This window comes from Diuraphis noxia, unplaced genomic scaffold (genome assembly GCF_037042655.1).
Source record: "Diuraphis noxia isolate RWA-SAM2 unplaced genomic scaffold, SU_Dnox_SAM2 contig0001, whole genome shotgun sequence".
Classification (NCBI taxonomy): Eukaryota; Metazoa; Arthropoda; class Insecta; order Hemiptera; family Aphididae; genus Diuraphis; species Diuraphis noxia.
Window position 1 is genome coordinate 13922042 of NW_028301711.1, and position 144179 is coordinate 14066220.

The 144179-nt window shown below is 27.8% G+C and overlaps 4 protein-coding genes and 6 pseudogenes across 5 annotated transcripts; 5 read left to right on the top strand and 5 right to left on the bottom strand.

The window, feature by feature from the left end:
* Positions 1–25512: 25512 nt before the first annotated feature.
* On the bottom strand, positions 25513–45842 carry LOC149059821 (E3 ubiquitin-protein ligase PHF7-like). Its single transcript, XM_089217832.1, has 10 exons — positions 45365–45842; positions 34903–35078; positions 34735–34836; positions 33913–34037; positions 33567–33845; positions 32873–32992; positions 30087–30202; positions 29025–29236; positions 26527–26707; positions 25513–25917 (listed from the first exon to the last, which is right to left on the bottom strand). The coding sequence occupies exons 1-10, from the start codon at positions 45384–45386 to the stop codon at positions 25880–25882; spliced, it is 1371 nt and encodes a 456-aa protein (XP_089073958.1). The 5' UTR covers positions 45387–45842; the 3' UTR covers positions 25513–25879.
* Positions 45843–54789: 8947 nt separating this feature from the next.
* On the top strand, positions 54790–58503 carry LOC149059822 (uncharacterized; annotated as a pseudogene).
* A 292-nt stretch (positions 58504–58795) lies between these two features.
* Positions 58796–63260, top strand: LOC149059823 (uncharacterized; annotated as a pseudogene).
* A 3062-nt stretch (positions 63261–66322) lies between these two features.
* On the bottom strand, positions 66323–67742 carry LOC149059824 (uncharacterized; annotated as a pseudogene).
* A 179-nt stretch (positions 67743–67921) lies between these two features.
* On the bottom strand, positions 67922–69958 carry LOC149059825 (uncharacterized; annotated as a pseudogene).
* Positions 69959–77818: 7860 nt separating this feature from the next.
* Positions 77819–80993, bottom strand: LOC149059826 (uncharacterized). The gene is made up of 6 exons (XM_089226319.1): positions 80864–80993; positions 80372–80452; positions 79843–80285; positions 79168–79431; positions 78286–79093; positions 77819–77967 (listed from the first exon to the last, which is right to left on the bottom strand). Exons 1-6 carry the CDS (start codon positions 80991–80993, stop codon positions 77819–77821), a joined length of 1875 nt encoding a protein of 624 aa, XP_089082445.1.
* An 11852-nt stretch (positions 80994–92845) lies between these two features.
* On the top strand, positions 92846–94178 carry LOC107162700 (zinc finger MYM-type protein 1-like). The gene is made up of 4 exons (XM_089226325.1): positions 92846–92916; positions 93010–93087; positions 93375–94112; positions 94163–94178. The coding sequence occupies exons 1-4, from the start codon at positions 92846–92848 to the stop codon at positions 94176–94178; spliced, it is 903 nt and encodes a 300-aa protein (XP_089082451.1).
* Positions 94179–111802: 17624 nt separating this feature from the next.
* On the top strand, positions 111803–112305 carry LOC149059827 (uncharacterized; annotated as a pseudogene).
* An 8903-nt stretch (positions 112306–121208) lies between these two features.
* On the bottom strand, positions 121209–121937 carry LOC149059828 (uncharacterized; the record flags this gene model as incomplete). Its single annotated transcript, XM_089226344.1, has 1 exon — positions 121209–121937. A coding segment is annotated over one exon (729 nt), but the record flags the coding sequence as incomplete, so codon positions are not given.
* Positions 121938–142363: 20426 nt separating this feature from the next.
* On the top strand, positions 142364–143516 carry LOC107171069 (uncharacterized; annotated as a pseudogene). Its single transcript, XR_016189930.1, has 3 exons — positions 142364–142530; positions 142618–142933; positions 143006–143516. The product of XR_016189930.1 is annotated as an uncharacterized LOC107171069 (transcript).
* Positions 143517–144179: the final 663 nt, after the last annotated feature.

The window sequence follows — 144179 nt, forward strand, 5'->3', positions numbered from 1 at the left end:
CTCTGCTCGGCTACTTCTGACGGTGTAATAAAATATTACCGGATGTGTACCGCCGTACCGGAGAAGAGAATTATAGTCGACAGAGACGACTTCGAAAGTTACAACGGCAACTGCAGTCAAAATGACAAATAGGTATGCACACATGTGATGACTGATGAGAATCGCGAAAAAAATCAGACTAAATAAATAACGTATGACGTATGCGACTCTAACTATGGAATAAGAAAAAATCGGAACACGCGACGACAACCACGAACGGCACAAACCTAGCGCCGGGCTTCCGTGTGTCGTGTGACCGTCGAGTGTCGACCGTGTCACAAATGAGAATGACAATAATTGACAATCGGCTTCGGCGATCGGGTAATATTAGGTACGTCGAAGCACGTCTGACCAACAAACGAAACGACAACGTCCGACGAGTGACGACAATGCCACTAATGTCAGTATGCCACTTGCCACTCTATAATAATTAATAAGTATTAAGTAAAATAATAAGTCCAAAGACGGCCCGATGCCCCGATATCACTTCTAATGATAGAGGGAGAACATCAGCACACGTACAACGCGCAATTTGGAGAGTCGATGTGTTTGCGCACTGCGCAGTGCGAGCAAAAACGACACGGGTAGGGTATGAAACTATGAACGCTATGAACGACGGGTTGCCTGGTATTGTAATTATTGTTACCACTATTAAAATGGAAGCAATTATAAACGATGCGATTGTTTTTTGAGCTCACTATGCACTATATAATTCTGTCTTGCGTTTCGTGACGATTTGAAAATTTTTAAAATGTCGAAATTCTAACTTCCAACGCTCATGCGTAATATTATTGTGGATTTACGCTCAGTTTTCGATAATTACAATTCCATTAGCAAAAGACATAAAGTTTTTTGACTGAATGAAAAAATGTGTAGTTTCTTTTGCCTATAAATAACTTTTAAAAAAAATTGGATGGTGTGTCAGAAAAATATGCCAGTGAACCTTCCATGTGATGTCTACGATTTTTTTTAGAGTTAAGCTTAAAACCAAAATTTATTTTGTCACAAACTGATTTGCGTAAATTTTTCGTTTTTTAAAACTACTACCCAACGCTCTTGAAAACTACTAGGCATTTTCAATTTTGATCTTTACTATAATGCACCAACTAGATTATTTTTCCTACAAAATAATATAACTGAAGTTGAACATCGAAATATTATTTCTACTATACTTATAATTGTGGTCATCATCATCAAAAAAAAAAAAACACACATATATTATTATTAATTTTAAAATTAATAAATTTACGCATTTACCGCTCATGAGCAGAATCTAATACTGTTCGGTATCAGAACCGTACCGATCCATACCGATCCTGAGGCAGTACTCTACCAATGCGTCCTTTTGGACGCACAGCGTTTAATATTCTTTAACATTATTCGGAAAAATCTGAAAATTTGTAATTTAGCTTTCGAGCAAAACAAGACATACAATTTTTAGCTACAAGCTTATAATTCTTAAATTCTTATACATTATATTAAAATAAACTAATCAATTTGAAATTAAAAAATTAAAAATTACTAGGTATCTATAAATAATAGTTAAAAATTAACGGTTTATCTATTGATGATTATACGTACATTAACTGATTTACTGATTACTGATATTATGTAGATATCGCAAGTTCGTCAGTTAAACGAAAAATAGTCATAAAGATAACATAAATTCTATTTACTTATAACAATTCAATAATTTTAAAGCGTTAAACGATGATAATCGATACAGAAATAAATTTTATATTGGAAATATAATGTTACGTTTAGAGATCGGTGCGTAATGTTTAGTTAGAACATTTTAATATTATATTGTCAATAATACAATATTATACAATATACAATAATTAATACTTTATCTTAAGACTTAAGAGGACGCTACACTCGCGAGTGTTGTCTCCGTCTTACAAGTGTGCAACATAACAAATTTACGTTCAACAGTTCACGTTTTGGGTCGCTGTAAATTGCGGCCCATTTTTAATTTTTTATGTAAATTGCGGCGCGAGCATATTTTGCACATACGTAAATTGCGGCCTGCTATTGCGGCGTATATTGGTTTCGCTGTTTTTAATTAAAAAATATATTATTAGCAATTAGTAATAATGTGTCAGTAAAAATGTGTTATTAAATAAGGTCTTCGATCAAATGCACACTGACTGCTAGTAATATATTACATTAGTGAACATATTATTATTTATTTATTTATTTATTTATATAAAAATCAACGGGCCAAAGCCCTTTAACAAAGAAAGAAAAACAATAAAATATAAGAATTGACACAATATGAAAACTGATAGACATGTGATAATACAATAAAATACAATTTTACAATACGATAAGAAATACAAAGATAACATTAAGTATATAAAGCAAAACAAAGAAATAATAATTAGGCACTATGTTTTAAAAATAACAAAGTTTTAGATTTAAATACTTGACGAGACAATAAAAAAAAATCCAAGACTGTGGAGATTCTATTGGCATTAAAAATAGCTCTTGAGAAAAAAGAATTTTTCCCACTATTTGTTTTAAAATTAGGTATATGGAACAAATCAGAATTTCGCGTATATCTATTAGGTATTCTAAGGGTCGGGCCAAACATAGCGGTCGAGCCGCAGCGGTTCAACCGCTCAACAAATTTAAATTGTTTTATTTTAAATGCAACCGCCCGATACGCGTTCACTGCACATAGTCGCGGTTCATTTTTTCAGAGATCATTTGCATTAAAAAAAAGAATTCCAATAGTGGGGCCTGAGGTTTCTAGTAACTCTCATAACCTAAAATTACACTGTTTTTTTATTTGTAAAAAAAACTGATGTTTTAAAATATAATTTTAATTTTTCTTATCAAATCTATTATAAAATACATGAAAATCTGGTGTATTTTCTTTTGGAACAGCGTGCATGTCAACAGTAGTATTACGAGCATGTCAACTGTAGTATATGGTACTATTAATTACTAAGTTTTAAAATATAATAATTTTTCAATCACTCAATACTTTGATATAACCGCGGTTGAACCGCTGCGGCTCGACCGCTATGTGTGGCCCGACCCTAAATCCAATTAAACTTAAAATAGCTGGGCAGTTTACATTATTATTTAAAATATCATAAACAAACATTATATCTATGAGATCACGTCTAATGTTGAGAGGATCAATACCTATATTATTATCTAAATCGATCATTCAAAGATTAATACTTATCTTTAAATTGTACAACCGACCGAAAATCGGAATATCCCAGGCTGAAATTTACGTACATTTCAAATATACCCGGGACGCAATTTACGTATATTTTAAAAGTACATGGGCCGCAATTTACGTAGTATATAACTATTACCTTTTTGGGGGGACGCAATTTACGTTTTATTCCGTTACCTTAAAAATTATAAATTGTTTGTATACCTTAAGATACTCATAACTCACTTTAAAATATAATAAAATAAACCCATGTGTTGCCGTAGGCCCGTAGATAATAATGTTACCTTTTATATTTTTAGAAGAGGTAAATTCACTCTAAATTTTTAATTAATGGAGCTAAACGTGAACTGCTGATCGTAAAAATTGACATGTTACGCACTTGTAACACGGAGACAACATATTTGCGGCCTTGCGGGTGTATCGTCCTCTTAAAATTAAGACATTTAACAACCCTTCAGGAAAGCGAATCGCACAAATGCACAGTACTAATAATATGATAGTAGGCAGTAGGTCAGTGGTTCTCAACCGGTGTGAATGTGTGCTGCAAGAAATGTTAGATTTGTAATTATTCCGGTAAAAATATTGTAAAAATATTTCATTACATTTGTGTTAAGTGTGCCGCGAAAACTTGTGATGTATGTGTCATGAACCAAAAAAGCTTTAAGGCATTCACAACCCAAGAAAAGTAAAAAAAATTTTAGATTCTGAGCGGAGCGATGAATGTATTGATTTTACCATGATGTGTGTGTTTTTTTTTTTTTTTTCAAGTTGTGTGTGCGCGTCGTTCTGCGGCAGGATGTCTTGACGGTAAGCCCTCATAAATTGTAGTAATTGCTATTTTTAAAATGTTGCCGCGGCGGCAAGAACTGCATAGATATCACATAATATTCTTACAGCTTCCAACAAATTGCTTTGGCAGTTTGACTAGTAACTATAGTGTCCCTTAATATATGATTTAATTAACTTATAATTCTAATGCAATTTATCAAAATATATGGTTGTAATTTAAACTAGGTACATACTTATGATTTATGAATCAATTTAATTGACAATTGTGTATTTGATTCGTAAAATTATGTACCTTATTAGTAATTCAAGTATTTCTAGTTTACACACGTAAACGGCGGTTTACGACGGCAAATTTGACTTCACTTATAGTGTCAGAAGTGTGCTGTTGAGCCTTTTCAGGGCCGGACTAACGTATAGGCTAATAAGCGAAAGGATATTATAGGCAATTGCCTCAAGCGTTGAATTAAATTTAAATTTTAAATTTTAAAAAGCGTCAAAAATAATATGATAAGATCCACTGCTGTCCAAATAAAAATATAACAACACAAAAAACTCTCATACCCGTCCTTATCATTAATAAGTTTCATAATAGGCCGATTCACTCTAATAAATAACTAACTGAAGTTTGTATCTAAAGGTTTAGCATTATGATGATGATCAAAATTAAAAAATAAACTTTTACAAACTTGGGTTTAAATGGCATTTTTAACTTTACTTTTTTTTTTTTAAATATATATTAACTGGTTTATTTTGTAGTATTAATTTGGAATAATAATAAAAATAAAAATATTTTTTTAAATTTTTAAATGATATTAATATTGTATAATAATTGATGACACATTGATTCGTTATTTTTTCATGATTTCTAACAACTATAATTGATTCTCATTAATAATTATTAATTACTTATTTTTGAATAAATAAGTACTTACGTTATTCAGTTATCAACTCTGGTACGTACAGCACGACAGTTGTCGAAAAAATTAATGACAAATTGACACTTAATCAAATTGACACTTAATAATATTGTATTATCAAAATGTATAATTCTCTAAACTAATAAACTGTAAAATAGATTTAAAATTAAATTATACGATCATAGTGATCAGAAGTTCTAGATTCACAGATTTAGACATATTTTTTTATTTTGTAGAAAAAATTTTAATAAAAAATATGTAACTTATGACGACGACGACGATGAACAGAAATCGACTACTAATTACTACAAATAGAGTCAAATACTACCAAAAAATCTAAATAAAGGGTAGGTACCAGATAAAAGTAATCGGATACGAAATCGGAAAACGTGAAAGATTATATCTATTAATATAGTCTCGATAAACGGTATGGAAAAAATATTGTTTCTGTATTTAGAAATATAAACATTCAACTACGACGGAACGGTGACGAAACGGGCTAACGGGCTAACGGGCTAACGGGCGCTAAAAATATTCTTCGCGACTATTCTTTCACGGGTATCCGTCCGGGTTTACTTTGAATCGTTGTAGTGGGAATGAGTTACCGGTCGGATACGGATGGAAACACATTTTGCAATTTTCTAAATTATTAATTATTAATATTATCAGTATACCATGTATACATAGTACAATGAACTCTATGAATTCATTTCAACAATTGTAACAAAGAATAGAATATATCATAACAGGCTTAACTTCACACACTTATAAATTGTAATTACATATATATTTGTATAAAGTGGCTTGTATACAAAGAACTGTTGACCCGGTCACGAATAAGTTTAATAAAACAATTAGATATTAGTATTCTTAAGGAAATCCGCAGCATACGCAACCCGTCCAAATCAAAGAAATCGACATGAATTATAAGGAAGCTCAGAGGACGACCGATGAGTGTACCATAGTTATTAACACCATCCCGTCACTCATATCAAGTATATATGAATTATAGAGGCGTGATATTTAAAATCACACTAAAAAATATAAACAGTTGAACATCTGCAAGGGGATATACAACTACTTACTTAATTAAAATTAACCCAAATTAAATGTGTCAATATCTCAATTTTATTCACCTGGCAGATCATAACTATACTACTTATGCAGTGCCGTAATTAGGCATTGGCAAGGTGGGCGGTGGCCAAGGGCGCAGTTTAAAATAATCGCGCTATAGGGGCGCAATTTTTATTTCATATAAATACTAAAAATTCATTATTAATTTATAACATTGGTTGCCAAGGGCGCACATAAAGCTAGTTACGGGGTTACGGCACTGTACTTATGTTAGCATTAAATCCAGTACCAACAAGCATAGGCGTGCGCACAGGGGCAGCAAGGTGTGCTCTTGCTGCCCCTGGTCCCAGGACGGTTTGAATATATTTGTATGGGCCGAACTATATCAGTGGCCAGGCGTGGACCCAGAAAAATTTAACAGGAGGTGCTCAACAAAAAAAAAAAAATTGTTACACGACCTTACTATTTATTTAAATATTACCATTTACTATTTGATTTATTAGTGCTAACTTTTTTTCCATAATAATTGTTATCGGTGCTTTCCGCCGTCGACGCGAGTCGTTACATACGAGTATACTTCGAAAACAATTAACAATAATAGTTATTATTGTCGTATGTGACGGTGATAACGAAAAGCACCGATATTATTATTATTATTATTTTTAATTTAAAAAATAACAAATAATTTAATTTATAACATAAATTTATTTTATTGGTGGCTATAGATGACAAGGGGTGCCCGCGCACCCATAGCCCCCCCTGAAACCGCGCCTGTCAGTGGCGGATAGGCCCACCGGGAATTCGGGATTTTCCCGGTAGGCCTTATCCTGTGTTGATAAATGGGGCCCTAGGACTATTTATCAAGTACTGAACCTTGTGTGATGAAAATTGAAAATAATTTTAATAAAGATGCAAATTGAGTAATTTAATATTTTTAACCACTCTACCAAAAAAAATCAAAAATACCATAATCATTTAGCTATAGACAATATTTATTTTTGTTCCCCGTATCGGCCGTATCATTGGAAATATTGAGATTTATTTTTAGATCAGAGTTATTGAAAACCGTATTTAATATCGATAGATTAGGTATAGGTCATAGGTGTACTATAATATAATGTATACCAATGCTAGCTGTGGTTATACACTTATACGCTCGTATACTAATTTATAATTTTATTTTTATGTCCTATTGGCTGTTGTCAGTTGTGTCAGTTTTCACCTTATTATTAAGAGTTCGTAACAGTGGTATTTATGTTGTCTCCGTCTTACCAGTGCGTAATATAGCAAATTTACGCTCAGTAGAACACTTGTGGCTCCTTTAGTTTAAAAATTACAGTGAATCGACTTACTATGAAACTTGATGGTAAGAACATTATCTGTGTTTGTACGTTGGTTTTTTACGATAATTCAATTTTGAAGTGAGTTATGAGCATGTTGCATGTAATATACAGTATATTAAAAATGATCATAACTCACTTAAAAATTGAATTATCGTAAAAAACCAACGTACAAACACAGATAATGTTCTTACCATCAAGTTTCATAATAAGTCGATTCACTGTAATTTTTAAACTAAAGGAGCCACAAGTGTTCTACTGAGCGTAAATTTGCTATATTACGCACTGGTAAGACGGAGACAACAAATACCACTGTTACGTACTCTTAAATTGTTTAATTGTCTAATGTATATTCAAATTTTTCATGAAGTGTTTAATGTACAGTTTATACATATATTAATTTAGATACGTTATAAAATATAAATATAAATTTTAATTTTGCTTTTGAATTACTTAATAAATTATAATATATTACTATATACATTATTTATTATTTAATTATAAACAAACTATGAATACCGATGGCAAAAACTGAATAATCGAATATGAGTCGGAGCTTTGAAATGGGGTAAAAAAAAAAAAAAGTAGAGAGGCATTACTATAATGTGCAAATGACAAAAATAAATTATTTTTTTTTCAGATAGTAAATACAATTACTTTTATCATTTTCAGTCACACAAGTGGGTTGATAACGGAGTTTTTCCAAATTAAAATGTATTAAAAATTACTTGTGAAACTCAATTACTCAAGACCATTTAGAAAGTTTTATACTCATGAGTGTAGAAAAAGATATTTAACTTCTATTAGTACAGATAGCATAATTGATAATGTTTCATTAAATAGTGAATTCTTTGAAAAAATTAAGATTATATTAACTTTAAAAAATGTAGATATAAAATATATTATAATATTATCTCATACCTGATTTAAAACAATAAAAATTAAACAAATTTGTACTAAGAGTACCTATATTACTTATTATATAGTTTATTATTGTATCGTTATATAAAAATATAATGTCGCTCGTGTCTTATTTTTTGGGGCCCTTATTCAAATTATTTCCCCGTAAAAAAATATAAGCCTATCCGCCACTGAACTATATAATAATAACATAACATAATAATACTTATATAACCGTATTATAATAATAAAGATGAATTTAGATGTATTTTTAATTTTAATATGGTATACCGGCGGTGAGCAAAAACAATCTATGATTAACCAATGATTATCGTTTAAAATATTTTTATTTAAAGGTCAAAGGTTAAATTTTGATTTTGAGCTTAAAAATGTTAACTTAATACCCATGTATGGGCCGGTAAAAATATTCGCTGCCCCTGACTTGAAACTGCGCACGCTACTTTAAAGAGCTACTTTAAACTTCATATCGCATCAATCTTCAAAAAACTATTGTCTATTATAATAGTATACATTGTACCTATATAATTTATACATTGTAATGATATACACATTATATATTATATCATCATATTTTATTAGATTATGTTTAAACTATATTTTAGACTTTATATAATAAATTTAAAAATATATTATAGCACACTAACAATCAGTTTTATTCATAAAAATGATCAACGTGTTAATAATATGTGATTCTTTAACTAGTTATTTTTATCATATCATAATAATAATTTCCCACACACATGATGAAAGAGTAATGCCACCATCTATGGTTCAATTGGATCAAAGACGGTATCTCTTACCAGTTACCATAGTATATATAAGTCCACTCGGCACCCAGTCGCTCACTCAATTTTATCTGCTATAGTTGTACATTTCTTTCATATTTAATTTATGTAATTTTAATATTAAAATAAATCAGTTGCAATATATTTCTCTGAACGTTAAACATTTATTTCAATATATTTTTCCTGGTCAATATCCGATAAATATAAGGAAGGTAACTCTGATTCACAATTTCTACAAAAGGCAGTCCCTAAAATATCAAAATTTTCGTATTACACACGTAGTCCCAAATCAGTCAAATCTAAATTATACATAGTACCTATCAATTAATGATAATATGTATTTACAATAAATAATTTTATTTAAATAAAGTAGTACCTCAAATAAACAAATTTAAAGGTTCTTTAAAAAAATGTGTGAAATAGAATAAAATTTTTGTTGAAAAAAAAAATTTTTTTTGTATATAAACCATTTTAAGTGTACAAAATGCATGAAAATAATAATACATAATATCAGTAAATAAATAAAAATAATTTTAAATTACCTTCATTAAGTATGTAAATTATAGTTTTATTTTTTATTTTTTGTGGTCGAAGAAATTTCTGATATCCTGAATTAATATTGTTGTATTAAAATTTTATAGAATATTATTATAAAGGTTATTATAACACAATTTAAAATTTTGTACTTCACACTGAATTTTTCGTACTACACAAAGACACAAAGTGTGTCATACTACACACAATTTTAGGGACTGACAAAAGGTAACTGACAAATTTATTCGACACTTCTTATGCATTTCCTTTTCATTTAAATTTAAACTAAAGGAAAACTTTCCTACTCACCCCTTATTAGATAATATTAAAATAATGAGTTAAAGATAAGTCATAATATAAAAAGAAAACAACATTTTAACTGTTCTCTCATAACTCATAAGGGCACATTAATATTTGAAATATAATTGCATCACCACACATTGTTTAATTAAATTTATCATTTATCTCAGATCCATGTTGAACCTTATATTTTTAACTCATTACAACATTAAATCATGTAATTTGTTTGCATGTATTATATTTCTGTACTAAAATTAATTAAAATTAATAATAAAATATATATATATATATATTATACTATACACCAACTGTTTTATTTCTTATGGCATTTTAACCTTTTTCACAAGTTTAATGGTGTTATCGGTAAACAACTTATTATACAACATATTTTATCAAACAAATAAATAGTTTTTGGCAACATTTATCCTATTAAACAAACCACAATATACTACAGAATAGATATTTCATTATGTGGTAGGTAATGGACAGGGATGTGAATACAATGCATTTGCATGTTTTTTTTTGCTACACTTTATAAAAAAATGGATTCTGCCAAAATTTGTTTTGACTTATTTGTAATTCAAATACTAAATTTTATTTTGCATATTTTTGCATATTTCATGGGTTAGAGCATATAAAAGCATGTTTTAATAATTTTTTTTTTAAATGCTTTTTTTTCGTAATATTTACATTTTATCGGTCAATCTTATAGTATAAACTATAACCTTTATAGTTTTATAGTTTTATCAAATTATTCTATTTTTACTCGGGTATTTAACGTGTAATATTATTGACTATTGTACTATTGAAGTCGAGATTAAATTAATTTACTGATATCAACTCGACGAAGACCAAGCCTAGTTAAGATCAATAACTCATATACTCATACCAAGAAGTAAAAATACTAATATTTAAACTAAAATTAATAAAAAAAAACCGGTCAAGTGCGAGTTGGACTCGCGCACCGAGGGTTCTGTACAAACCTGTAGGTATAGGTATACCTAAGTAAAAGTTCACCCATCACGACAATCGAGTCATAGTTATGGTATTTTTATTGCAAAATGAAATTTATAACATCAAAATATGGAAAGCTGGAGTTTTGTATCTTTATCGTTCCAGTAATCCTTCATTTTATATTAACATCTATCGTTTATTTTATAATATAACAAGGGCAAGCTTGTTTATCAAAGCTATTTATTTACAGTTTTTTAGTCACTATTTAGAAATCTGGTACAAAAATGTTAATTAAGAATTAAATTTTAACCAGATTTGTAGTTAGACTTAAGTATTTAATATAAGTTTCAACTTGATATGTCTACGCGTTCATGAGGAAAAGGATTAGAAGTTTAAAATTGTTTGAAAAAAAAAAAATGTGATCTAACTAAAAATTTAAGGTTTTCGGAATTTTTCTGTTATATGTGCGATAAAACATTGCTTCATGCCGAATTTCGAGATTCTAAATCGACTTGAAGTACCCAATAGGTTTTGATTCCCTCGCAAGTAGTCGCGAGTTTGAAAATATGCGGCTTAAATTGTTATTATTTCTTTCGATTGCGTTGACATAAAAGTTTGATTTTGTTACAGTTTAAAGGTATTATAGACTTAAGTATTTAATATGAATTTTAATTTAATACCTCGACGCGTTCATGAGATAAGGAGTAGTAACTTTGAAATTTTCAAAATTGTCAAAAATATTTTTTTTTTTATATATTATGATGAAACTAAAAATTTACGGTTTTCGTAATTTTTCCTATATCTGTACTATAAGACGTGACTTCGTACTAAATATCAAGATTCTAAGTTCACGGGAAGTACCCTGTAGGTTTTGATTCCCGTGCGAGTTTCGAAAATTTGCGGCCTAAATGGCTGTATCTTTTGATTGCGTTGGCTTAGAAGGTTGATTTTTCTACAGCTTCCAGGGACAGTAGACCTGAGTATCATATAGAAATTTCAGTTTGATACCTACCTCCACGCGTTCCTGAGAAAAACGGTCTTGACAGACGGACGGACGGACAGACGGACAACAAAGTGATCCTATAAGGGTTCCGTTTTTTTCTTTTGAGGTACGGAACCCTAATTATACTAATGAAAATAATATTTAATTATAAGTACACAGAAAAATATATTTATTTATAATTAAAAAAGTTTTAGTTTAAAAAAGTTAAAAGTTATTTGTTTTATTTAATGTGAAATTTGAGATTGCTTTTTTTGTGAAAGTAATGAATCAATATTTGGATCGATTGAAATTGTGGCAATCCTTAAACAACTTTCAAGGTGCTTGTCTGATATAATGGACCGATTCTTACTCTTTGTGTTTTTCATTCTTGAAAACAATTGTTCGCAAATGTAGGTACTACCGAAAAGCGAGAACATGAATCAGGCATAGTCACGGAGGACTGGGATATGTTTCTTTAGGTAGATATAATTTATAAAAATCTAATAAAGATGACTGATTACATTTTTCTCAGAGTTGAATATCTGATTGCAACTCAATGCATTCCATTATTTCCATTTGAAATTTTGTTTCCACAGAAGTAATATCAACCGAAAATGGTGTTGCAAAAATAGCAAAGAGTTGTGCTAAGTGATAATTTTATATAGGTGTTTTATTTTTATTTGTTGACAAATGACACAGGATATTGGTATCGGAGGCAATAAAGATAAAACACTAATAAAGTTTATCTTTAGGCCCGATGCACACACGTCCGTATGTAATATAAGATAAGATGCCGCAACGGTAAAAACTAAAAACACGGACGCGTGTGCATCGGCCTTTACAGTTTATTTGATGTTTTATAATCTTATATTCTTAAAATAAATTTGTTCTCGTAATATTAATATATTATATACAATTAATTCATGGTTTATAAATGCTATAAATGTTAATAAAATATTATTCGTTGTGTAAAAAAATGTGTAAATTTAATACAAAGTTCATATTAATATTAATATATAAATTATATTATAGTAGTTGAAAAATATTTAAAATCCATAGGTAAGCAAGTTTTTTTTAACCATTTAATGTTCAAATTTTGACGACATTTATTTTATTGAAAATGTGTAAATTATTTAGTTATTAAAAATTTATAAAATGATTGAAAATTTTTACAAAGGTTTTATGTAAGTACCAAGTTAATTTTACAACAACAAAAAAACAAAAAATCTAAAAACTACAAAGTTTTTTTTACAGTTATTTTAAGTTCAAATTTGGATGAAAATTGAAAATACATATTAAATAACCAAGAATAACAATTTTAGTAATATTTTTGTATTTTAAAAATATTATTTGTGGGTAGGTACTTGAAATATCTTCTAAGATAAGACTATATGGTATATACCTAGGCACTTAATATTCTAATTAATTACTGGGGCCCGGAACTTGATGATTTAAAAATACATTTAAAAAAAAATGAATAAAATGACGTAAAAATGTTAAAAAATGTAGATTTTACTGTAAAAATTGATAAATATTGTTTTGATACCTACAAATTTTTTTAAAATTATTATGTTATCATGTATTATTTATTGTTAAAATTATTTTTATTTAACTAAATAAAACTATATATTAAAAAATACTTAAGTACTGATGATGGTCATTTCAAAGACTGAAATATTGTGATTTTGTTTATTTTATAATATTGTGATAAGGTGCAATTCAAAGACTGAATATTATTTATTTATTTTTATATAATAATAAGTACCTAAATATTCAAAAACATTGAAAGTGAATATGTTAAATTTGTTGTTATTTAATAAAACAGTTATTTAATTAACATAATCTATATTTGTTACTGTATTCTTATAATACCTAAAAAAAATATCTCAAATTATCATTCATTGGATATATGTATAAGTACATAACTTAGGTTAACTTAAACAAATAACTAATGGATATTGAAATTTCATATCCAAAAATGCCAAAAAAACGGACATTTGGATATCTGATAAATATCCATACGAAAGTCATAAATATTTAATGGATATTATGGATATCTGAAAAGTACATCCACTGTATAACCACTGGATATATTTGTGCTGTGTGGGTTATTTTAGTAAAATTTATTTTTTGTGGAATATCTTGTTTTTGTATAACAAAAAAAAAAAATTTCGAATATATATGAAAAAAGTAGGTACAAATATGATTAAAATTCACTAAAATACTAAAATAAATATTTTTGATGGATATTAAAACTTAAAAAAGATAATAATTCTAATATTGTTATAAGATGAATGATTAATTCATATTTTTATAGTACAAGATTATGACATTCAACAAAGTATTCATTAAAAATTACATCACTAATAACTTAACTTTGGCTAAAATGCAAATACATATCATGTATATTATTATTTATAATAGGTACCTACCTATATAATAATATAAATGTTTTTAATTTACTTAAAATTTATGTTTGGAAGAACATTTTAAATAATTGTGATTTAAATTGTATTAGAAAAATACAGTAGGTCAGTAGGTACCTACCTACTTACAAATAATTGTTATTTTCTTTGATTATGATTTGTATATCTATTGTAATAGAAAACGAATAGTATTGCTGAAGCACCTCAGAGGAGACTCCAAGCGCAGCTGAGCATGACAAACCCAATAGGTAATTTGAAAGTTTATTATAGGTAGTTCAGAAAAGTACAAGCAGAGAGAGAGACATCTATTATGAATTCCTTGTTGCGGGTAATCAAGCACCTGCTTCAGAAAGAAAATTTGTTGATGCTGGAAACAGTATTCTGCACACTTGGTACAAAATTATAGAAACCGTCAAGCCATTGAATACCTAAGAGAAGTCCTCTTAGCACATAATTTTGTAATGGATCAATAAATAAATGAAAATATAATAATAAAATACCTATTAACAGTTTTCCTTGTATATTGATTATCAATAGTTAGGTGGGTACTTAAGCAAATGCACTCCTAGCAGTGGCTGCTATACTGGACGGCCGGGAAATTTCCCGGTGGGCCGCTGCTGGTATAAAATATATATTTATTAATATTATAATGGTGAAATAATAAATTAAAATATTATCTAATAACTAATAAGTACCTAAGTAATATAAAATATTATTAAACATAAAAACATAGCTTTCTGATTAGGTATTTTAAAATGCGGGACTGGCTTGTGTTCGGCCAGACCAGGCTTACAGTAGGTTACAATAATAGTAGGTCACTATAATGAATGGTATTAAATTTGAATTCAATGATATAATATTATTGTGTACGAAAAACGAGATTTTGAGACGATGTCTATAATATTACTATAGGTAGGCGCAATAGGCATATTTTATAATATAATTGTGATTAAAGTAATTAATTTTAGTATTAGGCATAAGTATCTTCTACAGTAGGTTAAATTCATTTTTCCCCAAAAAAATACATTTGAAAATGTCATTGTGTGTATAAAATACAATAATATGTCAATATATTATTAAAAGTTTCTTATATCCACGAATAATATTTATTTTTAAATTACAACAAAATAACCAAAATCGATATTTGTGGATTTAATATATAATTTCGTCCAAATTTTTGTGTAATAATAATAAATTTATATTTTATTTATTGCTAGTAGTTGATAAATGTGAACAAAGTGTATGGTTAACATATGAATTTGCTAGATTTGCTCTATATACTGAGGTAATACCTCTTATGGTAGTGCAAGAATACTAATCTAGATGTAGGTAATTAAAAAATTTTATTTTATTTAAAATAAAGAAATAAAAATTCACAATTTGAATTTAAAATGTCTATAAGAAATAACTGTGTTTATATATTTTTTAGATTTGTTGGCCATAATAAGAACAATTTATGAGAATCTATGTTTTAAATTTTTAATCCTTAGTTATAAAAACTGAACATTTCATAATTTTTGAATTACAATAATGATTGATAATTTTCAAGATTTTGATACATTTTGTCAAAGTTCAAACTTTAAATGATTATAAAAAAATTTGTGCCTATGCATTTTTAATATTTTTCAACCGCTATAGTAACAATATATGAGGAGTCTTTCATTACCTTTTCACGCACTTTGGGACAACAAATACAATTTTATTGATATTTATAGAAAAAAAATTAAAAAACATGAAATTTTAAATTGCCGTAAACAGTTCAAAACAAGTCAAAATATTTTGAAAATGTTATGGTGTATAAAAAATGCTAATATAAACATTCAGTCAAAATTGCATTTATCTATGGTCATTTGTTTTAGAGTTACATCAAAAAATAAAAATAAATTTTCTTTTGTTTTTCACGGCACTTTGAAAACTACTGGGAAAACTACCAACTAAATTCACTACTTTCCTATTAGAAAAGATAATGTTGAAAAAAATCTAAGCATTTTTACTGTCCTAAAAGGTGATGATAGACACAAAAAAAAAATTAAAAACATACGTACATCATTGTAAAAACAATACGAGTACATTCATCGCTCCGCTCAGAATCTAAAATAGTTATTAGGTATTGTATAGACCGTTATACCATCCACATGACGTATAAAAAATATATTTTATATTCAAAAGGCCGTTAGTATATTGAGGGCCTCTACAATTATGATTTTCCCGGGCTGTGTTTTTCTCCCAGTCCGCCACTGACTCCTAGTATCTTCTTCAAACAAATAGTTAGCTTTAATAATTAATTGCAATAAATATTAGTTTAAAATTTATTTAAAAAGATTAACATTAGAAATAATTCTTATAAAATTAATTAATTAACCTCGACAGAATTAAAGTTACATGAATTTTGGTCCAAGTTAGTACCTATTATTGAGTATTGACTAATATATGATAATATATATAAATAACAATTATACATTTATAGGTACAAATCTCATATTAAGTTATTATTCGAACAATTTTCAGTATTCACAAATCACATAGCTATACAACCACAGAATAATAGTTTTCATCTATTCTATGCTACAACAGTGGACAATCTATAAAGTTAAAGGTAACGCAATTATGTTATTCGTATCACAGTAAAGTTGTAGAATTACCTTCATCGATAAAATTGTTCCAATGGATCAAGCTTGATTTTTTTTTATAAGTATTTTAAGCTAAAACTTTAACAAAATTAATCAAAACATAGATAATGTCTAAATTAATTAAAGTTAAAAATTAATAAAAATGAACGGCGGCAAAACAATCGCGGCGAATCGCGAATAGTTCGGCGGCGAAAGGACCGAGTCCGTCATTGACGGAGTGTATGATAGGTACGCGCCTATGTGAAATGGGCCTTAACTGGCCTTAAGTATTTAGTTCATATAAATTAATACCAATAGTATACTTAAATAACGTATGATACAAAATTACATTTTAAAAATGTAAATCAAATTATTAAATTAATTTCCTTATTTTATTATTATTTATAACTTAGCATACCTAACTTTAAATGATCATAACTCATAAGTCATAACCAATTAATCATAAATAACATTCAAACAGTTTATAAAAATTGTAATTATATTTAAACAACACAAAAATTAATTAGTTACTTACAATCATCTAAACATATGCTTATAATATGCTAAATAAACTTGTCGCTCTGCTGTACAGTAGATACAAGTGGGTTACTGTGATGGGTGGAGTGGAATTAAATTTAAAACCAATGATATTATTTCATTGTATACGAAAAACGATTCTGAACGGAGATGATTTGTCAGTCTAGGATATATTATATTTAAATATTGTCATATATTCTATTTTGAAACAAATATTTTATTTTTCAATTAAGACGCATTTTGCATAAGACATGGTTAATCAATTAATGTAGTTATCATAATTCATAATACCTTATATATACGAATACCTGGTTTGAAGATAAATCGTTATCATTACGCGATTTCATAAAAATTTAAAACTTGAACGCTAAAACATTTTTCCTATAATGACGCTTCAAATTTTCTCTATAGCTATTTGAAGCAAAACTTGTGGAAAACTTGGTGTTAAATTTTATAACCTTAGATATAAATACAAATAATATTATATGAATTTTGAACTACAAAATAATTTGCAAATATTCATGGTTTTGACGAATTTTTGTCAATATTTGAAATTCAAATGCTAATAAAAATTTAATTTGAAATTCCGGTGGACAATTTTTTTTGTGATTAAGATTGAAAAATTTGTAAGGAATCTTTCATTAAATTTTCAAATCTTACATTTAAAAAGAAAATTTTTTTATGGATTTCTAGCTTATAATAATTTGCGAATTTACGTGATTTTTACGTATATGTTGTCAAAATTAAAATTTAAATGCTTGTAAAAAAAATGTGACTATACATTTCTTGTATTTTTCAACTGCTATTGTAAAAATATTTTAGGAGCCTTGTATTAAATTTTCAAATCTTAGGGTATAAAAGGAAAATTTTTTATGAATTTCGATCTAAGATGATTTGAACATTGCCGTAATTTTTATGTATTTAGTCAAAATTTGAACTATAAATGCTTATAAAAAAAATGTGTGACTATATATTTCTTTTATTTTTCAAATGCTATTGTAAAACTATTTTAGGAGCCTTGTATTAAATTTTCAAATCTTAGGTATAAAAGGAAAATTTTTTATGAATTTCTAGGATAAAATAATTTACGAATTTTTGTGATTTTTACGTATGTTGTCAAAATTAAAATTTGAATACATGTAAAAAAAAAATTGTGGCTATACATTTATTTTATTTTTCAACTGCTATTGTAAAAATATATTATGAGCCTTGTATTAAATTCTCAAATCTTAGATTTAAAAAGAAAAACTTTTATGAATTTCTATCTAAGATAATTTGAACATTGCCGTAATTTTTATGTATTTAGTCAAAATTTGAACTGTAAAATCTTATAAAAAAAATGTGTGACAATATATTTATTTTATTTTTCAACTGCTATTGTAAAAATATGATAGGAGCCTTGTATTAAATTCAAAAATCTTAGATTTAAAAAGAAAAACTTTTATGAATTTCTATCTAAGATAATTTGAACATTGCCGTAATTTTTATGTATTTAGTCAAAATTTGAATTTTAAATGCTTATAAAAAAAATTGTGCCTATGTATTTTTATAATTTTTTGATTACTTTAAGAATAACTTATGAGGAACTTTGTATTCAATTTTCAAGTATTTTGATAGGGCCAAAAAAATTTTATCGACCCTTCCAAAAAAATTTTCAGAAATATTGAAAATTTCAGTTGTCTATAAGTATCTCAAAAAAAGTCAAAATATTTTGAAAATTAAATCATGTAAAGAAAATGCCAATCTTAATAACTGGTAAAATTTTCAAGTATCTAGGACTCATACTTTTTGAATAATAACAAATATTTAAAATCGTTTCAGGATAAATCGTTATCGTTACGCTATTTCGTAAAAATTTAAAATTCAAACGCAATTAAAATTTTTCCTATAATGACGCTTCGAGTTTTCTCTATAGCTACTTGAAGTAAAACTTATGGAAAACTTAGTGATGTATTCTTAATCTTTAGTTATAAACACAAAAAATTTTATGATTTTTCAGCTTCAAAATTACTTGCAAATTTTCACATTTTCGACAGATTTCGTAAAAATTTGAACTATAAGCGCTTATAAAAAAAAATTGTGCGTATGTATTCTTATAATTTTTTAATCACTTTAAGAATAACTTATGAGGAACTTTGTATTAAATTTTCAAGTATTTTGATAGGGCCAAAAAAATTTTATCGACACTTCAAAAAAAAATTTTCAGACAAATTGAAAATTTCAGTCGTCTATAAATATCTCAAAAAAAGTCAAAATATTTTGAAAATTTTATCATGTAAAGAAAATACCAATCCTAATAACTGGTAAAATTTTCAAGTATCTAGGACTTATACTTTTTGAATAATAACAAATATTTAAAATCGTTTCAGGATAAATCGTTATCGTTACGCTATTTCGTAAAAATTTAAAATTCAAACGCACTTAAAATTTTTTCTATAATGATACTTCAAGTTTTCTCTATAGCTACTTGAAGGAAAACTTATGGAGAACTTAGTGTTGTATTTTTAATATGTTAGAAGCTTTGTATTAAAATTTCAAGCTTTTCTACTCAATAAAAACTAATAATTATCGAAAATTGCATACCTATGACTATACCTAAATAGTTAAACTTAAGTCGAAATTTGTTGAAAATTGCATGGTGAATAGAATATACTTATACATATAAACATTCGGTGAAGGATTGCATGTATCTATCAGTGGCGGCTCGTGGGTTTTTAATAAAGTAGTGCACATCAAAAAAAATATAACCAATATAATATAAATATATATTTTAAATTGTATGAAATAATTGTTTTCAAATATTCAAAGTAGATACAAATTATTATATTTCAGAATATAATAAATGAATGAGAGTAAAAATAAACTATAATAACATATAATAATGCTGATGCCGACGCGGCGACGTTGAAAATAATTCGCTGATAACAATTTAATTGGTTATGTGTACACCAATTCCATTACAACGCGGGCTGCGTGTATCGACTTGCTTTAATTTTTACACTGTACAAATGTGCACAACGATTGTGTACAACTGCACTACTATAATAATACATGCCGATACCGTTCCGTCGCGGACGGTCGTTTAGAAGTCGAATTAACCCAATCCAAATATTAAATATAATATTATAATATTATTCTGAATTTATATTTTTATATTTTTAAAATTATCCTTATTTACAGTACAGGTACTTATAAAGTTTTGTTATTATGATGTATTTTTCAATTTTTCTTGAGTTTGAGTAGGTATATAAGTAGTGACGTGCACTTGTGGCACTTGTGCACATACACACGAGCCGCCACTGGTATCTATGGTCATTTGATTAAGTTACATCAAAAACCAAAATAGATTTTATCCAAAACTGATAGTGCGTAAAAATTCCCGTTTTTCCTTAATTATTAGTTAGTTTATCTCGATTATTAAAAAAATTATTGGGAATTTTTTACTTTTGACCTCCCCGAAGTACCAACTAAATTTACTTTCTGATCGAACGAGGTACTGAAGTCGAACATCGAAGCATTTTTATTGCTCCAAACGTGATGACAGACGTCAGACACAAAAAAAAAAAAACATCATGGTAAAATCAATAGGTATATTCTTTGCTCCGCTCAGAATCTAAAATTTCAAATGTCCGGTCTTTTAGACAGTGATGCGACAAGGATGTGACTAACGGGGGATAATAATTAATAAATTATTTGGTGAACCCGTAAGGGTTAGGAACATAGGTTAAGAAACACTGTACTAATGTGTATAATCATAATATTATTATTAATATGGTATTATATTTTAAATAACAATTAAAATATTTGACTTATCCACTATGCATAAAAAAAATATTCTAATTAATAATTACTTCTCCATGATTTTGTAATGTAAGAATCTTGTGATTTGTGAACAATCGTCAATCAATGATAAAAATAAGAATTTATATTTTATACTAAAGAAATAATATGAAAATATTAAAGTACATAGAATCAACAATAGTTGTCTACGGGTAACAAACATTATTGATTGGCGATTTATTACGTAAAATTAACTATTATTTGATATTATATAAACAATTTAATAAACATCAAATGTCTAAACTAAACCATAATTGTTTTAATCGATTATTCGAATACATAGAAATATAGAAAAGACTATACGTCTCCATATTTCCATAATCAATGTTAAAAATAAATTCTATTATTATATGTTCATTATGTAGTATGTACAATTTAATTTAAGAAATCATATCAAGACATCAAGTCCACATATTCGTACACTTATAATAATAGGTACGAGTGGTATAAATGGTATAATAATCGTGCAGTAGGTACGTATCATTTAAAACGGAAAATTTCATAAATTTTAGATGCCAAAAATAAAGTTATTAGTTTTAAATAAATATATTATAAAAAAATTTTAGTTTATTGAAAAATAACTTTTTTATGTTATACTTTAATCCTCATTTGTATCAATTTTACCTATATACGAATATGACGAATACGATATTATATTCAGGCTCGGCTCAAGTGCTTAAACTCACCTAGGCAAACTTGAGTTTTGCCGCCCCTTACATGTAAAAACTACATCAAAATTTTTTTTTACATTAACAATACTGAAAAAGTCTTATTTTTGAGTTCATTTTATTTATTTACATAAAATTAACAATTAATTAGATTAATAAGTACTGAAGTCGAAAATCGTAGCATTTTTAATGCCCCCAAAACGTGATGAGAAACAAAAAAATAAAAACACACATCATTAGAACTTGACTACAAAAATGTTAAATGCCGCTGTAGGCGTGGGCCTATGCCGCCACCCCTTGAGCCGGGCCTGATTATATTATAGTATTAAATAAAACATATTATACTATAATGTATATGTTAACATGTATAAATATATTATTTATAATATCTAAATAATTATTAAAAATATTATACAAATTTTTAGTCAGTACTCAGTATTAGGTCAGGCCACGGCCTGAACCGTAGTTTCGCCTATGCGGCGCGCGGGTTGGACTTATAATTTCTGTTAAACCATGAGAAAATATGACAACTAAATAAGGAAAAAAGATTTTGAAGAGGAACTCAAAATTAAATATAATAAATATAGAAATCTATTGAGTATAATAATAAAAAAATAAAAAAATTGCATTATTATATCAAGGTAACTAAAGCAGGTCAATATACAAATGTGGCATGGAGCATAATTAATGAGATGTGATAGGTTATTAATTGTAAATTGTTAATATGGGTAGAATACGATTGCGCGCATTACTATTGCGCGCGTACCCTTTTGGTTTACGATTGCGCGTGTTAAATACGATTACACGATCGCGCAATATTCCAAATTTAATAACACGATGATACAAATTCTAAGATAATTATTGTCGTATTTATCTGATTATCTCATCTTTTATCGTAATTTTGAATTCCCACCATATACTCATATGTATGTATATAGTTGAGTTACCTACTAATATCTGCTGTAATAATATCATTAATCATCATGGAACCAGTAAACGAAGTAATCCGTGTGATTTTGTCCGAAAGAAAAAAAACGTTACTCGTGGTAAAATAATTTAAATATCGTTCAATTAATAAACGAAAAGATAATTTGATGAAATGGAGATACACCAGAAAAATGTGTTCAGCTACTATACTAACAAAATCGAATTACACATTTATATGCATTTTATGATTTGTTCGTCTATTCTATTCTTAATTTCATTGAATCTGTATGAATTTTGGCTAAATTATTATTAAAAACTCTTAGATCAAGCAAAATTAAATTACCTTAAATTTTTTTTTTATACTACCACTAAATTTAATTATGCCTAGTTTAGCAACATCGCATCAAGTTTTACGAGCAATCGTAATATATCTTACCCAAAAAAATGTATGGTCCTATTGTCCCATTAAAACGTGCGCAATCGTATTTTACCGGATTGAGAACGGTCCTTATCGGCTGTACCTTTTTTAATAACACAATTGAGAACGTTTTTACCTGATAACTTTTATGCAACATTGCCATATTAATAAAAAATATAAAATATACAATATTATATATAATAGGTTTAAATTACTATATTTCTTTGAGTTTTTGGTTACAGAATAAACTTACGTGGAATTAAATTTTATAAATAAAAATAAACACACACATTATTGTAAAATCAATACATTTATCATTTATTTGTCAGCTCAAGGCATTTTTTTAAGATAAAAATTTTAAAAAGGCGGATAAGTCGTGGATGTCGCTCTGCTGTACAGTAGGTTACAAGTGGATTACTGTAATGGATGGAATTAAATTTGAATCCAATGATATTATATAATTATATACGATAAACGATTCTGAGCGAAGACGATTTATCTGTCTAGGATATTATATTATAGATTATTAAAAATTTTCAAATCTTAGATTTAAAAAGAAGATTTTTATGAATTTCTAGTTTTTCTAGTTTGAAATAATTTGTGAATTTTCGTGATTTTGACATATGTTGTCAAAATTCAAACTTTGAATGCTTGTAAAAAAAAATTGTGACTATGAATTTATTTTATTTTTCAACTTCTATAGTTAAAATGTGTTAGAAGCCTTGTAATACATTTTCAAGCTTTTGTACCGAACAAATAAATTTTTATCGATATTTATAGAAAAAAAAAAACTAAAAAAGTTGAAAAATTAAAATGTCAGTAAACAGCTCAAAATAAATCTAAATATTTTGAAAATTTTATCAAATATAGAAAATGCCTATATAAACATTCAGTAAAAATGTCAAGTATTTGCGGTCATTTGTTTTAGACTTTTAGAGTTACACCAAAATAAGAAAATCGCTAAATGTGAAATCCAGTGAAAATCCAATGTTGTAAAAATTAAAATTTCAAATCCTCATAAAAATTTAAATTGAATTTCCAGTGGACTTTTTATTTGTGATAAAGATTGACAAACTTGTAAGGAATCTTTTATTAAATTTTCGAATCTTAGATTTAAAAAGAAAACTTTTTTATGAATTTCTAGCTTAAAATAATTTGTGAATTTTCGTGATTTTTACATAATATGTTGTCAACACTTAAACTTTGAATGCTTAAAAAAAAATTCTGACTATCTAATTCTTTTATTTTGCAACTGCTATTGTAAAAATATGTTAGGAGCCTTTTATTAAATTTTCAAGCATTTCTACCGAACAAATAAATTTTTATCGATATTTATAGAAAAAAAACTAAAAAAGTTGAAAAATTAAAATGTCGGTAAACAACTCAAAACAAATCTAAATATTTTGAAAATTTTATCAAATATATAAAAGGCCTATATAAACATTCAGTGAAAATTTCAAGTATCTGCGGTCATTTGTTTTAGAGTTACACCAAAATAAGGAAATCTTTAAAAGTGAAAATCCAATGTTGTAAAAATTTAAATTTCAAATGCTCATAAAAATTTAATTTGAATTTCCGGTGGAATTTTTATTTGTGATAAAGATTGAAAAACTTGTAAGGAAACTTTTATTAAATTTTGAAATCTTAGATTTAAAAAGAAATTTTTTTATGAATTTCTAGCTTAAAATAATTTGTGAATTTTCGTTATTTTTAGGTATTTTGTTAAAATTCAAACTTTGAATGTTTATAAAAAAAAATCGTGATTATAAATTTCTTTTATTTTTCAACTGCTATTGTAACAATATGTTAAGAGCCTTGTATTAATTTTTCAAGCTTTTCTGCCTAACAAATAATTTTTTATCGATATTAATTTAAAAAAACTAATAATGATCGAAAATTTCGTTAAGTTAAGTTAGGCAACATCCGTTTGCTAACCTCCATTTAGTCAATTACCTGTATAACTGTTGTGTAATTTTCAACACCCTCAATTATGTTTCTTAACTTAAAAATATTTTAGAACATTAAACCTTAAACAATAAGTTTGAAGTCCCAAAGAGTAGTATTGAGCAAACAGATCCTCCTCTGCTGTCGGTTCTAACCAGGAAAAAAAAAGTTTGAAGTCCCAATACATTAGTTAATGATTGTACAATATAATTACACAAATAAAAGTATATTTTAAATATTTTTCATCATCAGAAATATATTAGTATAATTACAAACTTCATTTTATTTTGTATTACATAACCTTGAATACATATGATAAATTAACATTATTAATTTATAATGTAGTAATTTGAACAAAACCTTGGTCACAAAACATTTTTTAAAAAAAGAAAAAAAGATAACATTAAAAAATGAGGCAAATAACATATTACTTTAGTTACACTTGATGGATTAGAGAGTTGATTTATGGTTTTTATTTTACTCAATATGTAATTACCAACAATGTTTAAAATTGGGTAGACATAATATTTAATTTCAGGTAGAATATGTTATAGATAATAATTAATAGTATAATGATATAGTATAATATAAATGACAGAAAATGAAATAATTGTAAAACAAATATATCTTGTTTTAAATTGTATAACTGGCAACATAGTAGCATAAAATAATAGAATATTTAATCATCATCATCATCATCCAAGGTTAAATCAATACCTAAAAAAAAACAACAAAATAAATATAAATTTTCAATCTTATCAATACTAATTAAAGTCATATTTTATAAATATTTTTTTAATTTAAACATAATATGTAATATCAGTAGGTATTATAGATTTAATATGTTTTGGAAAATATGCTTTTATATTCTAGTATTTATTCACATAAAACAAAATTTATATTCTCAATGTATTTTCTATAATATAAGAGAAACCTCAAGTGGCAGGATTTTGCTTGCAAAAATTTGGCAGGCTAAGATACAATGAACTTAATTTTATTATACCACTCACTTAGATGAAATTTTACTTATAATACTAAACAATATTTTATTCAATTATAGTTTAATCCTCACTAACACACCTAGTTGTGACATAATATTAAAACTGTAAAATTGTTTTTTTATAAATTTATTTTTATAATTAATTGTCCAATAATATTGCTATCTGATGACTATAGAAAATGAGTGTTTGAAATTTATAGCCTGATCAATCAAAACAAAAATCGATTGTCATTTTATATGAAACGGAGTATTATAGTAACGTAAAATTTTAATGATAATGAAAATAAGTATTTAGAGCATAAGTATATTATCATTTAATTACTTACACATTGACTGATTTGTAGGAAGAGGGAAGCTTCTGTTTAAGCAATTTCTAAAATAACCTGCATTAATTGATCCGTAACTTATTATTCTTGGCAACCGCATTTCAGGCATTTGCTCAACTTGTAAATGTTCAGTTGGTGCGTCAACGTCATGTGTATTTGATGATTCAACATTAGACAAACTCTAAAAACAATTGAAAAATTATCATGAAAATATTTTATTTATTTAGTGATTGACACAGACTAGTAGATAATTTAAGCAATGAATAATACTGAAATTCAGTTATGTTAGCGTAAAGGCTAAAGTTACTTTTTTTTTTCCATTCAAAAAACCAGGAACGGGTGGGCAATGTTTAGTACAATACTACCACCCGGTCCCGGAGGCTAAAGTAACCTACTAAAAAGTTAAGAACCTGATGTAATTTGTTGTGGTGGCTATTGGTATACAGACCACACTTTTAACAATCATTATTTTACCTGTAAAGCAGTGGTCAGCAACCTTTTTTGACACCCGTATTCACTTCATATTCACAAATTAAAGAGTTTGCAGGCCAGATAAAAATAAAAATGTTATATTCCATATCATTTGTCATGAAAACAATAAATTTTCAAGACTTTAAAATAATAAAATGTAAAAATTACAGGTTTCTAATAAAATTATAATATAAAAAAAAGGTGTAAAAATTACAACTGTTTGGTAAAATGTATAATGTTATTTTTATTGTTGGTTATTGTTTATTATTTTTTAAATGTCCACATTAAAATTAATTGTACCTGCTCTAAGCATATGGTGGAGATGATCATCAATTCATCACCATCTAACTATCGCGGTCGGTTGCTGACCACTGCAGTAAAGGTTACTTTATACATTTATTAAAAAAAAATTTGTGTATGTTGCTTGGAATAATTTTTAAATGCCATTTAGTACCAATGAGAATGAACAGCAATTTATATTGTATTTCTTTGAGAATTATGTTTACGATAAAATTAAAGTGGTATTGGAATAATATATTATTTCACTTATTTTCAAAAACATAAACCTATTTTCTATTCTGAAATGTGTTTGTTTCATTAAGGACATTAACTGAAACTCCAAACTTTGCAGAGGGATGGCAGAATCAGATTTCTGATATATTAACCTTGTAACTTTCATCATTCACTATTTTTTAAAACAGCAAAATAAAACAGAAGTTGATGTTGAACGCCTAATGACAAACAATTTCTAAAAAAAATAAAGGGTCATAAAATCTGATTAAAGAATATAAGTAAAAATTATAACAGTAGAATTCTGGATATGATATTAAGGAACTTCTCAAGGCTATGATTTTAAATTTACAATTTTAAATATAAATTATAAACAATAATAAATAACAGTTTTCCGGTGCCTTAACATAAATATTTTAATTCATATATACTATTGACATGATACGCAGTGGCAACCAGTACAAAGTACAGCAACCTATCCACTACCACGGTGATAACAATGCGACACCATTGACACTCCTCCCATGCCAAATAGGCTAGGCGAGATGGAAAGGCATACCGGGTACCAGCGATCTGGAATCTTTTGCACGACCTTGACCATGACAACTTTGTCTGTAATACCAACTGATATAATATGTAAAGTTTTATCCGTCAAACTCATCATAGTCGATTTGTGTTAACACTATATTGTGCAGTCATCTATATCACCTAGCTAGCATTAAATATAATTTAACAAGATTGATATGCAAATGCATGAACTTATAAGCTCTGCTGGTTAATAACAAATTTTTGAAAAAAAAGTTCTATATATTTTAAATTATTTATTATGAGTGGTAGACTATGGTGCCCTTTGAAAATGCTCGAAGACCTCCTAGTGTGAAGCTTGGGAATCACTGCTATAGGGTTCCACATCATTTTGTCCGGTAAATAATTACATCCAGCAACAATTGTTCCGGTTCAAAAAGAACCTGTACCTAAAATATCGGACTATAAAAACATACAATTAAAAAATAAAATAACAATGTATAGAAAACATTATTATTATTTTATTTTCATAAATTTAAAAAACGCTAGGTAAAATAAATAATTATCAGTTAATTATAAATTATTGTTTAAGGCATAATAATATAAAATAATATGCTGGAATTATAAAATTAATATAGTTATTTATGTACTATAACATTCTACAATATTATAGAATATTTTTCTAAAATTCTAATTCTAATTTATATATATATATATTTTTTTTTTACCAAATGTTTTAAAGCTGGATATGTTTTGCACAGGTTCTTTTTGAACCAGATCAAATGACAGTTCACATTGCTATAGCATATTTGCCCCGTGAAGTAGTTGATGTACACAGAAGTTGTTGATTTAAAATGTATATTATACATTGTAACACTATTGTATATTATATACATGATACATTTTATTATACCCCATGAACTATATATATATCTATGTACTTCAATAATAAGCTATACCAGAAATCGACTGAAATATTTTATGTTTATTACCTGGATACTGCTATGACCATTGACATTTGAATCTATTATTGGATCATCTAATGATTGTGGTCGATCCATACTATGCATTTCACTATTTAGTCTTTCAGATACATATCTATTGCAAGATGGAAGCTTCTCTTCAAACATAGTAGAACTACTACTACTATTCCCATTATCAAGTAATTCGAATTGTATTTTATACTTTCTTATTGCATTCTTATCTGAAATTCAATATTCAACGCTTTATCAATATTATTTAAGCAAGATTTAAATTAATTTATGTTTCTATATTAAATATACATTTTGTTTTGAGTTATTTGTCATTTTTTAAGAGTATTTTTAGTTAATTTTTAACTATCTACCATGATATGATATAATGTAATCGCTTAACTTAATATTAGCAGATAATATATTTTGGAAAGAACAATATAGTGTAACTTCAGATATTTAATTTATAATGTCGAAAAATATAAGTTATGAATTTGTATGAAATATTAAAAAAAAAAAAAATTTTAATCATGTCATTACATAAATTTTTTTATTGTGATAAAATGTGATATATTTATGTACTTGTAATGGAGTAGCAGAAAGGGGTGGGTATTGATGTTGTTGAGTGGTTAAGTTGAGCACAATGGTATTTGCCAGGCCATTCTTAAAATAGTTTGTCGCCACAGTACACTTTTATGACTACTTCAAACTTGTGTTTCATAAAAATAAATCAAAATGATTGCATTTAATATCGAGCAAATTAATTTGATTAAGTAGAATTTAAGGCAGTAATTTGGGGTATTTATTTTTAATTCTATTCAATAATTAATACTTAGCATTTCATAAATGCAATAATGAAATAAAAATTGATAAAAATAACATGTGACATTCTGTTACATTCTACAGTGGGTAGGCTGGATAATTTAAAGGCCTTTTTGGTCGGTCAGTAATCACCCTTAGCACCGTGATTGTTGGTAAGCTTTATTTCGAAGATTCATTATACACATGAATTTGGTTGGTTATTGGTTTTTTCAGGGAGCTTTAAATGCATAAATAAATTAATGCTATGATAACAAATCATACCGTCAACTACTTTGCAAACTGTACAACACCAATCTTGCCCACATTCAATGGAACTGCATAACCTATGAGTTCCATTTGATCCACAGAACTTGCATAGAAGAATTTCCCATGATCCGCTGTTTGGAAAATTAAAAATATATTTACGTCACTTGAATAATTTTTTTTTAATGTTTATATGAATTTCCTTAATTCTCTATTTTAAAATGTTATTCATCGATATTGTAATAAAAATGTCTACCAAGTCAAAGTAACTGAAATTATCTAATTAAAATAATTTATACTTATCAGTTATTTTAGAAAATAATCAAAATACTGTCAATGTTAAGTACAGAATTTCTGTTTTTATTTCAATCAACTCTATATGATAACTGAAATGCTCAACAGCTAAGGCTTATAGATAATACAGGTTACATTATTAAGAAATTTTGAAAAAGTAGGAAGGGGGAATTTGTCTTACATACTTACGGTACAATTGTATGAAGACCCGCAAACTAGTCATATCCATCTTGTATATGTTTATTATTTCCCTATACATTACTTGTTATGGTTTATTGTATCGACTATATTTATTTGACACTATTTACCTAATGGTTTACAACGACACTAAAAGGTGGTCGGTATATGCTATTACTACTTGTACAAACTATATAGGAAAAATAAAAATTAGGAAAATGATATTTTGTTCAACAGTAAGTACATAAAAAATAATATACTGATTTTAATAATTTTTGTTACCTATAAATTGAAACCTACTTATTCATCAGTCAAAGTTTATACTGTATGTGATATTTGGTATAAATGTTTGTTTTATAGTGTGCACAAAACTTCAACGTGATTTTAAACTAATTAAATTTATTTGTTAATAAATACTTATTATTTATTTAAAGGTTTCTGAAAGATCCTATTGTAAAAAAAGAATGGTTTAGAAAATTAAAAAGGGCTGATTCTTGGAAATCCCAGTACAGCATTTATTTTTAGTTCTAAGGAATTTTTTCGTATCTTGAAAGACGAACTTCTGGGTGGTAAACATAAGAAAAGACTTCTACCAGGAGTTGTTCATACTTTAAATTTGCTTTATGATAGTGGACCATTAATGTCTGCTATTCATCGAAAGAATAAGATGGATAATGATTTATATTAAGAATAAAGCAAATAATGTCCAAATTCAATTGTTTTCAAATTCTAATTTAATGTGTAAACATTTTGAAAAAATATTATTATTATTATTATTATTATTTTGTTAAATTAGTAATTTAAATTTTTATTTCCATTTATATAGTTTGTATGACATTTTATGCCATACTAATATACATATTAATCATAAATATTTTTACAGCCATAATCAAATAATTGCACAGTCAATTGAAGTATATTCATAAGAATTTTTACGGATTATGCAGATCATATTACAGAAACTACTAATGTGGTACTCAATAATGAGAAGTTATATAAAAAATTGATTAATGAAAATGACATTTTAAGAAAATAAGGAAATATGTAAAAAATAACTTGAAGAATCATTGAGGCAATCTAATACTGATTATAAAACAATTAACAAATCGCTTCATTTAAATATGAAATTCTTACAAAATAGTTTGAATAAAAATAATTTGTTGTTAAAACAAACAAAAATTAAGATATTTAAAGAACTTAAAATGATTTCTCAAACTAAAAAATGACTGTTAAACAATAAACAGTACCTGTCTTCAATTTTTTCATCTAAACAAGTGTACATAATAATGATAAAACATGATTATGTATGTCCTTCAACATAATTTTTTATGACAATTAAATGAAATTATGTATTTCATTTTTTTCTTTCTGGAAACACTTTCAAATAAAAATACTAGTACAAGAGTTTTGACCAATACCTTTTTTATTTTATATTTTTCACTAATGTATTTTATTGGTAGCAATTTCTTTTCTATTACACGCATTATCAAATATCAGTTGACGAGAAAAAAAAATGATTTAAAATCATGATGATGATTAAGAGATGATTTGATCTGGTTTAAAACAAAATATGTAATTTATTATGTACAATTATAGTGTAAATACACTGAACTGATGAAAAACAAAATATAAATTAATTTGAAATTTATTTCTGAATTATTATAAATTCTATAAATTTATTTATTAACCATAAGATATGAGAAAAAAATTAATGAATATGAGTGCTCAAAATTATATTTTTCTGTTAGAACAGTTAATTTGTTGTTATGTTGTTTAAATCATTTGTTTAAAGCTCGGTGAATTATACACAATTTAAATATTAAATACTTTTATATTTCCAATTAAAGTATAATAGAGTATATTTTCATTAACATTCTTGGGTAACAATGCTTGGTTAGCATTCCAGTTATCATATATAGTTAAATTTTCAAGTTATAGTTGAGTATTACAGTGGTTTTAATAATTTGCCTACATTAAATACATGCTTTTCATTAACACTGTAGACATATGTATAAGGGACGATAGAATAGAACAAGACGTGATATTAAAAATGAAATAATGATTATTGATAGATATATAATTAATTAATCAAAATATATGGGTAATATGATAAAATAAAACATCAAATATATAATGAAATTATTTAGATTATGAACTTACATTGATTATGTCGATTTCACAAATATTTTATAAATTTCAGATACATAAGAACTATTTAATTCCTATTTACAACTGTCCCAAATTAGCATAAGTTCTGATATTAATTTTCTACAATATTTGACTTTGGGACATCAAACAAATTTATTATTGTTATTGAAAAACAAATCACTTACAATTGGAGGTGAAATTTTCGTTTTTGTTCATGAGGACATAGACAAGTTTCAATACTGCAAATAATTGGCTTTTCTGAGAGCTCTGCAAAAGCGTTGGGTACAGTTTCCCAAGAGGCATCCCTGTGATTAAACATTTTTATTACATTTTTAAACTAATATTGATTATAAATAAAATAAGTAGATAATAATAATTGCATTGACATAGCCTATATAAATTAATATTATATTGTAGTATTATTTAATCAACGGTATTAGTGTATGCATATTAATTTTGTACAGAACTTCTCAAAAGTTATAAGACCGTTAATTTACGATAAAAATAGAGGAGGATCATCTTTTAAAGTTAATCAACAGATGATTTTACTGAATTGTAAACTTCAAATAGTTATTAAAGTTTTATTACTTTGAAATTTTAACTTATTTGATAAAAATTAAATTATTTTTTCTTGTTTTATATACATATATTGAGTATTATGAGTATTGAAAAACAAAATTTTTACTTTATTATTCTGAAGATAAATATTTTTTGTACTACTCAGAGATCCATGAAAATAAAATTTTATTTTAACTAGAGAACTAAAATAAAAATTATATTCTACTTAAATGAAAATGAAATAGTTTATTTTTTATAATTGAATACTTGACAAAGGGACTATTAAATTTTTTAAATAGTTTGAATAAATATTCAATTTACCGAGATGGTATATATATTCCAAGAGTGAGCATTCTGGACTTGAAGTTTTCAACATCATTGCATAAAGGGCATCTAAAAAAGTAACCTGCATTTAATGCCAGATCTTGAATACATTCACGATGAAACCAAGTATTGCGTTTGCAGCATGGAGCCCAAATATAATTGGGTGATAGAGATGGTGTAATAGTATCCTTACAAATGACACACTGAGTAGGAGCAGAATTTTGTAACTCAGATGAATCTACAATTTGCGGGATACGATGTTTTTGGCAAAATGATCTAAAAATAATTGTTTCAATGATAATAACATAGAAATAGGTTTAAAAATATAAAATTAACAACATACTTAAATGAAAGAAAGTATTGATGCATGGAACCATTCTTCAATCCACAAGGAAGATGAAATACTTTTTGACATTTTACTCCACAACATGATATAGTTGCACCCTTTTTATGGCAGTAAACGCAAGTCTAAAACCACAATTATGATGAAATTATAACCAAAGGAGCAAATAGGATAGGGCTAGGGAGGACTTTCTCTTCCTGGTTTTTCTAACCTAACAAATCTTTCTAAAGTTATATACCAAGGTTATAAATGTACCAATAAATTTGCAATCAACTTTGCTACTCCTGTTTGAAAAGCCATTTTGCACCATGCAAAAATAGAAAACAAGGCTGAGATTATAGCCCAAATATACTAAATTATTGAAATAGTATCTACACTACATTATTTTAAAACTTTAAGGAATTAAAAAAGCAGAGTAGGGGACTACCTACACTTTGCCATGGACTGTGCCATTTTGTTTTGTTTGTTAATAATATAGGCTTATGTGCAATAACCTTGTTAATTTGAGCAATGGATGAAATTAATAATTCTACAAAAATGATTTAGTGGTTCTATTTCTGATTTAAGGTTCATAAATATTGATACGTTTTCAGCATTAAATGATTTTGAGAATTCCAACAGAAAAATCAATTAATTATTGTGGTCACACATTTATTGATAAATAATAAATACAAATATATTATGTTGAGTAAAATTTTTATTTGATGGCGAAGAAGTAAAAGAAATTTTTTGTTCAAATATCAAAGGGCTTAAGCACCCATCAATTCCATATTTGCGCCTTTGATTATAATACTACAAACTACGTAATATTGATAAACATACAATTTTAGACCCTCGTGTCAATTCAGCTTTAATATCTTTTAATAAAAATCCCAATATTCCCTCATTGTCTGCACCATTTTGAACGGCCTTTGATGATAAAAGCTGAAAACAAGTATATATATTTATATTCTACTAATAACATATTAATATTTGAGGAAAACCATTTACAATGCAATATGAATGAACAATGACATCATTCAATTGGTACAACAGGCCATATAACTTCTCACTAATGTCTTTCTTTCCACACAACATACATGCTTTATTATGTTTAATGCTCAACTCGGTCATCACATTTTTAGGTATGAGTTGGCAAGCGGCTGGCTTAGCTTCCACTCTATTATCTGAAAAAAATGCACATTTCATTAAAATTTTGTTTTGAAAATGAATAATAGATGTTATATTTTAGATAAGTAATTCAATATCTAAAAACATTTAACCTTGTGACTGTTGCACATTATAAATTTAGAATAATAATTTATTTTTACATAAATAAAAAATTCTATTACCTATAGGCTATAAGTATAATTTATTGTACCAAGTTGCAATATTTAAAGTTACTACAGGTATTGTTTAAGTAAGGAGTAATAACTTAAGAGATTTGTTTAGTTATAACTGGAAACTATAGTAAAAATAAATTTTGATCTTTAAAACGGTTTATAAAATGTAAACCGTTTTATAGACATCAAACGTTAATTGAATAAAATACATAGATATAATATGTGAATTAATTTTAAGGACAAAATCTTATTTTCAAGACAAACTTAAATTCAAATTATTTATACAATCAATGCCCATACCGGTCAAATATTGCATACATTTTGAATGGGGTTTGAATTCCAAAATCCTTCCCTATATACGCCAGTGAGTGTGGCAATGTCATTCTCTTAGAAATGTTGAGTTGGTAAGATAATCTGTGCTTTATTAAGTAACAATAATATAAACTGAATGGTTACTGTAAAAAGGAACATTAAAGGGAAATAGCTTAGAATAAAAAGAGAACTTACAAGCATGACGCTAATTTATTTATAAAACAAACAATTGTAACAATAGCAGTTGAAAAATATTAAAAATACATAGGGACAATTTTTTTATAAGCATTTAAAGTTCAAATGTTGACTAAATACGTAAAAATTACGGCATGTTCAAATTAACTTAGATAGAAATTCATAAAAGTTTTTCTTTTTAGATCTAAGATTTGAAAATTAAATACAAGGCTCCTAACATATTTTTACAATAGCAGTTGAAAAATAAAATAAATTTATATTCAAATTTTTTTATAAGCATTCAAAGTTTGAATTTAAACAACATACGTAAAAATTATGAAAATTCGTAAATTATTTTATGCTAGAAATTCATAAAAAATTTTCTTTTGATATCTAAGATTTGAAAATTTAATACAAGGCTCATAATATAGTTTTGCAATAGCAGTTGAAAAATAAAAGAAATATATAATCACAATTTTTTTTACAAGCATTCAAATTTTAATTTTGACAACATACGTAAAAATCACAAAAATTCACAAATTATTTTAAGCTAGAAATTTATAAAAATTTTTCTTTTAAAATTTAAGATTTGAAATTTTTTAATAATCTATAATATATCCTAGACAGATAAACTGTCTCCACTCAGAATCGTTTTTCGTATGCAATGATATAATATCATTGGATACAAATTTAATTTCATTCATTACAGTAACCCACTTGTAACCTACTGTACAGCAGAGCGACATCCACGACTTACCCGTTTTTTTTTTTATAATGAAATATTATTTAAATTTTATCTTTTTTTTTTTTAGTTTTCTTGTTTTAATCTTGTAAGATAGGTACTTTATTTTATATTATTTTATGAATTCACAACTCATCTCATTCAAGCAGCTAATACTTATAGGATGAGTTAGTATACAACTTTTATATGTACTCAATACTAATAATACGTTTATAAAATTAGTAGGTAGTTGCAATAAGTATAATTTTTATTATTGCTTGTTGATAATTTGTGATATTTTATAAATTTATACCTATAGTCTGTGACATGAAAAGTGTAACTGAGTAACTTAACCCCTACTGCTTACCCCCATCCAATAGTCATGGGTTCTCAACATATACCATATATTATCTTATACAACATGACTGTTGCAGTGATGTATGTATTGAGGACCACTTAGGTTAAACAACCATAAAGTTCTTGACACAGTCAACGCCCACTTTTGGCCACTTTTCATGTTAAGAACTTTAATATACCACTTAGCTATGTACCTCAAAAACAATATACGTTTCATGATAATTGAAATTAATTACCAAAAATACAGATAACAAATAACAATATTTTTTTCAAAATGGTTAATTACGGGTTAATTATTTAATTTAATTAAAAACAAAAAGACACATATAATATTGCATGAATAATTAAACTAAGATTTTTTTTAGAATTGAAAATTAAATAAATTTACTTTACTTAAACTTATATGGTTCTATGTTTTATTATGAAAGATAAAACAGAAAATAATAACATTGACTCAAACAAAACAGAAGATTCTGATCACCATGTTTGTTTTGAAGAAGCTAAACAATATTCTTACATAAAGTTAACTGAATGACTAAAAAAATTTAATAAAAATTTAACAATAAATATATACTTAATGAAACTTTCTGTTTGAAAAACTGACATATAAGATACTGTAAGATACCAAAAAATTTGCAAAAGAATTACTTAAAGATCTTATGGAAAAAATTGAATAAATATTTCACATTGGGATATTTAAAAATAATATTGATAAATTTAAAATCTTGAAAACTTGTTTTGTGTATCTATATATAGTTTTGATAGTGATGAGTTGAACCAAAATAGACTAAAAACACTTAGATCAAATAAAGAAAAGAAATCAAAATATTACAAAAAATTGGGTCTGAAGATAGAAGAATTTAAAATTAGATAATTTTATTAATCATATAATTGTAACTACCTATCTATAATCAAATCAAATGAAAAAAAGAATACAAGTATTGAGTCTAATTCATCAAAACATTATCTAGAATAAAATCAATTAGAAGACAATGATCAGGATTTTAATAATTGCATAATTATTATTGAAGCAAATAACACGTGCTTAATAAGTGACTGCTTTCAACTTCACCTTAATCACTTAAATCATTTATTTAAATTATTGTGACATGGAATTTTAGTAGAGTACTTTGCTGAAACGTACCGATAGATCAAATGATGTAAAAGAAACGTAAAGAATTCTATAGACGGATTTGAATTTGTCGTCAAGACAAATTACCACTAGACAATGACTTCCTTACATTTTTGTTATTATCTCCAAAATTCCTAAGAACATCATATTGAATAATAGTTCATTTTTGGAGTTAAAATCAAAAAATCAAATATGTTTTAAGAATTCTTATCACTTCATTAGAACTTAGAACAATTGGTATGTTTGACAAGGAACACATCTAAAATCCTATGTTGCGAATGATGGAGTTCAGAAATTACTTTATGAAAATGGAATTAAGTGAACATTATTGCTAAAAAAAATAACACTAGTCTTCTTTAAAACTTATTAGCAAATCAAAATGTACCCAATATTTTTTGATGCAAATGGATAGCTAAAATGTCTCTATGCTTTTGAAAATTAGTAAGTATTTCTTATAAAAATCTTAATACCACAATAGGTTCGACGACAAATTTAAAAAGTTTCCAATTTTCTTATTTATCATTGGTAGGACATTAGTATGTAACATGGGTTAAAGTATGAAGAATGTAATATTTAGGTACCTTCTATAACTAATGTTTAGATACACAAATTAAAACCAAAGGCAAAATTGTAGAAGAGATGTATGGTTTAGAAATGAGATTATTTTTAATCCAAAGAAATTTACCATTCAAAGTTTGAATAACTGAAGATGGTAAGCAGTTCACAGAAAAAATTGAATATGAAGAATATACCAACAAGTAAAGTGAATATCTTCAAACAAATACATTTACTGCCTCTTTAGTTAAAACAATGATAATTCAGGAATCCTCGGAAATCATGTGTATCATATTGTAATGACTCAATTTGCTGATGATTCTGCTTTAACATTTAGTTTATCAATTTATGAAACACATTTATTTAGTTTTAAAAATGTCATGCAATTATGAAATCTTTGACAATCCGAGAAAAAATTTATATTCTAAGATTTTCTTCAGATGCAGATCTTCTGCTATCAAAAGAAAAGCATATATCTGGCTTTAGAAACATATTTACAACAGATCAACAGAGCATAGTAATAATATAAAGACATATTAAGCAAATAATATAAGTATCAATCCGAGTACTAATAATGATAGATTAGAATTAGAATGATCTTTGATTGTAATTAGTAAAATTCCATATTGACATGGTTTAAATTGGAACAAAATGGTCTACGACATTTCTGAAATAATCTTTCATTGTACCTATGGGGAATCATTTTGCATTATTTTTATACCTGATTTCATCGCAAATTTCATTAACCTAACAACATTCTTAATTCAAGCATTTTTTTTTTTTTTTAGCATAACTAACTTTAATCCAAAAGATAAAATTAACTTTAGATCAGCAAAAAATATTATGATTAAACCAAAGTATTGGAATTGCTACCGAATATTCCTGACACACCTGCTACAATAATATTTCTAATGATTTTTAACTGTATCGAAACTGTATAAAACTGTATAACTGGATAAAATTAAAAAATTGAATAAAGAATTTTTTTAATGTTAGTGCATTTTTTAAGAAATTGGAAATTTTGAATAAATAATTTCACAATCTTTATTCTTAAGTTCAGCCCTTTAAGATGATAAGGATTTGAAAGCAGAATTATTTACAATATGGAATTTTTGAGGATATTTAAGTAGCCAAACATAGGAAAAATTCTTCAAAGCTACAAATAACATGTTAGCCATTTGCTTGTTGAATATAATCGATTACATAACTAATTTTACTAATAATAAATACATATTATTATGTGTGAATTTTTTTGGAATATATAAAATAACAGTCTTAATCTTTTATTTTGAAAAAACACACAAAAGTGTCTAATATCAATCAACAATGAACATATGTGTTCATTATGGGCACTTAATTACTTTCAGTTCCTACGCATATTGTGTATGCTGTGAACTTAAACATGAAACGCAAATATTTATGATAATTTGTAGTTATAACCAGGGGTTCATTCATTAGCATATTTTTTTTGTAACACAGGAAAACATGTCAACTGAAATATAAATCCATTTTATAACAATATTAAAAATAATCTGAAAAATAATATGAAGTTTAATAGTGCATGTTTTCGCATATTTTAGGCATTAAAGGATATTAGGCATACAGTTGATTTTTATTTTTCATTTTTCCTTTACTTTCCAATTTTTAAAATTATAGTATATGTTATAATTTATTTTTATTCTTGTATGACTATAGCTTTTATGCATTTACACAGTACCACGGAAACAATGTTATTGTTACCACTATCTACTTTACCATTCTCCACCACACAACGCGCATATAAATATGCGTTGTATTTGTAAAAATCAAACATTAATCAAAATTGGTAAAGATAACATAATTTTGAATTCTACAGCGTATATGAATTAAATGCATTGAGTGTTAAATAATGTATAAAATTCAATTAATAACTAGGTGTATTTTATTATATTTTGATATTTGTTTATGATTTTTTTTTTGCATTATACATATTTTAAGTGCATAATTTAAAAGTAATAGTGCATATAAATGCATATTTCTGATTTTTTTAGCACACAAATTTACGAGCCTTGCTTATAGTATAACACAGCTATAATAATGTGGTAGGTATTTGGAAAAATAAGCCTTGTAAAAAGTCTCGGCATCAAAATATTTTATAATTTTAAAATTTTTTTAAATATATCTGTCTACCTATATTTCAATATAATAAGAAATTATGTAACACTTTTCTTGACATTTTTGTTTAATGTCATACCCAGTGATGTAAATTGTATAGTATTGTATTATACAAGTGTATTATACGTTGTGTATTAAAAAATAAAATACAAATGGTATAAAAAAAAAAAGAGTGATAAATGGTAAGCCGATTCGCCGTTTATGCGTGCAATGCATTTTGTTTCAACTGATAACAGTGATATAACGACAGTTACGTGTCGCGACAGTTGGTCCCCGCCATGGCGGTTATACGGCATATCAGTCATCACGTTTTGCATAAATGTATTTATTTATAAGTTATTAGTGTAATGGTGGTATTAATTATTCTTATACTATATTATAACTTTTATTTATTGTTATCAGTTTGTATTATGTGTTATAAGTTATAACGTCTTACATTTAATAATTTTTAACTAAAATTTACAATTATTTTTAACTTCTGAATAATTAAAAAGTTAGGTACCGTTTGTTTTTACAATGGGTCGACCTTCGAAACAAAAAGCTTTTGTTGATAAATATTTTATTAAGTATTATATTGGAAAGACGGAAAAGCGAAAATGCATATTTTGTAAGGAGTCTTACGCCTATAATGCATTTCGTTTAGCTAAGCATTTATTAATATGCCGAAAAACGGATTTCAAATTTCAAAATGATAAAGTAAAAATTGCATCTTTGTATAAACTAAACAACTGTGAACCGGTTAGTTTCAGTTTAAATAGTAGCAGTAGTAGCACCGAAACAACATCATCAAATAATTTGGGTGAAATTATACCAGCCTTTTTAAGAAATGATCAAACTTATGAGGATACTGAACTTATGGTTGAAAATCAAGATTTAGTACAAAATTCAAACACAATTGATTCCTATGAAATTATTCATCAAGATATTCCTGCTAGTTCTATTACTACATCTTCATCAAACACAAATATTTTTAAGAATGATTCAAATGCAACTAACAACTTTTTCAAGTAAGATTTCAAGAGAATCAAATACTAGAACTTTGGATGGATATGTCGATCGCCTCATTAATATACAAGAACAGGTAATAACTAATATTGTTTACTTTAATTGAATAAATTCTAGATAACTGAATACTAATAAAGATAATTATGATGAAAAGGCAGTTATTAATTTGTTGAATTTTAATATTTTTTAACTACCTAATGATTAGGTATAAAATGTAAATATATAATTTATTTGATAAATATATTTATGTATTTATTTATTTATCAAATAAATTAATGTATAATATAGATTAGGTCCTATTCTATATTATACATTCACTAATCAATTGTTTTTTTTTATTTAACTAAACTAGTGCTATTATAATTTATATAGGAAGAAATATGGGAAATTCTTGCTAGAGCTTGCTATGCATCTGGGACAGCATTAAGTTTTACCGAAAATGTTTACTGGCAAAAAGCATTTAAAAAAATCCGCCCATGTTTAAAACTACCTACGGGGTATCATTTATCGAACAAACTTTTAGATGCAGAATATAAGAAAATTGAAAATAAAGTGACAGCAAAAATAGACAGTGCTCGTTTTTTATCTCTTCAGTTGGATGGATGGAGTAATATTAGGTAGGTAATTAGTATTTTTTGTCAATTCCTTTAGTAAAAAACATATTTTTCTAATTATAGGCAAGAACCTATCATAAATGTTATATTGACTACTCCAGAACCTGTAATTTTTAAAATTATTGACACTGGAAGCAACTCACATACTGGAGAATACATGGCTAGTATAATAGAAGATGTATTTGGCGCTGTAAACATTAAGAAAATTATATCTGTTGTCACAGATAATGCTAAAAATATGACTTGTTCTTGGAAAATTCTTAAGGAAAATTTTAAAGATGAAAACATTTCATATTATGGCTGTGCTGCTCATGTCCTAAACTTACTTAACAAAGATCTAATGCAGTTAAATACTTTTTCATTACTGGGGGATTCAGCTAAAAAAATTTGTGTTGAATTCAAACAGTCCCACATATTAAATTCACTTTTAAAAGAATTTCAAAATGCTGATTCTGATAAAATTAAAAAAAAAATAACACTCAAGTTACCTATTGTGACCCGTTGGGGCTCAAATGTGCAATGTTTAAAAAGCCTTATTTTTAATAAACAATATTTGCAACAAATAGCTATTTCTCCAAAAGCTATTAAGTATTTGAGTAAAAATTCTTCAGCTAAAATATTAGATGATATATTTTGGCCAAAAGTTGAAAAACTTATTAGCATACTTGAACCTATTTCGATTTGGATTAAAATTTTAGAGTCTGAGGCTAGTAATTTATCAGATGTTGTCTGTGTGTTTCATCAAATTGACAACAAAATAAAAAATTTAGTTTCAGTATCAAAAGAACAACAAGGTATTTTATCATGCATAGAAAAAAGAAGAAAAATGGCAATTGAAAAAATTCATTTAGCTGCTCATTTATTAGATCCTAGACACAAGGGCAAATATTTGACTAAAGAAGAAAGTGTAGAAGCTTCACAATTCATTTATTATTTTGCAATCTATATTAATTTACCACAAGCTGATGTATTATGTGATTTGGCAAACTATAGAACAAATAGTGGTTTATGGGCAAGAGACTTTGTGTGGAATTGTCTAAATACTAAAACCGATGGTAATCAAATGAACATAATAACATGGTGGAATGGAATTTGTTCGTCTTCGAATTTAGCGACAGTTGCATCAGCCATTTTACAATGTCCATCTACCTCAGCTTCTACAGAGAGATCTTTTTCTACTTATGGACTAGTGCATGCAGCAAAAAGAAATAGATTAACTACGGATAGAGCTTCTAAATTAGTATATGTTAAGCACAATCTAAAGCTACAAAATAGTAACGATGCTGAAGATTTAGAATGTTTTGAAGATAATAGTCTAGAGATCAATAATTTAGATGAAGAAGACGAAGAAGATGTGTTAGAAGAAGATATACAAATTGATCCTGATGAGACAGAATCAATTTTCCAGGCTGTGATTAACAAAAATAAAGAGTATTAAAAATAAATATTGGTAATTTTTAATTTTATCTTTATACAATGTATTATAACTTTTAAAGAAAAGAAGAACAAGTTATTATTTTATTTTGTTTGTTATTAAATTTTTGTTATTACCTATATATTATTAATGGTTAATTTTTTATAGGTAATTTAAAATAAAGTTATTAATTTATGTTCTGTTTTTATAATAATAAATTATAATAAAGTTTGTTTCTTTTTTTGTTAAAAGTTCTTATTTATTAACACTATAGTGTTGGCCGTGTTGGGGGTCTAAATAGTTGTGCAATTACTGTAAATACTCACAAATTAATTAATTAAATACTAATTCTAATTACTAAAAATATTAAAATCTAATATTCTAAACTTAGAAACAATATATTTTTATTTATTTATAATTACCTAACTCATAACTGCCATTATTTAATTTAATATTTAAAATGGATCATTATTCATCAATAAACTTCAATAGTTTTGATTTTACTATACTTAAATAACTATATTTAACAATAATGTAAACACCAAACAATTTTTTTTTAAATACTGTATAATACACGTATTATACAAATGAAAAATATTATACGGTATTTTTACATCACTGGTGGTCATACCTATACAAAATGTAATTTTTTTAGTTATTAGTTATCTCTATTAAATGAAATAAATGTATTATCACCTAGTATAATTCAGAAAGTATATATGTTGGTGTGTGCTTAATTTCAAAATTTTGATACTTTACCTATTACTTTTAAATTTTGCAGAAACGTTTTATTTTCAATCTCATATGATTGAATCTATTTTAATTTTTTGTAGAAAATGTTATTTTGATTGTATCAAAGAATTAGTAAAAAATTGATTCAATGTATTACAATTACTGAGCCACAGCAACGCGTGGCTGGGTCAGCTAGTAATATAATAAAATAGCTTAATAATTAATGAAAAACAATTTTCAACATACCTAATTGTTTTAAGTTTTAATATTTGATGATTAATGTTAGGTGTATTAGTTTATTATATATGTATGATGATTATATATATATAGTTAGTTATGGATATATTAAAAAAGTGTTACATACACAAATGCAATGATTATATTTATTTATGTAAATCATAATAAAAAGAATATTGTATTTAATTGGTATGAGACTTTTTTTCTGGAATCAATAATGTAACTACCTATAACAGATTTTTAAAACTGTTTTGGGTAATCATAACTATATAAATTATACACTATATTTATATGATGGCGCTAAAATGGTTTGAAATTAAATCGTTTATGAATTCTTAAACTAAATAGTACGACCGTCTTAACTTTTAAAACGGTTTACATTTTTTAAACCATTTTTAAAAAGCGTTAAAAAGCTCAAACATTGTAGTTTAGGAATATAAAACCGATTTCATTTCAAACCGTTTTAACGACATCATACAAACGTAGTAATATTTAATTGAAATTATTATAATAATAATTGTACCTAATAGTAACAACAGCTAAATATTCTTTTCAGTGGCAAGTGAATAATTTTAAACTCATTATCTTTACTTTCTTAGTGGCTAGCAACTATTTATATCAGAAAATATAGAATGTACCTAGTTCAATACTCTAACGTTCGAAATCCGCAATTAAGAGCCGAAATAAAAACCCGAGCAAACGAGAAGTTGGTTAGGTACTCACTTCTCCTAGTAATCGGCGCCATAGATGTAATGAATATTTTTACAGTCCTCCTATTGATCCACGTTCGTCACCACTTCCACCGACCTTGTTGCTCCGATGACTACGACGAACTACGATGATGTGTTCTTGCAACTACTTGCTACGACAACACGGCGGTAGGTTGTTGGACGGAACGTGTTCACCGCCTTTTAAAAATTGCGCCTCGCGCTCGGCACTGACCCACGAGACGCGTGTTGAAACAGTATAAACGATGCGGTTATTGGGCCTCGGCGCAACGTAGTGTAATCGAAAAACGAGAAACGAAGTGGCAGGAACAGCGCGGAGCACAGTGCACGACCCCAAAACCGAAAACAATGTAACAAATAAACACGAACAAAGTGCCGGAGATGAGGGGATCGGTTATTCGATCGTGACACTTGCTGCGGCGAACCATAAAATACCACGTTCGTGCAATATTGATGTAATGGCGGCGACGAGGAGTGCAGGTCAGAGCGCGGAGTGCTGGAGGGGGTATGTCAGACGCCGGTGTACTGTGTTAAACCTTTGTTTTTTGAGCGGGAATTCGACGGGGGCCGGCTGCTAGGGCTTCACAATGTTGCCAAGTGTAAGGAACCGCTCCCAGCTGATACAGTGTGTACCTCGCGCTTGATGCGACAAAAAACACCTTGCGATTTTTTTATCGGTGTTTTGTTTTTTCTTAATTATGATTATCATGACGTTTTTTGACACACTCCACGTGGCGAAAATATGGACAAATATAGAATAATAATTAAAGGGTCGACGAGAATAATATTATAACAATTATGTTTTCGTTATCACGTGTCCGTGAGGAGTGGAGAGGGTGCCTCGTAAATTATAGCGTCAGCCCTGCCTCACCCAACGGCGTTACCGATTATGAAGTTTCGACGGGTTCGTATGTCGGTAACACACGTGGCACCTCCTATTATACTCCCATAGCGATACATCATAAATGTAATATTCTTGCACACTATATAATTAGGTTAGAATATTATAATATTATATTGTAACCAAATGAATAGCAGGTAGGTACTAGAAAGTAGAAGATTTCCACTTCCCCCACACGGCCACACAGCATAAGCTACTGTGGCGGCAATATGGAACGCGTGCGTTCATATGGATATTTTTTATTGTCGTATTTCATTTTTGGATTATTATCAATCAGTCGCGTATCACTGATGATTAAAAATATCGACAATATCAACGATTATACCAATACGATATCTTATTTATTGACGTATTTTCCGTGAAATCTAACCTTTATTATATGAATATTAAAAAAACACCTGACATTGTAAAATCATCGATACGCTAATAATCGAATATTTGTTTTTAATTTTCCATCCTATCACCATGCGGCCTTTCACGTACCACCATGGAGTCTTTCGCGTACCACAGTTTGAGAACCGCTGTATTAAACGATTACCGCCCATAATAATTCACTGGAAACAATTTAATTATTTAATCTGTTATATACACAGAAACAAATCTGGACATCAATTCCTTTATAAAATGAGTTGAATGCTGGAAAAAAAGTCACCGTTAATAAAATCATACGAAAAACATGATTGTACGTAATTATTAATTTTATTTGTAAAATAAACGCACTATATTTGACAACAATGTATTAGTGTATTACATGGTATAGCCGGTATAGTTATTATGAGTAAGTTTCAAAAACGAGTAGATGATATATATTATATCAGTATATTACCTGGGTAATTTACGAAATAAACGTGATATAAATAATATTTTCACTTTATCTTATAGGTATGGGTAGTGGATAGTATATACCTACACCTTACTTATCTATCTAATTTACGAGCCTGTTTGTCGATCGATAAAATTGAAAATATTGATGTGCTCACTATTTGTACGTTATTAGTCTGTATTTGATCGATTATTCGTATATAATATTCGAATGGTCTTTATGGAATAGTCAACGTTTTCTTTTATATGATAATAAATCTGAAAACACTAATGAGAGGATTATAATGTTTGGTACTGACAACATGATACATTTATTGAGTCAATCTAAAGAATGGTATATGGATGGAACTTTTGGACTTGCGCCTAAAAATTTTTTACAGTTGTATATTATTCGTATAAAATTTATAATGCAATTGTGAGTATTTAACTGCAATTTATTCATTATTACAAAGGAAAACACAATCGACGTATGAACAAATGTTCACAATACTTTTGAACGAATGTAATAAACGTAAATATTACCCCGACCCAGTTAAAGTGCATTTAGATTTTGAAAAAGCTCTTAAAAATATTATTGGTAGTCACTTAACAATAATGGGCTGTTTTTATCATTTATGCCAAAGCACTCATAGGTATATACAAAAATTAAGTTTAGAGACAGAAGAAAATTTCAACCATTTTTGTGCTATGTTAGATGGTTTAGCTTTTCTCCCACTAAGTCACGTCGAAGAAGGAACGGATTATCTTAAAACTGTTCCTCCAGACGCGGAAGACTTAGTTGATTATTTTGATTCGGTTTATGTTTTAGATTCTGAACGAAGTGATGAATGTATTGATTTTACAATGATGTGTGTTTTTTTTTTTTTGTGTCTGTACAGCATAACTAGTCGAAATAATGCTTCGATTTCAAACTTTGGGGGTGGTTTCCGATGTAAAAGTGAAGATCCTTGGTGCATTAAAGAGGTAAAAAGTAAACATTTTCCAACATTTTTCAAAAAAATCGCGAAAAACAAAAAAAAAATGACAGAAAAACGGGAAATTTTACGCAAAACCAGTTTTCGACAAATCGATTTTTTATATGGTTGTAATTCAAAAACTAATCACTGTAAATACTTTAAATTTTCACCAAATGTTCATGCTAGTATTATCTATATACAGTTTAATTTTTTAAACATTTACAACTTTTTTTGAGTTATTTATAGACCACTGAAATTTTCAATTTATTTGAGAAATGCCGGTAAAAAAATGTTGGACGACCAAAAAAACTTTAAAAATTAATACAAGGTTCTTTATGAGTTGTTCTTATTGTAGCTAAAAAAAATTAAAAATCGTTAGTCACGATTTTTTTTAATAAGCGTTTATAGTTAAAATCATAAAATTTTTTGCGTTTATAACTAAGGATTAAAAATACAACACTAAGTTTTCCATAAGTTTTCATTCAAGTAGCTATAGAGAAAACTCGAAGCATCATTATAGGAAAAATTTTAAGTGCGTTTGAATTTAAAATTTTTACAAAATATCATAACGATAACGATTTATCCTCAAACGATTTTAAACATTTGTTATTATTCAAAAAGTATAAGTCGTAAATACTTGAAAATTTTATCAGTTGTTTAGATTGGCGTTTTATTTACATGATTTAATTTTCAAAATATTTTGAATTTTTTTGAGATATTTATTGACGACTGCAATTTTCAATTTGTCTAAAAATTTTTTTTTGAAGTGTCGATAAAATGTTTTTGGCCCTATCAAAATACTTGAAAATTTAATACAAAGTTCCTCATAAGTTATTCTTATAGTAATTAAAAAATTATAAGTATACATAGGCACATTTTTTTTTTATTAGTATTTGAAGTTCAAATATTGACTTAATACGTAAAAATTACGGCAATTTTCAAATTATCTTAGATCGAAATTCATAAAAGTTTTTCTTTTTAATTCTAAGATTTGAGAATTTAATACAAGGCTCATAATATATTTTTACAATAGCAGTTGAAAAATAAAATAAATATATAGCCACAATTTTTTTCTTACATGTATTCAAATTTTAATTTTGACAACATACGTAAAAATCACAAAAATTAGTAAATTATTTTATCCTAGAAATTCATAAAAAATTTTCCTTTTATAACTAAGATTTGAAAATTTAATACAAGGCTATTAAAATATTTTTACAATAGCATTTGAAAAATAAAAGAAATAAATAGTCACAAATTTTTTTTATAAGCATTTACAGTTCAAATTTTGACTAAATACATAAAAATTACGGCAATGTTCAAATTATCTTAGATCGAAATTCATAAAAGTTTTTCTTTTTAATTCTAAGATTTGAAAATTTAATACAAGATTCCTTTCGAATTTGTCAATCTTTATCACAAAAAAAATGTCCACCGGAAATTCAAATTAAATTTTTATTAGCATTTGAATTTCAAATATTGACAAAAATTCGTCAAAACCATGAATATTTGCAAATTATTTTGTAGTTCAAAATTCATAATATTGTTTGTATTTATATCTAAGGTTATAAAATTTAACACCAAGTTTTCCATAAGTTTTGCTTCAAATAGCTATAGAGAAAATTTGAAGCGTCATTATAGGAAAAATGTTTTGAGCGTTTGAGTTATAAATTTTTATGAAATCGCGTAATGATAACGATTTATCCTCAAACCAGGTATTCGTATATCTATGATCATATAAGATATATAAGGTATTATGAATCATGATAACTACATGATAACTACACTAATTGATTAACCATGCCTTATGCAAAATGCATCTTAATTGAAAAATAAAATATTTGTTTCAAAATAGAATATATGACAATATTTAAATATAATATATCCTAGACTGACAAATCATCTCCGTTCAGAATCGTTTTTCGTATACAATGATACCTATCATTGCATTCAAATGTAATCCCATCCATTACAGTAACCTACTGTACAGCAGAGCGACATCCACGACTTACCCGCTTTCTTTTCTTTGACTTGTAAAAAAAAATTTAATATAATTATAATACATATATCTGTAAGCTGTAACACATAATTTTGTAAAATTTTTGTAACTTTTGTAACTTTTGTAACTTTTGTAACTTTTTTAACATATAATTATTAAATGTTTTGATAAATGTAATAATTACGTACAATCATGTTTTTTCGCATGATTTTATTAACGGGCACCTTTTTTTCCGGGGACTTTTTTACCGGGGACTTTTTTTCCGTTTACCAATGAGTTGTGTGCTTTGACTTATTTTAATTTTTACACTATATAAATGTGCATAACTCCACTATTTACATATCGATACCGTTCCGGTGACGACAACCGCCTGTTTGTTTGGCCTTCGAAATGTAGTAAACTGACGCATCTATTTATTTTAGTAATAGTCTTACTTAAATCATTGCACACTATAGTTTTTAAATTAAAATAATAGAATATAGAATACTAACCTTATACATTACACTAATGTGTTAAATCAATAATTTATGTGTATGTAATTTCATATTTTTATTAGTCTACTAACAAATATTTTTTGATACCTAATAAAAAAAAGAATATATTTATTTCTCTCAGCTTTTCCTATGGTTAATAATATAATGATTCATTATAGAAGCAATGATTATTATTATTTTGATGTGTTTAGAAACTGAAGAACTGTGTATGGATGATTTTGTGGAATCATATATTTGCAATGACAGTGAAAATGAAAATCTTGCATTAATTGCCGAAGAAACAGTTAATTCAAGTAAAATGTACACATACTTAAAACATTATATTAAAGAATAATTTACTGAAATATTTATATTGTTTTACCTTAACTGAAAATGAAAATACCTATAAACATTCAACTTTAAAGCCATCATCTACTATCAAAACTCATAGACACCAACTCAACCAAGTATTAACTTAAATAATTTATCAGCTATGCGATTAGGGAATAAGTCTTTTTTAAATATTAATTTGTGTCTTTCGTCGCTTTTGGAATAGTAAGAATGCCTAAATTTTCTTCATTAGCATCTTTTCTGGTAGGGAAGTGATTCTAGTTGGTACTTTGGGGTGTTAAAAGTAAAAAATTCACAATAGTTTTCAAAAGTTTCAGAAAAAAACAAACAAAAAATTAAGGAAAACTGAAATTTTTATTCAAAACTAGCTTTATTCAAATACTAAAATTTTGATTTTTTATGTAAATCTATCCACTTTCCCACCTTTTTAATTTAGGACAGTTATTATTATATTTTATTTATTATCAAAATACAGGCTTAGGTCATTTATAAAAAAATTACAATAATTTAATGTTATATTGTTATAGAATTGAAAAGAAAAATGACTGTTGCTTTCAAACTCAGCGAAAGCAATACTACGGCAAATCGTCTAGCTAATATTGCAGAGAAAAAGTGTGACATGAAAGCAGCTTACTATGAGAAAAAAATCAAACTGATGGAAGAAAAAAATGCAACTCTGAAAAATGTAGAAACATTATTCTCTGAATTTGTAAACTCAAAGTTGCATAAATTCCATTAAAAAACTAGACTGATATAATTATATTACAGACTGATTTTTTTTTTTTTTGTTTCATTGTAAAGTTACGGAAGTTATTACTATTAATTATTATTTTTTTTGTTAGCATTGATTATTTTATTTTATATTATGTTTTGTTATTTAAATTTTTAACTAGTTTTAGAAGTTATTTATTTTACCAGAAGGTTACCCATTTTTTTCTATGACGTTATTTCATTTTTACCAGAAGGTTACCCAATTTTTTTTATGAACGTTATTTCATTTTTACAAGTATGTTACATATTTTATTTTGTTTTTTGTTATTCTTAATAATAAAGATTTTTATATAATACATATATATTTGAGTTGCATATTTATTTCACTGTATAATTATTATAATGTAAAATATTTACAGAAGTTAATAGTTCCTATCATAGCTACCTACCTGTAGTAACTTTTGTAAAGTTAGAGAGGAGAAAACAATTAAAACAAGTAGGGTTTTCTGAGTTTTCTCAATCTGATGTACCTGATAGGTGCATTATCTTATCTTCATCGGCAAACTGCTCAATATCGATAAGTTTGAATATTTTATCCTTACTTATATACTTTTATCTATACTTTAAGAATTTAAAAAATAACATAAATCTATACACTGTAGGATGATGATTTTGTGAATAATTTTAACAAATCGATTCCATTATAATTTTTATGCTGAAATGATTTAAAAAAATCATAGTTTACGGACCCGTTAATTGTGGTCTACCCACAACTTCATTTTAAGAGAAACCTAAGTGACAGCTACCCCATAAGGACGTAATTTTAAGGGAGTGTGCTTAAGTGACACTTAAATTAATTTTAAGTAACACACTAATGCATAGGTACGGCAGATTATCTTCTGACAGGACTTTAAGACAAGGTAGTTATAATAATAATATATTTATTAAACATTTCTTTGTGATAGATATCTTAATACATTATTTCTTTGTTGTCTTCCTAGACTTAAATCTATGTTTCTGTTGTTTAAATCAGCCAAGTTATCTTCATCTTCTATCAAACCCAAATCATCAAGCCCTTGGATATCAGGTTGATCAATCAGCTCTATGTTGTTTGTGATACACATATCGTGCAGCACTATACTAACATTTATAATAGAAGATGCTTTCTCTGGTTTGTAGTGTAAGGTCCTATCTTTTAACAAGCATCTAAAAAATTAATAAACATGTTTGTTAAAATAAGGTGAAAAAATAAATTTTAAAAGATCTTAGCTAAATCGCATTTTTAGCACTCCATTGCAGCGTTCAATTATGCTCCTGGTTGACATTTGCTTTTTATTATAATATTCTTCGACTTCAGTGGTTGGATTTGATATTGGTGTTTGCAGCCATTGACGCAAAAGGTATCCAGAATCACCTGATAATATATTATTAAATTAATAATAATACACTAAATTATATTTATTAATAAGAACTTTCACTCATGATAAATTGTATTTACCTAATAAATAAAAATCATTATAATTGCGTCTGTGCAATTTTTGCAATATTGGTAACACAGAACTGTTGTTCCATACATGAATATCGTGAGTACTGCCCGGGAATAGTGCATTAACATTCAATATCTTTAACTTAGAATCACAAATCTAAAGAATAAATTATTAATATATAATTATAGGTAATATAAACATTATAATGAATATCTTTTTTATTTGTACAGTTTATGAGCACATTTTCACTAAGCCATGCATAATATTAAAACAGTACATAGGTAATGTATAGAAAATAAGGTTATTTGCATGTTTTATCAATTTAAATAAAATAAAATTGCATGCACATTTAAAATATAACATTAAAATGTAATAGAACATTACCAATTGGACGTTGATTGAGTGATATCCTTTGCGGTTTACATATATACTCTGGATGCTGGTTTTCATCCAAGTTTAAATTTGATGAAGGAGGTGTGATTGCTACGTGCGTACAGTCAATACAGCCAATAACGCCAGGAAATCCTGTATCTCTGTAAAAACTAGATAGTACAAAATTATTAAAAATATCCTCGGATTTGCCCGATAAAAAAAAAAAATTTGAATTACCCATTACGGGCATCGGTAAGTTCATTAACATTTTTTGGAAATTTAACCCAAAGATTAAATATTTCGGGTTGATTAAATGCAGCCACAACTTCACTAATGCAACGCGATACGGTTTGTTGTGATAGAGCCATAAATCGGCTATTGCCAATAGGAGACTGGTATGAGCCCGTAGCCAAAAAATTCAAAGTTACAAAAATCTAAATAATAAATAATTCATAATTATAACAATATATAATAATAATAAATTAACTGAAATCAGGAAAAAAAATAAAAACAAAATCGTCTTCAAGTGGAATAATGAATGTGTACTTACTTTAGTATTCAAATCAATTGCAGACGAACGATTGTTTGAAACTATATATTGTGGTCTTAATAGGTCAATCAATTCTTTAACAACGTCTTTTGTGAGTCTAAAGTTTTTTACAAATAAACAATCTGACAATGTAAAAGGATCTGTCACATTGTCTGGATTTCGAGCCTGTCTTTCATAATATATATTATGATTTTCGTGTTCCTCGACGTCATTAATGGCAAACAACATAGCCATTTCATCAAAATTGGCCATTCTAATAGTATATATAGAGCAGAATAATAAAAAACAAGTAATGACTACCTGATAATGCACTGATGACACAAACATAATTACAATTTACAATGTACAATATTCAAAATCATAACTGATAAGGTTTTAGTATGAGTACATGACACGATTTAAGATAAATTATCATGCGATATAGGCTAGTCACCGACTGTCTACCCATTCGACTAATAGTCGAATGTTTTTCGTGCAACTAAAGTCATACCTTAATTCAAGATACCAATTATTTATTTTCATGCGATAACATTTTTATTGGATGCGACAAAGTTTATCACGATTTCAAGAATTGGCCCCCTTGGTGGACAAGCAGTCATTGAGTAACTGTTCCTCAGTATAGACAACGTGCAAACGATGAAAAACAGTGCAGTCTGGTGGACAACTCCACAAGTTCTGTTATTATCTTCATTTTTAGATACGTGTTAAAGCGTTTTATGACTTATATTTGATTCAAAAGATTGAAAATACATTCAATAGTTATTTTAATTACTGTCTACTTCCTATATATTACACAAAATGAATCAACCAGATATTGTATTAAAATGTGGATTTAGTGTTACTAACATTGAAAATGTATTCACAAATAATAAATGTGAAAAACCGGTTAATAGTGGACATGTGCATACTATCCAAGAAATACAGCAGCCTAATGGATATTCTTTTATATCTGGTTTTATTATAAGGCAAACTTCTGTTAGTTTACCACCTTACAAAGTGACCTTGGAGGTATACAATAATTTTATATTTTATATTTTATCATTTTCTTATATAAATATTATAAAAATATTTGCATAACTAAATCCAACTAGAAATGTTATCAACAGGGCTCGGGACTTAAAGCATTTGCTTATTTTTATGGATTGACTTAAAATGTAGCAGAGTGCTATAGAAGTGTATGCCATGTTACAACACGTTCATATGCAATTATGAAATTTGAGTGCTTTTTTTCAGTGATTTTAAAAAAAATATGCTTATTTCAAGTTTTTCTGATAACTATTGCTTTTTGACAGGTTTTTATACTTTTTTATGATTTTCTCCTGCAAAGTTGTTTTTTATAGAATTAAAATTAAAAATAATTCTTATCTTATCTACGTTGTCGCGTAGTCCGTCGCCGTCCATGGCATCGTTGCAGGGTTAACAAGTATAATCCAACGCTCAAAATAGAACTGGATTTCGGGAAAACAAATTAATATAATCGAGTTCTTGTTTATCAGTCTATCACTAATTTCTCGGTAAATAATATTATTTGACCGTCGTGGTTTTATAGGCGTGATAAATACAAATAATGTTTTGATTTCAAAATTTAGTAGTCGATTGTCGTTCGTCGTATTGCTTTCGTTTCCGTATTCATTTCAACATCGTATGTGTGCGAATACTTCGACATTCAACGTCCTTGTTTTCGTTTCTATGTTTTTTTCGTCATCGTTTGTATCCGAGTACTTAAATTAATATAGAATAGGAAAAGAAAAATCATCCACTTATACTACTCTAAAAAGATACGTTTCTGAATTTGGATCTGACATTTTTTCCACAGACGGACATGTTTTATACTGTAAAATGTGTGAAATAAAAATTAATTTTGAAAAAAAATATAATATAAGAATGATCAAGAACAGAGAAAATTACAACAACTACTAACAAATCAAAGTTCAGCACAATCCGATTTTAACAAGGATTTATGTCAAGCAATGGTATATGTTAACGTTCCGTTAAATAAGCTTTCTAACAATACATTTCGAGTATTTTTAGAAAAGTATACTGGTAAAAATATTCCTATGGGAGCGACATAACGGAAGGGTTATATTGATGATATTTTTAATACTACTATGGATAAAATGAAAATGGAAATAAGGTAATATAAAATTTGGGTGTCGATTGACGAGACATGTGACGTAGAAGGACGGTTTATTGCCAATGTTATAGTTGGAATTCTAAAACCCGATTGTCCAGGACGCATATTTTTACTGCATTCAGAAGAACTAGACAAAGTAAATCATTCAACTATCTGCAAGCTGTTTGAAAAAGCTATGGGAATTGTTTGGCCTGGTGATATACAATATGATAATGTCTTGTTATTTTTATCTGACGCCGCTCCCTATATGGTGAAGGCAGGTACTGTTCTGAAAAATATTTATACAAAAATGATACACGTAACTTGTTGTGCTCATGGACTTCACAGAATCGCTGAAGAAATCCGTGGACAATTTGGAACAGTAGACGAACTAATATCTAGTATGAAAAAAATATTTCGAAAAACTCCTTATCGTGTTTAAATGTTTAAATCTGAAGCTCCTGGTATAAAACTACCCCCAGAACCAGTTATTACCCGTTGGGGCTCTTGGATAGAGGCTGCAATTTACTACTGCGAACATTTTAGAACAATTCGTCACATAGTAAGTTGTTTAGAGTTTAGATGAAAACGACGCAGACAGCATTAAAAAAGCAAAACTGTGCATTGTAAAATCGGGTTTAGAAGCCGATTTGGCATGTATAAAAAGTAATTTCGAAGTTCTTACTAAAGCCATTATAGAACTGCAAACCAAAAATGTTTCATTGTCTGGTTCACTTGCTGTGGTTGAAAATGTGAAACAGAAATTTTTTTTGTTAAAAGGCAATCGTGGAAAACTAGTTCTAACTAAACTGCAAAAAGTTTTTGAAAAAAATTATGGCTTAAGGATTTTAGAAAAAATATCAAAAATACATGACGGTGAAAATGATAGTTATTTAGATGACTTCAGTGAATTTCCAGATGACTACTCCAGCGATGAAATTGTGTACTTTAAATATGCGCCTATTACATCAGTAGATGTCGAACGGTCATTTTCGGCATATAAAACCATATTATCCAACAACAGGAGGTCATTTGTATTTGAAAACCTCAGAAAACATTTGATTATTCAATGCAATAATGACGGTAAGATTTAATTAATTTTTTTTTTCCAATTATTTGTAAATATTGTTTACATTTTATTTTTCAGAAAATCCCTCGGAAAATCCATAAAATCCTCAGTCTCCAAAATGAAGTTTAATTTTTTTTATAATATAAAGATAAAGATTTTTTTTTTATTTTATTGTTTTTTTTTAAATATATATTTTTGCTTAAATTTAAGTTTTTTAAATGCTTATTTGAGTGCTTATAATGATGTTTTTAAAACTTCCTTACTTTAAATACCAAATTTAGGACTGGTAACTTGTGTACCATTTGACTACCAACATTTAATTTGCCTAGGAGTCACTAAAAAGCTTATAACTTTGTGGCTAACAGGTAGTCTAGGAGTAAGGCTGTCTTTCAAAAAACATGAAGCGATTTCTTCAGATATAAAAAAATATATCATACCTTATGTACCATTGGAGTTCCAAAGAAAACCACGTGCATTAAATATGTTTAGGCAGTGGAATTCAACTGAGCTAAGGATGTTTTTGTTATATTATGGTGCTGTTACACTGAAAAACCATTTAAAAAATGATATATTTCAACATTTTTTATGTTTACATGTTGCCATTCGATTGCTGTGTACAAATAAATATTGTTATATACCTCAGTATTTGGAATATAGTAATAGTTTATTGCGCCATTTTGTAGAAACTTTCAAAGATATCTATGGGGTTCACTATGTTTCGCATAATATACATGCTCTTGTTCATTTGACAAAAGATGTAGAAATGTATGGTTCATTAGATAATTTTTCTACATTTCGGTTTGAAAACTATATGCAACAAATTAAAAAAATGATCAGAAAAAATGACAGGCCCCTGCAACAAATTAGTCGAAGAGTAAATGAAATAAATTCTTGTTCTCTTAATATGAATTGTGACTGTGATTCAACTATAGATTATACATATGGAAAACAACATTACGAGGGACCTTTGCTCTTAAGTACAAAGTATCCACAGTATTCAAGTATCAAGTGCAAAGCTTTCACTCTAATTCCTAATGATCTTAAAAATTACTGCTGTACTTTACACAATGGTGACATTATAATAATAAATAATATTGCTCATCTTAATGAAAATAATTGTAAAGTCTTAATTGGAAGAACATTTTTGAAGTTAAATAATATGTTTGAAATACCATGTAAATCTTCTTTATTGGATATTTACATCGTAGAAAAGCTTTCTGAACAACTGTTTTGGCCAATAGAAGAAATTCAACATAAAAATTGTCTTTTTGCAATCCCTGGAAAATTTGGCTTTTTTGCATCAATTCCTCTAATGCATTCAGACATTTAAGGGTTAATCTCTAAAAAATAATGTGAAAAAAAACCTCAATATTTATTAATTGTAAATATATATACACAAGATAGGTACACACTTTTAAAGATATTATGTTTTTAAATTAACAATTTTGTCATATTTTTTTATTATATTAATGATAATCCTTCATGTTGTTTCCAGGAATTTTGTAATTGTAGAATTTGAAGATGGACTTCAAATTGTTTGTAAACATTGGAAAAAGAATAATGATTTCTTTTATCCCGATGGTATAATTAATAAAAACAAATACTATAAATTAGTTTCAAAAATGGTTTCTCCAGACTACCAACCAGAAAAATGTAAATGGTCACTACACAGTTTTATAAAAATCTATGGTTCTGATGGTTAGTATTTTTTTTTTTTTTTTGAGATTAATGTCTTATACCGTGGAGTAAAAAATATTCAGTAGAATGCCCCTTTTATTTTGGCCTGCCATAAGACATATTAATGATTTTATGTTTTTCTCATATGGGTTAACATTACCTAGTTATAAACTTTAATTATTAATCCATATTAAAGATATGTTGATAATAGTGTACATAATAATTGTTAATAAACATTTGCCTTTTATGATGAATGGTTCTACAGATGTATTTGAAAAGGCTATAAAAAAATTACAAATTGCAGAAAACTATAGTGATGTAAATACTGATACTGATATAAATAATGCCAAAAGTCAACGTCTCATAAGGGCCAAAAAAATGTATGATTCTGGCTCCAGCACTAATCTCAGTCACAACTACATCATCCAGTAACAGTGTCATCTTCAAAGCGATTAAAGTATCCAGATCCTCCTAAACCTATCGGTACATTTATTTATTTAATTAATTTATATTGTATTTATCAATCAATAATAATATTACTAATAACTATGCTAAAATATGTTGTTATATTTGCATTAGTTGCATTGGAAATTGTTTAGGTAACTTCTAAATTCTATTCAACTATTAACATTTTAATTCTATACCTATTCTAATGTTTCAGCATCATCAAGTACATTTAAACTGAAAACTTCTAACCAAAATATGGAATGTAATATATATTTAAATTAATTAATTAATAATATTTTTATATATTCTAATTAATATAGAAAATATATAATTATATGTTAAAGTTTAGTATTAGACTTGCAAGTTTTGAATACTTACATGGCCCAAGAATCAAATTTGTATTACAAAAATACATCTATTCCAACTCAACATGCAAAAAAAAGAAAGTTTGCCCGTGCTCAAACCAATTGTAAACATTTTAATGAATTTTATGCTCACTTGGTTTATTTTATTAAATTAACTACTTAAATTTTAAATTATAGTGTCATGTTCAAAATCTAATAATTCAAAAATGTATAATCCATGCAATGACTCTGAAACTCCAACATTTGACAATCTTGCTACATTGACTCAATGTATGAGGACAAAATGTAAATAATCACAACTTTCATTTTATTTATCTAATATAATAATACCTTTTATGTATTTCAAATAATTAGTATTATACAATAAATACATTTCATTTTAGCACCAGATATGTTTTGCAACCAAGATTTTTTCAACATCAGTAATATTTCTAATTCAAGTGAACTCGACAAAAGTAATTTTTTATTTTAATTGCTATTTGTATTATAGTATTATAATAAGATAATAATTAAATAATTTATGTATCTTTGTTCTAGATTTAACCAATGAGAATTTAGATGACTGCTTACTTTCCAATTTAAGTATGGAATTAACTAAAATTGATTCACTATTTCCAACACAATCCATACAGATTTCTAATCAGCGTTCCACTATAAAAAGTAATTTATTGTAGCTATTGTGACAGAATTGTTTTAATAATTGTAATGATATAAAATGTATAGTAAAATTAAGGCTTTTTCAAGTAAACATTGACCCACAGTTTTAGTACAGTGGATTCCGTCTAATGTGGAATACTAGTATATTTTTATATAGTACCTACATCTATTATTATTATGTATTTAATCAAAAATTTGTTTGTAGGTTCAGATGTAATGAGTCATGCAGAAAATGATAACTTTGACTTTGATAATATAATATTAGACAATAATAAAACAATTTTATCAAAAAACAAATGCCATGAATTGGTTGAGACTAGAAGTCAATGTAAACGTATGTTTAAAATATATTACAACAATAATAACACTAGCACAATATTTAATATTTTAGATTCTGAACGGAGTGATGAGTGTATTGATTTTACAATGAAGTGTGTTTTTATTTTTTTTTATTTTTGTGTCTGTGTACACCATAAGTACTCGAAATAATGCTTGGATTTTTAAAGTCAGGGGTATTTTCTGGTAGCAAATTTAATATTCTTGGTGCATTATAGAGGTCAAAAACAGAAAAACAATTTTCGACAAAATCGATATGTTTATTTTACTGTAACTCAAAATATAATGTAATAACGCAAAAATAAAAGAAAAGAAATTATAATAATAAAAATAAAATTCTAGAATAAGTAATAATTTAACTAAAATATTTAAGTTAATATAACTGTTATATAACTAAGGCTCCTGCCAATAGTTATATATTACTAGATATAAATATTAAAATTGCGCTATTACCTTCCTCCTAATCGTCGGAGGGTTCTCGAGGTCGTGATTCGAGAACGATCAAGTACACCGTAGTAATAAAATGTTAATTATTAAATTATAAAAATTTAATAAATACAATATAATATATGAAATTATATAAATATATGAATATAGATGCGCATGCACCTTACCTTATTCGCAGCTGTCTTTGATATGCAGTTGACGTAATAAAATAAATAAAGGTTTTTTTATTAAACACTCAGATTAAAGAAAAACAACACTGTTAAATTTCGATTTTTAAAAAAGAAACGGTCCAGCTGTCGCTCGCAATGTCTGGTGTTGAAAAGTTTTTAGGTGCTCCTGCACTCTTGAAGTTATTTTAGTTTTGGGTGGTGCTCATGCACTCGAGAGTGGTGCTCATGCACTGTAGAGTGGTGCTCATGCACTGATGGAAGGAGACGACGTAGTCCAGCCAGCCAGGGTTGTAGGTGGCTCCCCCAAAGGCCTCTGCGTTTCCAAAGACTTAGCATTGTCTTTGGCAACAGAGATCCTCATTGGACCATCCCCTGCTCTGGTGGCACACGAAATAGCTCACACGTGTTGTGCCAGATAGTCACAACTACGTATAAGTTCCCATGTGATTAAATAATACAAATCGTTCCTTTCATCAGTGGACAATGGTGTTTTTTTTGTTGGATTTTAACTGTTATCTGCGTGCGACAACTTGACTGTTATTTATTTTATTGAGTATTTAAACAACATACAATCATGATGTGTGAGCATATCATTACAATAATAACAATAAATACTTGAAATTTTCAGCAAATGTGGTTCTTATAATAGTTAAAAAAAAAAAAACCATAAATCGCATCAAAATTATTCTAGACTGATAAATCATCTCAGTTTAGAATCGTTTTGCGTGTACAATGATACCTATCATTGCATTCAAATTTAACCAGTCCGAGTTCCACTCCACCTCTTAATGTACAGCAGAGCGAGTTTCCGGTTTTTTTTTTTATATTAACTGAATTATTATGAAAATTAACTGCATAGGACATTTGTTATTTGTATACTTTTCTTTTTAAACCTAAGAATATAATAGTTGGCTATATTTTTATTTTTGTAAATTATTGGGTTTTGGTTTTATCTTTATTATTATCTTTTTTACATTTAGTTGGTTCTAGATTTATTGTTCCACTGGAGGAATTTTTTTAAGGTTCTATTTTTACTAAGGTGCTCAATTTCCAACAATTATATTATTATAATATATTATTTTTATGAATATATTTTTTTAAACCATGTTTTCAGATGATTTGTCTGTTCTCGAAGATTTAGCTGAAGTAAAGGTAAAAGTTTAAAAACTTTTGATGAATCAAAACACCATTCTAAACAAGTTGGATAAATTACCAACAAATGATCGTTCAGTTGATAACTGCCTGCCCAATATTACATCAATACAAATTGATGAATTTGAAATACACTTCAATGAATATCTTCCTTTAAAAGAATTAACACAATTCAATCATATTAATGAGATTTTAAACAATAAGGCATATTACAGTCTTATGGTAAATAATATTTTGTATGTACATTGTACATATTATGGTGTTCATGCACAATAATATGTTCATTCAATATTATTAACTAAGATTTAATCAATGTTCAGAAAAAGAAACTATCAATGTATGGTGGTTCAAGCATCAATGTTGTTACCCGTCATATTCTTATAAGACTTTTAAGCAACGAAATATCAACATCTATTACATTTACTGGTAATAAAGGGAAAAAAACAGGGTTTGCATGTTAACATTTATTAATCTATCTACGATATTACCAACTCTATTGCATTAAAATAATTATATTTTATATACTATTTGTATGTATATATATGCATTTTTTACTGTTGCTCATTACAACAATGTTTGATCAACAAATTCTTTTGTTGAATATATAGTACTTATAGCAAATTCAAATGATATGTAGGTACCTATATTTTATATCAATCTTTTTTTATTTTGTTTACATTTCAGAAGTCGTCAGAGTATTTTATGAATCAGCCACTGAAAATCATGTTAAGCCTGTTATTCAAAGTTGGTTTAAACATGCACCTGATCGCTTATTAACTACTACACAGCTAAAAAAAAACAAAGTATCCACCGCCAACATTGATTCAAATACTTAATTCAACTCTCTTATCTATTTATACTGGTATAATAAAAACTGATCAATTCAATTATTTATTAATTTGTTTTATATTTTATTAATTTATTGATTCAAAACTTTCCTTTCAATTCTGTTAGTGCATACAAATTAATTAATAATTGATTATACTTAATTACACTTGAATGCAGATTGGAACATATTATTGTGAGTAATTTCAAAATTGGTTCCATGTTTAGATACCTATACTAATTAAAATTAGTTAATCAAATCAGCTGTACCTATATAGTTAAATTATGTATTATCTTATATAACATATAATATACAGGGTGTTCTGGAAGGATTTACCCATTGCGATACCTCATTAAATAATGGACATATCATAATTCTGTTTTTTTTTTTTTAAAAGACTCACAGGGACAAGGGCTTCAAGTATTTCATATATTTTAAATTAAATTAAATTAATGTTTTGGTAAAAAAAATTTAAATAATACATTTTTATTCGTTTATTTAAAAAAAATAGAGATCTCTATAGATCGATAGCCATTTTGTAGATTTTATTTCTTTGAAAATTTTCACGCCTCAACCTTATGATGTTTAATAATTTTTTTAGTCTAGGTGAAATGGCAAAAAACGGGACACTGTATACCTATATACAAAGCCGTATCTGAGGGGGTCCGAAATTTCTTTAATAGTTAACAAATGTTTAAAATAACTATTTATTTATAGTACCGACTACATAAATATGACAGGTTTGACTACCCCCGAAAAAAAATCCTGAATACGGCCTTGTATAAATATATATAGGTATATATTATTTCGATGTGTTATAAAGAAAAAATATGAGTGATGGGAAGGGGGACGAATCCCCTTCGCCGCCCCTTCCCCTCACAAATACGCCCTTGCGTCATGCTTTAAGTGGTCGAGTTTTGTCACTATAGATATATTTCGTATCAGTTAGGTTGGCGTAGGTAGTGGTTAGGTTAGGTCCAATTTAGTTGTAGGTAGATGTTTCTAATCACGGCTCCACTGCTATGAATAACATGTGTTTCCATAAGGAATGCACGGCTGCCCTTAATTTTTTGCATTTTTTTCGATAATATCTTTTTTTATCCGCCGTCATATCGCGTTATGGGACCTATTTTGGAAGCCTACTGGCCCGATAATGGAATAGTTCCTATTCAAGTCATTTCCAGAAGTCCTCGGGAGGCGGACATTCGTAATTACAATCAATAGCCCGTGGACGTCCCATTTACAGCCTAAGATTCAAAATGGCACAGCCCAGGAAGTTCCTGTTGTTCCTGAAAGGACATACTTAATATGTCCTTAGAACTTCCTTGTGTTGTTAGGGTTGGTCAATGGTCATAAAAAAATATGATAATTGGAGACATGCGTTAGAGTATTTTAAAAATCACTCAAATCTCGAATATCACAAAAAATGTGTGTTGGATGCAGATAGATTTTTAAACATGGTGAAAAATCCTACTTTATCGATTGATAAACTGATATTCTAATTGATGTAATTATCCTAAAAATTAATTTTACTAAAATTGTGACATTTTTCAGTTATAAAATTATATTGTTTGTATTCATTCTATCTCTTGTTATTCCTTGTTTCAAAGTAAGATGAAAGAAATAAGCTTTATTATATGAGTTTTTAAAATTTTAAACCCCCCCCCCCCCCCCCCAAAAAAAAAAAAAAAAAAAAAATTATTGAAAATACGCCAATGTGTACAATTAAAAAAAATATATAATATAAAATAATATCGGAATTCAACTAACGATAATAATTGATCACTTACGATAGCATACACGACATTTATATGATATCGGCGATTTACTCTCTTTTTCTACTATATTTAATTGTATACTGTATACTGAATAATAATTTCCTACTTTGAAATTACAGTTTTTTCCGTTTTATATATACATATATATATGTTCTATATTATTATAGGTACCCGCTATTACACCTTTGTAATCTCGTAATGTTATAAACTTGGTATATCCTAATTATCTAATGTATTATGTACCTATCAGTTATATTTTCTCTATTTTACTACCTATTTAGTTGTATTTTGTGCTATCGTCTGTCAGTCAGCCATTTACTCTCTACCGTTTTTGTATCTGCGAGCTACAATCAGTGGTCAACATACGGAATCAACATTAATTTTGAATTTATAAATATCAGAAGGGTAATTAAATTTAATATTAGATGTTAATGATACATTTTAATATTTTAATATTTAAACATTAAAATTATAGATGAATGAAGAGCTGAAAATTATCAAATCAAACAAAAAAAAACGAAAAACTATGCCACAATGGTTATACGTACGTTATTCATCACAAGCTAAAATCTTGTCTTTGATAGCGATGCTCGAAGTACGGATCATAAAACTGCGGGGCGATCTTAAAAACTGATCTCGAAAAAGAAAACCCAATAATTGTTGTTGAACATATACACGCAATGGATAGCCAAGAAGTAAATGTTACGATATGTGTGGCAGAAATGAAGGTTAGTCATTAATAAAGTTCATAGGTAGATTTTTTTCATAAAAATAAGTGTACTGCATTATTTCGATAATTAATAATTATAATTAATAATTTAATATATGGATAAAATGGGATACCTATCGATAACGAAAACATTTTAATATTTTATTATATTGTGGTTGTGGCTATAATATGATTATAACTTAAATTCTATAAGTAACACATTTTATTATACTTATATTAAAGGCGAAAGCGGCTACAAGTAGAGTAAATCCTTTACAATTGTACGCAGAAGGAATTGCACAGTTCGATGACAATGTAAGAGCACGTTTGCCTTCTGAAGATACTATAAAACGTACTCTTCGTAATCAACGGTCTAATAAATATCCAAAATGTCCTACGTCACTGAATGAATTTATAATCGAAGGTATTTAAATTAAATAAATAAATATTATATTATTGCAGTAATATATTATATATATATATACATATTTTTGTCTTTATTTAAGTATGTAGTAAGATATAATTAATTTATAAGCAATATTCTGAATAATAATAATAAGCATTAAGCATATTATATTTATTTATTTATTTTAATTTTACTTTACCATGGGAAGTCATGAACGCATTATTATCATTAACATTAAATGGCACATTTTTTGACTTTGATGAACCTACATCTGAAGTTGATTCTACAACAAAATAATACAAAATATTTTTATTATTTTGTTTTTTGCTTTACTATAGTAAAAATTAAATTTTAAGTATAATAATACTCACCTTTATTCAACATTTTACTACTTTCTTCTAAAACTAAGGTTCTTGTCACATTTGCCAATTGTACTTTTTCATTAGTTTCATTACTAACACTAGAAATATTCCATTTTCTTCCAGGTGAATTAAACAGACTTTGATTATTAAGTTCAAATTCAGTTTGTTTTTTTTCATTTAATGCGTCGACTTTCTAGATCTGTGTGTTAGGTGAGAATGATACAACACTTGTTTCGGGTTGAATAATACTTCTTTCTGAAGATGAATCATCATCGCTTACTTTTAAATTTGTACATAACAATTATTAAAATTTCAAACATAAACTAAAATTAAATGCTTTTATTTAAAATTTAATTTTATCATGAAAACATATATTTTAGTTTTTTATAATATTAGTTATAATTATTTCAAGTACTGTTAATTATACCTTTATAGTTTAAGCATTTAATTTCCCAGTTTGGGTCATTATCAGAATCATCCTGTTCATCACTTATTGACCTATCATGAACGTTAACAGCCAATGATTCAAGAAGAGTATTTTCTTTGTCTACTTCTAAGAGTCTATCATCACCATTTTTGCTTGAAAATATTGCACTACTATTTGATTGTATCATTGTAGAATCTGAACAAATATTTAAAAAATATAAAATAAAATATTTAATTTAACAAAACAATAAAGTTGAAGATAAATCAGTAATATAAATAACCTTTTAGTTTTTTAGCATTATAATAGATGTAGAATATTAAAATAGATTGTATTCAAATCAAAATTCAATAAAAAAAATCGGTAAGTATTTTAATAACTAACTTCTATAAAATAGAACAGACATCTTTGTACAGAGGAGGGACATTGTTTTTAGTGTTTTTTAATCCACCAGAGCTTAATTTTTTATTTTTTATTATGACTTCATCTTCTGTAGATAAATCAGAGTTAAAAGCTGCCCTCGGTAGTTTGGCTTGGGCTTCAGCTAATGTTGCTATAATACAAATAAAGTTAATTAAAAATAATATCATACTTTATAGGTGTAAGGAAATAGTTACCATAGTTTTTAGTTCCTAATATGCGTGCTGGATAATATATAAAATCCATCTTATTTGGCATACTTCGGTTTTTAATTAATATTTTTACATTTTTTGTTGATTTTGGCTAAGCAAAAAATCCTTTTTTGACCCAATTATCAGGCACTGCTTCTATACTATCGTCTTTATAGAATAGAACGACTTCCCTTCGAGCCATCTATAAACCAAAAATTAACTTAAAGAGGAAATGGAAGAACAATATCATTGTATTAATTAATGTTTAAATATTTAAAATGACTAAAATGTTAAATTATTTTGTATTTTTGATTTTAAAATAAAATATATCCATCACAAAAGTAAAATAAAATAACATTTACTATTATAAAATTATATACCTTATGACACAATTTGTTCTCTAGTATGCATTATTGACATAGCAAACATTTTTTTATTATGATTAAAAATCATCATTTTACTTTTTATATCTGTGATACTCCAATAATTTAAAGTGTCTGATAAATTGTTCACATAGTACATATCTAGCATAATTGAATTTATTGGTTCAATGAAAAACGGCTTTGAATAACAAAACTTTCTTCCAATTATTATAACATTATTGTTATTCATTTCTATAATATTAACACATTTAACAACTTCTCCATTTTTTGTTAAAATAAAACTATCAGATTCTTTTTGTTTTTTAATAACAATATGTATATTAATAAAAAATAAACTGTGAAACTGAACTCCAAATATATTATCCATAAGTGGCCCATTTGAATGAGGTCTTTTAAGAATAGGGTTTTCATATAATTGTATACTTTTAAAAGTATTAATTTTGATTGAGTTTATTTCAGAATATCTTTTGATGACCTGTTCCAATGGCTTTTCAGGTTTTCTTATAAAAGATTTTAGTTCTTTCATATAATTTTCAAAAATGAATGCACTACATTGATCAAGTGGTCCGAATTGATCATAATCGTCACATAGCGATGTAATAAAGTATGAACATTATGTGATACAAGGTATTCACCATATAAATTTTGAAATTGTTTGACAAAGTAATCCAGTAGATGTCTTGCATAATTAACCAGTGATTTTTGATCAGGACTAAGTAGTATAATCATAGCAATACTTAAGGACATAAAATGAGAATAACATTCATCATTTAATTTACCTTTTAATACAACTGGTCCTGAATATAATAAAAAAAAATCTTAGCTCCACAGCTTTCCAACGTCCAACTTCAAAAAGACTTCTACTCTTTCTAACAAAATCAATTGGAACATCAGTATTTAATGCCAATAACGATTTAGACAGATCTTTAATATCTTTCGAAGGTAACCGGATTTTCAAGGGCCCAGATTTCCAAAGCAACAATAACTTTTTCATAACCCCCAAACAAACTAAATGCATATAGTCCAGGGGGAATGATTTTACTAAATCAAAATTATTCAGTTGAGTTAATGCTGATGGAGATTCCGATGTATTATAATCGTCATCTACAATATTTATATATGAATGATGATCCCTTAATGTATATGTTTTGTTAGAGTATGGAAAACAAACTCTATTTTTTTGATAATCACCGTCAGTGAAGCAACGGGTACATGAATGAAATCCTGAATGGGTTTTAACACGTAAAACAAATGCTCTTGCAGGCGAATCACAACAAATGAAACTTATAGATATTTATATAGTAATATTATTTATGCTAATTCCATTTTTTATTAGATCATCAGCTTCTGTAACAAATTCTGAAAGAAATTCATTGCTGTCTTCTGGTTTACTTTGGCCATAATAAATCCCTAATGGAAATACTTTTTTGGTTGAAAATTCTGAAATAATATATGCCAATATTGGCCAAAATTGATTTCCACTGCTTTTACTTAATGGTAAACCATCAATTCCAACAGCTATTTTCAGCTTTGTTGAATTTTGTGGAGCATTTTTTTTTATACCAAAGGCCAAACCAAAATGATGATAAATACCGGGTTTCAGCATTTTAATAGGTTTTAAGATTTGACTTGGGGTGCATAAAACAGTTCTTGCAGCAAGGGGAAGGCTTTGGAAACATTCATGTTTTTTTAATCCAGATAGAAGTCCACTGAGTGCATTGTGAGAAATTTTATATTGAATAGCCCAAGAAGCAATAAAGTCTTTATTTTTTTCTGATTCAGATTGATCAACGTTTTTAGTCAAGTTAGGATGTGCAAATATTGGTGAAGACAAATAATTTGATACAACTGGCTCTATTTCTGTTCTTAAAACTAATTCATCATTATTTTGAAAAGATTGACAAGGTAATGGTTCTTTGGTTATCAAATTATCATCAGTGGTAATCAACTCTATACGAGGATTAATTTCAGGAATGTTGAATGTTGCAAGATCATTCCTGATTTTTCGTCTTTTAGTTCGTTGACTTTTTATCATTATATAAATATTGATAGCTAAAATATTAATAATAATTTTAATTTTTACTATGAAACATGAAAGAATCTAATGTGTTGTATAAGTAATCAAATATAAATTTTTATTTTAAGATGATGTCAGTGCGCTGTTTGCTTTCTCACCCTGACCCACTTGCAGTTTTAGAAAAAATCCATTTACATAGAATCATTTCTTTTTGTTTTTGAGTAATCTTAAGAGTAAAATTGTCTATTAAAAAAATTATAGAGGATAATATTTTTAAGGGTATTACCTATATAGGTACTTATCGATTTTATGTTTTTATTATTATTTGGCTTTATAAAAATACAAATTGTAAATGTAATTGATGTTTGAATTGTTTTGAGAAAATATTTAGACAAATCTATAAGTCATAATTTCAAAAATATTATTGCCCATCATTTTTAACTGATTTTACTCTTTGATTACTTAAAACAAAAAAAAATGATTCTATATAAATGTGTTTTGTCTGTTCCACGGGGGCCAGAACAAGAAAACAAACAGTTCACTGACAATTGAATCTGATGATATGCCTATAGGTAACTATACTTGTTATTGTTTTATAAATATATATGATTAAACATTATAGGTATGTAAATAATAACTTATGTAAATAAATGGAATCCTTTTAAATTAAATTAATTAATTTTTTTTCTTAAATATGCAATATTTTCTGTAAAAATTATTATCATTAGGTTTTTGTTCTATACCTATAATATAATATATTTATATGTACATTATTATCAAAAATAATATACCTAGTACCTACCTTAATTAATAAATAATTAAAATACTAACAAATATTTAAGTTAATACCTTATTTAGGTTATCTAATTAATTATAATAACAAAATAGATATTATTGTATACTTAGTACTTACATTATAAGCAACAGACGTAAAATAAATCTCCTATTCAGTATAGTTAATATTTGATTAGCAGACAAATATCTAATAAAAATCATAAAAAAGAATATTATTAGTTGGTTCCAAAATTATAATATAATTATATACATATGGAATGTTTATATAGGTTGACAAATGTTATAGGTAACAGAATCATATTTTGTACTACCGATGGAAAAAAACGAATTGAAACAAATTTAATTTTAAATTTCAGGTGGCAGATAAAACATTATTCAAGTTCATCCACGTTGTTTTTAATACATTTTGCAGAATTGTGTAACGCCATATTATACTTTTATATATTATTTTATTTTATTTGATTCGGATTCACAAATTGCAATAGGTAGGTACTAAATAAGTACCTAATTCGGATAAATATTTTACACAATTTATATTGTTATAAAAAAATGGTATTGCCCATACAAATGTATATAATCATATAAACTGTATGGACATGTTACATATTGTATAAAAATGCTTGTATTTGCTGTAAAATACATACCTCCCTATAGGACATAAGTAGCTGGGATTGGGCGAATAAAATATAATACTCGAAATATTTATAGTACTTTTTACTTACCAAGTACCTATGCTTTTTTGAAATTGTAGCTTAATGTTTGCAGTGTGATTTATGTTCAATGTTCGTAATACTTAAATCTTGAACGCAAAATTATAACACTGAATTGTCTGAATACCCGATAACAATGGATGGCGATTGAAAATTCACTTACACTGCGTAACCAAAGCGGCAAAGCCTAACCATGACAGACTGTACTAGTTACTAGTGTTCTAGGATCTAGGACTAACGCGCTCGTAGCCGAAAATCGAAGTATGCCGATTATCGATGATAATAGTACTTAATACGTCTTATTAGTTATTATATAATAATATGGTTTAAATGCACTTTACCACCCCCCTCACAATTTTCGATTTTTTTTTATTGGAACATACTTATATTAACTATTTAAGAACGATGGTGCAATCAGAATTTGTCGGTCGGACTTAGTTTCGAAGTTATGGGCTTTGGAAGTTAGCAATTTTATGTTTTTTACGCATGAGCGCAACGTTGCGTTTATCACTCATACTTATTTTACTTTATCTGGCCATCGAGTCCGGCGACCGGAGCCGGGGGTCCCTTGAGTTTAAAGACATGAGTCATTTGTGTTAAATCAGTTTCAAATTACTTGTTAGGTCACTCACCTCTTGAGGGTGCTCTTCCCCCCCGCGACCCCGAAATTTTAAAAATGAATAGCTATAATTTAAAAAAAATGACAATCTCTAATTTATACTTAGTTCATTACAGCCTTAAAGTATAATTAATACAATAAAAATGAAAATAAAATATATAATTTTAAAAATAACAATATTAGGACAAATACAATTTAATAACACGTTATTGATACATATTCGATATGCATTAATTAGAGTTTGACTACTATTATATTTATTAATTACATTTTGTAATTTTTCGCGTTTTTTTTTTTTTTGGTTTTCAAATTTTTGTATCTTAAGGGCTCATTTATATTTTACTCTATTTAGTGTAATATACATTTCTATTTGAATATCTTTTTTTATAAACATAAAAATATTTGTATGAAATTGTACAAAAGCAAGAGTAAGTGAGAATGAATTAACTTGCATAAGTTAATGGTTAAAGTTGCCTTTTATGATGATTGAGCCTATATTTCAGGTGGATATTAATTTAAAATTTGAAATTATCTTCAAGCACTTTTTGCGCTGTGACATGGCCATCGTGACCATCGTGTTGACTCCACTGATTTATACGGATTCGATGGGTTCTAGCAAACCTATGCCGGATTTAGTGATAAGTAATAATCGTTAGTTGTCGTACCCTACATTGCAATAGTTATTTGATAACGTGTTGATATTTTATAAATACTATATGTTTTGGACAAAAATAAAATGTCTGTGATGTAATTGAAAAAGTTTAGTATATTTTACAAACGGAGTAAAGTATAAGTTATACCTTTTTAATATAGATAAAAATTTGGACGTTGTTAACAAAAAATGGTAATTTGGGTGCACTTTACACATACCCTATTATTTATATATGATAATCTAGCTATATATCAAGTAGGTAGGTACGTACTTATAAAATATATTTATTTTTTTAATATTATATGATTAAATATATTCCGACATTCATACAAATTTTAAATCGTTAGTTTTCCGAATGTTGATAATATTATGTTGGTAAAACATAAAAATCATAATTTTCTTTAAACTTTTTAAAAATAACATTATCAGAAAGGCAAGTAGATGTTTAATTAATAATATTACATGTATAAAATTAGTGTAATTTTATAATTATTATGTTTTACTAATTTTGAATTCAAAATATTTTCAGAACCTTATTATGAAATTAAATACCCAATGTTATGGTAATAACATTTTCTTAAAGTAATCAAATCATTGATGATATAATAATTATCATGGAATGTTCTTAAAATAATGATCTAAGCTTACGTTTAAAATATTTCAAGATAAGTTAAAATATAACTTTATCAAAACATCAAACTTATGAAATTGTTGTCTGGTATATAAATAGATCAAAATTATCGTATATAAAGAACGCTGCTTAATTAGGATAGGCCTTAACCTAACCTTTGTTTAACAATCTCAGATTTTTCCTATTTTGTTTTGTTTTTCTGTACGCTTATGGAACTATCAGAAATTTATTTTTGATACCTCAAAGTACCACAAAGAAATGTTAAATTACAACATTGTGCCTACTAATCGTGCCTATATGTGTCGTTAATATTTTTAGATAACTAGATATAATAAAACATTGTATTAGTTATATTACATTTTAAAGCTTTATGACCGAACGAATAATTTTTTATTGACATTTTTAGAAAAAAAAAATCAAGGTTACTAAACAATTTTTCATTTCTTTTTGTTTTCCCGATTGTTTTAAAAAATACTGAGAATATTCAATTTTGACCTCTCAAATTTCAAACTAAATCCAATTTGCTTCCAAAAACCCCTATCGAGGTTTATGATTAGAGCATTTTTTCTACTAGAAAAGTTGTGAAGTTAAAGTTGTACAAACATTTTCAAATACTTCACCTAAACGTCTACAATTATTAGAATGGACAAAATAAAAATGAAATAGTAATTAATTTTCAAGCCCCCCCCCCCCCCCCCCGCATTGAAAAATCCTGCGTACGCCACTGTTATTACCTTTTTGTTATTTTAAAATCCAGTAAACATTCAATGTAAACAAAAATAAACTTCAAATAATGCTCACAAAAATTAATTTAAATTTTCACTTGACTATTTTTGGTGTTGTGGGTAGAGAATTTTATAGGGAAACTATTGTATTGAATTTACAAATCTTAGTTACAATTTTACAAATAGAAATTTTTTTTATGAATTTTAGATTCTGAACGAATTGAAGAATATATTGATTTTACAATGATGTGTGTTTTTTTTTTGTTTTTTTTTGTTTTTGTGTCTGTGTACAGCATAACTAGTCGAAATAATGCTTCGATTTCAAAGTTTGGGTGTGGTTTCCGATGTAAAAGTGAAGATCCTTGGTGCATTATACAGGTTAAAAGTAAACATTTTTCAAAAAAATCGATTTTTTTGAGTTATTTATAGACCACTGAAATTTTCGACTTTTTTGAGAATTTTATTTTGAAGTGTCGGTAAAAAGATTTTGGACGACCAAAAAGACTTGAAAATTTAATACAAGGTTCCTTATGAGTTGTTCTTATTGTAGCTAAAAAAAATTAAAAATCGTAAGTCACGATTTTTTTTAATAAGCGTTTATAGTTCAAAATTTTACGAATGTAAACCTCGAATGTACCTATCAAAATTATCGTATATAAAGAACGCTGTTTAATTAGGATAGGCCTTAACCTAACCTTTGTTTAACAATCTCAGATTTTCCCTATTTTGTTTTGTTTTTCTGTACGCTTATGGAACTATCAGAAATTTATTTTTGATTCCTTAAAGTACCACAAAGAAATGTTAAATTACAACATTGAAGTTTTTTTTTCTGTAATAACATACATTGCTTTTACGACACCTCCTATTTGTGCACTCAAAGTGGACTTAAATATTTACTATATTCTCTACAATAGAGTAGTAATTTAATTTATCACTGTTTTGACTATAATTTACATACTATCATTTATTGACAAGTTTTTTGTTTATAGTTTTATAATAATATGTACTAAAAAACTAAATTTCACTGAGATGAAAATTAAATTATTTTTTAGCAACACTTAAAAATTGAACTATCGTAAAAACCAACGTACAAACATAGATAATGTTCTTATAACCATCAAGTTACATAATAGGTCGATTCACTGTAATTTTAAACTAAAGAAGCTACAAGTGTTCTGCTGAGCGTAAATTTGCTATATTACGCACTGGTAAGACGGAGACAGCAAAATACCACTGTTTACTGTTACAGTGTTACGTACTGTCACAAATATTTTAATACAATAATATAGTACATTATTGCAATTGTGTTACACGGCGTTCAGTGTATGCAATACTGATTCACCCTTCGACCATATAAGCTTATATGGTCGAAGGATACACCCGATCGACTAATATTATACCATTGATAATATTATCTATGATTACTACAATAATAATAAAATTAAAATATATGATATGTTAAGTCGTTATCTACATATATTTCGGCTGAAATAAGTGCAATTACACCTTATCGAGTCCGTTAAAGCTAAAAGGAACACATGATTTCTGATTTCTGATCGCTGATAATATTAATAACATTCCATATATTGCAGGTGTGTTTCCATTGAATTTTAAACGGTTATAAGTAACTTTTTTAAAGAAAAATGATATAGCTTTTATCTTGAATTCAATACCTAGTTCAATCAATTATTGTATCCAATTTTGAACAAAATATCCATATAGTTTCTTAATATGTTTGGCCATTAATTACAGTCGTGGGGTGCAGATTTATCTAATTTAGTCATGGCGGAATTGCATACAACAGTATGACGTATATATTATGTATATTTATACAACAGTATATTTTTAAAATCCCGTTTGTATATAGGAACTTTTAGAACCAAAACTATCATTTTCAACTATTCAACTGAAAATACTCTTCAAAAGTCTATTAGTGTTGATAATGAAAAATGTTAAATACAAATCTGGGCGATTGTTGAAAAATTTAGTTTTATAAACGATAAAGCATATATCTTTTAAAGATTGTATGTACTCAAACGTATTATCTATATAGTGTAAATGTACTCGAAATAAATGTTTCAATCTTGTTCTGTAGGTGATGACTAAATGAAAATTATGAAAATTCTTACCGTGAAATTAAAATTGAAGTTTCAAAAAAATTAAAGGCCACCCAACGAGAGATCAATATAATCCTACAATATTTAAGTCGAACAAAAGTTACCACATTACGATGTAATCTTATCGGAATCAGTTGACTATATTATAGTTTTCAATAGTCCTTGGTAAAAATTAAAACAACTTAATAATAAACATAATGATTATTTTATATTATATATAAAATTATCCATGACAACAAAATACTAAATTGTTATTAAATAATTTATGGCAAAAACAAATTATTACTAAATCAGTTCTTTAAAAACGTTTTATAATCTACAATCACCAGTTTTTGAAGATACCTAAATATGATTAATAAAGCAATTATTAGTTGTATGTGGAAAATATTTGCATTACGCTTGAAAACAGAAGATTTTGCGGTAAACAAATTATAAATATATCGAATATGTTCACATGTAATATTTATAAGCACTGTGATAATGCAATAATTATTATAATTTACAGATGGCGACTAGAGAAAGAATCGTTATATTAAAGTCATCTGAAGGCACACGGGTACATAAAATCAAAGAATCATTCTACATAAGTAATCGAGACGAAATGAATCCATGATTGATACATTATAACTTATAAGTATTATTAAAAGTTATATATTATATAAGATTTAGCGCTCAGAATTGATTTTCGTATATGAAACGATTTATCATTAAATTAAAATTCAACAGATCCATTTCAGTGATTCCAGAACTCAAAGTTCACTCGACATCTATATAGTACCTATCACATATTATAGTCCAATTTATTAAATACATCATATCTCTCAGTATAATACACATTGTCTTTTATTTTCTTTCATAATAATCCGGAGATCCTCAGCAAAGTCCGCCAACCAAGGGCCATATACTTTAGCCAAATCATAATTTATGATTTTATTAACTGTTACCAGAGTGCAATGCAAGGAAGCGTATACGGGTTGCACCCCAATTGTATAGCGGATGATTCTTTTATCATTGAACACTCATTATTTCAAAAAGTATCAATGTTTTTGAAAATATTTTTTTACAGAGTTTCATGTTAAAAAAACAACGTTTTTTATTAAAAAATTATACGGGGGTAACCCCATACCACTCCACTCTGCCAATCTAAACTTTAAATACTTATAACTCAAAGGGTGAAATAATTTAACACAATAGATATCAATGTTAAATATATTTATATACCAAGCCTTTTCTACTAGCTATAGCCATGTTTATATCATAATACAAACGTTGAATTTTGAAAGTATTTTATGAATATTTAATGTTTTACGAATAATTATTTTTTTAAATAAATTATGATCTGTATAATATTATTATGAAAAAAAAAAGATTTGAAAAACATTAATTAGTTATAAAAAAATTTCAAATGCAACGTTCGTATTATGATATAAACACTACCTATAGCTAGTAGAAAAGGCTTGGTATATGAACATATTTAACTTTTATGAATTCGAAATGTATGACATTTTATACTTAAATATCGTAAGTTCTGAGTCCAAGGGCGCCCATAGTACAATTCTCAAGGGGGGGACAACATTTTAATTTTTCAATCTATTTATAAAAAGGAATGACCATGAGGTAGGAAGGGGTTTACAATTTTACATTATATCCAGCGCGACGGTAGTGGCGCGAAGCTAAGTAAAAAAAAAGTGAAGCGGTTAAAGTCGAGTGAGCAGTTCTGCCGCCACTAAGGAGAGTTGCTGCTATACCAGATGAAGCTACTGCTAATGCAACTTTACCTGAGGTTCTAATTTGAGCCAACAACAAATTAATTAGGAATGTTTTTCCTGTACCACCCGGAGCATCTAAAAAAAAAACTCTTCCTTGATGATTCATTACGCTTTCTGTAATAACATTAAAAGCATATTTTTGATCATTTACTAATTTTGGTAAATTGATTTCTACAAATTCTTGTAATCGGTTATTATAGTAAGAACGCAAAATTGAGAATTCAAAAGGATCAGATGCATTTTCATTTCGAACAGGTGAGTTCATTCCAAATTCAGTTAAATATTTTTCAGACAGAAAAACAACTTTATCTTCTATTTCAATCAAACCTTTATTAAATATTTCATCAGAAAAAGTAAATTGCAAGTCATTTAATCGAGTGCGCTCTGTAAGAAGAATATCTTCACAAAAATCATTTCTGAACTGTTCCCACAAAGATTGAGGTTCAGACGGTTGGCAGAAAACTATGATTATTGCGAATAATTCTCTTAATTTTGAAGGACTTTCTGAAAGAGTTGCCTCCGCTAGAGTATTTTTCCATTGCTCGTCATTTTCTAAAAGCCCAAGAGCAAAACAGGAAGCTTTAAAAGTCGCGTGAATGACTCCATCAAAGGCCTTCAAGCTTTCAAATGAAGTAGGACCTTGTACATAATTTAGTAACAATCTTAAATGGAAGCACTCACTTTGATTTGGGTGAATCGTGTAAATTCTACCAATGGCAGTGTCCATTTTTATTCCTGGCCAACCTGGAACATCTTTTCCCCGTCTTCTCTTTAACCAGCCTCTGCTATTATCCCAGGTGTAATAAGAAAGAACTTCATGATAGAACAGTGTTTTCGCAAAATCATCATGTGAACACAGTTCAAAAAATGCAGTTAGTGTCATTTTTCTTGGATTTTCAATAACTTGATGAAGATTATTATCATTAAAGAAAACACGCTGTCCATTTTCTAGATGAACAGCCAAGTGCTGAACTGTCGGATCTCTATCATGGATTTCAAAATTGAAAATTCTCCAAAACGCTTCAGAAGTACATATGTATCGACCATTCAAAAAATTTGTAATCTCATCGTTTTCACGATTAACAGAAAAAGTAGCTCTATCTGATCCTTTATTAATATATTTACATATGTAAACCTAACCGTATGACAGTATTCTACGTTAATATGCGCATTAAAGCACCTAGATAGCACTGGACAATACGGTACAACCCAACGGTTGTCAACCACGATTTCTGTTTTACCACGAACTTTTAATATTGCAGTATAACCTCCATCATCTGGTGATCTCCGTCGGTAAGTCGGATAACCATCATCTCCAGTTTGAGTATCCTTGACCAATTTGTGAGGGTATTTCTTACTACATTTTCCAATATTCATACATGGCGATCTAATATTTAACTCGCCGCATGGGCCATGAATCATATTCTTGCAAACTATTTCATAAAGTATAGGATCTCTGTCTTTGTTTGGTATCTCGGCAGAAATAATTTTATCAATTTAATCTGGCTGAATTTTCGTTTGTAACCACAAAAGAATGTGGCAGGGTGGCAAACCTCGTTTTTGCCATTCAACACTGTAAACATAACAATTTACATCTCCGAAAATATATTTATTTTTTAATACATGCATAAACTTTTTTAGTTTGAGATGAAAAACTCTAGAGATTATATCGTGTCTATCAAACGACTTTTGATCTTGAAATAATTCATTTTTTATTTCCGGCCATTCCGGGTTGCATGTAAAAGTAATAAATAAATCTGGACGGCCAAATTTACGAACATAAGTCATGGCATCCTGATTTTTTTCATGCATGTAACGTGGGGAGCCAGTAAAAGAGGAAGGAAGAATTACTTGTTGCCCAACGTTATTAGCATTAATATTTGCATCATTGTTAACAGCATCTCGGAGGTGAACATAATCATCCGCACGTAGTTGTTTTTGATGGTTACGAATAAAGTGTAGTCTTTCAGAAATCAATTTTGCCATCATATCTACGGCGAATTGGCTGAATAATGTTTTGTAATAATGTAGATGATTTAGACTTGTTTCTCTAACCATAAACCTATAAGAATAAAATTGCATGCAGGATACAGTTTTGGTTCGATTTTGGTTATTTTCCTGTAATTTATTAATGTGATAACCGTCTTCGCCTCTAGTATACATCAATGGATATTGCAGTGCATCATAAGATTTATTCAATTCGGAAACTCGACTCAATTGTCCACTCCGACCGTGCAGAACTATATCTCTGGGACCTTTATCTTCATTAACTAATAATACAGCTACTTCATCGATGGTAGGTACATTATATTGACCTCTGTGTTCATCTTGAATAATTAACTTAAAGTTTACTCATCAAAAGACCTCGACTCCAGATTAGATCTAAAGCTCTGTATGAGGTGATTATTTTCACGCAAAACTGTTTGCAATGATTCAATGAGACCTCTTTTCATATTTGGAATCATATTTGTTCGAATAGATATTTGATCCGACTCTGACATAAAATATATTTGTAAAAATTTAGCATTATTTCCAATTTCGGGTAATAAACTACCTATTAAATGATGCACTTGACCCTGAATTTTAAAAGAGGGCATGAAGTTCCCTTCACTTATTTCGTTTGCTCCAAACGATGTCATTTGAAACAGAGTGTTATACCGTCTAGAATTATCAAAGAAATGTTTTGATAGAGGGTAAGAATTGTCAATTAAACTTTTAATTAGGTCTGGAAGATCCTCAAATTGGTGTAAAACAACTTTACCGTCAGCGCAGCAAAGTCCATGGGTTTCATCTTTCCATTTTTTTGCATGGCACTTAGGACATAATATAGTCATTCGTCCAATTTGAAGCGCTTTAATATTTAAATAATCAATCTCGGATTGATAATTAAACGCTGATTTCATACTCAAAGCGTTACGTTGCTCCTGAGCACGTGTTTGAGAACGTTCTGGTGTGTTATTTTGTTGCCTTCTGTTATACATTCGAGATGCATTGGAAGTTCTTCTGCTAATGCGTGCTCTTTGCGCTCTCGGCATGATAATGAATTGGCCACTTACTCAAAATTTGGGTAAGAAAAAAAGGTAAAAAAACTAAGTACAAATTATGCCAGTGACTGATGTTCTCTTAGATTGTTTACTATAATGTAATATTACAAAAACTTTAGCCACAGCAACGCGTGGCCGACCCGGCTAGTAATATTATAATATACAAACATGCCCGATAAACCAATAGCAACCACTATATAATACACTGCTTATTATTATTTTAATCTGCAACAATAAACTAAATTTTTTATAATTTAGTTTGTTTTTTTCTAGACAGATGGCGCCACTGTTGTATTTTTGACATACAGATTTCCTACATTTCGGGTGGATTTTCATAAAATATTCTTTCATAATAACCTTGTCCTATCAGTAACCAATAGTAACTATATGTCATACGATAAGTTTACCATATGTTTCCATTTTATATAAGAACAACTCATCCTCTTTGGATCTGCAACCTATAGAACCGTAACAACTAAAAATATTTAGTATATTTTTTGGCCGAAAGAGGGCGCCACTACTTTGATTCTGTTTTTGATTTTGTATGAACTTTATACTTTTTTTTTATTGACAAAAGTGTTACTATAACCTTCAGCGGAGTGTCGGGTTTCAGCCAAAAAAAATTTCAACCAAATCGGTTCAGTAGTTTTCTCGGTTAGCGCGGTCTAAGAAAAACCCTTACAATTTTATATAATAGTATAGATAGATAAAAGAAGTTTAAATCGTTTTCTGCCTAATTTTAAACCAAATTTCAAAAGTCAAAATGTAAATTCAATAAAATTACAATTAATATGTTTTGGACCCCCCCCCCCAAAAAAAAAAAAATTTCTAGATACGGCCTTGCTATTCCATATACATTTTCGTCGCGGTCGTACACTGGGCAGCGGTTGCGACTCGCGGACTTGCGGTTCCCGTCGTTGCCCGCGTCTTTGCTTATCGTATTCGTAATTTCTGTTATCGACATTCATCATGAAAAAATAAAAAATTTTTAATTAAAATTATTTTGTCATGACATTCATATTTTTGGCGACGTTCGATGTAGATGCGTATAGCCGCCGCCGTGCCGGTAGAAAAACTACGTTTTATTTGTCATCTCATTTTATTTGTTGTAATTTTAGTAGGCCATACTACCAGCTATACTACTATATTATTTATTTATATTATAATTTGTGATTCTTTATTTCTAAAATGGTTTCTAAAACATATAAACAGAAGTTACGAAAAAGGAGAAATTATTGAGAAAAAAAAAGACAAATACATTGTGTATGGATGAATGTTTAATTAAGATAATAAATAAATGGCTACGATGTAATTACACTGCAATACATTTTGAACGATGGCCTCGAGGGGGTAAAAATGTACATATTATAATAATGGAAAAAAAATTGAATATGATTAAAAAAAAAATTGAATATGATTTAAAAAAAAATTAGAGTGTATTAAATAAACAAACATAATAATAAAATAAATTAATAAAAACATAAAAAATTACATATTACATGCCAGTACATAAAAATATGTTATAAAAAAACTACTGATATCCCAACAAAAACACTTCGTCGACTCCGTGTAAAAAATTGCTAAGTAAAAAAAAACTAGTCATCTATAAGATTTAAACATTATAAAGCTGTGATATCAAGAATAAATGCTAAGTAAATCAAATTTTAAATTAATTGATTCTATATTTCTATCTCAATCATTTATTTACTTGGCTAGAATTTATATATTTCGACAAATAAACATGTCTATTCATAACTGGACTATTTAAAAAATATCCATGACAAATTGACAAATGATACTAAATTTGTTTTAGAAAAAAGTCTTAGTTATTAATTTATAAAGAAAATAAATTCTAGCCAAGTAAATAAATGATTGAGATAGAAATATAGAATCAATTAATTTAAAATGTAATTTACTTAGCATTTATTCTTGATATCACAGCTTTATAATGTTTAAGTCTTATAGATGACTAGTTTTTTTTTACTTAGCAATTTTTTACACGGAGTCGACGAAGTGTTTTTGTTGGGATATATCAAACTGGAAGATTAGAAAATAATTATTATTTATCCAATTAACCATAAAATTAATTTATTGAAATTTTTATTTAATTAATAATATAAATTGGACACTTAAAACATTAATTATATTTGTTAAAATATTAATTTACCAATAAAAATTGTAAATTTCTTTATATTATATACATGATAATTTATTTAAAAAAATAATTATTTGTAAAACATTAAATATTCATAAAAAACTTTCAAAATTCAACGTTCGTATTATGATATAAATCGTTTCATATACGAAAATCGATTGTAAGCGGTGATGGCGTATATATTATATAACTTTTAATAATACTTATTATATTTTATTCATATTCTTCAAAATAGCAATAATAAACATTTATTATAAAAAAGTAGGTAGGTAAACGACGACGTGTGGAACGTGTAGTATTTGGATTATTACCTTTTATGGTTTGTTTCTTTAGACATGCACATTTTTTGATTGTTTCCATAAATATGTGGAGATTCCCGCTAATCCGACTGATTTATGCATATTTATGTATCTTAAATAACGTACAAAAACTGCTGATTGTAGATTATATACTAATATAGTAATATATCACAGCAGTCTACCGAGACGTTTTTTAAGTAACTAATAATAATAATAATAATAATTAGTTTTTGCCATAAATTATTTAATAAACAGTTTATAATATTTTGTTGTCATTGTTAATTGTTTTTTTCATAATATTATTTGAATAATTCTAGTCAAATGTTATAATTTTCTGAACATTGATAGTTGATACCTGGATGTTAGAACATTTTTAAATATAGTTAGAAACATTTATGATTTTAGATTTGAATGTGGTTTGTTTGTATGTAATATTATAATACAATATCTTATAATATTTAGGTGAAATACCTGCAAACCAATTTTTTTTCAGCATAATAAATTTATTCGTAATTTTTTCAGGATTACATACACTACGAAACTTAATGGCTTTTGGTACAAACATTGAGAGTTTTTTGTCACGAAAATTGATCTTATAGTACACACTTAAATTCCTGAACACACCTTTTAATTTATTAATCCAGTACATAAAATTAGTGATTTCACTATGTGGATGTAACATATGCCTAGTAAGTTTTGAAAATACCAATTAACTACTATGCAAAAACTTGGACATTAGTATGCAATACTATATATTGAAGTTTTGTTATTAGGTAGAATACAGTCATAGGTAGTATTTTGTTGCACTAAGACTAAGCACACGGTTGTTCATAGCTGGAATTAAATAATTTCATATAAATGTTATGAACGAAAAAGGAAGAAAAATAGTAAATATCGTAAATAAACATACTTGTAGAATACTTCCAGAGCGTCAATGCATACATTCATTTTGGCTTCTTGTTGTCGGAGGATTCGATATAAGTTCATGCTGAAATTTTGTGTATGGAATAAGTTAATTTACCATAGCCACCAGATCCTTCAACTTTTTAATTTCCGGCGGCATATCAGCCTAAAATTAAAGAATGCGAGTTTAAAATTATAATATTGTCACAGTGAAATAACATAGTCTATCTGAACGCCCCTCTATTGTTGTTGGTGGTATATCCGTATCTTGTCGAGGATCGCATAAACTAAGAAAGTTAATTGATATTGGAACAGACATCGAGAGTTTTTTGTCACGATAATTTATCTTATTGTGCACAATTAATTCCTTGATCACACCTTTTAATTGTGGAGGTACTATCGAACATCGAATTGTATTACGTAATTCATAAACCGACGGAAAACTAAATTTCATATTACTATTAATTGAAAAAAAAAAATATATTAATCAACAAATCGTACGAAAACTTTAAAAGATTTACACCCAAGCAAGTACATTGAAATCTCTCTGCTGTCGATGATCATTACTCATTAGTAGAGCTTATATCACTTGGATTCATATTTAATGGAAACATAACATTTTGTATATCTTTTGAACCCATTAACATCGTAATGGTGGAACAATGATTAAAATCAATAAGCTTTCTGATGCCAGCCTTAAAGGTATCATTAGCGTAAAAAATATTAGTAATTATGTATACTTACATTTAAATATATACATTAAATAATTATTTCAAATATTCTATAATCTTGTTGATGGTTCGTTCGTAATTTTTTCTGTTTTTCAGGATTGCATACACTACGAAACTTAATGGCTTTTGGTACAAACATTGAGGGAGTGTTTTGTCACGAAAATTGATCTTATAGTACACACTTAATTCCCTGATCACACCTTTTAAATGCGGAGGTATTATCGAACAGTAAATTGTACGTAATTTTATAAAATAAAATAATTTCTTGATTTAAAATAAAAATTCGAAAACCGTAGAGATATTTATTTATAATATTGATAAAAAACAATTTAAAATCGGTTGGATTTTAAATGATAATAAGCAAGTTATATTTTCTAAAATACAGCATTATATATTGTAAAATTGTATGATTTTCACAGTCGTACGATAAATCACACTTAAAAATTTTCATGTATCCTTCTCTTTAACTCATGTATAGGTATAAATGTTATTTTTCTCTTTCTCTGTTTCTTTGTAAATTATTATACCTGTCTCTGTTATGTATTATAAAATAAAATAAAATATACATAATATACATAATAATATAGTATATAATATATATAATAATATAGTATATATATATACTACATTATACAGGATGATTCTTTTATCAAACAACACTTATATGATGTTTGTGTGTAAATACCACCTAACATACACCTATAACACACAAATACCACCCAAAACCACCCAACTTTGGGGGGCTATATCTTGTAAACGGATTGACGAAAAATGAAAATTTAAACGTGAAAATTCATTGAAAAAATAGCCTTTTTAGTTTATCAAATTTTAAGTATAGGTTGTCATTTGAAAATCAAAAGTTGATAATGGTTAACCTGATAAATATAAGGGTGAAAATATTTAAAAAATATAGAACTAGATAGTCTTTGAAATAATGAGTGTTGTTTGATAAAAGAATCACCCTGTATAGTAGTAGTATATATATAGTATATTATATATACTATATATATATATATATATATTATATGTTATAATGTATAATAGTTTGGCATATATTTTTTGTCTCCACGTTGAAGCTCTTTTTTAATCCAGGGAGGAGCACATTATTAATTCACAAATTAAACAATAAAACATAATTTTTATCATTTTTGTGTAGATAAATTAGAAAAAAAAATACATTTTTATGCAAATGTAGGTATACATAGATATTTTTAACACGATTTTTACGTATTCCATAAATAATAAAATGCTTTACATAACGACATACTATATGTACCTATAATATCTACTTTGTTAATATTTCAGATTTCGGAGTATGCAAGTGATGACGTCATAACACAAGAAATTGCTCCAAGATATAATGTTCCAATACAAAAATATTATCTTGTGCAGTAATAGATTGTCTGTCGTATAGTGGCACCGAAACCTATGTTAAGGCTCAAAAGACTTTTAAAATTTAGGATAGGGTCGCTTCATATTGACCACTTCTCTCTCTACGATACGCCATTTTTTTCGATTTTAAGATATTGGACCTCTTGAAATATTTTTCGCCCTACTAGATTTTTAGGATTTCAGCACCACTGCAGGTCAGTTGATAACACATTTTACCGCGATAACTGGTGGAGGATTCGAAATCACTTATAATACTTATAAATTATAATATATCAATCATGGAATTATATCGTCTCGATTACGTATGTAGAATGATTCTTTGACTATACGTACCCGTTTTCCTTCTGATGTATAATATATCGCTTCTTTCTCTAGTCGTCATCGGTAAATTATAATAATTATTGCATTATCACAGTGCTTATAAATACTACATGTGAACATATTCGATATATTTATAATTTGTTTACCGCCAAATCTTCTGTTCTCATGAGTATTCCAAACATTTTCCACATACATACGATGATTGTCGGAAAATTGGTACGCTTGTTTTTAACGTGGAATATTGGTACGGTCGTTAAAAACCAGGGTTTCTTAAACTATGAAATACAAAGATGAATCAACAAGATGAATCTACGATGCGAATTGAAAGTATAAGGCATGAACAATTTAATAATTTAAAATGTCGAAAAAAAGATAAAAAATATGCTTAACTTCAATATAAACTTCATGAAACTATTACCAGTTACGTAAATAATGAAATTACAATGGAAATTTTTTTAAATACCAGAGGGAAACTATTGTGAATTTGTATTTAATTTTGAACTATTATAAACTATTGTGAATTATTGTGAACTATTATGAATTTATATTTAATTTTGAATTATTATGAATTATTAAATTTCGGACACATTTTTTGACTATCATATTACTATTAATTGTGAACATATATTTATTTTAATTTAATTTTTTGAACCACTGAAAATAAAATATTTTATAGTACCAATATTCCGCCTATTTCATTTCTTTTGTTCAAAACACAATAACCGTACCAATTTTCCGTTTATCACATACGATCACCACCAACCCCACAGCACCAAACGCTACACTCACGATAATTTCTTTATTAATCATATTTAGGTATCTTCAAAAACTGGTGATTGTAGATTATAAAACCAATTATATAACGTTTTTTAATCAACAGATTAGGTAATAATTTGTTTTTTCCAAAAATTATTCAATAAACAGTTATTATAACAGTAAAAAAAAGGTGTCACTATTGTTGGTCAACTGTCTGGTTAGCGGCATAGGTATTGCCAGACGAACTGTCGTCGGACACTGGAGGGACGAAACTTGGTGGGTGCTTTTATCTGCGGTACACCGAGGTGTCCGAAACAATTATATATATTTTTCTATATTTTTCTATTCACATTCAGTGAATATTTCATGTATCAATGGTCATTTTTTTTAAAGTTACATCAAAAACCAAAATCGATTTTGTCGAAAAATGAGTGTGCGTAAAATTTCCCGTTTTTCCCTTAATTTTTAGTTTGTTTTTCTCGATTATTTAGATAAGTATTAAGAATTGTTCACTTAAACCCCCCCTCCCCAAAGTACCAACTAGATTCACTTTCTGATCGAACGAGGTACTGAAGTCAAAAATCGAAGCATTTTTACTGCCCCAAAACGTGATCACAGACACCAAAAAAAAATAAAAACACACATCATGGTAAAATCAATACATTCATCGCTCCGCTCAGAATCTTAAATAAAACACACAGTTTTAAAATGGTCATAACATATTTAAAAAATTATAATATCAATAAAACCCTTCGAGACGTCCTGTATAATATTATTGTCTTTAAATTTTACAAGATGTGAGTTCAATCTAATTTTAGAAATTGCAGAATAAAACGTATTACTGTGAACGTAAAATTTTCCAAGTTGTACGTTTGTAAGCTCGTGAATCGTGGAGAAAACAAATGCCCGTGTGACGTCTTCTAAAGGGTTAGTAGCGTATGTTTTTGTTTATAGAAGGGAATATTTTGTACAGTTATGTACGAATCGATTAATATGATATTAGGTAAGACTGGGGTTCAACCAGAGTTGGTCTTGGGGCGCACTATACCCACACTTTGAGCGCTGTATATAATAGGGTATAAGTGTATTTATTTAATTTATAAAATCATATTTGTGAGTATAAAAATCACGTAACTTATAATAATCAAATTAAATGATGTTACGTTAATTTAGCGTTATGATAATAAAAAAAAAAAATATCGAACTCAGCTACAACGAATCTTTCGTAACGTATCGCCACATAATCGAATGGAATATAATATTATTATTATGGTCATTGGGCGGCCGAATAAAAACTGTAATCTTAGCAATTAATTTTTTATATGTAACAGAGATTAACGAGTTACAATATAACATCGTTATGAAGAAAGTTTGAGATGTAGGTACAAAACAAATTATAAATTATAATATAATATTATAAAATTATGTAATAATAGTTGAACAGCTCCGGCACTCACGCAATTATAATATTATTAAGTTCTTAAATATTACTAAGTATTTTTTATGAATACGCATGCACATACCATGCCATAAATAATTATTATTAATTATTAAAATGGTATCTACAACAATTAAACTGAAAGTAATAAAACGTTATTGTAAAATTATAAGATACCGACAAAAATTCACTTGCGACAGTTATGTAGCTAAATTGCCTATACAGAGTTCCGTGTTACCTCTAAAATAAAATACTTGAAACTACCTAAAATAATATTTGTCCGTATTATAAAAATAAGTAAAATAATGAGCATCTCATATTCTTACAAGGCAGATTCATTAACTAAATTTTTTTTATTTCGGTAAGAACATTAATAAATGAGAAACGTTATACAATTTTTAAGCCTTTGCTATAAAAATTAATCATTATACAATTTCTCAATTTATAAAATAATTTTAAAATTCTCATGATTTTATTGAATTTTTTTAAAAAGTTAAGACTGTATTAAACAAACATTGTACTAATGTATTTAAAATATTTTTGAACTCCTATTACAACAATCTATAAAGAATGTTGTTTTATATCGATAAACTTTTTAACCCAGAAAAAATAAAAATTTCTAGGTATTTATTGCTGTAGTATAGCTCTTTGAAAGAATTATCTTGTATGGAAATAGAAAAATAATTTTATAATTATAAACATTTGATGAAAATTAAGTCTATCTACAGTTATTATTTTGTTTGATTTCCACAAAAAAAAATTAAATACTAGTAGTTATGCGTAATACTCGTATTTCTCGTATTTTCTTATTACCCAGTGGCGTCCGCAGATGGGGGGCTAACGGGCTGAAGCCCCCCCCCCCCATTGCCCTCATAAGTATTACTTAAAAAAATGTATCAAACTTCAACTGTCGTCAGCTATAGTAAGCAAGACGAAAATTAATAAACGTCTTACCAGAATAAATTCATTTTTAAAAAATCATTGATTTGCATACCAATTTTCCTAAAAAAATTAGTAATTTTTTGATAAAAGTATGAACAACTTGTAAGAATGACCTGTATTTAATTTTCAAGTCTTAGCTATACAAATTTAATATTTTATAAATTTTAATCTACAATTAATTAATTTTTCTGGTTTTGTCAAAAATTGAACTATAAATGCTTATAAAAACTAATCGTGCCTATAATATGTGTCGTTAATATTTTCAGATAACTATAGGTATAATAAAACCTTGTATTAGTTGTATTACATTTTAAAGCTTTTTGACCGAACGAATAATTTTTTTTTGACATTTTTAGAAAAAAAAATCAAGGTTACTAAACAATTTTTCATTTCATTTTGTTTTCCCGATTGTTTTAAAAAATACTGAGAATATTCAATTTTGACCCCTCAAATTTCAAACTAAATCCAATTTGCTTCCAAAAACCCCTATCGAGGTTTATGATTAGAGCATTTTTTCTACTAGAAAAGTTGAGAAGTTAAAGTTGTACAAACATTTTCAAATACCTCACCTTAACGTCTACAATTATTAGAATGGAAATAATAAAAATAAAATAGTAATTAATTTTCAAGCCCTCCCCCCCCATTGAAAAATCCTGCGTACGCCACTGTTATTACCTTTTTGTTATTTTAAAATCTAGTAAACATTCAATGTAAACAAAAATAAACTTCAAATAATGCTCACAAAAATTAATTTAAATTTTCACTTGACTATTTTTGGTGTTGTGGTTAGGGAATTTTATGGGGAAACTATTGTATTGAATTTACAAATCTTAGTTACAATTTTACAAATTGAAATTTTTTTTACAAATTTTTTCAATTGCAAATTTCTGCGATTTTGACGAGTTTGGTCAAAATTCTTACTAATTAGGCGCTCATAAAATAGTATTGTGGATTTACAATATACTTTATTTTTATTTTTGTTATTATATTTACTTATGAGGAATCTTGTAATAACTTCTAAGATTTTTGATTGAGCAAAAAACTATTTATCGACCACAATTTTAAAAAACTAATAAATATTGAAATACCTTATGCCTATACCAGACCGCAATGTTATGTTCATACAAAATTGTAGGAATGTTGTTAATAGAATAATTACCTTATGAGAAAGTTCTATTTTAATATGTATATAAGTATTCAACGTTTCTATAATCTTCTGTCATAATTATTTGGCCACAAAAGTAAGGTTCACTTAACATTATTTTTAAAATGTTTTTATAACATTTATCATTTATCATTCCCATAATATTTTTTAAATAAATTCTGATAACGTTGGTCTATAACATTCACATTAAGTTTTGCCATGCGATTCTGATAATCTTATAATTTAATTAAATCAAGCACGTTTTACTATTGTACTTTTTTAAAGACAAATCAAACGTATACTTTTTATTGAAAAAAAAAAATTGTTTTAGGTTCAATAAAGTGATAACATTTATTTATTAAACAACAATTTAAGAACAGTTGTTTGATGAGCTATTTTTTTTCTCTTCTTTGTCTTTGATTCTGAATTTTGAATGATCCAACCAAACCCGTAGTGGGGCATCAATTTTTTGATCTGGAACTTTTGTATATTGTACGTTCATTCTCACAGCATCTTAAACAAATTATTTATCATAAATTATTTACCAGAAAAAACAAGTAAATAAAGTGACTTAATAGAGGACCAAAAACAAAATAATAAAAGTAAGAGAATCTAACATTCATCCGTAAAGAATAGTTTTTTAGTTAATGCATATTTAATTAATAAAAAATATGGTGATTCATATAGTGGTAGTATGGTAGTATAGTGTAGTATTTTTACTAGTAAACTGTAAAACTAGGCGTATAGTATAATTGCGTTGGCTCGTATTGACAAATCAGGATTGTCGATTGTGGGAATTATCAAAATAAAACTATTTTTAACAATAGTCGACGATTGATCGGCTTCTAAGAAATATGTAAAATGTTTAAATGTAGATTGTAGATAATAATAACTTTGTGTTGTTGAATGTTGACTGCTGAATAAAGATACCTATTGATAATTTATTTTATTTTATTTTGTCACCATATGAAGCAAATCGTTCTATACTTTTATTATTATTGTGCAAGTACGAGTATATGTTTCCGTATATGTTTGACAGTTTGAATTGATACTTTGAATTTTATTCTAATTTATTATAAGGTAAGTTGATTTAGTTTATTATAAATTATAATATTTAATATATACGATTCAGAAGTTGTTGCAATTGTATATTGTAGTATTTACTTACGTCTTACCTACTAAAATACATTTGTGTCATTTCATATCATACAACTTGCTAAACTCTATATTATGCCAGTGACTATTACCTACATACTATGTACCTACATAATTTAAATCTCTATAAGTTAACTAATATAATAGAAATAAGAGTTTACTGTTTTTTGAATTGTTATATAAAATAAAATATTATTATTATTATTATATTATTTATAATAGTATTAAAACTTTCAACTTTATAATTGATAGGTATTATAAGGTTGTGCCAGTTAAGGTAGGTACACTACAATTACACAGTTTAGGTTCACTTAAATTACATTGTAAATCTGCATACAATTATTGGATATATTTATATGTTTATATATTTATACATTATACATATGAATTGAATGCAGTAATTTAGCCATAGTAGCAAGTAGGTAAATAATAATTAATAAGTAAGACTAGGTAAGTTTAATTGTGTCATAACAATTTTTAGTTGAAATTATACTTTAATGGCGCTAAAAAGAGTCAAAGCTAGTGGTGCCTGCAATCGTAAGGAGGCAAAAAAAAAAAGAAGGAAAAACTTAATGAAGTTATAAAAAAAACAAACAAAATAAATACCATGTTTAAACTTAAAAGAGAAGAGCATAGTGAGAACCATGGTAGCTTGGACAATGTTGATCACAATATAAAGTAAGTTTTCGTTTATGTTTTGTGATATAAATATATAATAGATTATAATAATAGTAATTATAAATTATAATTTACTGTTGAATTTGATTATAGTGAGCCTTCCTCAGTTGAAGCTGTTGTTACAAGTGAAGAACATGATATTAATGACTCCGGAGTGTTAGAAATACCAGGGTATGTATTTTATAATGTTTTATTTTTAATTTTATACTTATACAGTTATACAGAATAGGTAGGTACTTATATTATTTGATCTATAGATATATAGAATATATCGTACTATATTATTTTAAAGCCTTTATCATCTTAATAATAGTACATTAGAACATGTAATTTGTATTCAAATGTTAAATTACTCATCTATAATTAGATTATTGTTTTATTATCATTTGTAGGTCAGATCCAGCTGAATAGAAAATAAATTCATGTACTATTGATTACATATGTCAAAATGGATTTAGCCAAAATTTAGATTCTAGTTTTAGTCAATCTAAACGAATATACCAGTCAGTTCTTAGAGGTTCATTCAGAAATATCAACCGCTATGTAAATAAAAGTTTTTTTGAAACAGTTTTAGTCAATGGTAAGAAATGTCCAAGAAAATATCTAGTTTATTCACAATCTAAGGGTTCAGTTTTTTGTGTTCCTTGCTATTTATTTAATAATACTTCTGCATTTTCAAAAAATGGTTTCTTGGATTGGAAAAGGCCAAAATCAATAGACAAACATGAAAATTCACTTTCACATAAAACATGTGTGGTAAAAATGAAAAATAGATCTTCTGAATTGAACAATGTTAATGAAGTGCTTACATTTCAATTAAAAACAGAAAAAATATATTGGAAAAATGTGCTCACAAGAGTTTGTGCTGTTGTCAAATCGCTATCTAGTCGAGGTTTACCTTTTAGAGGTGACAAGGAGAATATTGGTTCGCTGCACAATGGTAATTTTTTGATGTGTCTTGAAATGATTGCAGAATTTGGTCCTTTTTTGGCTAATCATTTGTCGAACTATGGTAATCCTGGGAAAGGTTATACTTCTTACTTGTCTCATTCAACATATAAACAATTTATCAAGTTAATGGCGACTAAGGTTCAAAATCAAATAGTTAAAGAAGTCATTAATGTGCAATATTTCTCCATTGTTATAGATTCAACTCCAGATATTGCACATGTTGATCAACTATCTTTTATACTAAGGTATGTAAACAACAAAGGTTTACCTGTAGAAAGATTTTTATGTTTTTTAGGAAATGTTGGACATAAATCTCAGTGCATGGCTGATACTGTGTTTTCTATCTTAAAAAAATATAATATTGATATTTCATATTTGAGGGGTCAATCAGACGATAATGCAAAGAATATGTCTGGTATTTACTCGGGTCTCCAGGCTAGAATTAAAGAAGTTTCCCCATTGGCTGACTTTGTACCATGTTCAGCACATTCCCTCAATTTAGTAAGGTCATGTGCAGCAAGTTGCTGTAAGGAAGCTAATATATTTTTTAATTTTATTCAAAGTATTTATACATTTTTTTCCTCATCTACTCATCGTTGGAACTTACTTAAAGTAAAATCCACATTGAAAAATCTTTCCGAAACAAGATGGTCCGCTCGGGAAGATGCATGTAAAGCTCTAAACCAAAATTGGGATAGTGTTAAACAAAGTTTATGCGACATATCAGAAAATATAAATGAAAAATCTATCACTCAAAATGAAGCTCGTGGTTTACTTAGATTAATGAACCGTTTTGAAGTTACATTTATGTCACTATTTTGGGGTGATTTACTTCAACGTTTTAATGTGGTTAGTAAATATCTACAATCTGTCAATATTGATGTATGTACAGTGTGTGATCAATGTGAAGCATTGATAAAATATGTTGTAAATCTCCGTTCTGATGAAATGTTTCAACATTATGAAGTACTAGCAATGAAAAAATGTTCTGAAAATTGTTATGAAACGATTTACAAACGTAAAAAAAAAAGGACAAAACATCATGATGAAACAGCTAGTATTATTGAAAATGAAATCAATTTAATAGGTAGTTTGGAATTCAAAGTAAACACATATTTAGTGATTTGTGATTCTATAATAGAAGAATTAACAAGTCGAAAATTAGCTTACGATAATGTCATAACAAAGTATAGTTTTTTTTTAAGACTCACAAAGATAAAACCATCAGAAGTACGTGTTTCAGCTGAACATTTGTACTCAATGTATACAAAAGATTTGGATGTAAGTATGTAACATTTGTTAATGAATGTGTTCATTTTCAAAGTTATATTCAAAGTATGAAAAATTCTCCATCAACTATAATTGATATGAGTTCTATGTTAAAAATAGAAGGATTAGAATATATTTACCCGTATGTGAGTATTGCTTTACACATGTTTTGATGTACTCCCTGTTCAAACTGTACCGCTGAACGGTCATTTTCAACTTTACGCCGAATAAAAACATACCTAAGGTCAACAATTTCTAAAGAGAGATTAAACTCACTTGCAATATTAATTATTGAATCAGAAATAATAAAACAAATTAAATATGAAGATATTATAGATTATTTTGCTGATATTCAATCAAGAAAAAAATTGTAAAATAAACAATAAATATTATTATATTACTATATTATAGTACATATTATTAATTGTATATATTATCATTCATTATTATTTGAATCGTGGAAGATTCTAGGTAGATAGTACCTAAGCCCTAAGTTATAAATTAGTTACTTATGTTTTTTTTGTATGGTTTACCTATTATTCAAAATATTATATTGGAATGCATAGGTACCTAGTTAAAATTGCTAAAAATTAACTGCAAATTAAATTGTCAATGAGAAAGGGAAACATAAAAATTTATTAATTTTATCCCCCCCACCAAAAAAAAAAATTAGCCGCCACTTCTATGGTATAAAAAAAAATGTGTTGGAAAGGGGCGCCATAAATATTGTGCCCGGGGGCGAAAAATTCCTAAATACGGCCCTGCAGTCGTATATATTCGCTTGCGGCGATCAAATGAGGTAATAATTCAGTAGGTCGTCGGTATTTAATAAGAGGACCAAGATAATCGCGATGTCGATCATTTCCTAATCCGCGAACTACCCACTGTATAACTTTGGCGTCACTATATTCGCACGATTGCACTTAGCGATTTTTTCGTAAGAATATTCGATCATGTTCTGTCCATTTTTCCGAGAAAAATGTTGAGCATCTAATTTTAATTGTATCACGTCTTCCACCGTGGTTGTCGGAAAATTATCTTTTAATAATTTTACCCAGTCGAGCCAAGTTCGATCGGCCTCGGTAAACTGTCTTGCCAAGTCTTCACCACACGAGTAAGTTTTGTTAACGCAAAGTGTTGTACAGCAACATCGTCCCAATCATAAAGTATAGCGAATTCTTCAATTTTATCGATCGCCATAGTCGGATTTACCGGGTTAAATTCCGGTAAGACGCCCGACACATCGCCTAACCAGCGACGGTGTTCGGTTACCATTTCAGTACCACCATCAACGACATTTTCACCACCCTCGGCCATTGCCACGCAATATTCCAGCCATACTGTGGTTATCAAAAGTTGACTAATACACTGTAACCTCACTCCAACGAGCCACACGTCATGTATATACGCGATTTCCCGCCGATTTGTAACAACTACAATATCGGTCAGCCCCAGTTACAAATAACCTGGCCCGAAACAGCTAAGTTCTTCGAGAAAAAAAAACAACGCTCACGTTTCGTTCGCTAAACAAAATATTCGCGTACGACAATACAATTTCGCACCACTGCACTGTATTGAAAAAAACGCACTCACGACTTGCGACTCACCGAATATTCACACACGAACCCCACACCTGAACTGCAGTAATATATTATATATATATATATATATATATATATATACTGTTACTATGTCACACCGTATGTTCGAACTTGAGCCTTTCGCGCCTATGACGAACAGTGTGTCCGTTTGGCACATGTATTGTCATCCCGCTGACGCACAGTGGGATGAAACCCATTTCTAGCTTGCATAAATTTATAACTCTAAAACTATACTACATAATATTGTGCGATAAATTGAACCTATGATTTTTAAGGATGCTGAAGCCAAATTTTGCATCAGTTTTTTATTTTGCTTATTATTTAAGTAGGAAGTAAGGAGGAAGGGTTGGTACTATCTTAAAATTTAAAAACAATTTTTTTTTACATCAGTTTATATATTTTTAAGACTGCTAAACTCAATTTGTACATATATAGTGTAATTGGCATGACAATGGTCCTTTAATAGGAGCCCCATAAGGACAATGAGAAGTAGGTACCTTATATTTTTAAACATCAAAGCATTTTTAAATTTTATTATTTTAAATTTTTTTTTACCAAATTTGTATCAATATGATAATAGTTAACAAACAATAAAATAACTTAATCGGATTGTGATGAATAACCATCATGCAAGTCATCTGAATCACTTTCTGTATTACTATCCTCGGAATCGGATAATATGAAAAGTGACTGTACTTCTGGGGTATAGTCAAGTTTTTTTTTTATTTTTTTTTTTGCAGAGATGAAATTAAAGGATCGGACGATACTAATAAAATATGAAGAAGATCCGTATTCGTGTTTATTCTGGACATTTTTCGAGTGTTATGTTTTCGAAAGGTTTTATAATCTATGTTACGTGATTCCTGGGCTTCTTCTGAAAGTTGTCCTAAAAATATTTAACTACTCATATATTATAATGAAAATGAATAACGGTTTATTTATTTAGAATCAGAATCATAGGCGTCATTACGGGGTAGCGAGGGGTAGCCATTGCTACCCCACCATTTTTATTGGGGTAGCAAAGTAATAGCTATGATACCCCACGAGAAATATAATATTTATATATATATAATATATATGTATATATATGTAATATGTATGTATATGGTCTGTGATGTCAACGTACATATTATTATCAACTCAGATAACTGTAATATATTAATATAGATAACATTAATCTATTTTTAGCGAAACTATTATTTTTCCCAGGAAACGGTTTATCGTCGATAACGATCGTCGATTGATATGGTACCAAATACTAATATTATACCTATATATACACTTTATTATTATCACTGTCGTCCGTCATTATGAAATACGAATAATTATTAGTTAAACACAAAAATAATTAATTGCGCGAGTTCCCGTCTTCCCGATTTCAATACGTAATCGACCGACCACCAACGAATTAGACGGGACAATCCGACACGGTAGTATTATATATATATATTATATTATATAATATATAATATATATATTATATATTATATATATATATATATATTATATACACGTTTCGTACCGTAGTACGAAACGTTCAATGTTACTTATAATATTATAATTTATAAAATATATATTTACTGAGTATAAATTTACGCTGTAGTGCTGTACTTAAGTCTTAAAGTAAGTATTATATATTTATTTAATTTAAATATCTTCGTATATTATGTTACAATTATTTGAATTATTCAAATTTTGCAAAAATTGTATTTATTATTTTTTCAGTTTTACAGAATGAAACGTCGACCAACAATAACAGACTATTTCATTAAAGCTAGTTATTCAACAGAAAATAATGGTAAATACTAAATAGTAAATACCAATTAAATTGTGCTAAAATTTTTAATTCTTACAGATTCATATTCTATCTAGTAGTTTAAAAGATTTCTATCTTTTTTTCTTAGTGAATAAACATTTGAATATAATGAGTTTATAGTTTATTGTTTAATTTAAAAAAATTTTGAATATGTATTATGTATTAAACTAAATACTGATTGTTCATTATTAGATGACAAAAATGAAGATGAAGAGCTTCCAGCACCTCCTGGAAGTAAGAAAAATAAAGATATACCTCACATTTCTGAAGTATCTGAGCGTGATCCAGTTAAAGGTAAAAATATAGCTTTTACTTTATATGAAAATAATCAAGTCAAAGGTAAACAAATAGATTTTAATTCCAAAGTATGCAACATATAAAAATTAAATCGTTCTTCCCATCACTTTTTTGTGGTATTTCAAAACATTTCTATTTTTTACTGAAAGACCTTATTAGTTAGGTACCTGTGATAAATTAATTCTTTTATGTATTCATTTTTCAATTTATGCTTTTTAGTTTTTTCATGTTAACACAACATAAAATATGTTGATCAAATTATCACATTTTTATTTAAATGTTACACTTTTAGTATATTATATTATGTATTAAACTAAATACTGATTGTTCATTATTAGATGACAAAATTGATGATGAAGAGCTTCCAGCACCTCCTAGAAGTAAGAAAAATAAAGATATACCTCACATTTCTGAAGTATCTGAGCGTGATCCAGTTAAAGGTAAAAATATAGCTTTTACTTTATTAAGTAAAGGTTTAGGATCATATCAACCGGAAATGGATAAATATCCAAAAGTAAATGGACGGAAATTTTGTACTCAATGGTACAAATCATATAAATGGCTAGAATACAGTCCAGAAAAGAATTCAGTGTTTTGTTTTTTTTGTAGAGCCTTTGATTTATCAGGTCGCGCTGAAGAATCATTTACTATAAATGGATTTAATAAATGGTCCAAGGCTTCAACATGTCTTCCAAAACATGAACGTAGTGTACCTCACAAACAAGCAATGGTTAAATTGGCAGGTTTTAAACATTCATCCGTTGAAGGTAGTATTGCCACTAAAATTGATAAACATCATAACACGATAGTGTTGAAAAATATTAGCTATTTGAAAGATATTTTAGAAACATTGCTATTTTGTGCTAGACAAGGAATTGGTATTCGGGGACATAATGAACAAGACCATAGTTTGTTAAATAACAGAGGGAATTTTTTAGAATTATTGCATCTGAGGGTCAAAGATAATGACACAATCAAACAATATTTTATTGACAAAGAAAGAAGCTTTCGATATGTGCATCCAGAATTCCAAAACATTTTTTTATCGTTAATGGCTAAGAATGTTCAACAAAGTTTAATATTCAATATAAAAGAAGCAGGTATATACAGCATATTGGTTGATGAGACACAGGACATAAGCAGGCATGAACAAGTATCCATTTGTGTTAGGTATGTCACAGAAAGTTTTGAACCAAATGAAGTTTTTCTGGGTTTTTTTAAAACTCATAGTACCAATGCTGAATCTCTGGTAGCTTTGATAAAAGAAGTTTTAAAAAATAATGACTTGAACATTCAAAATATCAGAGGTCAGTGTTATGATGGTGCTGCTTCTATGCGTGGATCTTATACCGGTGTACAAGCTAGAATTAAAAATGAAAATCCACATGCAATATATGTACATTGCTATGCGCATATTTTAAATTTATGTTTAGTCGATTTAACTAAACAAGTTAAACAAATAAGAAATATGTTTGGTGTTTTGAATACATTACATAATTTTATTGGCGCATCATCAAAAAGATTTTCCATTTTTGAATCAATGAGAGCAACATGTTCAGATAGTAAAGGACCAAAAACATTAAAATCATTATCTGATACTCGATGGAATTGCCGAATAGAAGCTATTAAAGCAGTATTTGAAAATTTATCAGCGTTATTTCATTCACTACACAAAATTGCAGATGATGATACTTTTGCAGGTCCTGAAGCTAGTTCGTTACTTAAATCAATTGAAACCTTTGATTTTATTTTTTGTCTAAATTTACTAAAATTTGTTTTTAATGAAACTAATATTTTATCGAAATACCTTCAAACGCCATCAATTAATTATTCATCGGTGCGTTTGATGGCACAGCAAACAATTAACACATTTAAAGATAGTCGAACTCAAGATAAATTTAATAGTTTATGGATAGAAACCCAAGATATTGTTGAGAAGTATGACTTAGAAGAAGCAAAATTACCCAGAGAAAGAAAAATTCCTATGAAAATAGGTGGAGGAAGGTCTCAACAAAATTCAATAAATGTAAAGAATTATTATTTAATAAATATTTTTTATGTTGTTTTGGATATAATTATAGCCGATATAGAAGAAAGATTTAAAGAAAATAACTTAACTCTTTTAAATGCTATGAATGATGTATTAACTAGTGATTTACCAGATGTTGCTTCATATAATCTATTAAGTAATACATATGATATTAATAATTCTGAATTACAGAGTGAAGTTAATATACTTAATAGAATGTTTAAACAGTCACAAAATGATGTGAAAGAAACCGCACTTAACTGTCGAATATCTTATATTTTATCCAATAATATTCAGATTGGATTCCCATTGTATGTGCAAATTTTAAAATTATTTTTAACATTACCTACAAATACAGCAACATGTGAAAGAAGTTTTTCTACTTTAAAACGTATAAAAACCTATCTTAGATCTACTACTGGCCAAGATCGCTTAAATAATTTAGCAATACTCTATATACACAGAAACCAAGAAGTTAACAAGGATGAAGTTATAAAAGAATTTGATGCCACAGAGAATGGACGTCGCATGATTCTTCACTAAATTAAAAAAAGAATTGAACTTGCAATAGTATATAAAATTGTGTATTTAAAAAATTAAAAATTGATGAATTAAAATAAATAAATGTTTTAACTAAAAAATAATAAGTAAATTCAATGTGGGGGGGGGGTTGAGGGGTTGATAAAGCTAATTAGTCATCTATCATAGGTTTTCCAATGTTGCTACCTTATGGTTTTATTCCAAATGACGCCCCTGATCAGAATTACCTATTGGAAGAATTGCGTATAACGAATGACATCTGCTCCATGAATTAAAATTTTGTGCACTGAAGTGGGAATATAAAACCATGGATATAATTTGATAAAAATTCTAGCAGTTTCAATACCATAATTTTCAAACGCATTTGTATTGATCTTGTATCCACTAGCAATACATGACAAAATATTACCAAACCTAGTTATTAATTCCAGATTTATACCAGTAATTTCTGATGATTGTAATGCATATTTAAAAAAGTTTCTTGCTGTGTTGCCATTATTGGTGGTACCATACCCTACAAAATAATTATACTGTTTTACCACGAATCGTTTCGATTTTAATGTATGCGCGTTGCTCAAAAACAGAAATGTGAGCCGACGAATTGTTCTCACTTTCGTTATCGCTCTCACAGATCATTATACTTTACTAAAACAACTAAAACTGAAAACGCACGTGTTCGTTAGACTTCAAGCTACAAACTGATACTAAAATCAGCTGATAATATCACATTGCAAGACAGCTAGAGCTCGCTGTGCATTACTTTTGGGACAACCCTCGTAATAACATTTTAAATAATTCAAAGCATTTGTCATATTATTTATTTATATTTTTTACCTTGCAACACTACATCTACCAACAAACCCATTTCACTGCGAAATTTACTTTGGATAAGGGTTTTCTTAGCAGAAAACATCGCCTTGTGTTCTGGTTTTTTGACCTATTTTTTAATATATTATTATGATATAATTAGTTATTACCTACACATTATATCCAAGAAATTAAAAATCATGCATATAATATTATTATTATTTACCTGCCAAGTCTTAAAGTCCAACCGATATGCAATGTGTAGTAGACACTCGAAAAACCGTATCCATGCATGCAATGAAGAAAGGCCGAATTTTAAGTTGTCCTTATTAATTTTCTTTTTACTTAATTCATCAATATTGTTACTGTTTTTCGGAGTGACTCCACATATGTAACAAGTTTGACTATTTATAGATGTTTCTGTCATCGAATTACACACCTAAAATAATTAATTGTTGTATAATATTTAAATTATTAAATATTACGTAAAATCAGTTAAAAAGTTAATTTTAGTTTACCTTTCCATCAACCATTGAAAAAATCAATTTATGATTAATATGTAATTCTTTATCTCCAATAGCTAAGTTTGTAGCAATTAAATTTTTAATTTGTTCCTCAATATCCGCCACTTCCAGTAATATATTTTCTTTGGTTTCTTTTTTTAACATAAATTTTATTGGGCGACAAAGTCGAGTTGGTGATGGGCGAGGGTTTTGCCAAATTGTTGACATTTTTTGGTTAACTGAGCATTGCAGTTTAAGTGGCACGAGAGAAAACATAAATAGATCACTGTCGGTAGTTGAAGATGAAGTCGATTCACTGAAATTTTGGTTCTACTGCGCTTGACCACTGCTGCCGTCACATCCCCATTTGTATATAATTTCGAAGTTTGTCATATTTTGTTCTATACTTTTTATTGTTGGAATCTGTACAATACGTTTTGCTGTATGATTTAATAGGTCTTGTAAGGGAATTCGACAACTGATTTCAGTAATATTTATGTTGTCTGGATAACATTTTTTTTTCTATTTTTAAAATTTCATAAGATGGGTAAATATTGCAATTTCTTTTTTTTGATCCTATTCTAATATTTATATATTGTTCCTTTGTTAACTTATTTTAAATTAAGAATGCAAGCGCTTCGGCTGCAGAATACGGAACAGGCTTTAATTTATTATAATTTGATATAACTCGTTTAATTTTTGAAGCTCTTTTAGGTGTGCTAAGAGCTTCATTAAGAACACTAGCAACATTTCTTTTACCCGATTTATGTAGTTTTGTTGACATGGCGCTTACAAGTTCGGGAGACGTATAAGAATCTACTATATGCTTCACTTTTGTTTTTTTAGTCCTATCCGAACTTTGGGAAAACAATTTTCTGGGTCTACCAATATTTTTATTGGTACTTAATCGAAGCAATTCGAATTTTATTTGGAGCGAATTAGAATTTTTTTCGATGAATTTATTTAACGTTCTATTACTTTGAGTCCATTTTTTTGATAGAGATACGGAAAATGATAATATTTTACCTTTGACAATTTTCTCGTATGCTTCATCCCATTTATTACCTCCATACTTAGTTTTAATTATATCCAACAAAATTGTTCTTGAAGTAATATTTTGTGGGTTTAAATTTCCTTTTTGACGCAAAAAATTAAATAAATCTTCATATGTGTAGTCATTGTATCCACAATGACTTGTACCAGCTAAAATAAATATAACTTTAAAATACCGTTTTATGTTTATAATTAAATACATTCAAACCTTCACATTCTTGATCCATTGTAATTACAAAAATAACAAAATTGTCAATATTGGGCTTTGGCACAAGTATAATGTTGTTTTCGATTGAAATTGTTTTGAATAAACTAACACAACATTAACTGTTACAATGCGAAAGTATAACTAAAACTGATCAAATCATTGTTACAGTACGACCTGTATAATCATTAAAATGTAATAACACTAATAACTTATCGATAGGAATAACGATTATTAATAAATATAGGCCGTGAAGTAGACGGTATGGAGCTATCAGTTCAGTGATCCGCGGTAGATATATTGTACGACGCGAGCTCACTAAATATTTCAATTAAAGCCCCTACAATTAAGAGGGGCAGATAAAGGCAAATGAATTATAGTTATTTTTAAACGCGAGAACATTATTTTGAATTTGAAATAGGTCAGATAGTGGTAAAATGAAGTAAATTTAATTCACAGCCTATTGAAATTGGATTGTCTATAATGGTCATAACTTTTAATTATTTGATTCTCGACACAAAAAAATACAAATATAATTTTTAGACAAATATATGTTCAAATTGAGTGAATATATGACTAAATTAATATATAGTGACATTAAACTGATTTCAGTTGGATAAACCCTTAAAATACACATCAAAGTTGTTTACTGTGATATTAAAATATTAAATAAATTAATATAATATTACGTAGTCAAAGTCGTGTTATTCGTGTACAGGTTACTTTAAATTATAATGAACACTATAAATACAACACAAATGTAGTAGAGAAAAATATTTTTTAATTACCGATCAATTATGAAACGCTTCAAAAATTGACTTTTGGCAAGCTAGAAATGGGTTTCATCCCACTGTGTGACGTTCCGACGCCGACGTGCGCTTGCGCGAACTTTTGGCGACCGACTTCGCTGACCGGGCTGACCACCGGTTGTCCGCGCCCCGGCCGTCGCTGTCTTTTACCAACGGTCGGATAACGGTTCCGTACCGGCTCGTGCCCGTTTGTGTTCGTGTGCGCTGAACACAAAACCTCGTGGTTGAGCCCTTTTCGTGTGCGTGCCCTTTTGCGCCGCCCGTAAAACGTGTCGTGTTTTCGTCGCGCGCGTTATACGCGTTTACATATCATTTTTTTTTATATAATATATCTTATATTTTTAATAATATTTGCCATTATTTTACAACAATTATACACCTATTAATTTATTTCTTAATATTATATTATACACATTACTATTATACGTAATAATTATTGACAAAAATTGTATATTATTATGTTATTCTTTTTATAAAATATTATGTACAGTGTGACATATTAGTACAAAACTAATGTTAATAATATATAAGTATATTATTATAATATTATAAATATTTATTTATATATTTTACACATCTTATAAAACTTATACTTTTAATAATTTTCTGTAAGTAGGTATAAACTAAACTCTAAAGTATATTATTATATTGTATATTATTTTCTTTATTTTACATATCATATTACAAAACTTTTTGTTTTGGTCGAAAAGGGAATCGATGTTTTTTAAATTTGGTCGAAAAGTGAATCGGCCGAAAAGGGAAGGGTACGTTTTTGGTCGAAAACGGTCTCGCCCTTTGCGCGTATGAAAGAAAACGAGTGCGTCGCGGAGTACGCGAGTCGAATCGAGGAAATCTATTATAAATTATGTACAATTGCAACAGAAAAATTAAATGAAGACGAAGCCAAAATCTATAAAAGTCAACTTAAAAATCAGGCATTAATAATTTTTGTTAACGGGTTACCGAAACATTTAAATCTTGCACTAAACGCTAGGGATCCAAAAACTTTAGAGGATGCTATGCAGGTAGCGAAAGACGAAGAAACCGAATATAACGCTAATTTAGATGTAGAAAAATTACGGAAAAACTTGGAAAGACAAGATTTAAACGGGGGAAATGTACTTGAAAATAAGTTTAGGAAACAAGCAAATGATAATAATAGTAACAAACAAAATTTTAATCGCGGAAATAATAGATACAATAATAATAACAACGGGTATAACGATTCTAATAGGCGAGCTAATAATAACGTATATAATAATACATTCGATAAAAATTTTAATCGGAACGGATATAATAACGGAAGACAAAACCTGAGCAATTTTAACCAGCGTAATAATAATCAAAACAGGATATCGCCAAATAACGCAGGATGTTATATCTGTGGCGGCACAAATCATTTCGCACGAGACTGTAGGCAGGCAGGTCAAAATCTGAGACAAAACATTAATATGAATAAACAACAAATTCCAAATTTCAATCCGCGTAGAAACAACAATAGTAATAATAACGTGGAACCACTGAGTTGCACCTATTGCAATAAAAGAGGACACGAAATTTCGAGTTGTTACACAAAACAGCGAAACGATAGGAATAACGCAAATTCGTCGGGAAACGCTCAGATGCCAACCTCGAGTGGGGTGAGATTGGTACATCAAATAATCGATTCAGAACCCTCACAGAGCGATGCTTACGCATTTCAACAGCTATAATTCAAAATCATATAATGTTACAATCACCTAGTTTTAATACAGAAAACGTTCAATTACTATTAGACACGGGTAGCGATTTAAATTTAATAAAAATAAATAAATTAGCTAATAACACGATAATAAATGAAAATGAGAAAATTTATCTAAAAGGCATAAACGAAAAAATAGTTCCTACAATTGGACGTACAATAATTACATTAATAATAGATAAAAACGAATTTAAAACTGACTTTTTTGTAGTAGATAAACAGTTTCCGGTCGATAAGGACGGAATACTAGGACAGAAATTTCTGATAGAAAATAACGCTATAATCGATATCGCAAATAGTACATTAACAATAACAGATAAAAATGACTTTAACGAAAATAAAATATGTTTCACATTAAAACCGCGAACGGAAACGGTGGTTTGCATACCGATTGCAGATCCCGATATGGAAAATAAAAATATTTTAATAAATAAACAACAATTATCAGAGGATGTGTATTGCGCTGCAAATATATATAATACGGTTAAAAATGGCAAGATTACAGTTAGTGTATTAAACATATCAGAAGTAGCACAGGAAGTAAAAGTAGCGCAGATTAATAAAATATCATATGAATATGACGTGGATACAGATAATCACGAAATGAAAAATATAGTTCATGATAATGCACGCGTAGATAAAATAAAAAGTCTTATTAGGAGTGACCATTTAAATACAGAAGAACGCGAAACGATAATAAAAATTTGTGAGCAATATGCCGACATATTTTATTTAGAGAACGATTATTTAACTATGACAACAGCGGCAGAACACGTAATCAAATTACCTGTTGACCAAGCCCCAGTTCATCGAAAACCATATAGGCTACCGCATGCGCAGTTACCTATAATTGAGGCAGAACTTGCGAAAATGGAAGAAAACGATATCATAGAACGGAGTATGAGTCCGTTTAACGCACCACTCTTATTAGTGAAAAAGAAGGCAGACGCGTCAGGGAAGGAAAAGTTTCGAGTAGTTATAGATTTCAGGGCATTAAATAATGTTACCTTAAACGAATTCCACCCTTTACCGAATATCACAGAGATTCTAGACCAACTAGGTCAATGTCAGCTTTTCACTCTACTCGACCTTCGAGCGGGATACCATCAGGTACCTTTAGCAAAAGATTCTAAAGAGCTTACGGCCTTTTCAACAGGCCAAGGTCATTACCATTTTAAGCGATTAGTGATGGGATTGGCGTCAGCACCCAGTACGTTCGCACGTATGATGGCAAACGTTTTATCGGGACTAATTGGAGTAAAGTGTTTAGTTTATTTAGATGACATAATAATATACGCGAAAACCTTAAGTGACCATAACAATAAATTAATTAGCGTATTCGAAAGATTACGTATACATAATCTAAAAATAGAACCAGACAAATGTGAATTTCTAAAACGAGAATGCCTGTTCCTAGGACATATAATCTCGGAACATGGAATCAAACCAGACCCAAAGAAAGTTACTGCAGTTCTAGATTTTCCAATACCAAAGAATGTAAAACAAATAAAAAGTTTTCTAGGACTTAGTGGATATTACCGGAAGTTTATAGAAAATTATAGTTCGATAGCTAGATCGATGACTAGGTTGTTAAAGAAAGATGTAAAGTTCGATTGGGACGATGATTGTCAACAAACGTTTGATAAATTAAAAACATTACTTTGTTCAGAACCAATTTTGCAATACCCAGATTTTACGAAAGAATTTATACTTACGACCGACGCGAGTGGGAAAGCGTTAGGAGCAATATTATCACAGGGAAAGATAGGGAGCGATTTACCTATATCATACGCGTCTAGGACGTCGGAAGCGAATTATTCAACAACGGAATTAGAATGTTTAGCAATTATATTTGGGGTTAAACATTTCAGACCATATCTCTACGGTAGAAAGTTCACGATTCTTACAGATCATCGACCATTATCTTGGTTGTTTAACTTAAAAGATCCTTTATCTAAATTAGCAAGGTGGAGAATCGAATTGGAACAATATACATATGAAATTAGGTATAAACCAGGTGTACAAAACGCGAATGTAGACGCGTTAAGTCGGATGTATAATGTTAAAGAAATAAAAGATGAAAGTTACGCAAACTTTCTTGAAAAATCGGAAACTATGATAATAACCAATAGAAACGTGAAAGAGGTACACGGTGAACTAATAGAGTCACCAAATGAATACAATATAGTGTCAGAAATATAAAAGTATTATAATTTTAGGTCAGGAATAAATTACGAACTAAAACAAAGATTCGGAAAGGATAATACGCTAAAATCGAATAAGGATATCGGGGGCGTTGTAAAATTTAAAACGGATGATAGATATATAATATTTTTGATAACAAAAAGTAAACAAAAGCAATTAGCGACGTATGAAAATATGCATCTCGCATTATTGAATTTAAAATATTTCTGCGAAAAACATTCATTAACTAAGTTAGCTATGAACCAGTTAGGGCGGAAAGACGGTTTAGATTGGGCAAAAGTTCGATCTATGATACGATATGTATTTCGTAACACAAACATCGAGATAATAATCTGTACTAAATTAGAATACAGCAAGGAAGAAAAATTAGTTATTTTTAAACAATTTCACGATTCTTTACTAGGAGGTCACGCAGGAATACATAGAACATATAAAAAAATTAAACGGCAATTTAACTGGCCAAATTTAAAGCAGGAAGTAAAAGATTACATAAAAGGTTGTGCTTCATGTCAGGCGAATAAAATTACTAACAAACATCATAGAAGTCCCATGGTAATCACTACGACAAGTTCTAAACCATTCGAAAAATTATTTATGGACATTGTAGGACCATTAATAGAAACTGAGTCAGGTTTCAAGTACATACTTACTTTTCAAGACGATTTGACAAAATATTCGTTGGGAGTCCCGTTACATGACCACACGGCGAATACGGTAGCGAAAGAATTTGTTACTAAGTTCGTATGCGTGCATGGAATACCTCAAACGATTTTAACAGATCAGGGCACTGATTTTCTTAGCAAAATCTTTTCCGAAGTATGTAAATTACTAAAAATTAACAAAATAAATACAAGTCCTTATCATCCACAAACCAACGGTAGTTTAGAAAGGTCACATAGAACTTTAGCCGAATATCTAAGACATTACGTAGATAAAGATTTAAATAATTGGGATCAGTTACTGCCTTACGCGCTATTCGTATATAACTCGACAGAACACACCGCAACTAATTACCAACCGTATGCGTTGTTATATGGAAGAGATTTAGATATACCAGTAAAATTAAAATGTAATCCAGAACCTAGGTATAATTATGACGATTATGTATTCGATCTAAAACAGAAAATGCAAGAGTCGCATAAAATCGCGAGAGAAAGATTAATACAAAAGAAAATAAAATCTAAAAATCATTATGATAAAAAGGTTCACAGTGAGGACTTAAGGATAAAAGATCTAATATTACTTAAAGATAAAACCCAAAAGAATAAATTAAGCGCGTTATGGAAAGGAGCATATGAAATTCTAGAAGTACTAGATAGTGAAAACGTGGTAATAGCGCGAGGTAGACAGCAGGTCACCGTGCATAAGAACGATGTAAAGAAATACTATGAGACCATGGTATAAAGTAAATATGAAGGAAAAAATAGATAGTTAAATATTGTATAAAGAAAAAGTGGTAGACATAAGTAATAATATAGTAGTACGCAATTAGTGAAATTAGGTATAGATATAAGTATTAAATAAGCGAAGAAATGGAATAATAATAAAAAGTTCGATAAAATAGGGAGATTACTGAACCTCCAAGAAACGCATGATGTAGTTTGTAAAAAGACACATAATATAACACATGCCCATGATCCTCGGACTGATGTACAATTTACAAAATGTATATTTGACCACGTGATAAGAAAAATGGGGTATGATAATTTAATTAAACATTTTAGATAACTATAGGTAGAGAATAGAAAACTATGGATGGACCGCTACGACTTGAGACCTATGCAAAAGAGTCGTAACGGATATGTCCATAGGTTAGAATAGATAAAGAACACCGGAAAAACCGGATAGTACCTATAAACTAGAATATATATATATTAGGGTGTTCCTTAGCTATAGATGATGGGAAAAAAATATCATAAAATGTTTGGTCTCACCCCCTAATATTGTGCCTATATGTATAAAAATGAACTACAAAAAGTTTTGGTTCGATCAGATAAGGTTAACCCGTGCCGACTTGTGATTTAAGTTTGAACTTACTACATTTTTCAATATTTACGAACATTTTTAACATTTTCATAAATATTTCGTTAACCTTTAGAAATATCGATATTTTTAATATTACATATTTTAAAGTAAATTAAATTAGCTATAACTTTTATTTTATTACATTTTTTCATATCTCCAATGGTTCGTGAAGTATTTCGACTTGACTCCAAAAAAACACAATTTAGGTATTTTTTCATAATTATGAATTATTGTGCGGGCTAAAATAATTGTTACAAAACTCCCATATGAAATTTTCTATAAAGTTATTTTATGTATTTTTGCCTTCATATTATCGCTGGTAATATAACAATCACAATACAAGTATAATGTTCACAATAATAATGTATTAATCTAATCTCTTTCACCTAATTATTTCTCTATATTTCCGTACATAAAAATTAAATATCAATAGATTAGATAGTACCTATTCGTATGGTTAATTATTTTGATATTACGTTTTAATAGCAAGATAAGTCTGGTTCTTATTTTGGTACAATTGTACCTTATTATTAATGTTAGTTTGATCGTAATAGCTGTTTAGTGAAGATCTAACATTTACCGTCGTTTGTCGTTGTATGCTTTCAAATTGATCCCGTTATTGTATTATTATAAATAAAAAAATGTCAAAATAAATATTAAAATTAAAAAATTAAAATGCATCCTCCCGGAGCCATGCATCAAGCCCGGTGGATGGCACGAGCAATTTATTGCTTAAAAATATTTTTGTTTAGAAGCCAATACAATATTTCCGACTTAACAAAAAAAGCAATCGGTGAAATTTGTGTTTTTATTATTAAATTTTACGTCAAAGCTTGGTTTACTTGTCCATTGCCAAATAAGTCCCCAAATCAAGACTTACAATTTATAAAAGATATGAAATTATATGAAGTATTTGATAGAGAAATATCTAGAGTATCAATTCAAAAATTATGCAACCATTTGTGGTATTTAACTGAAGAGGCTGCTGCATTATCTTTCTTTGATGATTCAATACCACTAGAGGTAAAGCGTCAGATGGTAAAAGCCTTAAAAAAAAAAGCGACGAAATATCCGGCCAAACGATTGATAATTAAACCAAACCAAATAGATGATAAATTTATTGGTAAGTAAATAAACATTAAGTTTAAAAAATATATTGAATACGTTTAATAATTCATAAAATAAAAAATAAGCAATTAATTATATTTAATATTATAATTTTTACAGAAAAAAATATTGACGCATCTATAACAGAAGAAAGCTTAAAACTATTTTCCCGATTTAACATTGATGACGGATTCTTAAAACATGATCCGACTTTTTGGGAATCTAGTGAAAGTTACATAAATGGTAAAAAAATTATTAATTCATTAAAAATAGTTAACGATAATGCAGAGAGAGCCGTGAAGTTGATGGAAGAATACAATTCTACACTCACATTAGATGAAGAACAAAAATAATTTATACTAAAATGTGTACAAGAACATCGGAAAATTTATCCAGATTGTAAAAAAAGCACCTTACAACAACAATATTAATTTTCATTATTCTATAGAATTTTTTTTATGATAAAAATATTTCATTTTTTTTATATATATTATAAAACATTAACATAATTATTAATTATTCTATAACATTGTTTATTATAATTAATCGTTACTATGTTGCTCGTATTTCCAAAGATATCGTGTTTTTTTAGAGTCAAATCAATATAATTCACGAACCATTAGAGATATGAAAAAATGTAATAAAATAAAAGTTATAGCAAATTTAATTTACTTTAAAATATGTAGTATTAAAAATATCAATATTTCTAAAGGTTAACGAAATATTTATGAAAATGTCGAAAATTTTCGTAAATATTGAAAAATTTAGTAAGTTCAAACTTAAATCACAAGTCGGTACGGGTTAACTTTATCTGATCGAACCAAAACTTTTTGTAGTTCGTTTTTGTACATATAGGCACAAAATTAGGGGGTGAGACCAAACATATTTTAAAATCAAAAATTAAGGAACACTCTAATATATATATACACTTAAAACGTATAGAATGTATGGTTAAGGGAATTAAATTAAAGGGATAAGTTAGTTAGAGGAACTTTATTAATATTGTTATAAAAAAAAAAAAAAAAAATGAAATGAAAAAAAAAATAATGTAAACTATATGGGAAAATATTATTATTAGTATTATAGGACAATTATGTTAATCAAATAAATAAACAATTAATGGAATATACATGTACTACTAACACAATCTTTATTATTATATAAGTACAAACAAAAAAAAAATATATTATTAATATAACTATTAACCAAAAATATATCATATTATATAAAACATTAATATTATTGTAATCTAATTATTGTAAATGCGATAAGCATATAGATATATTTATACATTATAATCATTGCATGTAAAATTACGAAATTGTAAGAACTTGTAAAACATATAACATTTGAATTTTTACACAAGTTAAAGCTTGTAAATGAAAAAAATGTAAAGTAACTGTTACAAATACTATTTAAAGATTTCTGTCTTGAGGACAGAAACCTTTTTTTTAGGAGGGAGGTGCTATGTACTGACGTCCCGCTGAGACATCTAAACACGCATATACACGTAGATATGTATAAGTGACCCTGGGGCGTATGATTTCGCCAATCAATTATATTGTGTAGGACCTCAATAGTTATATCGAAGGCCAAACTTCTAGCCTTTCCAAAATATTACCATAATTGGAATTAAATATACGAAATATTAAATATGAAATCGTAGTCTTGGCAGGCGTATCTAGAGATATGATTAATGTCGTCGGGTTATGGAGATTACGTATCGCGAATAACCAGGATGTGGCCGACCGGTCGCATGGGCGTGGGAAGCTGCGATATTAAAATAATAAACGCGTACGCTTTTGCACGACTCGGCCATGGACACATACGTATCTTATCGATAGGAGAGGAAACGCAGAGAGTAGGACTATCTGGACTATATAGGAGAGCCCCGATTAGACCCAATTCAGACGTGAGCCACCAGAGTCAGAACAAGCACCTTCACGCCAGACACCAGTCCAATTTAATTATTCGGACTTAGAATATTTTGCAACCAAATCATTTTGTGCAGTAAAAGTGTTTTATTTACATAGTAATCAAATAAATATTTAATAAATTAATCACAAATCGAGTTGTTATACTTATTACACCCAAACCATCTACCTCAACACCAGTCGTTTGTCCTCCTGTATGCTGGGACACTACATTCGTCCTATATTGATTTTATATACATTGCACATTCGATTGTGCTCCTTTGTATTATTTTCATATTATTGTAAATTGTCATGCGATTCTTAATAATATTATAATTAGTGTTATTATGGCAATTGTCTGAAGAGACGTCTTCGGCATAGTCGATTTATTCTATTTAGTGTATTTTACATATCCAATATTTATTATATGTTATATTGTGACACTATATTTGGATCATTCTCATTTTGCTCCCACACATCCGCGAGTCGTCAGTAAACTGCTGCTAACGTAAGTGCTGACGGCGCAACACCGTAGCATAGACAACCTGGGTCTGATGTGTGTGGTGTGGAAAAAGAGAATAAGTCGCAATTTAATATTAGTACAATATACGTTTATTCACCGACGACAGGCAACAACCAACTAAAAAGTAAAAATATGAGACGACCGGGAATCGTCCGTAGCCCCGACGTATTATTATTATTATTATTAATTAACAATATCGATATAATATAAATATAAAATGTAATACAATATAATGGTCCGTCGCCAGTCGATAACGACGTGTGGGAAAACCGTTCATTCGACGAACCTATACATAAATATTAATGTACGAGTGACAAGTTATGTTGTTTAATATAATCATTGATTATAGAATAGACAAATAGCCAATGTTAATATTTGGTGACCATGCGTAGGATGCATCCACTATGGAGCGCTAGTGTAGTTGGGATGCAAGGAGGTGGTACCCCCATCATATATGTTTGCCATGGATATGCGGGGAAGGGAAGAGGTGGCTTATCGCGAAGTGCCGATCTAAAAATAGAGTAATAATAAAAAACTGAAGATATACTGAAATGATTGGAAATAATAATTTTATTATATTATCATTTATTACTATCTTGTTCATTGTGGAGCAACCGCCTTCCGAATTTTCTTGTTTTTTTGAGTTTTAAGTTGCATTTGCATTTACAATTAAAAATTCTTAAACATGTCTGGAAACAAGTGCCAATATTTAAATTGTGGAAAATCAAAGAAAATGTATCCAAATTTATAAATGTATCGTTTTCCAAAAGATGATAGAAAAGAAGTATGAATAATACATTCAGGTGAGTAATTAATTTTTAATTTTAATTTTTCTGTACCATTGCGAATATTTATAATTTTTTTTACACATATTTTTTTATATCTACACAGGAAACACAAGTTTGTTTTCTGTTGATCCAGATAAACTCCACAATATGTACATTTGTCAAGAACATTTCCCACCCAAAAGCTTTGTACAAAATTTTACTCAAAATCGTTTGATAGATACTGCTATTCCCTATAATTATCAATCTAAAACACAGCCATCTACATCATCAGGCATTAACCAAAATGATGAATCTCAGCAGGAGTATAATATAATGTCAACCACAACTAAACATATACACACTCAAATCCAGACATTGTAGAGTTAATTTTTCCGAGCCCCCCTTCAACTTTTTCTACACCTCAAAAAATTAAAATAACAAATATCATAGACATGCCTAGCCCAAATTTAAAAAGGAAATCTGATTTGATAGAAATAGATACACCTAGAAAAATCAATTTAAAACAAAAATTAAAACTAAAAAACAAATTAATTCATAATAAAATAACTCAAATTTCAAAATTAAAAAAAAGAGTTAATACTTTTAAAACACATAATAATGCTAAGAATTCAATAAATATCCATAACTTTCCATCAATTAATTCTAAGGCAATGGTAACGATGCAATTAAAAGATAGGAGTCGTCCGTGGACTTTAAATGAAAAAAATTAGCTTTAAACTTATATTATAAATCACCAACAGCATATAAATTTTTACGTTCACAAAAAGTTAATTTACCTGGGCCATCAACTATTCGTCGTTGGATTGGTCAATCAAAATTCTTACCAGGTTTTAGTAAATTATTTTTCAGTCATATACAAAAAAAATTTGAGTCATCTGATTATAAAGAAAAAGCTTGCACTGTTTGTTTTGATGAAATGTATATAAAAGAATTTATAGAATATTCCAAAGAATTTGATTTTATTGAAGGGTTTGAAGATTTAGGTCATTATGGGAGGACCAATAAAAGTGCTAACTGTGTTTTAGTATTTATGGCTCGAGGACGTCGAGGTATTTACTCTACATGGAAATTTCTAATTGCATATTTGCTTGTTCATTCTGGAGTTAACAAAACAATTTAAAAAAAATTAATAATTGATGTTTTATAAAAGTTATTTGAGGTTGGGTTGTGTCCCAAAATTATAGTTTGCGATCGTGGCACAAACAACCAAAGCACTTTAAAATCATTATATATTTCAGAAGATAATCAATTTTTTTTTATCAACAACAATACAATTTTTTCTTTGTTTGATGTTCCTCATTTACTTAAAAGTATTAGAAATAATTTAATTAATGCCTGTTATATAAAATATAATAAAATAATCTCATTTGATGATATAAAAAAAACATATGAGTTGGACAAACAAAATCATAAAAGTAAGTCTCTCATCAAAATAACAGATGCACATATTTACCCTAATTCTTTTCAAAAAATGCGTGTTAAATTAGCAGTACAATTATTAAGCAATTCCATGGCCGCAGCAATCCGAACTTGCATACAAACAGGACAACTTCAAAATAACACTTCATCAAATACTGCAGATTTTATTAATCATTTATTTGATTGTCTAAATAGTAAATCTTCATATAGCCATAATCCATACCTCTGTGCATTAACTGATCTAGGTACTGTACAATTTTTTTTAATAGAAGCTTCACAATACTTTACAAATTTACAAAAATTAAAAAAACGAAAATTATCTCAACCTCCCTGTTTTAAAGGTCTTACACAGACCATTAAAGGTGTATTGCAATTTTTTGAAGCAGAGAAATCTAATGATATTGTATTTTTAATGACTAATCGTTTAAATCAGGATGTTTTAGAAAATCTCTTTAGTAATTTTCGACAAAATGGGGGTTATAACAAAAACCCAACAGCTAGAACAATCAGAACTTCCATAAGAAGTAATTGTATTTTTTCTTTATGTACATCAAAAGCGACAAATTGTGAGGAAACCCAAGAAGATGATAATCCAATTATAATTGACCCAGTTAGTTCACTAAATAAAATAAATTTTAACAGTTCGAAATTATCATCTGATTCCGACACAGAATGTAATTCTAATTTATCTCTCTGTTTTTTGTCATCTGACGAGGATTCAAATAATACTGATAGTAATAATGATGTCACTTTAGAAGACTGTTCTGTAACATATTTCGCAGGATATTTGGGCTATAAATGTATGAAAAAATTTAATTGTAACCAATGTCAACTTGAACTATTTGTTGATAAAAACTTAAATGATAAAAAGCAGTTGCATCTTCTTAATAAAAATTATACTTCAATTGATAATGAAAGTAGACTTAAAGCAAATACTATAGATAAGAATACGGGACAGCTCGATAAGAAATCGCGACACATTTTGTCCCCCCAAAAACGTATAGGTTGCCTATCTAAAACATTTTACGGCGTTGAATCAAATACTATAGAGTATTAGTGATATGAACAAAACATTCATCACACAAAATATCCACGAAGAAAATGCTGTAGCATATGTTGCTGGGTGGAGTGTTTCAAAATTGAATCACAATGAATGTCTTCAAAAGCTTGCAACCAAAGAACCAGAAGTGAATTTGGCATATATTCATATTTCAATGAAACAGTATGAAGGTGCTAAATTGTTGTATCCATTTCAACCAACACTAGTTTATGTCCAAAAAGTTATCTGCCTTTTTAACAATAATATTTACAAATTAATTTCAAGTAGTAAGGTAAATATAAAATTGAGAATGATCAATTTAATAAATAAATTTTTGTTTAAGACACTGGACATATGTTTAGAATGTCAATATTTGTTAGTCGATAAAATTTTAAATGTCACTATTAACTCTTTCATTAAAAAAGAAAATAATTATTACAAAGATGTTAAAAACAAAAAAAAAAAAAAAAATAGTACATATGTAAATAATAATATTTCTATTTATATAATTTTCCTTTTAAGTTAAAAAACTATTATCAATTTATAGCAAACTTATTATGTTTATTATATTTTTTTTTTTTTATAATTACCTACTAATTTTTCTTCAACATTAAGTTTCCAGTAGAAATACTACAACAGATAATATTAAATATTAATTTGTAGTTTGTATTATATGTTCATGGTTGGTACCATCAAACTAAAAATTAAAATATAACAGTTTTTCTTTATCATAGGTTGACTACGCCCAAGGAGTTTCCATATAGGCAACCACCACGATTTTGGGGGGATATGTCGCAAGTATTATAACACTGACTGTCACGTATTCTTATCTATAGCATTTGCTTAAAGCACCATCAAATAGCTTAAATAATGTAGTAAATAAAATTTTAAATATTTTTGAAAACAATTATAAAAACTATTTGCATAAAAATAAAATAAAATTTCAACTAACTGAGCGCTTAAAAAATAATAATACAATTAAAAAATGGCTTGATGAATCATTGACAAACTGCATAGATCATAAAATGTACATAATTGAACAACTTTTAATTTGTAAAATATTTAATAAAACAAAATTATTTTCAACTACCTCAAAATTAGCAAAACTTTCTAAATTAAAAATATTAAACCATATTTAAATAAATTAATATCATTTTTTCTTGTTCTGACCTTGTACCTATTTGCATAAAACAATATAGAAGCAGTCTTAACTGTCCTTTTTAGGACAATTCACATAAACTACATTAAATAGTTATTTTCAGGACTAAGGATCAATTACATTAAATAGTTCTTTTCAGGACAGCATTAAATTTTTAAATAGTCTTTTTTAAGACTATTTGTTTCAATTTTATTAAACGGTTCTTTTCAGAACCAACAAACATCACAATTTACTTTTATTCTAATAATATCGTGCTTCAATATAAATGTATAAATGTATTTTACCCTTATTTTGTGTTTTTTTAATAATAAAGAAAATTTTTTTATTCTTTAAACCTAGTATTTTATTTCTAATCCAGTTTAGCAATCTTGGTATATCTTCACTCAGAATCGTTTTTCATCATATTATATAGACTTATAGTTGGTTTCTAAACTTAAACACATTCAGTATGTACTTATAATAACAAAACACAACTATTATTTTATTTATAAATTATATTAATAATTTAATTATGTATATTATTTATGTTGTTGTTGAGTTTTTATTGATTTAAAAATTTAAAAAAAAAATACAAAACAATGTATTTTATAAAGTATGAAAATACAATAAAAGTAAAAATTACAATATGGTTAAAGATTTGCTTTATTTTTAAAACTTGGTGAATCTAGTATAGTATGTAATGTTCAATTAAATATTTCCGCCCAAAGCAGATTTTACTGAATCGTAACATTCCAAACAAAATTGATGTTTTGTAATGAAATTAATTAATTATTGCTTTCTGTAGTAGAATTCGACATAAAAATTAACAATATTGTGAATATACTATATAGCGATAGTGGCAATCATAGCGCAATGCTCAGAAAATAATAAATATAGGTTTATCCATGATAAAGTCATTAATAGGCTTATTGCTTTTTCTGTCACTGCCTCAAAACGGTCTAGGAATATGTTATTCGCCGTCAGTAGTAATAATATAAAATTAATTCATACAACGCTACCTATCGGCAGCTATCATAATTAAAATTGTAGTCGCCGAAAATCTCTATAGCATGGTCTATCTGTCTATTCTATAATCAATGATATAATATAACAATATACAGGATGATTTTTTTATCGAAGAACACTCATTATTTAAAAAAGTATTGACTTTTTTCAAAATATTTTTTTACATAGTTTCAACTTGTTAAAAAACGAACGTTTTTATTCAAAAATTATATTTTTAAATGTTTTTTATCCTTATCATTTTTAAGTTTTTTACTTTTTTGAATGACGACATAGAGTTTTAATTTCATATTCCAAAGCAGAATATTTTTTTAAGTATAACATATTTATTAGTCTATCTTAGTCTTAGATCATATATTTATATGATCTTAGATCTTAGTCGGTAGTCCGTCAGTTCGTGACATTTTAGTATTTTACAGACTTACAGTCAATTTATTATAAATTTGTTTTTCTAATGATTAGCCATGAACCGTGCAATTACCTAATTATCGAAGTTCAATCAAGTAAACACACTAGAATTTTAATGAGAAGAACACCTAAGGTAATCTTAAAATCGTAATTTTATCAGTTAAATAGGTAATTGTCATTTGTCGATTGATATTTTCTTTATAGGATTATTCGAGAAAGAAAAATTAATGTTTTTATTAATTCGTCAAAAGTCATATTATAATTGTGCAAGTTCAATGAATATAATATGGAAGAGGAAATGTTTAAAAAATGTTGCTCACGTTATACCTGTGAAGTATATAAATAATCTTTTGATATTGATGTTTATTCATAAGGACATTAGGTATATATGATATTAATCAATATTTCTTGAATTTTTATGTATTTTATAAAATCTATAATAATTTTAAGCGGATGTCAGCGCACTGTTTGTTTTATTTCTGGCCCCACTTACAATCAACAATAAAAAATGTTTATCAAGAATCAATTTTTTATATTATTTAGGATATGACCTATTGATTTTTTAAACAATGTCTCGAAATAATTGATACATCATTTGATTGTTGAAGGATCATGTCAATGTGTATTAATTGGACCACAAAATTATTATCCAAATAGTTTGCTGTCATATTGGGTGTAAAACAGTGAATTAGAAAAACTACTGATGAAATGTCATAATTCTATGTAACAATAGAAATAACAACAATAACTATTTGGTGATAAATAAAAGAATATTATTTTTAAGTCTATATTATGTACACATATTATATATAATTTTTTTTTTAGATTGGATGACAAGTGAAATCTGGTTTTCAAAACTTACACATATAGTTTGTAGATAGTTATGTAAGTTTAATATAAACTAGTATATTTAGACATTTTAACAGATTTCCACACCACCTTAGCATTATAATCAACAAAACTGGAGGTGCTGCATTTTGGCGCGTTTTCTTTTAAAGTGGTTTCCCAACATAGGCCTACTCCACTAATTTTCTCTGTTTCTTAATTATACTAACTTTTTTAATTTACTCACCAATACTTATTTTATAAACTTTTTGCATTGGACACACACAAAACACATTCAAAATTATCATCACAATTTAACGTTTGCCCTACATTTGACAAACATTGTAGTACTATCCATCTGTTACATGTTTCGCATTGCACCCAATCAATATTTTCCTTTTTTATCTCTTTGTGTTTTTTGTCCATACGCCCACAATATAAACAAATATCTCTCATGAAATCAGATTTTTCCAACAAAAGATCTTTTAACACTTCTCTGTATAACATTGGGTTGAAGTCTTGATTGAAATTAACATTTTCAATCTTATTTTTCATCATACACTCTGCATAGTACAACACATAAACTCCGCAATTATAACTATCGGTTTGTTTAGGATAGTTAGAAAATATTTTAAAATGCATTTCTGGCCATACATTTCCTACCTCTCCATAAATATGGTTTTTTTTCAGTTCACCAAGTATAGTCACAAAATTATGTCTACATTTGTTATATTCTATAGTTTCAAATGGGTCCAAAAAATAGAACTTATGATTTCCAAAGTCTGCAAACACTATCACCCAGTGGTTACCATTTACATGTAATGGCATTACTAGTAAAATGTCTTTGGGAACAACTATAGTTTCTAAATTTGAAATTTTTTTTGAATGATCATTATTTAAAAGACCCGATACATCACAGCTTAATATTTTTATTTCATTCTTATGCTCGCAATATTTCTCTCTCAATACCCCCAGTGCTATATCAATTCAAATATTCAACGACCTCATTACATTCGTTAAATGCTCTCACAAACCCTTTTAATATTGCTGTTGAAAAGTCACTGACAACATGTGCTATGAACTTTGTGCCATACTGTCGTTCATAGAATTTTCGAAACTCTGTTAGCCAATTTGTTATCGCACGCTAGTTTGTGTAGTCGACAAATATTCGGCTATTGGAATTATCCTCTTATTGCACACAGTGACGGCCGCATAATACAATAGTAATTTCTCTTTTCTTTTTCCTGTTTTGAATAGCGTTGGATCTCTTGTAGTTTCTCTCACCACCCCACCAGTCGCATCAACATGAATCGTAACACATTTTATTTTTCTTAAAACATTAACTTGTTCTTGACTGAATAAATAAGTTTCAAAATCTTTTTTCTTTGGATCGGATACATACTGAATAAATTCTGAACATTTATCTTTCAATAAATGCATATCAACCCTGTCGTCAGCTGCTCGATCATCAATACTCTTTTGCTCATGTGACACTTTATAATACACACGATCAGACCTGATGTTACATAAGTTACCACGCTTAAGTTTACTAGGAGATGCTTTTAAAATATATTTTTGTCGTAAACTCATTGGTGGACAGTATTTTGACATTTGTTTTTGTATTTGTCGATTTTTTCCTTTTAAGAATGTAGTCAGTTTACCACAATGGCTGTAATTGTGGCTGTTACTTAGAACTGTTATTTGTGCCAAACTATCTGTTAATTTTTTCTCCACCACAAGCTTAAACTGTTTACAAGATTCATGTCTACATATACCATAGCATGTTAAACCTTTCTTGGTAATATTTTTATTCTTGATAGTCAATACTCAAGAGTTATTTACAGTTTCAAATTTTTCACGCAATAAATCATTTATTTCATTTGAAATAACAATATTTTTTTGCATTGAGTTATCAACTATTTGCTTCAATTCTTTATCCTGTAAGCTAATTGTTCCTTCCACAAAATTACACTTTTTATAACATATAACCTTTTTCATTTTATTGTTTTCATTAAAAGACCTTACCTTTAAGGGATATATATGTTTTGAGTTCTTAGGCAATGCTTTCAAATCCGTTTTTGGTGTGTTGCAAATGGATATAGATTTAAATTTTTTTTCTGGGGTAAACAAATCTCCAGAAAATGTTACATTTAATTTGCATTTAGGGGTAGTTAACAGTTCCTCAGCAACATCAATTTGTTTAATACTATTGACATTCTTATTGTATTCATTTTCGTTTATAGTACTACAGAAGCTATCATCAATTGAAAAAGAACTATTAAGCAAACCCGGGTTAAAATTAATGAAATTACGTTCTTTGATTTCAAGAACTTTTTCTAACAGATCGTTTTCCAATTTATTTCCAATTAAATTAGATGTATTATTGTTTTCTTTTTGAGGAGTATTGTCGATAAACCATTTTCTTTTTACATACAATGTTGTACTCTCATGTGGTTTATTTGTTTCATCTAATATATCAATTTCCTTTTGTGATAATCCTTGTTGAAGACTATCAGAAATTTCATATTCTTGAAAACTCTCTTGGCTACACTGAAATATTCTGTTTTTATTATCAATTTCTTCTATTGTACTACAGCAATCATCAGAGACTTTACTAGAACTATTAAGCAAACCCGGGTTACAATTAATTAAATCATGTTCTTTGATTTCAATAAAATTTTCTTTCAAATCAATGTCCAACTCATCTACAATCATATTTGAAGTATTATTACTCTCATTTAGTTCATTTCCTTCAGCTGAAATAACAATTTCTTTTTGAGATATTTCTTTAGGGCTAATAGAAATTTCATTTTGTCGAAAACTCTCTTCACAACGCTGAAATAGTCTGAGTTGATTTTTACGGCTACAATTAATTTTTAAAATTTTACAAATTGAATTAACAACCTCCGTTTTATAAATACAAAAATCATTTTTTGAATAACCATTGTCTTGGAGCATTTTATGGAAGTGTAACTTATTATCTACTATTGAATCACTATTTAATAATTTTCTCAAAGCTGAATTGGGATTATTTGATGCCATAACTAAATTCTTTTTAGCTTTTTTGCAATCACCTTTCTTGAATATTACATTACAAATGTCACTTATCGCCTCATTAGAAACACATATGTTACCAAATTCCAATGTAGGATATTTTTGTTGAATGAAATTTGCTATTTCTTCCACATTTTTTAACACACTCTTTTTAAAATCAAATTTACTTTAACTTTTATAGTAGGAGCCTTACTCGACTACTTATCAATATTCATCTATATTTACTTTAACTTTTATAGTAGGAGCCTTACTCGACTACTTATCAATATTCAACTTTATTTATGTTACTTTTATTGTAGGAGCCTTACTCAACTATTTATCAATAGTAGAAAAATCTTTTGCTACAAAATCTATACTTAACTAACTGATTACTGGACCTAATTAATAATAAAATAGTTTTTGATATAAGTATATATTGCATTATGTATTAAAATTTTTTACGCGCATTGGCAATATGATGTTAAAACGCATATATATAAATACAATTTTATATTAAATAAAAAATATATATTTACTAGTTGGTAATTATTAAAAAATTATATTTCTATTTCTATTTTTTTAATATTTACTATCAAAATACAATGTATAAAATAATGCAAATGTGTGTACCTAATTTTAATAAATATTAAGCACAGATTAAAAGGAATTTTTTTTCAATTATGTGTTTTTTATTATTATTATTTTTTTGTGTATGTATATTGTTGTGAATTAAAATATATACAGTGTGTTCGCGAATTTAGGGAACACTAAATTTCTCAGTCGGATTATATGTTTATAACGATTTTTTTTTTTGAAGTTAGTGGTATATAAATACACATTTTTAGATAAATTTCAAATTTTTAACCCTCATGGTATGCACATGAGTATTACAACTGTATTTCTTTAAATAGCAACTGGTATTTACTAAATTCTAATGGACTGAAATTTTTTGAGTCATTTTAACATATCAACCATAGGCGTATCTAGGGAGGGGCTTGGTTAGGTTAGGTTGATGATTACTTAGTACTTAATTAATTGAATAACTGTGCCATTTAAGATTATCTAATTATTTAAAACCTTTATATTTTTTTAAGTAACTGTTGTAATCGTTTTTTATTGAAGATTGAATGGTTAGAAAATACTGGTTATTATTTAAAAAAATACAGTGGTATTGCGCATGCACATACCACAAGAGTTTAAAAATTTGAAATGTGTATTTATGTACAGCTAGTGAAAAAAGTTGATTTATTCCAATATAATCCAGTTGAAAAATTCAGTGTTTCCTAAATTGGCGAACACACTGTATATAGCTTTATATTGTAAATGTATTGTTAATATAAATGTATTTTTATACATGTATCATATATGTTGTACCTTGTACACCGTACACTATTGAATATTAGTAAATTCTGTACAAAAATATTATGTAAAACGGGTCGTTTAAATGTTTAAAACATCATCACACGAAGTTTGTTATCTAATTTGTCTTAAAGCTTTTGAATACTACTAAATATTATAATACATTTTTGAGGAAATCATTAATCAAAAAGTTACCAAATTAAAAGTTCCTTCCATATTTGTGTACAGTGGTGTCCAGGGGAGTAGTGTTATAACCCCAACCTTTTTATCATAGTGTACATTTTATAATTTTAAATTTTTAAACAATATAGGTACCTATAATACCTATATTTTATACCTATTTTTACTTAACACTTCTCGAACTCTATAACCATAAATATAATATAATAAAATACTAGTTTTTTATCAATAATTAATATGTTTATTGTTTATATTATTTATTGTTTTTCACTAATTGTTAAATTATTTTTAAACAATATACTTATATTTCAATATAATTATGTGACACTTTTTGGACATAGGTACCTATAACCATATAAATATATAATACTTGTGAGGCATGATATTCTCTTCAGTAGGTATGAATTTTTCATCTCGTAATTATCGTGTAACGTTTTGAGTTTTGATTATTTTGGATTAAAAGTGCAAAAATAATAGGTACTTTTCGGAATTTTTAAGATTTCATAAAATACGGAGATACATGATGTTAAATTTGCATTAATATACACAAACACAACCGATCAATATTATGGGATATTTGAATAATCCTTTCCTGGAATATGATAAATGATAAATCCATATAAGAGTCCAGGGCTTCAAAACGTTATATATTACGTTATAACAGAAAAAAATTTAAAATAATTAATGAAAAACGAAAAATTTCGAATAACAAAACATAAGTCTAGGGCTCGGAAGTTGTAGGAATTGCATATTGCTCTGTATGCTCTCATTTATAGCAGACCTAGCTAGAAATCTGAAGTATACAATGGTTAGTTAAAAAATTGAAAATACATATTTTGCAAATTTTGCCAAATTTAGCTTAAAAAGTGCATATTACATTAATTTTATACGCATATTATGCATATAGCATATTTCATTTTTTTCTTTGTTAATCTGTATATTTCAATTTACATTAAATCAGTAGCGTAGCCAGGATTTTTCTTCGGGGGAGGCAGGGAGGCTATCAATTTTTTCACAGCGGTGGTTTACCTAGGTTCTTCCATAAGTGTAATATGTTGATGCCGAAGCATTATTAAATTAATAATATTAATATATAACAAATAATAAAAGTTATGACAATTTAAAATCAGTAAAATACAATTAAAGACTTTTGTAGCGTTTTTCATAGACCATTAAAATAACTTTTCAATTTTCTTAAAATTTTGGGGAGGGCTTCAGCCCCCTCAGTCCCTACGCCATTGTTAAATATACAAATCCCCATACTCAATTACAAAGTTAATAACAGCGATATGAAACGCATTTAGTCTATCACGCTAGCATGCCAAAATACTTATTTGTAATATTCTTATATTCTTATCGTCGATAAGTTATCGTAAATATTATGTATTTATTGTTTTTTCGTCCATATTTGCTTGTATATTTTGCTTTTTTAGCTCCTATAACTTCTGAGCCTTAATATATAAATAATGATTAAACAATAAACGTAATTGTAACGTAAAAATTACAAATAAAAATAATGTTATTCCATATTCTAAAAAACGTTTGAGATCTTATAGTTATGATTTTATGAACAATTCAAAGTTGGCTAACCTGTGTTGACAAAAATTTATATTTTCCGAATTATTTTAAGGTTTATTTATAAATATTGAATTTATAACTTTATAATACGTAAATACATTGATTTCCGTAATTTCGATTAATTACTTGTTTTATGGTCGATTTAATTCAGACTTAATGCGGGCATGTTATTTGGAATGGAGCATTACTCAGTACCACGGTTATTTACATAGGTTGGAGCACGCTGCTATACGACCCATACATACGCCGTGTCTAAGTGGCGACTAAGTGAACTAATGGCGCTAGTTGTCACACACCCGATAATTACATGTAGATTGTAGAACGTCTATGCCTTACGGCCATATCTTTGTTCTATGTTTACAACGTTTACGTTTACTATTAAAGTGTTTAATTTTTAGTGTTTTAATTATAATAATGAGTAAGTGTATCATAGTTGGTTGTACTTCGGGTTACAAGAGTAATCCCGAAAAACTACACCTATTCAGTGTTCCTAAAGATCCTCAGTTGAGAGAAAAATGGCAGAAATGTATACCCAGAAAAAATTTTGTTTTAAATAACAATTCTCATGTTTGTGAAAAACATTTTAACGAAGGTGATATAATAAAATTTTGGATATCTGGCCCAGTAAAGGTAAATAATAATAATATTAATAATAATTAATATTATTTATATTCTCAAATTAATTCAATTTTAGATACCATATAAAAGATGGAGACTTAAAGAAGGAGTCATTCCTTCACAGTTTCCCGGTCCTGCTTACTTGTCTACCAAAAAACACATCAGGAAGCTTCCTGCTGTCCGAATTTCAAAAAATGATAATGATTATGTTAATGCTGGATGTGAAACTCCTATCATTGAAGGTAAACCTACCAAGGAAAATAAATACCTATTAATAATAAATTATATTTTTACAAATTCATGAAATTAATTTTATAGAAGCAGGTATTTTATTTAGTGCAAAATTATTTATAATTATTTAATTAGTTTTAATTACTGTTAACTAATATAATATCTAGGTTCTTTTTTTATTTAAAATAACCATTTATTACTTTCTATAATCATACAATCATACATATTATTATGGTTTATCTACCTCCTAAAAGCAAAGCTTGAGTTAGAGGTGGAGAGGTATTATGGGGATTCAGTTAATTTTACTAATATTATTTACATCTGATATACAATAATAAACAAATATAACAGCAATAACAAAGAGAAAAAAAATATAAGAACAGAATTATGTCTAATTATGAATACATAGATATACATTTATAATCATATAAATATATAAATATATTATAAATTATAAATAGTTTAAATAATTAAATTTTATGTCACATGCTATGATTTTACGATTATTAGTTCTAGTTATTAATATTTATTAATTTTATGTTATAGACAATTTGTACCATGAATTAGTGGACTTCCTACCATTCAGTCCATGGACAAAATTACCTATAACTGAACAGAATAAGGATCTGTGCTTTGTTTTATTTTCAAGAATAAAGTCAATACCTACAATTGAGAAATCTGTGACAGTGAATGTACAAGGTGTATCAACTTTCGCCGTTAATGGGAAATTAATTGAAATTATAGAACCTGGTATTGAAGTGGCAAAAGACATTAAAACATTTATAGAGAATCTTAAAAAGTTTGAAGCTATAAATCTATGTTATGGTGGTCCTGAAGCTAGCAAGTTTCCAAAGTTTTCCAAAGCCTTATGTACTGTTTCTGATAGAGGCTTACTTCAACACCTACAATGTAGTCTGATAATTGAAAAGCCTTCTAAAATCATGTGTTGTATAAAATGTAAATCCTTAATAAATATATTGAAGTGTAGAGAAAGAAGAAAGATGCTTGGTTCAAAAGAATTGATTGAAGTGTCTCCCACAAAAAAAAATAAAATTAATGAAATTAGGAAAAAAACCTATTCACTTCAAAGGACTGTAGTAAGGACAAAGAAAAAAATTACAAAATTACAGGAGGAGTTGATTAATTCACACAAAAATATGGCTGAATGCAACGAACAGTTTATTCAAAATAAATTAGGTTACTTGAACGAATCTCAAAAATCTATGGTTATGGAATGTTTTGCAGCTAGCAGAGAGAACCCAAAATCACGACGGTACAGTGAAAATTGGTTAATGTTGTGTCTTTTATTCAACATACGGTCAATTATCAAAATTGTACAACTCATGATCTTTATATTCTATTTTTTTTTTTTTAAAGCTTTCAGTATATTTAATCTTAAGTCATTGATTACTTTTTATTTATTTTATATAATTATAAAATGTATATTAATAATAATGCTTATGTAAGTGCAATTGAAGGTGATTGTATTAATTATATGCTTTTTAATTTTATAAGACAAAATATTAAACTTAAAATATAGAAGTGCTGTAGTATGCTTTTTTATTTTGCAAATAAAAATATGTATTATAATAATATTAATTATAATTTATTTGTTTTTCAGGCTCAAAGAAATTTCGTTGATATAAGTAACACTTATGTGAATAAGATAAGTGTAATGTACTATTATGGAATATAATATGGTAAATAAAAAAATACTACTATTTTATAGCACAACAGCTATCACATGAATTTGAATATAAATTATAGTATTATTAAATAGATAGATTATTACATACTATGGCAATATGCTATTGCCTATTTGTAATAATATTCATTACTCAGTAGAATTGATGTAGTAATTCAAATGAGAAATAATTATGATATACACAATGTATAAATTATACCATACGACATACGTGCATGGTGCGTAAAACAGAGATTACGTGTTGTGACAACCGGGTGTGTAACTACTAGCGCTATTAGTTCACTAAGTCGCCACTTCGACAAGCGATAAGGCGTCGTGCTCCAACCTATGTAAATAACCGTGCTCAGTACCCACATTTCGTGTATGGTGTATTATACATCTTTATAGTATTTATAGACTATAATATATTATTTATAAATGTATATTATGTTATTTAAAGTTTAAATATAAGTTTGTTTAAATAATTTCTATGTCATACAAATTGTATTATCTTGTGGAATAACTGTTCAACAAAAATTTATTAAATTTTAAAACTAAACATTACTTATATTAATAATAATATTATGGTTGTTGACTTTTGCCAGATGCATGTTTTTTCTAGAAACACGTCTCGAGATTTGCTAATTAGATTGATTGACGGGTTATTAGAGTACATAGTTATAAGAAGTATCTGAAAACCAAAAACTGAACCCAAATAATCCAATACTAATTGTAACTTGTAAGACGTACTTAAAATTTAAATAAAATTTATGCCTATTTAAACCTATAGAAAAATTCTTATTTTATGTTTAAAAATAATAGAATATAAACTGCATGTATTATAATATAATATATTAATATTATTAAGTTTACATAAACTGTTTTAGGTATATCGGGTTTTAGGTATATTGTGTGCGTTTTGGGGTGTTTTAATTTTAAATATTAACAAAATGACAATCACACGTGAATACGAAATTTAACTTTCAGTTTGATTTTACCATTATTATAACGTTATTAAATGTTATTTTGGGTACAGCTCATTTGAGCCCATGACTATAGCCAGGATCAGATATAGGGGGGAATTTAATCGAGGATTTATCCCTGTGCTTATTTTAAAGGTTTTAAATTTGAAAATCGACTTTAAAACAAATGCCATAACGCCCATAACTGTAAAATAATACTTCACAAGAAATGTGTATCAATATGCGAATATAATTATTATAGTTTATATTTAATCGAGATATGTAATAACTGTATAATAAGTAATAACATTGATTGAAAATGGACAAATAGGTATGCAGTGCTGTGGAAATACTCGTCCGGCGTCCGCGGTCGTCCTCTATAGTACAACCGTACAAGCGGAAGCGACTGTCGCTGCCGATCTAATAATAACATATTTGTTGAAATAATCAATTTAACATGATAATATTATATTAATATAGCCTAGTGTATTAGTTTATAAAATCCATGTATTTTATACGTTTATATCAGGGGCGTATTTAGACTTATTTCTAGGGGGGGCGACTCACATTTTTTCTTTAATTCAAGCTCAAATTAAACAATTTGAGCTGCGTACTTCATATTTCACATATAATTGATTCCTTAATACGGATTCAGGGGGGGGGGGCGATCGCCCCCTTCGCCACCCCTAAAATACGCCACTGGTTTATACAATTTTGACTTTCTGACTGGATTTTTAAATCGATCTGACCTCGTTGAAAGAGATTCAAATGTTTTAATTACAGCTGCTGCTGACCTGCCATAATATATGACACGATTCAGACTTTACTTCAGAAATAATTGACTTTAAAAATGTTACATTAGGTATGTTACCTACTCGATCTTAAAAATCAAACTCGATTAAACATTTTGGAGTTAATACACAATAAGTCACAAGTATTCAATAACTGACAATACTGACATATTCCCAAATATTCATATTGCCATTCGTTTGTTTCTAACATTACCTTGTACTACCGCATCATGCAGACGTAGTTTCAGTAAATTTAAATTGATTAAAACATGTTTACGAACCACGATGTACCAAAACAGACTCACTAACTTATCACTTCTGTCAGTTGAAAAAGAGAACTCAAAGACAGTTGATTTTGATTTAGTTATTGATAATTTTTTTGCGATCAAAGCAAGAGAAATAAAGTTTTGAATATTATATTTAACATTTTGAAAATTTGGAAAATGCAAAGTATAGATATTTTAGTATAGTCATTTAATCAATAAGTTATAATAATTATTACGAATATTAAAAATGTTTAATATAGATATATTGTAAACTGTTTTGTTAAGTATTTGAGTAAAAGTATTTAAGTAAATATATTTAAATATTTTAAATACGGTCTTGGATGTATTTGTATTTGAGAATCAATATACAATAAACAATTATTTATTATCTTTTTCTAGTCAGAAATCAAAAGTACTATCATTAAAATTTTGTATTATATATGAAATACAATAATAAATAATACCTAGCTCGTAAGTTGTGGGATAATATAGCTATTGCCAATTAACAATTTAAGAATATAACACTACAGTAGGTGCCAGGTGTCAAGTACTTGGACTATAGTAGTTAGTACCAAAACCTATCTGGAATTCTGGTATATGCACTATGTATAAACTATCAACTATAATATAATAATATACACAGTTTGAATGAGTCTCAATGGTCAAATTTAAAGTTAAAATATCAGAGAAAAAGTATTGAACCCAAGTTAAGATTTGTATTTGTATTTAATTACTTTCTAAGTATTTGTATTTATTCTTAAATACTTTTTGAAAGAAATACTTTAAATACTATTTAAATGCTTTTGAGATTGATGTATTTGTATCTCTATTTAAATACAAATTAAAAGTATCTTTTTACCAGAATGATTGTAAATTAAATATTGTTCTTTTACATAAAGCTTTTTATGTTAAAAGTAAGCAATGGGCCTAATTTAGAATTTGTTGATAAATAATAAAATAAATCATACGTATTATAATTATCGATATTTTTTTCTGAACCTGAAACATAGAAATATTGACCACAGATTTTAGCTTTAAATACACCATTAAAAAGTGCTTTTAAAATTATTACTCGATAAGTTTAAAATTTTAAATGTTTGATTTTTAAGTTAAAATCGTTTAAATTATTTGTGGTAAATCGTAAATAATTTATTGTTCCAGGCCAGAGATATATTTAAAAAAAAATACAGGTAACAATATCCTTTATTAAAACTTACTATATTGGGAAATTAAATTATTTCTCAAAATATATTATAATATGTATATTATTATATTATATACTTCAATACTTGTTGATACATAAAATACGGTACCTGTTTAAAAATTATAAAACCATAACATTCAATTATATCAAAATGGTTAGACGTGTATATTTATAAATATTATTAATCATCATGGAAATTGGAAGTTAAATATAAAACAACTCACGTTTCACCCGCCCAAAAATATCGTAAGTAACTAAAATGTCTGTAAGAAATAAGAATGTAAGATATAATATTAAAATAAAAAATTAATTCGTATGCATGTAATAAAATAATACTTGTTTATAATGTTTATATGATTCTGTATCATAATATTTTTGGATAATATGGTTTTTATTGGTTTATGTTAGATTCTCTTTTTAATGTGATAAATATATATGTATTGTAAAAAAAAAAACGCAGAATCGGGGAATAAGAAAGCAATTAATCATATCGTGCTATTCGTGCATTCATACTATCATGACTAATTATTATAGGCTCAATATTGACAATATTGTAACTAAATATATTATATATTAATTATTATTTATATTTATTTTTAACGTAATAACTATTTTAGAATATGTTTCCGGCATTTCTGGCCTCTGGCGACGGTCGACCGCTGACAGCACAGCGATATGTATAGAATAGACAATAGACTATATAGACCATATTACGTAATGTGCAAATCAAACATGTATAAAATTGAATCTTTTCATTGTTTATAATTATGTTTTTAAGCGCTTATTTAAAGATTTTAAGTGGTATAAGTCCCGAGCCCTGCTTATAATAGTATAGTTATATCTGCTCATAAAAATATTTTGAATACAAAACATTTTCTGTTATTTTGTACCGTCCCGATGGATATAGTATGACATCGGCCCACTGTACAAATGCTCAGTAGCACAGTGGCCCAGTCCGCCCCTGCTAAAAGTTATAAATAAAAAAAAATTTTAATATTTCGATTAGAACAAAAGTTATCTCATCTTCCAGGTCTTCCTGTCACTCTATATACCTAATAGAGTAGTACTATGTACTAATCTACTATAATATGTAGTCATCACCTGACAAATTACTCAAGGGAGGCATTTATTATTCAACTGTGCAAGCACTGCAAGTTTCAATACATAATTTTAAAAAAGTGGGTAAGTGGATGTCGCTCTGATGTACATTAGGTGGTGGGGTGGACCTCTGACTAGGGTAGGTTAGATTTGAATGCAATGATAGGTATCATTGTATACAAACAACGATTCTGAACGGAGATGATTTGTCAGTCTAGGATACATTATAGATTATTAAAAAATTTCAAATCTTTGATTTAAAAAGAAAATTTTGTATACATTTCTAGCTTAAAATAATTTTCGAATTGTCGTGATTTTTACGTATGTTGTCAAAATTAAAATTTAAATGCTTGTAAAACAAAAATGTCACTATAAATGCACAAATGCTACAAATGCTAATAAAAAAAAATTGTGCCTATGTATTTTTATAATTTTTTAAATACTATAAGAATAACTTATGATGAACTTTGTATTAAATTTTCAAGTATTTTGATGGGGCCAAAAAAATTTTATCGACAATTCAAAAGAAAATTTTCAGAAAAATTGAAAATTTCAGTCGTCTATAAATATCTCAAAAAAAGTCAAAATATTTTGAAAATTAAATCATGTAAATAAAATGCCAATCCTAATAACTGGTAAAATTTTCAAGTATCTAGGACTTATACGTTTTGAATAATAACAAATATTTAAAATCGTTTGAGGATAAATCGTTATCGTTACGCTATTTCGTAAAAATTTAAAATTCAAATGCACATAAAATTTTTCCTATAATGATTCTTCGAGTTTTCTCTATAGTTACTTGAAGGAAAACTTATGGAGAACTTAGTGTTGTATTTTTAATCCTTAGTTATAAACTAAAAAATTTTATGATTTTTCAACTTCAAAATTACTTGCAAATTTTCGCGTTTTCGACAGATTTTGTAAAATTTTGAACTATAAACGCTTATTAAAAAAATTGTGACTTACGATTTTTAATTTTTTTTAGCTACAATAAGAACAACTCATAAGGAACCTTGTATTCAATTTTCAAGTTTTTTTGGTCGTCCAACATTTTTTTACCGACACTTCAAAAAAGTGAAAATTTCAGTGGTCTATAAATAACTCAAAAAAAGTCAAAATATTTTGAAAATTAAACTGTATATAGACAACACTAACATAAGCATTTGGTGAAAATTTCAAGTATTTAATGTGATTAGTTTTTGAATTACAATCATATAAAAAAATCGATTTGGTCGAAAACTGATTTTGTGTAAAAATTCCCGTTTTCTGTCATTTTTTTTTTTGTTTTTCTCGGTTTTTTTGAAAACTTTTGGAAAATGTTTACTTTTCACCTCTATAGTGCACCAAGGATCTTCACTTTTACATCGGAAATCACCCCCAAAGTTTGAAATCGAAGCATTATTTCGACTAGTTATGCTGTACACAGACAAAAAAAAAAAAAAAAAAACACACATCATTGTAAAATCAATACATTCATCACTTCGTTCAGAATCTAAAATGAAAATAGTTCTTGAAAATTATACATTAATGACAGGGACATTGATGGGCCGCTATAGTAACTATAAATTCGACCGAGTAAAAATATGCTTTTGTACCTACTTATTTTCACACGAAAATATAAAATCATGGATTTTGGTAAATTTATTTAAATAAATAAAAATAAACTGATATCTTTAACACACACACACAAAACACATACCCATTCTATGTGCCGGCTACAAGGGATACAGGTATACGGCACCAGTAGCCAATCAAACATAGGTACCTACAACGTATTAGGAAAAGGAGGTTTTGAGAACGAGTGTTTGAGAAAAATAACCTGTCCAGCAGGACCAAAGCACCAGGCGTTCATGATCAAACCGTGTTCTGACGTTGTTGTGACTGGTTAGTGGTTGTGAGTGATTTGCGACCATAGGCGTGCGCAGGACATTTTTGCTGAGGGTGCATAGTAAAAATAGATTGAACATTTCAGTATGTGTTACCTAGCCACATAACAATTAGGGTCAGGATTAATAAAAAAAAAAAAAAAATTAATAATAATTGTATACATTATATAATTTAATTATAATTCAATACAGTAATCGTAATTACATAATAACTATAATTCTATAGTTCAAGACGACGTGTACCTGGGTACATAGACTTGAATTCATCAATTATACAAATTATACCAACCAATCAAAACTTAAATACCAGGACTTATTAAAACTTCTCAAAGTGTTTCCAAACTTAGATCTAGGATAAACTTCTAATATAGGACAGAAGGGTCCTTTCATTATTCTTTCTTTCTTTTCAAGTTGATACTTGGGTAATGCATTCGCTGGATCACATGGGTCACATATTTTATCTACAAAAGTACATAAGAATAAAAATCATGCAAATCTAATGAAATATTATTTGATAATTCTTACCTGAAGTCAAAGAATAAATTTCAGAGTCATTAGTGTCATTAATAAGCAGATTTTTTTCATTAACATCTAAAATGAAAATGAAATAATTTTTAGCTATACTTGTTTTTTTAACTTGCACCAAGTAACATTGATATTTTATTTGCAGAATTTAAGGCATTAAAAATGATTGTTTTCGCCGTTGCCGATCCTACGATTACGGCGGTTATCGGCAACGACTCGCGTTATGTATTGAGGACGGGAGCGGGAGGGGTTACCCACACAAATGCAGAAATATAATATTTGACTATAAAGATATTACGGCCGGTGACCGCACGGTATATAATATATTAGTTATTAAATGATAATATTTTAAAAACATGTGACAATTAACTATAATAATAGGTGGGCGCCCAGGACATTAATACATGGAATATAATTAATATAAATATAATATAATATGGTGTACAACGACCTCAAATGTCGTAAAATATATAAAACATATAATACTAAATAAATGGAATAATTGAACACTAAGGTCGCAATAATAAATAACAAAATATTGACAGTTGTCAATCAGTTGGCCACTGACCACGAGTGGACAAAATATAATGTACGTATAATGTATATAATATGACCTGATTGCGACAGCAATAATGAACACGTTGACGTATGATGATCCCGCGCTGTAGAACGACGATGATGTTATAGGAAAACACTTGACTCAACCCGATCACAAGTTGACGTCAATCACACTTCGTGTTCACACGAAGTTGGGCAATATTGCAACACGCAAGGACGGCGAACGAGCACGACGTTGTGCTCGGTTCGACCGTTGGAAAAAGACAAAAAAAAACATTTCGCGGCCGCTGGGCTGGCTATCGGCTGACGAATAGTTACAGGGCAGTGGAGAGGGAAGCTTTGCTGGACATTTTATCTCCTTGTCCGATATCTTATCTCCACCACACCTGTGTTCCCCCGAGCAAACATAAATAGCTGGCCAAAGAACGTTCCGCGATCGAACAATGATTATAACATTTGATTTATTAAGATAAAATAATGATTTTTTTAGCACAAAAACATAAAAAAAAGTAAGCAGGTATTTTAATTTGAAGTTTAAATTTTTAATTCTGATATAAGTTCAAATATAACTTACCAGTTTTTGTTTGTTTTGGCGACGAAGGCTTAAAAAAGGTATACAAGGTTGTTGACTTTGTTTTTCGTAACATTTTAAAATATACTATTAGTAGTATAGTAATATACTATTAGTAGTATAGTAATATACTATTAGTAGTATAGTAATATACTATTGACCTGCTAAACGTATTTAATATTTATAGTTAATATAATAATATATTAAATCAATAAAATTAAATCAACAAATTTATCACACACGCGAATACACGACATACTATAAAATTATTATTTTGCACTACACTGCCAAGGATTATTATATCTTATCGTAAACAACAACAGTCATTGTCGTATAATCACAATTCACAGCAGCAATTCAGAAGTTATAAATAACTTTTAGTATAGCTGCTTTATGATAGCTACTATCAGTACTATCTATCGGCTATCACAACACGATAACAGAAAACGATTAATCGTGTTTTGTACCCCAATCCCTAAATCGTAATACCAATTACCAGCACTCTCGTGTGAGTCGCGTGACCGCGGGTTTGAAAAAAAACATAAACTTAAAAAATATTATTTTTATCTATCCATCCATTTCTAAGCTACTACGATAACTTAATTTTAAAGTGAATTATGACAATTTTTTACACCAAAAGTTATCACAATATAGAAGATAATATTTTCTGTGTCTTAGCGTTTTTATTTTTTTGATATCTTTAATGAGAAAAAATTAATATTTATTTAAATATATTTAAAAATCTGATATATTTTTAAGTTTTTCAAACTTCAATATATTGGTTATATATTGGTCTTACCAAAAAAATAAAAATGCTACGACACAGTTAAAATTCTCCTTTTTCATGGTGAAAATTTAAAATAACTGTAGACTTCTCGGTTATTCACCGCGCGAAACAGTTTTTGCCATGTTACGCACATGTAAGACGGAGACAACACGCGGGTATCACGTCCTCTTAATATTAGATATTTTTTCAAAAAAGATTGGACAGTGATTTCCAAGACGTAATATGTAGATCATTAATAAGAAAATTATGGTGGTTTTCCAATCATGAGAAAAACTAATTATTAATTATTATTTTACAATGTTAATTCTAAGTTTTTATAATTAATATAATTATTTCAGATGTGGAACATGGGATCTAATGCGTTGTGCAACTGCACATTTTGTGTGGCTAAGTTGAAATGTCCCCAGCAGCAACAGAGCTTGTTAGAAACTACTGTTGCTGCTGTGGTGGAAAAAGTTCTACTAAAGAACAAGCCCCAGCCAGGCCGAGTGGCCAATTTGCTTAGTAAGTTTAATTTTTTTAATATTTAGTTTACATATTATAAATAGATTCAAATATTAATATCGTAATTTATTACAGAGTGTTATGTATGTCATAAAATTGGCCACAAGGCCAATGTGTGCTGGTGGCGTCCAGGTGATAAGTACATATTATTTATTGTTAATTTTATGACTAATTAAGTCTTTTATTATTTATTAATTAATTAATCCATGTTTCAGCTGCCCCTCGTCGGGTCCGGTCAAGGCGTTACCCCCAGTCATCAAGGTCGCGATCTCAAGAGGGTCATCAAGGTCGCGATCTCCCCACAGGGGCAGTACCATGGAAGATCGAAGTGCAGGCAGATTCCAAAAGAAGAGGACTAGTTCCTCCCAAAGGAAGGCCACTAGTTCGGTGTCAGAAGATATCCCTCTAGCGGCTACTGGTATGTAGAAAGTTAAATTAATAATTAAGTTAATATGTTGTTATAGGCTATAGACTACCTACACTCAATAGTAATGTAAAGAAAAATTAAGTTACTTTTTTATTTTTACACCTACTATCATGGACGGACTGGGAGATTGTCGGCCCAGGGGGGAGTACAGCTTAGCGGCCCTAAATATTTTACTATATCATTACTATATTTCATTTGTGATTTTGTAAATAATATGAATGTTTTATTACTATAATTTTTTTTAAATAAATGTAAATTTTACTTGTAGAACTATTTAAAAAAATATAAATACCTTTATAAAATACAATTTCCTTTATTTATCTTATGAACATAATATTTATATATATATTATATATATTCATCGATAACAAAAATAATAAATTATTTTTAATTTGTGTACCAGGTAGACAATAACTGATAGGGAACGATATAATTAGATATTCAATCTGTAGTCTGAAAGTCAAGATTTTTCAAATACATAGGGCTACAGCTATACTTCATAAAATATAGTAATACCTACAGTAAACGAGTAAAGAATAGATCCACAATTATTTATTAAGTCTAAATACAAACCAGTTGAAAATTGATTGCATGTCAATGACTAATAGAAATATATTATTAATTATTATTTATTAGTTGACTACTTGACTAAATATATTACAAGTTTATTGTACGACGACCGGCCTAAATTTTACAATTTAGACCGGACCAGTGGGATATTTCCCCCTAGCTCCCCTGGCCAGTCCGCCACTGCCTACTGTATATTATAGTGCATAGGTACTATTAGAACTTATTGATAAACTGCACATAGATAAATATTATACATAGTGTTACTTGCGGAAAATAAGGAAAATTTCAGGGAGCAAGCGGGAAAACTATTAGACACGGCAAAAAGAATAGGTTTAGAAATAAATGCTGAAAAAACTGAATACATGATCGTGCAGAGAAGAGAGCTCGCGGATCATGATCACCCATTTTTAGAAGTCGGGCAGTACAAGTTTCAGAGAGTGCAGGAGTTCAAATATCTGGGATCGATAATGACACAAAAAAACGATGAACTTAATGAAATAAATGCAAGACTCCAATCCAGTAATAAGTGTTACTACGGTCTAAGTAATTTGTTAAAGGCGAGGACGATATCGATGAACCTCAAGATACAACTGTATCGCACCCTCATCCGTCCAGTGGTCAAAGGTGGGCAAGTTAATGAAAATAATTAACTCAAGTTAAGTTAAGTTAAGAGGACACAAGATCGATAAGTTAAAAGTTAACAGTTAACACATTATAAATTTAACTCGATAAGTTAAAAGTTAATATGGAAAAAAAAATTAACTTAACTCAGTTTAAAAAAAGTTAATCTATTTTTTTTTAATTATTAAGTAAATCACATAAAGAGTTAATGTGTCTTTCTAGTTTCTAATTTATAAATTATAAATCAATTTGATTATGACAAAGTACGATTACGAACAACGAACAACGTAAGGGACTGGCCGATGCATGCGCACTATAATTCATAATATTGTATTATTGTCTACAGACTACAAGTATAGACCAGCATAATATTATCAATTATAAATAAATATACACTATTTACTTTAAACGATAATTTAGTTTTCAAGTTATTTTTAGAACTTTGTTTCCGATTTTCAGAATCTGGTGGTCAGCTGTATTTTTCTTATCGATAATAAATTTAAAATTGTTATTACTTATTTGTACTGCAAATAAAATATATTATACTCAAAATTATGTTATCAAGAAAAAGTATAGAAATGTTTGTGTTATTATATTATTGGATTATCTTTATTTTATACTGATGAAGTAATATTTACGTATAAACGAAAAATTTCAAAATGATTTTAACTTATTGGTTTTATTTTAAAATCAACTGATAAAAGCTAAGTTATTTCAACTGTAAATTAAACTAGTTAAGTTCATAAGTTAATTAGAAAACAAACTAACTAGTTAAGTTAAAAAGTTTAAAAAAAATTAACTTTTTAACTTAACTTTAACTTTTTAACTAGTTAATGCCCACCTTTGCCAGTGGTAATGTATGGTTGTGAAGTATGGACATTACGGAAATCAGATCAAAACAGACTACTGATATTCGAAAGAAAAATATTAAGACGAATCTTCGGACCGTGTATAGATGAGACCACAGGGGAATGGAGAATTCGAAAAAACGAGGAGCTCAAACAGTTGTACCAAATGTCTGATATAATTAGAGAAATTAAAAAAAAGAGACTCCAATGGGCAGGACATGCATGGAGAAAGGAAGGAACTCTAATTCGAATGGTTCAATGTGGGACTCCCCAAGGAAAGAGACCCTTGGGACGACCTCGACTAAGATGGGAAGACCAAGTCAGGAAGGACGTACAAGTGACAGACCCAAGTGCCGATTGGAAGGTCTTAGCGTTGGATAGAGTGAAATGGCAAGATATATGTTTGAATGTATGATCTTAATGGTCGATTACAGACAAGAAGAAGAAGATAAATATTATATTATAATTTATAATATATATGTACATGCAAATGTATTTTATGTTTGAAATGAAAATATAATTAAAAGTTTATAAAAATTATAATATATATACAACACCAAACTGAAAAACCAAAAATGAATATTAATATACACAAAATTGTATAATAAATAAGGTATAGGATTTGTTTTTTCTCGAAGATTGAATATACTTCCAAAATGATTTGATATTAATAATAATATCATCTTCAATTGTTAGTATATAGTGAATTTGTTGATATATAATTGCTTATATTTTTTTTGTAAATTAGAAAATGTAAATACTTAATTTTGCTGTAGATTTGAAATTTTATACTTTTTATGTGCAAGTATTTTTTTTTTTTTAATTGGATTTCTTAAGTCATAATTAGACCATGGCAAAGAATAGTTAAAAGATTTAATTTTGTTTTGGGAAAAATAAAGAGAAAATATAAATTTAAGATATTATTAAAAATTTAAGATAGGTAGCATTTTCAATACCTACATTTCTTAGATTATACTGAATTTCAATATTTTCTAAAAATGCAATAATTTCCTTTAAGTTACGGGAGTTACAATTGAATAATTCTGAATTGTTGGACTCATGTAAAATTTTGAAAGTATAATCTACATTTCTATAATTTTACAGTAGAAAAGCTTATTAAAAAAACACAAAAGTCTATGGAACAATCAGATGTTGACGGAGATAAAAATATGATTGAAGAAGTTAATATATCCCTATTTGATATGCCTATAGAATATTCTCTTGGACATTGCATAGCAAAAGATATGTGTATGAGTGCGGGCATCGCCATAGATTTTAAGTTAATGAACAAACATTTAAAACATGAAATATCAACAGTAATTTTTATTTTTAGCTAATCTGTTGATTAATTATAATTATGATTTAGGAGGATCTTCGGAAGAATTGGTGAACTGATGGACCAAAAACCAAACGTTGGCACAGTAGCTTATTTGCAACACAAAAATCAATTCATATATTATTTAATTACAAAAGAATATAGTAACAGTAAACCAACATACAATAGTTTAACTGCTGCCATTAACAAACTACGGGATTTAATTGTAAAACATGGTGTTACAAAATTAGCTATCCCACGTATTGGTTGTGGTCTAGACAACTTGGACTGGTCAATAATAAGAGGCATCATTCATAATATTTTTCAAAATGTAGGATGTACAATCAAAATTTGTCATTTTACACATGTAAGTTTAATTCAGCCTTATTAGCATGCAATTTTATGAAATAAAGTAAACTAATGTTTTATTTTTTTACAGTATATGTCAAAAGAATCAGAACTACTTAGAATTCCACATCCAAGTATTGTTAAAGTAAAGCAAAATATCAAAGATATTCAAAAGCGAGAAAATGAAAAATTGAATAGGTATTATATTATTTTCTCGTAAAACTTCACTACCAGTGTATTGGGATAAACATTTTCAATCAGTTGATGAAAAGTACAGCTTTAAGTCTCAATACTATAAGGACTGTGAGATGGATATTGAAGTTGGTCAGTGTTTATGTTATAACACATTAGATGCTTCTATATTTGTTATTATCACCAACAACAATACAACTGATCATTTTTCTTATCAAAACTTGGAAAATGGTCTTAAGAAAATTAAAATGTTAATCAAAAATGTTCAGCAGTTGCACCCAACATTCATAATATATGAATTCTACAATAATCATAAATTTGAAAATATCATTAATAACAAAATTGTATCTCTAATTAGTTCTGCTTTCTTAGAATTGACTCCATGTGTAATTTTTGTAATTAAAAATTAAATAAAATATATCGTTTATCTTACTTAATTTATGCTTAGTTTGGCCAGATGTAGCTCGCAAAACTATACCTTGAATAGGGTATGGTACTATGGTTGCATTGGAAATAGTGGTAATGAGGCTGTATCACCACACTTAGCTTCAACATTTAGTCCATCACTGCAAGGAACTCTATAATATAATATGATATACATAATAAATATGTTTTAATACTATTTTTTTTTTTTATTAATTAAACCATAATAAATTACATGGAATACATTTATTTTAAGTTAGTTTATATAATTACATATTTTGATTTCACGTTATATATACATATGAAGGACTTAAACTAATTGAAAAAACAGCTTATGATACATAATCATCTAACAATCTAACAATGTCATAGGGTTGAAATACACAGGCCCTAAATAGTTGACAAAATATTTATTATACTATTTGACAGGTACCTATATAATTATTATAATTTATTTATTTAAACTTTTTTAATCATATAACATTTGAAAAAAATGACAATAAAAAGAAGTTTACTAAAAAACCAAACAATAATTGAATGTATAAGAGATTCGAAGACAAGACAATTCAGAATCTATGAGTTTACACAAAAATTTGCATACCAGTGCCAACGGACTTGTAAGTATTTAAAACAAATTAAAATTGATGCTG

Excerpts from the sequence above, each read along its gene's own strand:
- LOC149059821 (XM_089217832.1), bottom strand. The coding sequence starts at position 45,386 with ATGGCGCCGATTACTAGGAGAA. Across the intron at positions 30,203-32,872 it reads CGAAAATTTCACCTCCAATT|CGGATCATGGGAAATTCTTC; the intron begins GTAAGTGATTTG and ends TTTTCCAAACAG. Across the intron at positions 26,708-29,024 it reads ATGGTCATAGCAGTATCCAG|AGTTTGTCTAATGTTGAATC; the intron begins GTAATAAACATA and ends AATTGTTTTTAG.
- LOC149059826 (XM_089226319.1), bottom strand. The coding sequence starts at position 80,993 with ATGCCGAGAGCGCAAAGAGCACGCATTAGCAGAAGAACTTCCAATGCA. Across the intron at positions 80,453-80,863 it reads GGAGCAACGTAACGCTTTGA|AGTCGGATCAAATATCTATT; the intron begins GTATGAAATCAG and ends ATTTTATGTCAG. Across the intron at positions 79,432-79,842 it reads GAGATGCTGTTAACAATGAT|ATACCAAACAAAGACAGAGA; the intron begins GCAAATATTAAT and ends ATTTCTGCCGAG.
- LOC107162700 (XM_089226325.1), top strand. The coding sequence starts at position 92,846 with ATGTTTAAACTTAAAAGAGAAGAGCATAGTGAGAACCATGGTAGCTTG. Across the intron at positions 92,917-93,009 it reads AATGTTGATCACAATATAAA|TGAGCCTTCCTCAGTTGAAG; the intron begins GTAAGTTTTCGT and ends ATTTGATTATAG. Across the intron at positions 93,088-93,374 it reads GGAGTGTTAGAAATACCAGG|CCAAAATTTAGATTCTAGTT; the intron begins GTATGTATTTTA and ends AAATGGATTTAG.